Raw genomic sequence first — 141,504 nt, 5'->3', positions numbered from 1 at the left:
GAATAGAGGGGTTGAAGATGTGGCTGAAGATTATTGAAGTGTGGGGTGAGGGTGGAATGCTGGAAGATGAGTTCAAAGAGATTAACTAGTACAGGTCATGGGGACCTGTAGCTGTGGAAAGATGTGGATTTTTTTTTTTTTTAAGTGTATGGAGTAGCCATGGAGAGTTCCAAGCCATGGATTGATAGGATCTGATTTACATATTTAAAAGGATCCCTCTGGCTGTGTGTGTGGAGAAAGGAATAGGGATGAGGTGATTGCATTAGTCCAGGCAGGAGGTGTTGGTGACTCGGACCAGGTGGGTGGCTGAGGAGGTGGGGAGAAGTGGTCCAATGTTTAATACATGTTGAAGGTGAAGCTGATAGCATTTGCTGATGGATGGAAATGGAGTGTCAGAGAAAGAGGGGGGTCGAGGACGACACGGGGTGGGGGTTTGGCTGGAGCACTTGGAAGGCAGAGGTGCCATTCCTCAGGCTGGGAAGGGCTTGGTGGTGTGTGGGTTTGGAGGGAAGTTCAGGAACTAGGTTTTGGATGTGTTAATTTGAGATGCCTCTTGGACATCCAGGTGGAGTTGTCGAGTTGTCAGAAATCCACCTAAGTCCAGGCTGGGGATATACACTTGGGCTGCAGGAACTGGTCGAGAACACGCTGCGGTGAGTGTGGACAGAGAGGCAGGGCCACTTTGCTGTGTGTCCCTGACTTTCCTCTCTGTGACCTGCCAGGTGGAGTGTCAGCACACCTCTTCCTAGGAAAGCAGAGTCTGCAGGTGGCCGGCTCCCCGTAACATCCATGGATGTCCCTTCTCATGATGGGAAGGGATGCAGCAACCTCCTCTCTGCTGGCCTGCCCCTGCTTCCCTCCATCCTGGGCTGTCCCTTCCACCTCTCCCCACTCAGAGATCTCCCCTTTGCTCTGAACACCCATGGCAGGGAAGGTGACTGACAGGCCACCATGCCTCATCGTGGCCAGTGGACCGTGAAGTCATTTTCGCAGGGGACTCCGTGTTGTCAACCTGGGGACAAGCCCTCGAGTCGGGGCACCCCCGGCAGAGTTCGCTGTCAGCGGGGCTGGCCTCAGTCTCCCTCCGATGCTCCCATGTCCTCCTCCCCACGCCCATGTCTGTTCTGTTTCCCCGGCCTGTCCACGGGGTGTCTCAGTGGCTCGTCCTCTGCCTGCTCTGTCCCACCCGTACCAGTGCCAGGCCGCTGTCGTTGCTCATCAGTGGAGGGGCTGCACCCCTCCACTCTGGTCCCTCCACTTTCATGCCTGACCCCTAAAACCTAGTTCCTCACAAAAACAGATGGCTCTTTTGCCACCATTTAAAAGCTGGGAGACTTTGCTTTAAAAAAAAATCCTAATTTCTGGTTTCTCTTGGGAAATAAAACAAAAACCCAAACCCGGAACGTCTGGTGATACTGGGCCTGCTGCCCTCCCACCTGGCCGCACTCGGCGGGGACGAGTAGCCACCCCGCTTCGACGCATGTGAGCTTGCCTGTTCCCCACAGTCCCTGCCAGGCCCCGCCTTTATCGTCTGTCACATCACAGAGGAGGGAAATGATTTCTCTGTTCCAAGACCTTGAAAAAAGTGGCAGAACGACTCCGGTCTGTCCATACAGTAGGATCCGGGGCAGCCATGAAAAGAGAATGAGGGTGCTCCCCATGTAATGATACGGAGAGATCTCTAAGTGGAAAAAGCAGGTGCAGTGCATCCTGTGTATGCTGCTATCCCTTGGTGTGTAGAAAGGGGAAAATAAGAATATGTGTGTGTGTGTGTGTGTGTGTGTGTATGTATATACATAAATATATTTGTGGTTTTTCCCCAGCTTTATCGAGATACAATTGACGTGTAACACTGTGTAAGTTTAAGGTGTACAGCTTGCTTTAGTGCCTTTATATATTGCTAAGTGATCACCACCATAGTGCAACTTGAACTATATAATAGAGTATCATTAACCATAATCTCTATGCTGTACATTAGATCCCTAGAACTTATTCATCCAATAACTGGAACTTTGTACTCGTTGATCAACCTGTGTATGTTTATTTGGAATGATACACAAGCCCCTAGGAGCTGTGGTTCCCATGGGGTATGGGAAGGACTGGATGGATGGGGCCTGTGGTATAGGAGACGTTTCATAGTTTTGACTTTTTATATTTTTGATTTTTGAGCCATGTGGATGGTTATTATTTAGAAGTTAAGTTTTTAAGCAAGAGGGAAAAAAAGGAAAATGAATTGTAGTCTGAGAGGGTCCTGCAGGTGATGCAGCAGGTGTGAGTGCAGCTCATGAGGGCGGGGTTTGTGTTGGTCTCTGCAGAGCCTGGTGGAGTAGATACTCCGTAAACACATGTTGGCTGAAGGGCAGAGTAGGTTGTTGCTTATTTCCTGCCCACGTCCCTGGATTGTGGTGCCTCCCAGGGCCTAGTTGGCATTTGAACTGGTAACCCTTTTTTTGAGCCACCTCCGGGGGACTGGAGGCGTGACGCTCACCTCTCCCTGCTTCTCTCCTCCAGGCATTCCTGCATCGCATCCGGCAGAACACGGCGGACTCGGTGGAGAAGGGCCTGACGGAGGAGAACGTCAAGGTGTGGACCCGGGGCTGGCCCCTTTCCCGACTGTCCCTGCTGCTGTGTGTGGAGCTGCCTGTTCCTCCTGGGTGATGCTCAGAGGGTGCCCGGGTCCACCCCGCGGGCAGCTGCCTTTGGCCTCCCAATGGCTTGCCCCCTGCAGCCCCTGGAGGGCTCTGGGTCCCGCAAGCAGACAGTGCTTGGGGGATGTGAGGAGGACTCAGCCTCAGGGCCCCACTCCCCACCTCGAGGCTTTCTCCTTGCTCGATGCAACCAGCCTGTCTTCCAGCCTCCTTATGCCAGGCACCCTGGCTTGGAGCCAGTGGAAAATCCCTTCCCAAGTGCCCCTGGGAGCCTGGCACCTCCATCTGCCCTCCTGGCAGCCCTGGCCCCTGCCCTGCACTGGGTGTTGAGTGTCGAGGCTGGGCGGATGAGGAATTGGGTCCAGGCTGTCCTGGCTGTGGCTCTGGGGAGTTTTGAAAGGAAGTCAGTAGACCTGTGTGCATGGTGGAGGCCCCAGCGGTCCCCAGGCCTGGCTTTCTAATGTGGCCTCACTCTCTGGGAAGCCACCTCCAGTCCTTGGGGCTCCAGGGTCCTGGTCCTCAGAGAGAGGGGAGACGGGGCAGGGTCGGGGTCAGAGGTGCCAGCATGTACAGCATATAAAGGGCTTGGTCAAGCAGGACATCCCCTTGTGTGTGTCCTGGTTAATAAGGATACCTTGTACATTGACAATTCTGAGTCCAGTATTTTGGATAAGAAAGCTGAGGCTTAGGGATGTAAAGAGACCTGCACAGGGCCAGTGCATGGCAGGTCCCTGGTAGGGCTGGGATCAAAGCTTTTCATTCATTCTTTGGGCAAATACTTACTGAGTACCTACTGTTTATTAGGTCTGTTTATTACAAACTATTTATTACAACTTAAAAACTATTATAATTAAAATTTATAATTTATTACAGTTTGAAAAAATTACCTTTTTTAGGAGGTATAATTCACACACAGTAAAGGGTACAATCTTAAGTGCAGGCTCCTCTGTGCCCCCCCAGTACATGCCCCCACCCCAAAGATAACCACTGACTTCTAGTGGTGTTAATTAGCTTTGCCTGTTCTTGCACTATATATAAAAATGAGCTCTTTCGTCATGCCCGGCATCTTTTGCTCACTGTTATGTCTCTGAGATTTGCCCATGTTGTTGTATGTAGCCGGAAGCCATTCTTTTTCATTGCTGTGTAGTATTCTGTAGTATGACTGTGCCACGGTTGACTCATTCATTCTCCCGTGGATGGATATGTGTGCAATTTCCAGTTTTTGGCTGTGATGATCATTCTTGTCTATGTCTTTTGGGGGACACAGGCTCTAATTTCTTTGGGGTATACACTCAGGTGACAGATACTTATTTTGAAATTCTGTAGCCATTCCTTGAAGTAAGTATAACAATAGGATCTATCCTATGTGTCTTTAATGTAAGCAGATTTAACCATGTGAGCTGGACAGAAGAAGAGAGAGAAAAATAACCCAACAGTGTGGGTGATTCTTCCAGCCACTTCATGGGACAAGTGTCCCTCAGGGTGAGTTTGAGGAGGACGAAGAGTTACCCTGGCCTTCTGGGACTGCAGCTTTGACGAGTGGTCTCCTGCCCCTTGGCCTTCCCTGCTCCCTTTCAGGGCTCTCCCCCTGCAGACTGTCTGGTGCCTCCATAGGGTCCATGGAGTTGGTCTTCATTCCTTGGGACCTTGACTCAAATGTCACCTTCTCAGAGCGGTTGTCCCTGGCCTCCATGTTTATTGATTGATTGATTGATTGATTTTTAATAACATCTTTATTGGAGTATAATTGCTTTACAATGGTGTGTTAGTTTCTGCTTTACAAAAAAGTGAATCAGCTATACATGTACATATAATCCCATATCCCCTCCCTCTTGCGTCTCCCTCCCACCCTCCCTATCCCACCCCTCTAGGTGGTCACAAAGCACCGAGCTGATCTCCCTGTGCTATGTGGCTGCTTCCCACTAGCTATCTATTTTACATTTGGTAGTGTAGATATGGCAGTGCTACTCTCTCACTTCGTCCCAGCTTACCCTTCCCCTCCCCGTGTCCTCAAGTCCATTCTCTATGTCTGCGTCATTATTCCTGTCCTACCCCTAGGTTCATCAGAACCATTTTTTCCACATATATGTGTTAGCATACAGTATTTGTATTTCTCTTTCTGACCTACTTCACTCTGTATGACAGACTCTAGGTCCATCCACCTCACTACAAATAACTCAGTTTCATTTCTTTTTATGTCTGAGTAATATTCCATTGTATGTATGTGTCACAACTTCTTTATCCATTCATCTGTCGATGGACACTTAGGTTGTTTCCATGTCCTGGCTGTTGTAAATAGAGCTGCAGTGAACATTGTGGTATATGACTCTTTTTGAATTATGGTTTTCTCAGGGTATATGCCCAGTAGTGGGATTGCTGGGTCGTATGGTAGTTCTATTTTTAGTTTTTTAAGGAACCTCCATACTGTTCTCTATAGTGGCTGTATCAGTTTGCATTCTCACCAACAGTGCAAGAGGGTTCCCTTTTCTCCACACCCTCTCCAGCATTTATTGTTTCTAGTTTTTTTGATGATGGCCATTCTGACTGGTGTGAGATGATAGCTCATTGTAGTTTTGATTTGCATTTCTCTAATGATTAGTGATGTTGAGCATTCTTTCATGTGTTTGTTGGCAATCTGTACATCTTCTCTGGAGAAATGTCTATGTAGGTCTTCTGCCCATTTTTGGATTGGGTTGTTTGTTTTTTTGATATTGAGCTGCATGAGCTGCTTGTATATTTTGGAGATTAATCCTTTGTTGGTTGCTTCGTTTGCAAATATTTTCTCCCATTCTGAGGGTTGTCTTTTTGTCTTGTTTATGGTTTCCTTTGCTGTGCAAAAGCTTTTAAGTTTCATTAGGTCCCATTTGTTTATTTTTGTTTTTATTTCCATTTCTCTAGGAGGTGGGTCAAAAAGGATCTTGCTGTGCTTTGTGTCATAGAGCGTTCTGCCTATGTTTTCCTCTAAGAGTTTGGTAGCGTCTGGCCTTACATTTTTGGCCTCCGTGTTTAAATGTCCAAATTCTTCCTCCTGCTCCACCCTGGGACTCCCTTCCTGTTTTATGTTTGTCTTTAGTGCTTCTTTTCACCTAAAAACTATAGTTATTTGTTGGTTGTCTGTTCCCTTCCAGTAGAACGTCACCTCCATGGAGGCAGGCACGTCGTTGTTCCCTGTTGTGTCCCCAGGGCCTGGCACACAGTAGGGGCTCAGTTAGTACTTGCTGAATGAATGAATGGTGAGAAACCCTAGAGGGAACTGTAGCCCTAGTGACACTGTGACCCCTGGCTGCCAGCTGCTGTGGGTGGTGAGTGGGGGGTTGGGTGGGAGAGGGACTCTGTACCATATTTATTTTACTGTTTTGAGTTTTGAACCCTGTGAATGCCTTCTTCAAAATTGAATTTAAAATGCACCTGTTTAGGGAATTCCCTGGTGGTCCAGTAGTTAGGAATCGGCGTTTTCACTGCCAGGGCCTGGGTTTGATCCCTGGTTGGGGAACTGAGATTCTGCAAGCCACACCGTGTGGCCAAATTAAAAAGAAAAAATGCACCTATCTAAAAAAAAAAACAAAACAGAAAAAGTAATTCATGCAGTTCAAAGGGCCTTAAGTCAGTGAAAATCTCCCCTAGTTCTTCTTCTTAGAGGCCCTGACGGTTAGCAGCTTGTGTTATTGTCCAGGGGGGTCTCTGCTTCTGCCAACATAGGAGTGGCCTTTGCGTGTGTTATTTTACACAAATGGACCCATATTGGAATCCCACGTGGCACCATGATTCCCCTCCTCCCCCTGCAGTATAGATCAAGGATCATTCCAGGGCTCCAGATCCATGTCTACAGGCCTGCAGATTCTTTTCACAGGCTCAAAGTATTTCAGAATATGGCGTGTATTTAAATATAGCCACTCCACTTTATTTAACTGTTTGACGAGTCCCCATTAATGGATATTTGGCTTTTGTCTAATCTTTTACTAGTGCACATAAGGCTGCAATATATGGTCTTGGCCATCCACCCAGTGCTCAACCTGGGTGCAATGAACAAGTTGGGCTGGACGATTCTTTGCCATGGGGCCGTCCTGTATTATAGGATGTGTAGTGGCATCGCTGGCCTCTACCTATAAGACACCGGTAGGATCCTTTTCCCCAGTTTGTGACAACTGAAAATGTCCCCAAACGTTGGCAGATGTCCCCTGGGAGGCAAAACTAGCCCTGGTTGGAAATGACTGGTCAAAAGGTTAAATTCTGAAACGTAGAATTGTGGGTCAGATTGTGCATTTCAAACTTCACAGGTTCCTGTGGGGAAACAGGCACTCATATATTGTTTGACAGTTTAAATGGCACATTTGGAACATCCTTCCCTATTGTATTTTCTGCTATCAGGTCATTTTAATAGGTGCCTGGAAGTCCCCTCGTCGTTTCTAAAAATCAGTCCTATGTGTATGCATGTGGCTGATTCACTTCGCTGTACGGCAGAAAGTAACACAACCTTGTAAAGCAATTATACTCCAATAAAAAAAAATCAGCCCTATGGTTGGACATAGCAGGTGTGTCTGGCCGTGATGAAGATTGTGATGGATGTCTTGGTGTATATTCCTCTGCAGGCTGAGTGTGAAGTTCAGTTCCGCTGCTTCACTGGACCACGTGACCTTGGGAATGTTAATTCTCTTCTCTGAGCGTCCGTTCTTCATCTATGAATTGGGGATGATAATAGCTCCTGCCTCGTGGAGTTATAGTGAGGATTAGATGCCATAAGTGCATATAAAGTTACTGGCACAGGATTAGGCATTAATCCTGTTTAGTAAACGCTGGCAGTACTTTTGTCAGTATCATGATTTCTGTTAGCTCCAGCGTATGAGACTGCCCATTTTCCTACACCCTCCTCGCCTGCACCGGGGGGTTATGTAATTTTTTTTTAAGATTTATTATTTATTTATTTAATTTATTTTTGGCTGTGTCAGGTCCTGGTTGCGGCACGTGGGATCTCTGTTGAGGCATACAGGATCTTTTGTTGTGGTGCGTGGGCTTCTCTCTAGTTGTGGCGTGCAGGCTGGGCGGGTGGGCTCTGTAGCCGTGGCACGCGGGTTCCAGAGCACGTGGGCTCTGTAGTTTGCGGCACGCAGACTCTCTAGTAGAGGTGTGTGAGCTCGGTAGTTGTGGTGCGTGGGCTTAGTTGCCCTGCAGCATGTGGGATCGTAGTTCCCTGACCAGGGATCAAACCCACGTCCCCTGCATTGCAAGGTGGATTCTTCCCCACTGGACCACGAGGGAAGTCCCTATGTATTTTTTTTTTTTTTTATGCTTCATTTTGGTCTCCTCTACGCCTTGATTAATGTTCTCCTTGGGCCTCATTTTCCCCTCACAGATCCTGTTCTCAAACATTGAAGACATCCTGGAAGTTCATAAGGATTTCCTGGCTGCCTTGGAGTTTTGTTTACATCCGGAGCCGCAGTCTCAGCATGAACTTGGGAATGTTTTCTTAAAATTCGTGAGTACGATGCCCCAGCCCCTACCAGAGCCTGCAGCTTTTGGGAAGTGGGCTTCTCCCCCGGGTCCCCATTCCATCCACCCTTGGCTAGCTTCGTCTGCAGGTCTATCTGGGAGGGGGAGAGGCAGGTGGGCAGGTGGGTCCAGCCTCCACCCCCGGGAACAATGGACAGAGGGTTGGACCCAGCAGACTGGGGCTCTTTTTAGTTGGCTCTCCCTCCCTTTAATGGTATGTAGAGTGTGGTCCCCTTTTCCTCAGAGCTCTTTGCTGAATGACTGCGTCCTGGGGCTCCTCCTGGCCTGGCCTGGCAGGGCCCCTCTGCTGCAGCATGACCAAGAGGGTGGACTCGGGTCAGACACACCTGCATTTGAGTCCCGGTCTGGCCACCCACTGGCCACCGAGGGTGTCTGACCCTTGGGTGCCCCCTTGGGCTGCTGGACAGGGAGACTGATCCTTGTTGTAATAGCCACTCTCTTCCCAAGTCACTTAGAATTGTGAGGGGACAGCTGGAGGGAGGGGGGCAGCCTAGCCCACAGGAGGCAACTGCTTTTCTCTACCTGTGCTGCGTGGGACCCTCCCCACTGGGAGGAAACCCGCACTGGCCTCACGGGCATGAGGCCTGGGCCAGATTCCAGTCCTCTCTGAGCCTCAGTTTCCTCCTCAGATGGAGCAGGAGGGATAATGGTGCCTCCTTGGGTTGATGGAAGGACTCAAAGAGGTAAAGCAAAAAAGTGTGTAGCCGAGAGCAGCAGTTCTCAACCGGGGGTGGTTTTGCCCCCAGGGGACATTTGGCCACATCTGGAGACATGTTTGGTTGTCACAGCTTGGGGAGGGGCCATGCTACTGGCTTCTAGTGCATGGAGGCCAGCGATGCTACCAAATAGCCCATAATGTGCAGGACGGTCCCCACAGCAGAGGATTATCCGACCTCAAGTGTCAGCGGTGCTGAGATGAGAGACCTTGGCCTGGAGCAAGCACTCGGTCCATGTCGGTGCTTACTTTCGTTGTCATTGTCATCGTTACTAACTCCCTTCTCCAGGGAATCACATCTGTATGGTCTGAGATTAGCATGGCAGAGCCGGGCTGCTCGTGGGCTGTGTCATCCTTGGCGAGTTGTTTTAACTTGTCTGTGCCTCAGTGTCCTCACCTGTAAAATGGGTAAAAAACTAGACCTGACCCTTGATGTCCTTGAGGACCGAGTGAGCTAATGCAAGGAAGGAGAGGGCTCTGAACAGCTCCTGGCCCACAGTAAGTGCTCACTAAATGTTGGCTATTAGCTCTTCACGTGGCCACCATTCCTCAGCGTTTGAAATAGGATGAATGTGAGAGCAGACGGGTGAGATGGGCACTAATGGAGGGCGTGGTGCAGGGCAGGGATGTGATCTGCTTTGCACTTAAAGGGCTACTGCTGGGGAAGTGAGGAGACCAGGAAGAGGTCACTGCACGTCTGAGATGATGGTGCCCATCGGCCAGGGTGGTAACCGTGCATGTGGTGAGAGGGGCTAATGGCAGTACTGGTTAAGGACACATCTTGTTTTTTTTTCTCTTCCCGAGCCACGAGGCCGGCAGGATCTTAGTTTCCCAACCAAGGATTGAACCCAGGCCCTAGCAGTGAAAGCACCGAGTCCTAACCACTGGACCGCCAGGGAATTCCCCAGGACAAATATCTTGAATAGGAAAATAGAAAAGATGGGAGGGACAGTCTTCCCTTTGGGTTCAGAGGAAGGAGTGAGCCCCTATTTCTCTGGGGCCGGCTGCTTAGGTTCCATTCCCTGTTCCATCACTGAAAAGCTGAGTGACCTTGGGCAAGTCACTTCACCTCTCCAGGCCTCGGTCTCCAACTCTGTAAAATGGGAGTAATGATAGTACCTGCTGTATGGTGCTGTCATGAGGATGAAATGAGTTAATTCGAGTAAAGCAGTGAGATCTGGCCTGGCCCTAAGCTGGTGCTGCATGAGTGTCAGCAATGGGTGTTATTCCAGCTGGGGCACCAAGGAAGGCTTTTGGGAGGTGGTGGCATAGTTGGGGATGCCTGTGACATGATGACATCTGAGCCGAAAGTGGAAGAGTCCATACTTTAGACGAAGTGGGGAAGGGGTCCTCAGGGTGCATTTTCCAGCTTGCCAATAACTCCAGGCCCCATGTGTCCCCCGACTTCTCTGCCTGAGCCGCAGAGGTGTGGTAAGCAGGTTTAGCGCACTGGCCAGTGAGGGTCTCCGGCTCCTGAGCCCCTACTTGGGCTAATTTGCTCGGAGATGCAGGGGACGGCTGGAGGAAGGAAGGTGGGGATTTTAGAGCCCAGGAGGCAGCCTCTTTTCCATACCCTCTCCTGCGCTGCCCGGAACCCTCGTCATGTAGCCTCATCAAACTGGACATCTGTGAGGGCAGTGCCTACCCTCAGAATCCGGATGTGCCGACGGTGGATGTTCAGGCCTTTGTGGGGAGTCAAAAAAACTTATTTAAAAGGGAAATTTGCATGATTATTGGATGTGGAAAATGCGTGTCTCTTGCTATTAAAAATAAATGCAATAGAAACCAAGCTGTGTTACAGCATTCTGTCTAGAAACTCTTGCCCACCTGAGTCTCTGAGGCTGAGACCTGCGCTGGGTTTGATCGAAAGGAAGATGAACGGTGTCAGACTGGCTTTGGTGTCACAGCACACCTTGCTGAGACCCTTCCTTGAGGTAATTGGAACAGCTGAAAAAGGAGTCAGCTTTCTCCACGTATGATTCTGTGTTTTTAATTTAAAGTCATCTTTTTCATTTAACATTTGCAATCATCACCCCGCTCCCCCCAGGCTCATGGCAGACGGTGCTGAGTTCTTTTTAAAAGTGGCCACTGCTGTAGGTTGGTTTCCAGGAGCTGGAGGCCTGCGTACAAGTGGCCTGTTGGAAGCAGCTGAAGAAGGTTGCACAGTCTCCACCTGGCCTGACCCAACCTGGGGTTGGGGGAGCTCTGGAGCTGGCGTGCCTCTTCCTTCAGGTCGCCCTGAATTGCCATGAGGTGGCGGGGCCTTTGCACCCCCATTGGACATGGGCTGTCCCGGGGAGTGGGTGGACAGCCTCAGGCCAGCCAGGCAGCTGTCTCAGGCTGAGGACGGTCCCTGGGGAGGGACTCACGGATAGGACACACTCACCACAGCATCCCCCGACAGCCCCGAAGGGAGGGGGCACCAGGGCCAGCCAGGCAGCATCAGGGTTGTAAGGTGGTGACTGGGAACAGAACTCTGTGGACAGGCTCTCCAGGAGAGAAAGGGGCACATCAGACCCTGTGAGGGGCCCTGGCTTACAGACCAGCCCACCGCTGCTGCCCAGCCAGTGGACAGTGGGGGACTCCCTCACACCCTCACCCCCAAACCCAACCACTAACTACTGAGGTGATTGCAAACTAGCACTCAGTGAACCTTCTCTTGGTGCTGGGTGCTGGTCTGAGTGCTTTACATATATTAATTCATTACAACGTCACAACAACCTTTAACGGTGGGTGCTGTTATTATACCCACTCTACAGATGAGGAAACTGAGGCCCAGAGAGGGTAAGTCAGTGCGCAAGCTTACTCAGGCAGTGAGTGTTGGAGCCAGGATTTGAGCCAAAGTTGTCTGACTCCTGGACTTGGGTTTCTCACCGTCTTACATGATAAAGTCCCTTTATATCATTATTAAGCACCTACCGTGCACCAGGCACTGTACTTGGCCCTGAGGATGGTGCCCTAAATAAGACAGATTTGCTTTTTGCTGCCATGAGGCTCCATGAGTAGGGTTAGTCGGTTGACAGAGGAGGTCGTTTCAGATGTGGACGTGGGTTTGTGAAGAATATAAAATGCAGATGTGAGGAGTGACTCTCCTTGAGGTTGTCTGAAGTTGGGAAGTCAGGGCCAGGGTTGCTAGACTGAGCAAATAACAACACCCAGAATGGTGGGTGTTTGGATGAATTTGGATTTCAGGTAAGCGACAAATAATATTTTAGCATAAGTATGTCTCATACAATGTTTGGGACATACTTCTACTGAAACACAATTTGTTGTTTATCTGACGTGAGCACTCAGCTGAGTGTCTTGTGTTTTATCTGGCGATCCTGGTCAGGGAAGGCTTCTGTGAGGTGGTGACGTAGGGGATCTTGGAGAAGGATATTCCACATGGAGAGGAAGCCAGGGCAGGGGCCCTGGATGGAGCTGGAGCAGGCTTGGTCCACTGGAGGAAGGCAGGGAGGCCAGAGTGGTTGGAGCAGAGTCAGTGATGGAGCGAATCCAGGGATGTCACGGGGGGCCCCTGTCCTGCAGGGACTGCATTATGAGGGTTGGAGGGTTTAGCAAGAGTTGGTGTGGTCTGTGTTAGGTTTTAGCCTCTTCACCCCACAGCTGTGTGGACAGGCGGAAGATAGCTTGCGGAAAGTGACCTGAATCTCATACTCCCCTCCCCACCAGAGAGGTCTACATGACCAGCTCCTTCCCTTCTCCAAGTCTCAGTCTCTGTGGGTGTGAAATGAGTGGTTGGGAGCAGATGGTCTCCGTGGAGCTAGTGTCACCCCCTGGGTACTGTGGACGGCAGCCACCACTTCTGACAATCCTCGAGCTCTCTCTGGGGGCTAGAGCCTCTCCCCCAGCTGTCCCCAGCTGGCAGCTGTCCTCTTCTCCTCCTTCACAGCCCAAATCCATGGCCACATGCCCCCCACCCCCACGTCTGTGTGTGTGCAATGGTTTGTCCATTTCCTCCAAGCCAAACAAGCAAAGCCCCACGGGGCGCCCCAGGAGGAAATTGAACACTTGGCCTCTTAGCTGTCAAGGGTAGCATTTCCACATTTGCTGCATCTTCGGCCTGCGATGCACCTGGGCTTGAGCTCAATGAAAGGAGATGGGAGTGATGAAACTCGGCATGGTTTTGAAGAGGGGTGTTGTCCTTTACTAAACTTAACTTCTCCAAGTCTCAAGCCTTCTCCCCTGCCCTTTTCACAGGCCGAAGGAGAGGATGACATCACACAGTGTGTCAGAGAAGGGGCTCAGGGAATGAGGAATGACAGACCTGTGGCGATCTTATGACTTATTCCCCTCTCCTGCATCCATGGCAGACATTGCTAGTCAATCACAGCATTCTCCATGGGGTTCCAGAATTCTTGTCACTAGCGTTTCAGACAGCAGCACTTATTGATTGGGGTTGGCCTGTGAGAATGAACAGATTTGGCTGTGCTTCTTGGGCCAACCCCTTCACGGTACAGATGGAGATGAACAGGGAGACGGTCATCACACCAGACTTGGGCCCATGTTTTTCATTTTCTTCCCCTCTTAGAGTGTGCATATATTAGGACTGTCTTCACTGCGAGTGACAAAAACAACTCAAATAGGCTTAAAAAAAAAAGGACTTTATTGGCTCCTACAAATGAAATATTCAGGGTGTGTTGACATCAGGTATAGCTGGATCCAGGACCCCATATGATGTTTTCAAAACTTGGTTTTTCTTTATCTCTAGGCTCTGCTTTCCTCTGTTTCGGCTTAATTCTTAGCGTGGTGGCAGAGGTGACCCTCAGCAGCTTCAGGGTGACAGTCAGCTAGCTTAGTAACAAAAGTTCAAAGAGAGCTTCTCTTCACAGCAGTTCCAACCTGAGTCCTTAAGGGCTCTCACTGGCCCAGTTTGGGTCGCATGGCCATTGCTGCCAGGACCGGGAGCTCTTTGATTGGTTTGGCCTGGGTCACACGCTCACGCATGGTGCCTGGGAGTGGAGTGGAGTCAGTGGGGTCAGAGTGTAGGAGGCAGATTCCCCAGGGGAAAAACTGGGAGCTGTGACCAGAACAAGGGGGAGTGGCTGCTGGGTGGGTGAAACAACACACGGGCCAGCGAAAAGCTGAGGCTGCCTTGCGGTGCACCAGGGTTGTCCGGAAGAAACGTGGGGCTGGTGTGTGGGTCTCGGGCACCACTCAATTCCTCCCTCTGCTCTCTTGCTTCATTCATCAAGTAGTCACGAGGCCTGCGCTCTGCCTGGGACTTCAGTCCCCACTGGCCATAGCCGTGACCTCATCAGTTTGCAAAGCCTGCCTCCATGGAGCTCATGGTCCAGGGGGTGGTGGTGGGGAGGTGGACAGTGCAAGAATGAGAAATCAAATATACCGGGCGGCGAGAGCCACCACAGTCCTCAAAATCTGCCTGGTGCCTTCCCTGGTGGCCTTCCCTAGACCTAAGAGTCCACTCAGCTCCCTTCCTCCTGACTCTGCCTGTCTCTTTTTTACCATCAAATCCTACCCATCTGGGCTTCCCTGGTGGCGCAGTGGTTGAGAATCCGCCTGCCAATGCAGGGGACACGGGTTCGTGCCCCGGTCTGGGAAGATCCCATGTGCCGCGGAGAGGCTGGGCCCGTGAGCCATGGCCGCTGAGCCTGCGTGTCTGGAGCCTGTGCTCTGCAACGGGAGAGGCCGCAACAGTGAGAGGCCCGTGTACCGCAAACAAAACAAAACAAAACAAAATCAAACCTACCCATCCACTGTCCCACCTGTCCTAGATGGATTCACCAATGGGATGATGAAATTGCTGAAATAGTAACCATGGTAATAACAGCAACATCGACAACACCGATAACAATAGCGGCTAATAGTTAAGGAGCCCTTACTATGCACTGTTTTACGCATTTACTGTGAATTCACCTGATAACCCTCACAGCGACCTTATGACGGGGAGGTCATGGCTGTCTATAATTTATAGGTACGAATGCAGAGGCTCTGAAACATTACGTGCCTTGCCCAAGGTCACAGAGCTGGCGAGCTGGGGAGTCGGGCTGTGAACCTGGGTGGTCTGGCTGTAGAACCTGGACTTGCGCTTGTGAGGCTGACGCTGATCGTAGCCATGGGGGCTCCGGTGTCTTATCTTGGAGCTGTGCTAACAGCAGGGCCTCTAGGCTCTTGGCTGCAGAGCCAGACATCAGCGTGGGGTTTAAGAGAGGTTGGATCCTCCTTCTGCCACTTCGCTACGTGTGAGACCCTGGGCTCGTGACCTTTCATTGGTTTCCCACGTGTGAATGGGTTGAATACAGTGATGACCGTGTCAGGTTACTGTGAGGTGTGAGTGAGCCTACCCGCATGCATTCCAGGAGAGCAGAGGGTGGCGTGTCCTAACTGCTCAGTACATACTACGTGTTGGCCATCGGCTCTGGCTGTGGACACTTCGCTGCTCAGGGCATCTGCTCAGATGGTGTACACGGAGCCCCAGCGGGAGCTGGGCCGGGTTGGGGTGGCTTACTGATTCTGAAACCCATTCTCTCTCCTCGTTGGTTTCCTCTTTCCTGCAGCCACCCACCGGCAGGATGACTGGGGGCTTGTGCAGAAGCAAGACGAGCTGCTTACTTTGCAGACCCACCTTTTCCTTCCTTAGCTTCTTGGGGTCTCCTGGCCACCCCCCAGCCCAAGGTCAAGGCCCTTCAGCCACCTTCAGCCCTTCCTGTCCTGCAGCCTTCCCCAGGACATCCTTGTTTGGGGTTTGGTGGGTTGGAAGGAGGTGTTCTGTGAGCCTTTGGGAACCGAGTATGCTCAGTGGAGAGCTTCCTGCTAACTAAGACGGCTCCTGTCCCTTTCAGTCCCGGAAACCCTGACTGATGGTTACAGACCTGGTGACTCACAGGTGACCTCTAGGCTGGAAAGAGTCCAGCTTTGGGCTCAGGGGTATCTGGAGGTCAAGACAACTATCCCCCTGCCTCAGCACTGCCACTGCTGTGCGGCAGTGACCAGAGATCTACTTGTTCCCCCAAATTCCCGAGTCTTATTTAGACTCTTCTGGTTCATATATACAGGGCATTGCACCTAGTAGGTGTGTAGAGTTCATTCATTTAGTAAGTATTTATTGAGGGCCTACTGTGTGCCAGGCATTGTGCTAGGACCTGGGGACACCTCAGTGAACAAGAGGATGTGGTCACTGCCTTCAGGGAGCCGACTGCCAAGTGGGAAAAGACAGATGATGAACAAATAATCTGGATAATTCCAGATTGTGAGAATGCTATAAAGAAAATGAAGACGGGGGTGGGGGGATGATAGAGTACACCTGAGTGGCCACTTTAGCTAGGGTAGTCCAGGGGTCATTTGAGGAGGTGGCATTTGAGTTGAGACCCGAATGCTGGGGAGTAGCCAGGCTTTGGGCAAAAGTGTTCCAGGTAGAAAGAACAAGAGCAAGGGCCCTGAGGTAGGAACAGCCTTGGCAAGTTCAAGGAGCAGATAGAAGGCTAGTGAGATGAGATCTGAGAAACTCAGGGTCACATTGTCTGGCCCTTGAAAGGTATAATAAAGTGTTGGATTTCATTCCTAGTGTAATAGAACACCACTGGAGGGTTTTAAGCAGTGGGGTGACACAATCTGACTTGTGTGTTGATTCTAAAACATTTATCGAGCACTTCTTGTATGCTGAAACCTCACCTATTAAATCATTTAATTTCAGTAACAATCCCATGAGTTAGGGACTATAATTAACTCCACCTTAACAGATGAGGAAACCAAGGTCAGGTAACTTGCCCAAGTTCACAGCTGGAAATGCACAGCCAGGGTTCAAGCCCAGGCTGCCTGGCTTGAGTCTGTGTACTTGACCCTGGGCCCTGCTGCTTCCTGAGAGGTTACTGGGTGCAGAACTGGGGCAAGAGTGGAGGCTGAGAGGCCTGTAGTGAGTGGGAGCGACTTCATGTGAAATCCCGCCTGCTGGGTATGTCTCAGGGTCAGGGTGTGGGGTAGGCCTCTCCTCCCGGGCCTGATGGCCCAGCTGTCCATACATCTCAGAGCGTCTGCCTTCCTGCCATGACCTGTCTCCCACAGGCTCTGTCCTTGTCTTGCAGAAGGACAAGTTCTGCGTATATGAAGAATATTGCAGCAACCACGAGAAAGCCCTGCGTCTGCTTGTGGAGCTGAACAAGATCCCCACCGTGCGGGCCTTCCTTTTGGTGAGTTAACCACTGCCCTGCTTCTCCCATCCTCTCTGCCTCAGCCTGGTGAATCCACACAGACCCATGGTACCTGATCCCTCCCTCAGCTAGGGCAGTCTGTGTACAGCAGGTATCGCAAACGTTTTCTGTAAAGGGCTAGATAGTGAATACTTTTTGCCTTTTTGCATCATACAGCCCTGTCATCACGACTCTACTCTGCTGCTGTAGCATGAAAACAGCCATAAGTAATATGTAAGAAATGAGCATGGCTGTATTCCAATAAAACTTTATTTATAAAAATAGGCATAGAGGGCTGGATTGGCTCTAGGGCCAAATTTGCCGATTCCTGTTTAAAGTAATGATCCTGATAAGACTGATAACAATAGTATTAATAATTGTATTCAATATTATTAGTATTATTTAATTATAAGTGAAAGAAAATCTGGTTAAAATTGGCTTAAGGAAAAAAAAAGATTTACTGGTTCACTTTCTTTGGAAAGACCTGAGAGAGCTTCAGGTACAGCAGAATCTGGGTGTTCCAGTGACATCATCAGGAGTGTGTCTCTTGGTTCTGCTTTTCTCACCTTGGCTCCATTCCCAGGCAGGCTCTCCGCATGTGGTGGCAACGTAGCCTCCAGTGGCTCCACGTTTATACCTCTCATAGCCGAGCAACTCCAGGATAAAGAGGGCTCCTCTTTTCTAATGGAAACAACAAAAATTCTGGGTCTGATGCTCATTGGCTCAGCTTGGCTCAAGACCATATCCGTGAACCAGTTGCTGTAGACAGAGGGAGTGGCTGGTGCTCGGATTGGTCACTTCTCGAGCTGGAGGGCGGGGTCAACTCGATTCATACTACAGGCCCTAAGGCTGTGGGTGGATCCCTAAAGGATGTTGGTTTGCACTTGCGGAAGTAAGTTGGGAATGGATGTTGGTCAGGCAAAACCACAGACACCCATGATGGTCTTTCCTACCATCGCACGATTCACTTGTGTATAAAACGGGTTCTCATTTGTGATCTCCTTGGAGCTTTACCAGCCGCTGTCTGTTGTGTATGAGTTGAGGTATTCCTTTGTCTGCCTTACAGACATCCCAAGTAACAGTGGTCTAAACAAGGTAGACATTTATTTCTCTCCCATGTTAAGAACGTGGAAGTAGGCAGTCTGGGGGTGGTATGGGGGTCCCAGTGTCAGGGGCCAGTGCCCTAGTATGTGGCCTCATCGATATGGTCTAAGATGACTTCTCCCCACTTCCACACTCCAGGTGGTGGGATGCAGGAAGGGTGGGAAGGAGGGCCTGCCCCTCCCCTTTTAAGGGCACAGTAGGAAGCTGCACACATCTGCTCACATCCCATTGGCCAGAACTTAGTCACGTGGCCACACCTAGCTGCAAGGGAGGCTGGGAAATGTAGGCTTTATTCTGGGCAGCCCTGTGCCCAGCTGAAAATTCTGTCGCTTTGGAAGAAGAGTACATTCAGGGACACCGCATAGCCTTTGCCACAGGTGGTTTTGACGACTCCAAAATATTAAGTGACTTCCTGAGAGTACATACTTGAAAAGTGATTGAGCTTCTCATGGGTTCCAGTCTTCCTCTTTTGCCTCCAAATTCCCTGCTCATTCAGTCACAGACCACCCACCCCCTGAGCCCCCATGCTGTTTTATTTCCCAGTGGTACGCACAGAATTCAGCACACAAAAGTAGAAGAGTTAACTGCCATGGCACGAGGAGTCTTAACCGTGTGCCCAGAGAGCTAAACTATATAGTACAATTCTTAATTGCACTTCTCCCTAATGCACAGTCTCCAAGAAAATACTTCCAGGATCTTGATTCAGAATGTGTGTTTCCTTCACCAGTGAGTTCGTGTTGCTTGGCCCACTTCCAGTGAGCATCTGAGGCAGGGGAGCTTGGCCAGCTGATCGCCACCTTTGTCTCAAGCGTCTTAGGTGTTCAGGACTGGTGCATTTTGTTGTTGGTATCTGCATCTTTACACTTCTGGTTTTTCACTTATAGTCGTAAGAGTCTGGGCACAAAGCAAAGATAAGTCAGGTAGTGTAAGGTCACACACGTGGCCACGTCTCTGTGGTTGGCCCGGGACTTTGAGGCAGCACCGCTCTGCAGTGGTCCTGCTGCCCAGGCTTGGGCTCCCTGAGTCCCACTGTCTGGACTCGACTGTGTCTTGGGAGGCAGGAAGATGCCCAGGAGGTGTTTGCAGGGGTGCGGGAAGGAAGCGCTTCACTTCTTCTTTTTTCCTTCCTCTCTCTCCTGCAGTCTTCCTGGTAGGCCAGGCTGCCCTTTTCCTGGCAGCAGCTGGGCTGGGCCAGATTGGGCAGGGGGAGGAGGTGTGGGGTGCCAGCACACACGCCATCTGTCTCCCTCCTTGCTGGCATCTCCCAGCTTCTGGCCACCTGCAGAAGAGCCGTCTCGAGTCTATTATGGGATGTTAAGGCATTGGGAACAGACCCAATCTGGCTTTCCATTCATGAGGTACTGTACACTACAGAGAGATGGGGCGGGGACTTTGTCTTTCTGTGCCTCAATTTCTTGTCTATAAAATGGGGATAATTGATTCATGTATTCATTCAACAGCTTTGTTTTGAGCACCTACCAAGTGGTAGGGATCATTCTAAGTACTGGCGATATAACAGTGACCAAGGCAAGAAAAGTCCCTGCTCTCATGGGGTGGCCATTCTCGTAGGGGGGACTTCCATGGCATGTCTCATGGCATTTAGTTCTCTGCAGGCAATAAAGCGAGTTAAGGATGGCAGGAGGTTTGAGCAAGTTTGGGTGGTGGCTGCTGTTTTAGATGGCTCTTTGGGAACACAGTGTCTCAGGTGACATTCAAGCAGAGACCTGGATAAAATTAAGTGAGAGAGGCGAGGAGTATCTGGAGGGAAAGCATTCTAGGTAGAGGACCTGTGAGTGCAAAGGTCCTGAGGTCCTACTGTGTTTGAGGAATAGCAAGAAGGCCAGGGTGGCTGGATTGGAGAGTATGAGAGGAAAAGTAGAAGGACATGGGGTCAGAATGATTGAAAGAGGCCAGATAATGAAGGAGCATTTAGACAATGGGACGAGTCTGAGAGTTTTAGAAAGCTCTGTTATTGCCGCTTAGCACACTTGTGGTGAGTGTACTCACAGCATAATGAGTATTCGCATATGTGTGCTCCCATGGAACCACCCCCTGAGATCAAGATTTAGAACACTCCACTCCAGAAGGTTCACTCCAGAAGGTTCCCTGTGCCCTTTCCCAGGCATGCCCCTCTGTGCAGCCAGAGGTAACCTCTATGCCGATTTCTCTCACTAAAGGTTAGGTTTGCCTGTTCTAGAATGTTTCACGAATGGAATCACACAGGAGGCTTTTGTGTCTGCCTTCTTTTGCTCAACATAATGTCTGTGAGGTTCGTCCAGGTTGGAGCATGCGGCAGTACTTTCAATAGAGTATTCAATTTTAGTCTGAGTGGGATGGCAAACTGTGGGATGGTTTCGAGCAGAGGAATGATGTGAACCAATTTGCATTTTGAGCGGCTCCCCTTGGCCGTGTGAGGGTAGGAGCAAGGAGACCAGGGTGGAGGCTTGTGTGAGTTTCCTAGGGCTGCTGTGACAATGACCACAGACTGGGTGGCTTAAAACAAAATTTATTCTCTCACAGTTCTGAGGCCCGAAGTCTGAGATCAAGGTGTCAGCAGGGTTCTGCTTCCTCCGAAGGCTCCGGGGAAGGGTCCTGCCTTTCCTCTTCCAGCTTCGGGTGGCCTCACGTGTTTCTTGCCTTGTGGAACCAGAACTCCAGTCTCCGCCTCCCTCTTCACACAGCTGCCTTCTCTGTGTCCTGTCCTCCTCTTATAAGGACATGGAGCCTGTTGATTTCAGGCCCACCCTAATCCAGAATGAGAATGACCTCATCTTAATTGGACTTAATTATATCTGTAAAGACCTTATTTCCAAATAAGGTCACATTCTGAGTTTCCGGGTGGACATGGCATTTTGGGGGACACTATTCAACCCACTCTGGGGCTGCTGCCGTGGTCCAGGCGGGAGATGACGGTGGTGAGGGTGGGGCGGTAGCGCTTGGAGAGGTGGCTGGAGAGGTCCAGCTGACACGATGTGCCGTGTGGTTGGCTTTGGGGTATTAACGAATGGGAAGAATCAAAGATGTCTCCAGGGCTTAGGGCCCAAACAACTGGAAGAATGGAGGTACAATTTCCTGAAATGGTGAAGGTTGGGTAGGAGCAGGTAGGAGAGGTAAATTAAAAAATTCCCTTTTGTGGAATTCCCTGGCGGTCCGGTGGTTAGGAGTCAGCGCTTTCACTGCCGAGGCCGGGTTCGATCCCTGGTTGGGGAACTAAGATTTCGCAAGCTGCGGGGCGCGGCCAAAAAAAAAAAAAAAATTCCCTTTTGGATGTGTGAGGTTTAAGGTTGCCTGTTAGATGTCCAGGTGGGGATTTGGGCCTAGAATCAGAGATGTGAGTCTCGCGTTTTGGGAAGGGAGGGGCCAGGCTGGAGATAGAAAGCTGAGTAGTTTCTGCGTAAAGGATGGTTAAAGTGGTGAAAGTGATGGGTCTGGATGAGGTCAGTGGGGAAAGAGTGTGGATGGAAAGGACGACCCAGGGGCATGGCTGCCATTAGGAGGTTGGGAAGAGGGTGAGGATGACACCTCACCTGAATGAATTCTGTGAAATTAGGATGGTTTAAAGAGAGGATTCTCAAAAGTTCTTCCCATAGTGCCTGGGGCATAATATTATTAGAATAGTGAATAGCTCTGTGTGTGCTTGCATTTTTTTTTTTTTTTGTCTTTTTAAATGAAAATCTAGGGTGTTTGGGGTGAAGAGGAATTGGTGGCTGTGACAGTCCTGTGAAAACTTCTTGATCCTGGACAAAGAGACAGGCCTTTCTCCAGCCAAGCCCTGGGGGCGTCTGGAAAGCACACCCCACTCCCAGGCTCCCTCTCTCTGCCTGGAGCTGACATCATCAGGGCAGCTTGTGGGGAGCGCTGGCTTGGAGGACAAAGGCCTGAGTGTGAGCAGTGTGGGACCTGGCACATCCCAGCTGCTGCAGCCCTGATCCCCCGTCTGTGCCAGGGCTGGATGTGGGGCTGGGAGCCATGCAGCTCCTGCTAGAGCAGGGACCCAGGGTCCCTGGGACTATTTCTGTAAGGAGAGGGTCCCCAAAGATCCCCGAGAGGCAGAGGACTTAGCTCTGAGACTTGGGCCAGTGCTTCTGGCCTCTGAGTGCCAGTTGCCCATCTGGAATAAGGATCTTGCTTATTCTAGGGCTGTGAGGATGAACTTTACCTATGGGTGAAACACAAGGCACAGAGCCTTAGGCCTGGTAAGCACACGGTAAATGTTCTCTGGTCTTACTTTGCCTTGACTATAAGCAGGGAAATCGTCTGCTTTTTTGGGCAGTTCCCCAGTGCTTGGAACTGTGCCCGGCACATAGTAAGCATACAGTGTGTATTTGGAGGATGAATGAATGAATAAATGATTGGATGGGGATCCATTTTCCCAAGAGTCCCGTTCCATTTCCATTCTGCTAGCACGGTGTTGAGGCGGAAGGCTGAGACCCCTTCATTGCTGGCAGCTTGTTCATCCATTCATTAGTCTGTTCCTTCATTCATTCATACATTGGGCACACAGTGAGCCCTAGGGACCCAGGACTGTGAGGGGCGTGGTGGGAGACCACAGACATGTAACTCGGTACGCTTCTTTCCCGTGCATGACTTTCTACTTCACTACGGATAGGTTCTCCATAAACAATGCCTAGTTTTGTTTTGTGTGTCATTAAAAGCTTGATGTAAATGGGTTCATACCATACGTATCCTTTTGTTTCCCTTTTGTGCACAAGAGCATGTTTTCGAGGTCCACCCGCATTGCTGTACATAGCTTTCGTTCTCCCATTTTCACCACCGCGTGGTGTGGAAATGTACCGCAGACGTTTTTCATTCTCCAGGTGATGGATATTTAGGTTGCTTTCCACTTTTTGCTGTTTCAAGCAAGGCAGTTTTGAGTGTCCATGTTCCTGTGTCCTGTGCACGTGTGTGAGTTTCTGTAGAATGAGGGTTGGCAGACTTTTCTGTAAAAGGCCAGATAGTAAATATTTTAGGTTTTGCAACTATAAGGTCTTTGTTACAACTACTCAGCCCTCAGACGCAGCCATGGACGTTATGTAAACAAATGGGTATGGCTGTGTTCCAGTAAAAATTTAATTGCCAAAACAGGGAGTAGGCAGGATTTGGCCCACGGGCAATAGTTCGCCAGCCTCTGATACAGGCTTTGGGCTGGGTTGTAGAATATACCCATTTCTTCCTCCCCTGGGTATTGTTAAGTTGCTTCCAAAGTGATTGTCTGTAGCTGCATTTTGAGAGTGCTTCCCGTGATTATTTGAGGGTGGCCAAGTTCCTTTGCTGTCCTTGGTGAGTTCTAACGAAGGTCTCCTGTCCCTTTTCAGAGCTGCATGCTCCTGGGAGGCCGGAAGACCACGGACATCCCCCTGGAGGGCTACCTGTTATCTCCTATTCAGAGGATCTGCAAGTACCCCCTCCTCCTCAAGGTGAGACGTTCCCCCTGTTCCTTTCCCCTATTTTGAAGCGACAGAAGATTCAGCTCTGCCTGGCTTAATCAAAAAAAATTAAAACTTGTTAGTTCACGTAGCTGAGAAGTTTAGGGGCAGCATCGGTTTTGGGCCAGGCTGCATCCAGGCCAGGACCCTGCCTCTTTCTCCCTGGTTCAATTCCGCTTCCCACCTTTCAGCTCTTATTTTCAGCATGGTAGCAGATGGCTGTAGTTACTGTGGCTTTGCACCCTCTCAAGTTCAAAGACAATGGGGAAGAGTGAGCCTCTCTTCCAGTAGCTCTGACAAAAGTCCTGAGAGTCACTGAGGCTTTGGTCACCTGTGGCCAGGAGAATGCAATATTAGGAATGCTTTGGGCCTGAGTCATGTGCTTTAATTTGAACCAATTACAGGAAGCCTTTGCTTGTGCTGTTTGCCCTCCTCTCATATGCTCGGACTTGCGCTCTACCCCTGACCCAAACACTGTGAACTGGGTAGTGTTGTGCTTTGATTGGCTGAGATATGGTCCAATGACAGTGAGCAGGGCAGTGTCGTGTTCTGATTGGCTGAGACCACAGTCGGGTGCTCCACCCCTGAACCGATCAACCCTGAGCAAGCCAGCTCTGATTGGCACAGACTTGTGTCATGCGCTCCCACCAGTCACTGGATCCCACAGGCCAAAAGTCCAGTGATGGAGAGAGAGGGACCCCTTCACCCAAATCTGGGCTCTTGGTGGAAGAGGGGTGCGGGTGCAGATGCAGGGGGCATAAACCAGAGCCATCAACACACCTGCTGTCTCCCTCCCCACCCGGCCACATTTGACTTACTCTTGGTCAGGCGGACCAGGGGAAGATGTGCTGCCTGTGGGAGGGCCCAAGAAGTCTCGATCCTCAACTTCTGAGTCAGCTTCCAGGCAGATCTCCAGCTGGGTGCATGGCTCTGCCGCCATCCACTGCTTTCAGCCCAGGCTTTTCCGCCCTTGGAGATGGTGGCCGTCGGCCTGAGCCTGCCCTGGCTCCATCCTGAAGGCCTTCTGTCTGACAGCTGTTTCCTGGGGTCCCTGCTGGTGGATTAATTTGGCTGTGGTGCCTCATTCATGCACCTGCACACTGGGGCCACATGCATCTTTGCTCCATGAGCTGAAAGGGAGAGGGGAGGGGAAAGGTAATGGGGATTCTTGAACTTGCCTTTCTGCTGGAGACAGTGTTTGGCCAGACCCTCGCGGGGGCCATCAGCTCTGCCTGTGAACACAGGCCTTTGACATGCGTATCCGTGGGTGGGGGGACCCAGCTCTCCCTGCACCTCCTCTGGCCTGCTGCTGTCGATGCCTCCCAGGGAGCTGAAGGAACCGTCTGCAGTTGTTCTTGCAGCTGCTTTGATCCCCAGACAGGTGTTGGAAATGCCGTCAGTAGCTCAGCTCTTCATCGTGGTGCTGAAGAAGCGGCAGGTGGAACTGCTGCAGGTGGAACTTGTGAATTGGTAACCTGTGGACTGCACTGGACCTGCAGATGTGCTTCACTTGATTCGCTTGGTGTGTTTTCCAAACTTGAACCAGTTGCCGGCATTTAAGAGGTAGTATTCTGCAGCGGTTTAGGGCAGGGGTTGGCAAAACTGTGGCCTGTGGGCCACATCCAGCCCATGGGCTGTTTTTGTACAATCCGTGAGCTAAGAATGGTGTTGACATTTTTTTAAGGGTTGTTAAGAAAGCCCCCCAAACAAGCAAAGAAGAATATGTGACAGAGACCGGCTGTGGCCAGCAAAGCCTAAAATATTTACAGTCCGGCCATGTACAGAAAGAATTTGCTGACCCCTGGATTGGAGCCAGGCTTTGCAGTCACAGGCTGACTGGGTTTGAATTCTAGCTCTGCCATTTACTGGCTGCTTAACCTTGGGAAAGTCACTTCCCGGGGCCTCAGTTTCCCTGTCTGTAATACAGCCTTTGTATTAATAGTACTGATAGGGTTGATATGATGATGAAAGATTTATTTACTTAACTCTTACAGCAACTCAATGAAGTAGGCGCTGTGATCAGCCCCACTTTAGAGATGAGGCACAGAGGCACAGACAAGGGAAGCGGCCCGTTTAAGGTCTCACGTTAGGTGAGCGGGAGGAACCATGATTGGAACCTGGGCAGAGTCTGATTCTAGAGTTCTGCGCCCTAACCATCAGGCTACACTGCCTGTTGAGAAGCGCTTTGGAGAGTTAAGCCGCCGAAGTGCTGGGGTGTCGGGGATGCTGACCTTCTCAGTTCCCTAGGGGGGGGTCTGGGAAGGTTGGTGGCCTTGTGTTTTGTGGCTTGGTGGCCAGTTTGCTCCTTTCCTGGGTTTCAAAACCTTGAATATCTGACCCATTGGAAGAATCGCCAGCTACAGCCCCAGACCCCAGCCAAGGTTCCCTAGGTACGAACACTTTGGTTTCTGGATCTTGGGAAAGTCTGGTATCCCAGTGGCTGCTTGGAGTGGCAGTTACCATAATGTATTTTAACAACCAGTGGGGCTGGACCCGTATGTCCTGGTGGACTCTAAGCTCTCGATGTGAAGTCCAGGTGTTTCTGAGGCCTGCTCAGCCCCAGGGGCCACAGTCTGGCCCGGTGAGATTCCTGGACTGTGGCTTCCCAGGAGAGGAGAGAGAGAGAGAGAGGGAGAGAGGGAGGGAGGGAGGGGGAGAGAGAGAGAGAGAGAGAGAACCCGCTTGCAATTGATGGAGGAATAACTGCCCACAGGAAACAATGAGGAAGCGGAGCTGTGGGTTTTCCTCCAAACCAAATGGCTGTTTACATGTCCCGTTTCCTCCATCTCCAGCTGTGTTTATCCGGGGCTCAGAGAGCACTGGGGCACCTGCCAGCAGGGCCTGAGATTCCTGTGGGGACATGCCACGCTCCCCGCCCGACAGAATTGCTCAGAGTGCTGGCCTTTGGCACCCACAGCTGGAATGTTTGCATCAGAAAACAGCTGGGATTGAGGGGAACTCTACGTACCCCTCCTGAGTTCCTTTTTTCTGTCACATTTTCCAGTGGATTTTCAAAGATGATCCTATGAGCCTGGGGCAGCTGAGCCCGAACCCTCAGTCCTGCCCACACCCCCTCCGATTCTGACGCCCTCGCAGATGTCCCTGTGACCTTCCGAGCCCCATTGTTTGAGCTGAACTTTGAACTGAGTAGGCGAACAGGGTGGAGGAGCCTGGGTGGGAAGGGGGACGAGGCGAAAATGAAAGTCTCTTTGGGAATAGCCCCCAAAAGCTGACCTTGAAACGTTGCCTAAGAATAGCCATAACGTTCTGTTCCAGCCTTCAGCCCAGGTCTGGGGTAGCCAGTTGGCATTTGCAGGCTCTGCTGAGTTTTCCATCACCGTTGCCCAGAAAATGATTCGGGTTTGGGGTGATGCCCCTGAGGCTCAAATGGCAAGCGCCCGAGGTGAGACCCACTGTCACGGACCCTTTTAGTTATTGCCTGGTGACGTGCAGCTCTTACTGGCACGCGCACCAGCTGCTGGCACGGCTCAGGGCCACCGTTGTGAGCAAGACAGACCCGGTGCCTGTCCCTTGGAGCTTCGGTCTCGGACTGGACCCACAAGGACCTGGTATGTAATGGAAGCGGGTTGAGGCCGGCAGGGGGCAAACAGGAGGGGCACATCTGTTTAAAGGGGCAGCTTCCCCTCCAGTCCCCTGTTCCCTTTGTCTCCTGCCTCTCTGACCCCTTGCTTTCAGTCTCCTTTGCTGATTCCTCACCTTCCAGGCCTCCAAGTGTAGGTGGGCTCAGTCCATGGGCCATTTTTCTATCCAGATTTGCACCTGCGGTGGCCTCATCCATTCCACGCCCCACCCCCCTTTGAAAGTATATTCCAAAGTTGTGCAACCATCACCACAATAATTTTAGAACATTTGCATCACCCCCAAGAGAAACTCTGGATCCACGAACAGCCACTTCCTTTTCCCCTCCTTCCCGCAGCCCCTGGCAAGCACTCATCTACTTTCTATCTCTGTGAATTTGCCTACTCTGGGCATTTCATATGAGTGGAATCATATAATACGTAGCTTCTTGTGTCTGGCTTCTTTCTTAGCACAGTGTTTTCAGGGTTCATCCATGTTGTAGTATACATCACCACTTGATTCCTTTTTGTGGCGGAATAATATTCCATTGTGTGGGTATACCGTGTTTTGCTTATCCGTTCATCAGTTGATGGGCGCTTGGGTTGTTTCCACTTTCTGGAGGTTATGAATACTGCTGCTGTGAACATCCACGTAGAAGTTTCTAGGTGGACATTCCCATGGCTTTAGACCCCGTCTCTGTCCGATGACTTCCAGCCTGGACCTCTCACCTAAACCTGGTCTTGTTCTCCTGCCCACTTGACTTCTCCGCTTGAAAGTCTCACAGGCACCTTCTACCCACCATATCCCAAAGCAAACGCTTGGCTCTCCCCTTCCCCCAGACCTGTCTCCCCTCCCACCTACCGCCTCGCCCTCATCTCCGTAGATGGCCAGATCAAACATTCTGGGCCCAAACTGGGCACGTCCTGGGAGCCACCTTCTGGGACAGCAGCTGCAGAGGGGTTGCGTCAGGGATGCTTCTGCAGGATCTCTGCTCAGGGTATAGCCTCGGGACCCTGCATAGGCTCCAGTGTCTTCTGTGCCTCCCACGTCTATCTATGGGTGATGCAGCTGTCACCTACACAGAGTGTGAGGTCCTTGCCATTTGGTTGTTACCTCTGTCTCCTTGGCCGTCAGGAGTGTTGGTGCCCCTGGGGATGGCCCGTGGTCCATCACTAAGGAGGTGTCGGCATCAGTTCTTGGTGCAGGGGGATGACTGGGGAGTGGTGTGTTTCCCAGAGTGTGGGACGTGTACCGCTCACAGCTCACCAAAGGATTTTAGGTGGCACAGGAGGAAACTTTACATGGGGTGGGTGGTGGGAGAGGGGAGAAGATAACACCAAGCACAGTGAATCACACCGTGAGACTAGTACTTTCGTAACGAATCTCTTTCAGTCTTCCTGCTTATCTCCAGGAGGGGAGCCACAGTGGGTGCTGCACTGTCTAGGGTTTTTGGAGCCGTTCATTCATTCACCAACCATTGAGCAGCTATTATATGTCAGGCATTATAGTAGGTGCTGGAGATACAAAGTGAACAAAAACTGCCCAAACCCCTTCTTCTGTGGTCTGACATTCTACTGGGGGGGTAGAAACAGACAACAAATGAATGAATAGGAAATGTATATACTTGTTTAGATGGCATGAATACTATGCAAAAAAAAAATCAGGGTTAGTAAGGTCCAGGAGTGATGGATGGAGAAAGTGACATCTGTGCCAAGACCTCAAGGAGGTGAGGAAGGGGGCCATACAGGTACCTGGGGGAAGAGTCTTCCAGACAGAGGGAAGAGCCAGTGCAAAGGCCCTGAGGCAGGAGTGCATCTGAGGAACAGTGAGGAGGCCTGTGTGACCAGAGGGGAGGACCTGAGGGAGAGAGTCGGGGAGTGAGGTTAGAGAGGTGGTGGGCCCGGATTATGTGGGGCCTTGTGGGGTCTTTGTCTGCTCTGAGTGAGGTGGGCACCGTGGGAAGGTTTTGAGCAGAGGAGTGACAGGATCTTAGTTCTCACGGGATCCCTCAGGATGTTTGTGGAGAAGGGGCTGTGGGGTGATGAGGGTGGAGGCGAGGGGCGGGGAGACCAGGGAGGCGTTGATACGAACGAGTAGTCCAGGCAGGAGGTGACTGGACCAGGCTGGTGGCAGTGGAGACAGAGGCATTTTATGAGAACTGCCTCTTCATGTCATTTGCTCATGTTCTGTTGGATAGGTGTCTTTTGTGTTGATTTGCCGGAGTTCTTTCTCTTCATTCTGGCTACCTCGGGTCATCTCTTTGGAATTCTTCTCTCTGACCCTGATGTTACGAGGTGAGTTCCTAATCTGCTGGGGATCTGGCATTGTTGCCGTCTTGCCGAGAAGGCACAGGAAGTCACAGGTCTCTTTTCTGTGGCCCCCTTTGCCCCCGCTCTCGTCTTCCCCCCCAACCACAGTGCCCGCCCTGCATCTTGCCTCTTGGGCTGAGCGCTGACACCTTGCCCACAGCTGCTTCAGCACCTCTGACTGCACCAGCCCCAATTCAAGCTCTTTCCGTGTGGTGAGCAGCAATAGCCTTGGGCTGCTCGACTCCCTCAGGGTGGGGGACCTGCTCTCTCCTCTCCCTTTCAAAGCCAAGCTCCAATTCCTGGTCTTACTAGGGGCCTCCCAGACCGCTCTTCCTCGGAGTCCTGCCTGCATTCTGCTTTCTGCCATGCTCTGCGTGATGGTTAAGAGTCTAAGTTTGAAAATCCAGCTCCAACTCTTCTTAGCTGTGTGACTGAGGGCAAGTTGCTGAACCTCTCTGTGCCGCCATTACCCTATCTGTAAAGTCACTACCTCCCAGGCTTGCTGCAAAGATCAATGAGACAATGCCTGAGAAAACCCATGAGAGCACTTTGCATTTTACTAGGTATAGTCAGTCATGCTTGGTAAATGTTAGCTACTCTAATAATGTAATGATTTTTATTTTTATTGATCCCAACTCCTCCTCTTATTAGTATTACCTCTTTGAGAAATGACAAACTCTCTGTGCCTCAGTTTGCTCCTCTGTCAAATAGTGCCTTATCATTGGTTACTGTGAAGATTAAATGAAATAATACCTATAAAGGGCTTATAAGTGCCTAGTAAGTATGAGCTATTTTTATTGTCTCAAAGTCTGTTTTGTTCAATATTAATAAGCTACCATAGGTTTCTTTTGATTAGTCTTTTCATGATATATCTTATTTCATCCTCTTACTATTAACAATTCTGTACCGTTAGATTTTTTTAAAATTAATTTTTATTGGAGTATAGTTGCTTTACAATGTTGTGTTAGTTTGTGCTGTGCAGCAAAGTGAATCAGCTATATGCATACATATATCCCCTCTTTTTTGGATTTCCTTCCCATTTAGGTCGCCACAGAGCACTGAGTTCCCTGTGCTATACAGTAGGTTCTCATTAGTTATTTATTTTATACATAGCAGTGTATATATGTCAATCCCAATCTCCCAATTCATCCCACCCCTCCTTCCCCCCTGCCACCCCCATCCCCATCCCCATATATCTGTTCTCTACGTCTGTGTCTCTTATTTCTGCTTTGCAGATAAGTTCATCTCTGTCATTTTTCTAGATTCCACATATAAGCGATATTGTACGATATTTGTTTTTCTCTTTCTGACTTACTTCACTCTGTACGACAGTCTTGAGGTCCATCCACGTCTCTGCAAATTGCACAATTTCGTTCCTTGTTCTGGCTGAGTGATATTCCATTGTATACATGTACCACATCTTCTTTATTCATTCTTCTGTTGACGCACACTTAGGTTGCTTCCATGTCCTGGCTATTGTAAATAGTGCTGCAGTGAACATTGGGGTGCATGTATCTTTTTTTTTTTTTTTTTTTTTTTTTTTTTGCGGTACGCGGGCCTCTCACTGTTGTGGCCTCTCCCGTTGCGGAGCACAGGCTCCAGACTCACAGGCTCAGCGGCCATGGCTCACGGGCCTAGCCGCTCCGCGGCATGTGGGATCTTCCCGGACCGGGGCACGAACCCGTGTCCCCTGCATCGGCAGGTGGACTCTAAACCACTGCGCCACCAGGGAAGCCCGCATGTATCATTTTGAATTATGTTTTTCTCCAGGTGCGTGCCGAGGAGTGGGATTGCTGGGTCATACAGTAGTTCTGGTAGTTCTGTCTTTAGTTTTTTTTTTTTTTTTTTTTTGGTACGCGGGCCTCTCACTGTTGTGGCCTCTCCTGCTGCGGAGCACAGGCTCCAGACGCGCAGGCTCAACGGCCATGGCTCACGGGCCCAGCCGCTCCGCGGCACGTGGGATCTTCCCAGACCGGGGCACGAACCCGCGTCCCCTGCATCGGCAGGCGGACTCTCAACCACTGCACCACCAGGGAAGCCCTGTCTTTAGTTTTTTAACGAACCTCCATACTGTTCTCCTTAGTGGCTGTATCAATTTATTGATACCTTCCCACCAACAGCGCAAGAGGGTTCCCTTTTCTCCACACCGTCTCCAGCATTTATTGTTTGTAGATTTTTTGATGATGGCCATTCTGACCGGTGTGAGGTGATACCTCATTATAATTTTATTTGCATTTCTCTAATAATTAGTGACGTTGAGCATCTTTTCATGTGTTTGTTGGCCATCTGTATTGTATCCTTAGATTTTAGATACTTCTTTTGTAAGCAGTATGAAGTTAAAGTTTTAAAATCTGTCCTGTCAGTCTCTATCTTTGAACAGGAGAGTTTATTTAGTCTACTTATATTTATTGATATATTTGATCTTGTTTCTACCACCTTTATAAAATTTTTCAATTTGTCCTCTTTTTTTTAATGCTTCTTTTTTCCCCCCTTTCTTGCTTTATTTTGGATAGTTTTAGTTTCTTTGGTTTAGTTACTCTTGTTTTCTTCCTTCATTTCTCCTTCCCTCACCCCCTTCCTTCCTTTCTTTCTTTTTTTTCTTCTACTAAATTGGAATTTAAAACTACCACTACCACCATCATTATCTCTCCCAAGTTTACCCTCTCCTCTCTAGAACCTGGAATTGGGAGTGCAGGATGTAGACTTTGGCAGTAAGGTGTGCTAGGACCTCCTTTGGAAGTTGGATATAGAGTCACTGCATGTTGGAGCCCCACCACTGAATGTCAGTAGATACCAACCCAGGGTGTCAAACACAGGTGCCTGCAGGGCAGGTGAAAGAAGTGAGTGAGTAGATTGGATGTAACCCAGTGGGTTGGGATGGGGATTGTGACAGACTATATAGCACACAGGTCCCGTCTATGGGGGTGACCACCAGTCAGGTCAGCCAATTGCTGTTGTCCGGTGGAAGCACAGACCAAAGGTGGCTAGAACTTCTGCTTTGCTGAGAGAGCCTGGCAATAGCATTTGGCCTGCAGCATCTGGATTGTGACCCAGGCTCTGATCCAGTCGTGCATTGCGTAGCCAGGAGACCAAGGCTCGGAAAGGGGATGAGACTTGCCCAAGTCCACATGGCATGTCCTCATCAAAGCCAGAACGTGAACTCCCAGAACTGAGCCCTCTTCCTGCTGTCTCCCGCCATCTCTCCAAGTGGAAGGAAGGAGTTTTTAAGACCCATGAGCATTATTTCCTTTCCCCCATTAATTCCTAATCCAAGGGGCTACAGTTTTCAACCTGCAGCAGGGGCTGGCATTGTTAAAATTGGAACTATATTGTCATGAAATATATTTCATAAAATAGGCACGCATGGAGGTTTTCTTTACCGTGCCGGGCAGCTTTTCAGTTCTGGGTTTTCACGGACTTACAGCTGTTTTTCGTTTCTTGTTTTTTTTTTTCTTTTCTTTTCTTTTTTCTTTTTCTTCTTCTTTCAAGTGGTGGTGGGTCTTGCTAGTGCCTCTTCATTTGCATCTTGCTGTCACCCTAGACAGGGCATGCAGGGACCCAGAACTGAAATACCGGGAAGTCTTGGTCATGAGATCAGAGCTTGGCTTCCTGAGCTTTGATGGTGGTGCCTTGGGCAGAGGTCTGTGGACAGACCCACAGCTGGTGCAGGATCAGCCCCTCTGGGAGCTGGATGAGGTGTCCCCAGAAAGTGGGTGTGCTCCGTGGGATCCAGCCCCCATTGGTGACGTTCCCATCCTCAAGGCTGCCTTCTTCTCTTTGTAGAGAAGACAACGTGACTTTCTAACCACATGTCTGCTTTTGAGCCTCCAGGAGCCCCAAGTCACAGCAAGTAATGGCTATTGTCACTTCTTCCAGTGACAAGTCCAGCTGTGTTTTCACTCTGTGGTTTTATGGCTCCGTCTCCGTATGGCTGCATCCAGGAGCTCAGATGATGCCATCGAGAATCAGGCTCTTCCCATCTCCTGGCTCAGATTTCCTCTGTGTCAGCTTTAGTCCTGGGAGGCTCCCTTCTCATGGTGGCAACGTGGGCCTCCAGCAACCTCAGGCCTGTGTCTGATGAGCACGGCTACCAAGGGAGAAGAGAGTGTTTTTCCCGAATGTCCCAGGGCTCGTTGGGTCAGCTCGGATCCCACAGGGATCAAAGCCGCAACCGTAGCAGTGAAAGCATGGAGTCCTAACTACTGGACTGCCAGGGAGTTCCCCACTATGCTCTCCTTGAGCCGGTAGCTACGGCTGGGAGATGGAAGGCTCTCGAACACGCCCTGGGAGCTGGCCGGGAGTGGCCCCTCTTGGACTCCAGGACGGGAGAGAGGACAGGGGAAAACTGGGGTCCCATCGCCTCCCTGTCTCGTGTCCTCTGCACCCCTGTCTTCCTCTGCCTCTGGGCCCTGTGTTTTTCTCCTGGTCCTTTTCTGAATCTCAAGCAAAGCAGAGCAAGAAAGGGGGAGTTGGCTGCAGCTGTTTCCTTGATGCCCAGTTTGGCCTGGAGTTTGAGGCCCAGTGCCCACACCTCCGGGGACATGATGGGGCCGCACAGAGCGGACACAAGCGGGCACCCTTTTGGTAAATGTGATGGGAGGGGAGCGGAAGTGGTGGGTTCCTGTGCTCTGACATCCTCTCTTCCAGGAAGCCCTCACCTCGAGCCCTGCTTGCAAAACCACACAGGGCTGGCAGGACGGATGTTGGGGAAAGGTTACCCAGCCTGGCTCTAGAGGGGCTTCCGCTGCTGATTCGCTGGGTGACCCCCGCACACCCCCTCCCTTCTCTGCTCTCAGTGTTTTTAAGGAATACCCAGGGCCTGCCCCTGCTCAAACATTTCGTGTTTGTTCTAAGAGCCTACTTGTGGGGGTGTTCACGCCCTACTGGTACTGTTTCTGGAGGGGCCTGTGGATGTGGTGAGGTGTCTACCAGGTCCTGCTTTCTGGCTCTGTGGCCTTGGGCAAGAGGCCTTGCTTCTTTGTGCCTCAGTCTCCTCACCTGTAGAGTGAAGATAAAAACAGTACCTACCTCTTTGGGATGATTTGAGGATGAAATGACTTAAGAAACTGAAGTTTGGAACAGTGCTTGGTACATGTAGTAAGTGCTCAAGTGCTAGCTATCATGGTTACTACTATGATTACAACTTTTACTGTTATTATTACTACAAATAATAGTAAATGTAACAGCTATGATTAGTATGGAAATAATTATGATGATGATAAATATTGTGTCCTTACTGATTACCAACACTTTTACATTCACCATTCCATTCGATCCACACAACCACCTTAGGATCTGATTGTGATCCCATTTCACAGATGTGCACACTTGGTCCACTTGGACCCTCTGAGGTCTTGCAGATCCAGAGGGTTTCTTCTTAGTTTTGTGGTTCTCCCAAGATTCTTAACAAGCAGCTTTTGGGTTCCTTCCAGAAATACTGTTCTCAGCGTCAAGCCCTGTAAGTTCATGTAGCTATTCCACCTTGGATGTGGATTCCAGGGTTTTCAACACCATAGACTTGTCTCTTTTGAACTTGACTCTGTTGTAACTTATTAAGACAGTGTGTTAAGTTCTGAACTGGGCAGGAGCCTCCTCACCTCCCTCCTTTTGCATGTGAGGCTTTTGTAGTGCAGCTCAAGCTTCCATTAATTTTGAAGATACCCATATTTGATGCTTGTCTGGGGCTGACTGGGGACACCTTTGGGATTCCGAGATCCTTGCAGTCTCTCTGGGATTGTGAAGCAGTAGAGACTCTCAAATACAAGGAATGGAAAAACTAGCTCAAACAGGCTTAAAAAAAAAAAAAAAAAAAAAGAGCCCATGTAACTGAAAAGTATGTGGCTAGATGGTTTCGGGTGGGGCTAAATCCAGATGTCATTAGGGAATTGCCAAACTCTTTTCCAAAGCTGCTGCACCGTTTTATATTTTCTCCTGCACTGTATGAGGATTCCAGTTTCTCTGCATCCTCAAGAACACTTGTTATTGTTTGTCTTTTTGATTATAGCCATTTTGGGGGGTGTGAAGTGGTGTCTCATTGTGGTTTTGTTTTGCATTTCTATAATGACTAGTGATATTGAGCATCTTTTCATGAGCTTATTGGCCATTTGTGTATCGTCTTTGGAGAAATGTCTGTTTAAATCCTTTGCTTATTTTTTAATTGAGTTGTCTTTTTTTAAATCAATCAATCAACTAATTAATTAAATTTTTGGCTGCGTTGGGTCCTCGTTGCTGTGTGTGGACTTTCTTTTAGTTGCGGCGAAAGAGGGCTACCCTTTGTTATGGTACGCGGGCTTCTCATTGCGGTGGCTTCTCTTGTTGTGGAGCACGGGCTCTAGGTGCGTGGGCTCAGTAGTTGCAGCACGTGGGCTCAGTAGTTGTGGCTCGCGGGCTCTAGAGTGCAGGCTCAGTAGTTGCAGCGCACAGGCTTAGTTGCTCCGTGGCATGTGGGATCTTCCCAGACCAGGGATCAAACCTGTGTCCCCTGCATTGGCAGGTGGATTCTTAACCACTGTACCACCAGGGAAGCCCTGAGTTGTCTTTTTGTTAAGTTGTGAGAGTTCTTTGTATATACTGGATGCAAGTCCCTTGTCATATATATAATTTACATATTCTGTAGATTGTCTTTTCACTTTCTTTATAGTCTTTGAAGCACAATGTTTTAAATTTTGCTGAAGTCCAGTTTATCTAATTTATTTTTAGTTGCCTGTATATTTGGTGTCATATCTAGTAATGCTTTACCTAACCCAGGGTCAAAAAGATTTACACCTTTGTTTTCTTCTAACAATTTTATAGTTTCAGCTCTTACATTTAGTATTTATTTTTGTTTGTGTTGGGTCTCCGTTGCTGCGCACGGGCTTTCTCTAGCTGCGGCGAGCGGGGGCTACTTTTCATTGTGGTACATGGGCTTCTCATTGTGGTGGCTTCTCTAGTTGCAGAACACGGACTCTAGGCGTGTGGGCATCAGGAGTTGTGGCACGCAGGCTCAGTAGTTGTGGCACGCGGGCTCAGTAGTTGTGGCACACGGGCTTAGTTGCTCCATGGCATGTGGGATCTTCCCAGACCAGGGATCGAACCTGTGTCCCCTGCATTGGCAGGTGGATTCTTAACCACTACGCCACCAGGGAAGTCCCTATGATCCACTTCGAGTTAATTTTTGTGTGTAGTGTGAGGAAGGGGTCCAATTTTATTTTTTTGCATGTGGATACCCAGTTTTCCCAGCAGCATTTGTTGAAAAGACTGTCCTTTCCCCATTTAATTGTCTTAGCACCTTGTTAAAAATTTATTGACTATAAATGTAAGGATTTCTTTCTGGACTCTGACTTCTTTTCCATTGACCTATATGCCTATCCTTATGCCAGTACTGTACCACCTCTTACGATTTGGAGAAAGAGTATGCCAGTAAAGGGCACAGCAAGTGCAAAGGCCCAGAGGCAGGAATGGGCCCTGAGTTTGTGGCTGGGCAGAGCAGAGTCAACACTCCCTTGTGAACCAAGACACCAAAGCCAATACCTTCCCCTCAGTTTTGGCCCAGCCAGGAACCTAGCCAGAAGGTCCTGCTCAGTTTCAATTCTCCATGCCCAGCAGCAATCTCAGGCAGGAGAAGAGGTGGGAGCAGCCAGACGGAAGAGGGAAATAACCTTTTTCTCATTTTTACTAGCTACTGGGTGTTGGCAGCCCCTCAGGGAACCATCAGTAGAGGATTACTGAAATTCCAACTTCCAGGGGTTTGGGATGTGGTGGCAGTGCCTCCCAGGGTGTGACAGGCCCTAAAGCTCTTAGTCTCAAGAATAAGAGAGCTGAGGGCTTTGCACTTGTGGAGGGAGGTGGGAGGAGGTAGGATCCCAGGGACACAGGCTGGAGAAGCATGGATTAGTGGTTAAAAACGTGGGCTCTGGACTTCAATTGCATGGGTTGGAATGTCGGCTCCACCCCTTAGCAATCTTCGACCTTGGACAAGTGACCTCGCCTCTGGGTCCACCTCAACTTCCTCATCTGTCACATGTATCAGGATATATTTTAGCTACAGTGACGGAGACCCGAAACAACAGTGACTTAACGTGTAATTTTATTTCTGTACAAGGCAGTCCAGGGTTTATGTTCTTCCACCCCTGGGTTCTCAGATGTTCACACCATGTCCACGTTCCAGCCCAGGGAAAGGGGAGACAGGCAAGGAAAACGGAAGCTGCACACACCCCAGTGATCAGAACCTGTGTCCTGGTGGACGGGAATGTTGCCTTTATTCCGGGTGGCCTTGTGCTCAGCTAAGCATCTGTTCTGTTGCTTTTGACCAGGGATCAGCAAGCTTTTCCTTTAAAGGACCAGATAGTAAATATTATAGGCTTCACAGGCCGTGTGGTCTCTGTCGCGACGATTCCACTCTGATGATGTGGCTACAAAGAAGTGAGAACAGCGGGGAAATGACTGAGCGTAAAGCTTCGTTCGTTGCAACAGGTGGTGGGTTGGACTTGGTCCGCAGGCTTTCATTTGACCCCCTGCTTTTAGAAGGAGAGCATGCTGGATCTGCTTTGGGGGTTGAGCCCCTGTCACTGCTCACTCGGAGGAAACAGGGAGCTGGCTGGCTACTCTCCCCTTTTGGGCCTTGGCTGGCTTGGCAGAAGTTCAGATGCTCAAAATTACTTACATTGGAGCATGGGGCTGGCGGTGCTTTGGGGAGTTCAACTGAATCCCGCATCATAGGTCACAGGCTTCTATCGTAGTTTCATCTGTGGACATGTCTACAAGCAGGCCGTCAGCTCCAGGAGAGTTGGGGCAGTGTCTGTGTCATCTGTGTCCTCAACAGAGGGCCCAGCCTGAGGCCAGGTACACAGGAGGCCTCACTGGATGGATGAATGGGGCACAGAGCTTCCTGGTTCCAGCCTTGAGCATCTCTTGCCTGGACCATTGCAGTAGCCACTAGCCAGTCTTCCTGCTTTTACATTCCCTTTATGTTCCCTCCAGTGCATCTTCCACTTGGCAGTCAGCGTTTTTTTTTTTTTTTTTTTTCCCCCGGTACGCGGGCCTCTCACTGCTGTGGCCTCTCCTGCCTCAGAGCACAGGCTCCAGATGCGCAGGCCCAGCGGCCATGGCTTATGGGCCCAGCCGCTCCGCGGCATGTGGGATCCTCCGGGACAGGGGCATGAACCCGTGTCCCCTGCATCGGCAGGCGGACTCCCAACCACTGCGCCACCAGGGAAGCCCCTAGAGGGGTTTTTTAAAGGCTAAATAAATTGGATGGTGTTAGGCCTCAGCTTATAACCCCCCATCACCTCCCCATGGCTCTTGGGATGAAACCCAGAGACCACACCCAGGCCTTACCTGATCTGTGTTTGGTGTGTGCATCCGACCTCAGCACCCAACCTTCTCCTTGCTCACTCTGCTGCGGCTTCCCTGGCCTCCTTGCTGTTTCTCACTGCCTCAGGGCCTTTGCTTGTGCTCTTCTCTTTCCTGGAGTGCTGTTCCCACAGATGTTTGTATAACCTGTGCCCTTACTTCATTCAGGTCTCCACCCTGAGGCCCTTCTCCTCAGAGAGACCTTCTCAGACTAGTGCACCTCCCTCACTGTCTGTCCCTTCACTTGCCTGATGTTTCACCTAGCACTTAATCAATAATATAAATTATATTTACCAGAGAGGAAAGTATTCCTATTTAACTATCTGAAAAGTTATAAATAGTATAGATGTTCAGAGCACTAACCTCAGAGCCAGACTGGTTAGGCTCAAGTCTGCTCCGTGACCCCAGGCAGATGACCTGACCTCTCTGTGCCTCAGTTCTCAAATCTGTCAAATGAGGATAATAATAACTACCTCATAGAGTTGATGTGAGGATTGAGTGAGCTCAGAAAGAGTGCAAGCACTCACGAAATGCTGACTCTTATTATTACTGTTAGTGGTAATACTCAACTTCTGGACTGTTCTCTTGACTGTGAGCTCCCTGAGGGCCATCTCAGTCTCTGTCCAGACCCCGGTGCTCTGGTACATACCTGTTGCTCAGTCTGTGTTTGTTGAGTGAGGAGTGAATGGAAATACGTCCCCTTTGTACAAAAAGCTCAACCCTCAGTGACCGGCCTGCCTCTGTCTTACTTCCTCCTTGAAGCCTTTCCGGCCACACTGTCCTTCCCCTTCTCTGATTTATCACGAGCGCTTTCACCCCTTGGGGCTGTTGTTTGTGCCCCCACCCCACTTCCTCCCTTGCTTCCTCCCTCCATCCCTCCCTCCCCCTTCCCTGGGAGCACCTTTCCCAGCTCTGTTGCCTCCAGAGAGAGGGCTCCATCCTTCCCCACCCCTTGCTTCCTTTCTGGTCTGTCCCGGGGCCCAAGGCAGGTGCTCAGCAAACCCACAGGGTCCTGATGTTACAGAACATCTGGTCCTTGGGCCATTCGGATCCTCTCTGCAGAAAAGAGGCTGTTCACGTTCAGGCAGAGAAGAAATGAAGTGACTAGAGAAGACCTATTTTTGGAGCTGGTGCTCCGCAGGGTGTTCTCAGAACAACACCTGCCTGGCCCATCGCGGCCTGCGGGCCCTGCTAACGTGTACCATCCTACGGAAGCAGGACTGATAATGGTCAGCGTAGACTGAGTGCGCGCTGAGGCTGTACTTTCCCCCAGAGCTGCTTTTCCTGCGGTGTCTGATTTACCCCTCGCCATGACCGTGAGCGGAACCAGATGGCCGGGTTCAAACCCACATTCCTCCTCCTACTTCTTGGAGCCTTTGGACCATCCCGCTGAGCCTGCATCTCCTCCCCTGTTAAACGGATAATAACAGAACCTACCTCCCAGGCACAGAGCAAAGGCTCATCGTCACCATCCTCCCCCACATCACTGGTTTTCAGTCGATGAACCTGAGGCTGGGCATGGAGGGCATCTGGCCCGAGGTCACCCAGCCGCCCAGTGGCGGAGCTAGCCCTGGAACCCATGTGGGACTGTACTGGGAACCAGCCCACTGGAGTGTCATGTCTGTGATTTTTGAGGGAGCAGAGAGATGGAGAGATACTGGAACATCTGAGCATGTCAGAGCAGGATGATTAGAGAAACTTATCTCTGCAGGCGTGACGCAGCCTGAAAATCTTCCCTGATATCTTGAGACCCAGCTGGTCTCTGCCGTCTCAGTTCCTTTCTCATCACACTTACTATGGGGCTGAAACCCTTTGATTAAGACCAGCCTGACCTTTAGAGTGTCCCAGCCTGTGCCGGTGGTGAGGTGCGAGATGAGAGTGAGAAACAGTGGGAGAGGGGCTTGCGGATTAAGCCCCCGACTGGCGTCTTTGTCCTCTTTACATGTTTCCTCCACGTCCCTGTGAAGGCAAGGGGTTCTTTATACCCATTTTACAGATGAGAAAAACTGGGGGCTGGGGAGAGGCAGTGTCTATGGCCACCTCTCTGGCCAACTGGTCTCTGTCTCTTTCTTTCTCCTTCTCTCTCGCATTTACTCTCCTCCAGCCACACTGCCTCCTGGCTATTTCCCTTACAGACCCCATACACTCCCACCATGCCCCTTTGCGTTTGCTGTTCCTGTTACCAGGCATGCCCTTCCCCCAGATTTTTGCAGGACTCTCTCCCTTCCTTTATCCAGACTCTCTGTTCAGATGTCACCCCCTCAGAGGGGCTTCCTTGACCTCCCTATTTGAAAGAACACCTCCTTTCCCAGGACCTTCTAGCCCCTCATTCTGATGTGTCTTTGTAATATTTGTCACTGATTTTTCTTAATTTTGGCCCACCTCCTTTATTAGAATGTAATAGCCACCAGATAAGGAATTTTTCTGTTTTATTAACAAATTTGTCCACAGACTCCAGAACAGTGCCTGTTGTGGAGGAGCTGCTCAGGGGACATTTATTAAATGAATGAATGAATGAATGAATGAATGAATGAGTGATGTTCTCCAGCTCCAGATCACACCTTTTGTCCAGAGTAGAGCTGGGACTTGGTTCAGGCCCGGGTGTCCTGGAGGCTGTTTGGTGCCCTCTGGGTTGATGTCCCTCATTCCTGCCCTCTCCTCTACCCTAGGAACTCGCCAAGAGGACCCCCGGCAAGCACCCCGACCACCCCGCGGTCCAGAGCGCCCTGCAGGCCATGAAGACCGTCTGTTCCAACATCAACGAGACCAAGAGGCAGATGGAGAAGCTGGAGGCCCTGGAGCAGCTGCAGTCGCACATCGAAGGCTGGGAGGTGTGTCTGGGGCAGGAGGAACCTTCTGGGCTGGGGACGGGCCCGGAGGGTGCACAACTTGGGTTCAGACTGTGGTCTGGGCACCAGATTTGGCCTGTAGCGTATTTTGTTTGGCCTCCATGGTGTTTGCAAAAAAAAAAAAACAGTTTAATTATTTTTCAGTTAGGTCCACATAAAAGTCTAGATTTAAAGTTTCTCTTAAAAAATTGGTAACACTGAGCCCCCATTTTCCATGGCAACAGCCTCTGGAGCCTCTAGTTTTCCTCCATCCCCAGTCACTCTCCTTCACATGTTGCCTGTCTGCCTGGTGTCCCTTGAGCTTTTGATGCCAAGGTCAAGGGTAGCTTTTAAGGGTTCACTCCAGGATAGAATTCTGTCTTTGACACTCCCTTACTGGGTGACTGTAGGCAAATGTCTTAACTTCTCTGAACTTCGGTTTCCTTATCTATACCTGCATATAGTCGGTACTCAATAAGTGATAGGTATGGATATTATTACTATGATGATGATTATTAAGGGATGGGATTCTTGAGATCTTCTGTTGTGTCTTCCTTAAATTATTAGAGCTGTCCTAAAAGATCTGTAGAATGAAATGGGAAAATCTGAATCAATAAAAAAGTCAATATCCGAGTAAGTACAGCTGGAATGGGAGATGAAGACTAAGGAGGAACGACTCTTGGACGCAGATACTTCTCTGAATCATCTGCCTTAGACCCTTTGGATGTGCTGGCACTGGCTGCATTTGGGATTTCCACTTCATCTCCCTGTGTTGGGGAGTCCTAAATGAGACTGTATAGCTGCGAGGTTGAGGGTATGGCTGCAAAGGGGAAGGACCTGTGCTCTGGAGGAGGTGGGTGTTGTGGATTAGTGTTTGTCATGTACCCACTCTCCTCTGCCTGGCCTTCCCGCCCCGGCTGGAGAACAAATAGTTGCATTTCTCAGACTCCTTTGTAGCTCAGGTTTGGGATATGATTGGCCAAGATCAGATCCAGCTGCTCGAGATTTGGAAAGCAGGAGTGGGACGGAGGCCACCCTTGTGCTGTTGGTGCAGCAAAGCACAGCCGTGGTTGTGTTTGACTTTCTGTGATAGCATTTGCAGAGGGCCCGGTTTCCAGCTTCTGAGTGTCAAGAGGAAGGGCATCCATTGTGTTGTTGGTGGTGAGTATCTAGCAGGATGGGGTGGCTTTGTAGCTGAGAGTTGAGGCAGCAGCTTCTGAGGGCCTGGAAGCAGCTTGGACAGCATTTCCCTAGAATATCAGCTCGGGCAGGTGGTGGTCTGATTCTCCTTTTCCCCAGTTGGAGCAGGGGCAGTGGCTTCCCTGGAGGGCCAGTTCTACAGTGTTCTTGGTTTTTCTGGCAGCTGTGATTCTAGGCTCTTCTAACCCCTCCAAGGATTGGATAAGGCCCTCATTTCTTTCTGCTTAAAATGCATAGCTTGGTTTCTGTTCCTGCACCTGAAAATTGTGTCAGGATGTGTCCTCTGAGGAATCACATTTCACCTTCATGATGTCAGAGCTCTGATTTGGTTTCTTGTGATCCTCTCAGCCTTCCCCTCTATGGTTCCATGATGGCAGCAGCTCCAGGCATCATGTGTTCCAAAGCAGGAGGAGACAGGGGCTTGGCCAGGGCAGTGAGGGGGAGCTCTCCTCCCTAGTGGAGGAAAACCTTTCCCAGAAGACCTTTCCAACTCATTGGCCAGAAGTGCGTCACTTTCGGCAAATATGCTGACCTAAAGAGCACATAGAGTGGACACGTTTAAACATCTGCCTGTTTGGGCTTTGAGCTTCCTGGCAGCCAAGGTAAAAAGAGCAGGACACCGAAGTTACTCAACATTCATTGTCAAAAAAGGAACAAGCTGAGCAGTTCTTCTGGGTGACAGAGAGTTTCCTGGCATCCAGCTAGAAGGGAAATTTCTCACGTGAGCCCCTATGGAGAGAGTATTAAGCAAGCGATTTGGCAGGCAGAGCAGAAGTGATTTCCAGATGCCTCCTGGTAAGGGCCTAGGGAAATAGGAACTAAGGGTCTTTGGGGTCCTTGTTGACCCTGAACTATCTGCAGTTTGAGAGTGGCCCTTGTTTTGATCTCTGTCGCTGGGTAAAGTGGGAAATAAAGTGACGTAGAATAAGAATTGCTGACAATTTACTGAGCACCTATTACACATTTCCAACGCTAGAAGAGAGGGCAGTTGTTATCCCTATTTTACAGATGAGAAAACTGACGTGCAGGGCCTTGGCTTTGGTGCCCAGCCTTTTTTTTTTTAATTTATGTAATTAATTTATTTATTTTTGGCTGCATTGGGTCTTCGTTGCTGCACGTGGGCTTTCTCTAGTTGCGGCGAGCAGGGGCTACTCTTTGTCGCAGTGCACGGGCTTCTCATTTCAGTGGCTTCTGTTGTTGTAGAGCACAGATTCGAGGCACGCGGGCTTCAGTAGTTGTGGCGCATGGGCTCAGTAGTTGGAGCTTGCAGTCTCTAGAGCACAGGCTCAGTAGCTGTGGCGCACAGGCTTAGTTGCTCCGTGGCATGTGAGATCTTCCCGGACCAGGGCTCGAACCTGTGTCCCCTGCATTGGTAGGCGGATTCTTAACCACTGTGCCACCAGGGAAGCCCCCAGCCTTTTAACTTACAGATTATCCTGCCTTACAAGTTTGTCCTACTCTCCTGGCCTCATTTTCCCCTACTTGTCTAATTTCAGAAATAACATCTCTGAAGTTATCTCCTGGCGTCGTTGTGAGGGTCAAGCGAAGGGTAGAACATGTATGTTCTTCGGAAAATGTGAAATGGTTTTCTGTATAGTAGAAAGGTTTTTAAGTTTAATCCTCAAGATGACTTGGGAAAATAATACATTCTAGCTAGAAAAAATAATGTTTAACAGTGAAGCTGCTTGTAATAGCTTCATGCCCTCAGTAGTTAGAACCTCAGGGGACAGTGTGACTTACAGGTGTAGTTCACAGTGAACGATGGTGGTTGCAAATCCTGATTTCTGATTCTCTCCTTGATCCTTTCTAATCTTTTTTTTTTTTTTTTGCGGTACGCGGGCCTCTCACTGATGTGGCCTCTCCCGTTGCGGAGCACAGGCTCCAGACACGCAGGCCCAGCGGCCATGGCTCACGGGCCCAGCCGCTCCGCGGCACGTGGGATCCTCCCAGGCCAGGGCACGAACCCGCGTCCCCTGCATCGGCAGGCGGACTCCCAACCACTGCGCCACCAGGGAAGCCCGCTTTCTAATCTTTTTGTTTGACCTCTTGCCAATCTGATTAGAGGGCTGTCATCTCTCTTGGAATATGGCTGACAAGGGACTTATTTCTGGAGGAGGGGGAGTCTTTTCTTGGCCACTTTCTTGCTGTGTGCTTGGGCTTGCAGCATTAGTTTGATCTCCAATCTCCGGGTTGTTTTTTTTTTTGGCCTGATCCTCTGTAAGCCAATTGTCCTTTTTAGTTGTGGGACTGGTTTAGTTAAAACTGGATAAGTTAATCCATAAATCCATTTTACTGAGCACAAGTAAATGGGAGTATGTCGCAATACTGTGGATGTGAGTGTATGAGCCCACCCCCTCTGCTTGGTGGGGTACCTTTGCCTCAGTTTCCTCATCTGTACAGTCTGGCTAATGGCAGGATGCCCCACGGGTCACTTGAGGATTCAGGGAGTGGATACATGCAAAGCGCTCAGAACGGTGCTTTCTTTATCGGATCAGAGGAAGCGCTCAATAAACGTCAGGAGGAGCCGTGGCAGCAAAGCAGGATTTCTTTCTTCATTATTTTTAGATGAGAAAACATCATGCAACTTTGCCTAGGGCTCATACCAGTGTGGGCTGACCCTCCTGCAGAGGGACACTCCGGACGTTGGGCCCCGCAGACATTCGTGAGAAGCTCACGGTCATAAAAAGAAGTGCATGTTCTTAATAAGAAAGAAATAGAACACACCACTCTTGCTGGCTCTGGAAGCCCTGCTTTAAGAGACCATCAACTGCACTCACCCACGAGGGACAGAAGGAAATAGGGGTGAGGAAACATAAGACCATTAAAAACAAGGACCATAACCAGAAGTTCTTGTATGTTCTTCCCACCCTCCCTGGGATGCCTTGTGCTCTCACCCCTTCGAAGACCCCTGCTCTAGACCAACAGCTGCGTAAAAAAACCTTCAGGTTACCTTCTAGGAGGCAGCACAGGGTAGTAGAGGTGAGTGGCTAGGATGGTGGGACCACCTGTCTGGGTTCAGGTCCCAGCTCACTCACTGACCATCCCTATGACCTTGAACAAGTCACTTCACTGCCCCGTGCCTCAGCTTCCTCCTCTGTAAAATGAGAGTCGTAAGGGTTAACGGAGTTTTGTAAGATCCTTAGAGCTGGAGTTGGTGGGTGGTGAGCCCTGTGCCTGTGTTAGCTTTTGTCGTCTTCTCTGAGTGTCACCACTTCAGTTCTGCACCGTCTGAAAGAGGACTCCAGCCCTGACTGGGGGACACCGTGGTGCTCAGCCTCTTCCCTGTGTAGCTGATCCTTAGCACCACCCCTGACCTGGGTTCAAGGATTCCGGGGAAACCGAGCGTCAGCTGGGCTTCTTAGCAGGCCTGGGATGGAAGGGACCTCCCTCCGTAGTGTCCTTGGCATTTCAGATGCAGTTTGCTGGGTGGTCCTTGGCCAAGGCCAGGGAGGCAGCTTCCCAGGCTGGGTGTGCTTCTTCTCTGCCGTCCCCTGACATTGGTCTAGGTCTGTGTGACCTCCAGGCTCTTGGGCCCTACAGCTGGGCCAGGTACTAGGTTCATATACAGTACATACGAAAGAGTTCCATTCCAAGAGTGTGTTTGTTAGTCCAGTTTGTTCACGAGTCCAACAAAGTTAGCCTAGGTACCCAACTTTTTTTTTTTTAATTTATTTATTTTTGGCTGCGTTGGGTCTTAATTGCCACGTGCGGGCTTTCTCTAGTTGCAGAGAATGGGGGCTACTCTTCCTTGCGGTGCGCGGGCTTCTCATTGCGGTGGCTTCTCTTGTTGCGGAGCATGGGCTCTAGAGCGCAGGCTCAGTAGTTGTGGCACGCAGGCTCAGCAGTCGTGGCTCACGGGCTCTGAGCACAGGCTCAGTAGTTGTGGCGCACGGGCTTAGTTGCTCCGCGGCATGTGGGATCTTCCCGGACCAGGGCTTGAACCCGTGTCCCCTGCATTGGCAGGCGAATTCCTAACCACTGTGCCACCAGGGAAGCCCAGTACCCAACTTTTACAGATAACGCCAGACATGAAAACTAAGTTATGTGATTGGACATGCAAACACATGTTCGCATCTTTGAAAGTTCGCAACTTGAAGATTCGTATGTAGGAGACTTACTGTACAAGCAGCCAAAATCTCCCTTTGGAGCCTGGAAGGGCTGGTGGGTGGACATGAGTGAGGTGGAGGAGACAGGAAGCACATGGTCTCGAAGGAACTGTTGAGTTGCTCTGTGCTCTGAGCTGGCCCATGGGCCACTGATGGAGTCTTATCTACCAGGGAATCACACTCTCCCTGTTTGCAAGGATGCTGGGCTCCAAGGGGCTCTTCATCCCCTAGCCCCAGGGCAGCAGGGGTGCTACCTCGCTGGGTCGCTGTGCTGTGGGCATCACACATCTGCCTGTGGCACGCAAGCGTCCAGGCTGTGATTTCTGTTAACGGGCGTGTGCTTCTGTCCTGGGCTGCACAGCTCTTGATTGCAAAGAAGCTGGTTCCCCAGGACCCCGAGTGGGCCCCAGAGAGGGTCTCTGGCACCATTGGGCAAATGGATTTGCTGCTTCTAGCCGGCCCGTGGGCACAGAGCAAACCGACTTTGACGGCAGCTGGGGAGACTGCAGTGGGCAGTTAGAAAACAGCCTGATTTCTGAGTTGCCAAAACCAGTTTCCCATACTGGGTATCAGAAATAATTGAGTCAGCAGATCTTTCTGGGGTACGAACTCCTTGTCAGTTCTGGGCGTTGAGTGTCTGGGGAAGGAGATTCTATGAAGAATTCTCCTTCTTTCCTCCCCAAGTTCCTTTCCAGGCAGAGGTAGCATCACGTCTCTTTGTTGTGATCTGCAGGTCGGTGAAATGAATTTCCCCTAAAATACCACTTTTGCATAATATCCCCTGGGCCTAAATGTCAGAGGCACCCCCTTGCCCACCTGTGGATGGGGCCTCCAACCTTATCTTGTTGTATTTAAAAGTACATCAAGTATTTAAAGTTGGCGGCTGTAAGAAAGAGAGACTTCAGTGGCTTAAATGAGATAAAAGTTTATTTCTCAGTAGTGATGCAGGCTTGGGGTGGGGCACCTCTGCTCCATTCGGACCCTGGTCCCTTCCAACGCCTTCCTCCGTCCTTTGCTGCATTGTATTCCACTACCGTGGCCATCTTCCAGCCTATGGCAAGAGGAGGGAAGAGAGGAAAGGGAGGGAGGCAGTTTTCTCAAGGAAATGATGTAGAAGTGAGGCATACTGGCCATAATGTGGTCACGTGACCACGCCTGGCACAAGGGATGCTGGGAGGTGGAGTCTGTGGTTGGGCAGCCATGTGCCAGCTGAAACTCCGTGCCTATGACGGAAGAGGAGCACGGATTTGGGGACCCTCCGGGGGCTTCCTTAGCCGGCATTCTGTGCCCTCCAAGGTCTCTTTCCAGCTTCGTCTCTGTTAGCACTTTGGGATCTCTCTGCCCCTGCCTTGGTCCCCCCAGAGTTCCAGATGGATCTGTGTGGTCCCTGGCTCTGAGGATTCCTCCCAGCAGGGACCTTGCCTATCCCTATCCTCAGCCTCTTTATCTTCGCCATCCTCCCAGGCCCATCTTGCTCCTCCCCGGTGCCTTTCCTGACCACATCGCCCTGAACCCCATGGAGGTTCAGTGAACGTCATGCACACCTAACATCTTGGTCATTTAGCATAGATGACCAGGTAGAATTTGGGAACTGTTCCCGTCTATTCTCACGTCCTGAGCTAGAGAGGGTGCTCTCAGAATCCTCTGCCCCTGGTGGAACTCACATTGCATTGGTCACCTGTTCTGCAAGCATTTATTGAGCACCTACTGTGTGCCAGAGAGTGTAGTAGGTGCTGGGAATACCGTGGCAAATGCTTGATAGATGCTTGATAATGCTTCCTGTCCTTATGGAAGTGGCATTCTTGTGGAGGAGATAAAGTAACAAGTCAAGACACGAATAAATAAAGGGGGGAGAAGAGAGGCAAAAACCCAACCAAACAAAACCCATAACAAAACCAGATGTCCACTAGGGCCGTGTGAGCTGAATGAGTCCTTTCACCTCGCTGAGCCCCAAGCCCCTGTTCTGTGAAATGGTCATCTGTGTGTGCTCCTGCCAGCGTTGTCCTGGCACACTCACCAGACGGAAGCCATCGATCAGGCTGTGTTGGGTTTCTGTCTGCTCACAGATGCGCCTCCAGTGGTGCATTGAGATTTTGGGGGTGCGAGGGAGGCAGGGGCAGGTTCTGTGTGTGGGAAGGAAGGGGGGCATTCCCAGGGGAGCTCCTGCATTTGCCAGCTCATGCACCGCAACCCCCCATCGCTCTCCCAGGGCTCCAACCTCACGGACATCTGCACCCAGCTCCTCCTGCAAGGGACTTTGTTAAAAATCTCTGCCGGCAATATCCAGGAGAGAGCCTTCTTCCTCTTTGACAACCTCCTTGTCTATTGCAAGCGGAAATCCAGGTGAGTTGCTGGGGAGACTGGGACAGGGCTGCCCGGGTGGGCTGGGAGACTGGGACAGGGCTGCCCGGGTGGGCCGGGAGGCTGGGATTGGGTTGAACTCTTGACATAGGCTTGTCACTTCCCTCTCTAGGCCTCCCTTTTCTCTTCTGAGTTCAGGGATTTGTTCTAGATCAGCACTATTCAAGAACATAGGTTATTTAAAATTTTCTGGTAATCACGTTACAAAGAGCAAAAGAAATAGGTGGAATGAATTTAAATAACATTTCATTTACCCCAATATGTGCCCAAATATTATTATTTCAACTTAACTTAAAAATTTATTAAATAGGTATTTTGCATTCTTTTTAAAAATTTACACTAAAGCTTCAAAATCTAGTCTATATGTTACACTTATAGCACATCTCAATTTGTACTAGGCACCTTTTAAGTGTTCAGTAGCCGCCTGTGGCTTGTGGCTGCCACAGTGGACAGTGTAGGTCGAGACGATCATGGAAGTTTGGAGAGTCTTTGTGCCACCAGAATCCTGTGATTCTAAGATCCAAAGGTAGATGGTTTGAGGGGAGGGAAGTCCTCTCCTGTTAAGTTTTTTGAGGGAAAGATAGTATCTTTGTCATCTTTGTGTCTTTCACTGGAGCTTCTTAAACTTTGTAGCGTGAACGGATGGGTGGATGAGTGGTAGACTGATGCGGATGTATGTGTGGTTGGATGTGTGGGCAAATGGGAGGAGGGATAGATGGGTAGTTGCAGGTTTGGGAGATGAATGGGAGTGATTGTCTATGTGTGTATAAATTGATTCGTGGTTGGATGAACGAGTAGATGAATGAGTGAGCAGTCAAGTGGTTGGAGATTTAGGAGATGGCTGGATGGAGGGATAGGTAGAAAGTTGGGGGAATCTGTGAATGTTTGGGTAGTTGGAGAAATGGAAATGAAGACATGATGAGCCGGCAGAGGTTATATTTATTTATTTATTTAAATATGTATTTATTTATTTTTATTTGGTTGTGCCAGGTCTTAGTTATGGCTCGTGGGCTCCTTAGTTGTGGGATCTAGTTCCCTGACCAGGGATTGAACCCAGGCCCCCCTGCATTGGGAGTGCAGAGTCTTAACCACTGCACTACCGTGGAAGTCCCTAGGACAGGTGTATTTAAGTGAAAGGCGTGTTGGGGTCTTTATGTATGGTTTGTTGAGTGAATGGGTAGATGGATGGATGGTTGGATGGTCATAAACTTGGGAGGCTGAGTGGGTGGTGGAGGTTTGGAGATCAGTGGAGGGATGATCAGTTGGATGGGTGTGTTGAAGGATGATTGGTTGATAGTTGCCAGGGTGGTTGGACTCTGGTACGGGAGGTTGGTTGATAGGATGGTTGAGTTGATGGATAGGTGGATGAATGATTGGAGAGACGGAAAGTTAGGAGACGGAGGGGTAGGGGCACGAGTGGATGGTTGGATGCATGAGTGGGTGGGTAGATTGGTGGACCAAGAGAATTCTTGCCTTTCAGTTTTCTCGCTGAGGAGGTAGAGGACAACTGACCAGTGCAGCCCTTTTTGAATTAAGCTTCCTGTTATTTTGTTTTAGGGATGAAATGGTGACTTTCCAGAGGCTTCTTTACTCTTTTATCTAGCAAAAGTTAGGGCTGAGGGGAGGTCCAGATCCTGGGTCCTACTGTCAGCATCACCTCCAACTTCCCTTGTGGCTCTGGGCTTGTCACTTCCTGTCTGTCTGAGCCTCGTTTTCCTTGTCTGATTCTGCTGGCCTCCTAAGGTGGTGGTGAGGAACCTTTCCAAGGATGAATGAGGGCTTTCCGTGTGAGTGTGGGGAAGCTTCTCATGGTCTTCCTCCTCCAGCCTGACCTCTCTGAGCCTCAGTTTTCTCTTCTGTAAAATGAGGTTGATAAACCCCTTCTTACAGTAGTGTTTGCTTAAGAGCAACTGTTGAATCCCTGCTCAGCCATTTCTCTAGCTCTGTGACTTTGCCTCTCTTTGCTTCAGTTTCCTCATCTGTAAACTAGGATGAATTATCATGTATCTTGTACCGTGTACAAGGGCAAACATGTTAAGTGTGCCTGGCACATAGTAAGTGCCCAGAATAAGGAGTAGCTGCCATTACTGTTAACTTACCTCCACATGTGATGTGTTCCTATTCAGTGCGATCCCACGGGTGCAGCACCTGGCACATAGTAGGTGCTTTAGCCACAGGCCCCTCCCCTTCCTCCCTTTCCTCCCTGTTCTGGGACTTGGTCCTTCTGGTCAGAGATCTCCATCTCCCTCTTTCACCATCTCTGAGTGGCTGGGTCAGTGTGTCTCTTTCTCATTTGATATTTTATTCCCGTTAGTCTGTCTGCATCTGTCTCATGTCCTCCTATCCCCCCATCAATGCCCCCTTCTCCTTCCTCCTTGCTTCCTGCCTGTTCTCACTGGAGCCATCCTGAGAGTCCTTCTTCGACAATGCCAAGGCCACTGCCAGCGTCCACCCCTAGCCCTTCCCCCCCACCCGCCGTGGGCTGCCTGAAGCAGGCACTTGTCCCAGAACACTGGGGTTTAGAAAGCAGAATGTCCCTTCAGGCCTCTGTGACCTCCCAGCCTGGGCCACGTTTGCTCAGCCTTCAGTCACCCTGTCGTGGGCCCTTCCTCCACTGGAGCAGTAGCAGCTGATGCCGATTGTACTGGACACCCAATGGGTCGTCTAGGGCGCACGCACTCTTGTAAGGCCGTTTCCTGTCTCAGGCCTGCAAATGAGCTGGGCTGGCTAGAAGGAGAGGGCACATCTGTCGCCTGGGAGAACCTGGCAGGCGGCCTCCGCCCCTGCTCTGGGTCAGGAGCCAGAGGGCTGGGCTCCGAGAGGTCTCAGAGGGATTGGGCATTGGTGGATGGAACTCGCAGCGTGGCTCTGATGTAGTCACAGGAAACGCCGGACGCTGGTAGGTGTCTGTCTACGGTCGTGTCTTTGCCTGGGCCATGCCAGGCACTGCCTCTCCGGGTTATGGGTCAGGGGAGGTCTCTGACTCGGAGTGCTTCTGGTCTGGTTCAAAAGCAGAGGCTCCTTGGATGTCAGAAGTGGAAGGGAGAGTTTTTAAAAACACACCTCCCCATTCTTCAGAAGGCGAAACTGAGGCACAGAAGAGCTAAGTCTCACGTATCTCGACTGCTTGTTTAACATCTTAGAGGCGTCAGCAGCGTGTAGTGGTCAAAGACTCAGAGACGCTGCTGCTTGCAAGCTGTGTGACCTTGGGCAAGTTATGTCAGCTCTTTGTGCCTCTGTTTTCCTGTCTGTTTAATGGGGATGAAAGCAGTGTCCGTCTCATGAGGTGTTTTTTATAGATTAAGGTAAAACATGTAACGTGGTTAGAATGATGCCTGGCACATGGTATGTAAGGTAGAAGATCTAAATCTGTGTCTTCCCTTGGGTGTGTCACAGACAGCTTACCCTTAACTTGGGTCTAAAACAAGACTCTTCATTTTCATTGTAATGAAATGAATGCTCATTCCTGCTCCAAACCTTTTCCTCCTTGAGTCGTCGTCATTCCCAGTAAATGGCATCATTTACCTAGGATCTCAGGCCAGAATCTTAGTTGTCCTTGATTCTGACCTGCCTCACCCCCCATCACCAGCAAGTGCTTTGCATTCTCTCATCAAACGTTGGTCAGAACCTCAATGTAATTATGATAAAAATTCCAGGAGGGAGGTTGTGTGTATAGGTACGTAAATGATTTTAAAATTTACGTGGAAACAGAAAGAGACAAAAATAGCTAAAGACAGTTTTGAAGAAGAACAAAGCTGGAGGACTTTTATTACTGATACCACGGCTCACTATAAAGCTATAGTAATTAAGACAACGTAGTATTGGTGTAAAAACAGACAGAAAGATTAATGGAATGGAGTAGTGAATCCAGAAGCAGACGTACATGTAAGCAGTCATTTGAATTTCAACAGAAGCACCAATGAGGTGCAATAAATGGTGCTTGGTCGGTTTGATATCCAGTGGGAAAAATGAGTCTTGAACCCTTACTTCACACAGTATACAGAAGTCATCCTCAGATGGATTATTGGTTTAACTGTGAAAGATAAAACAATAAAGCTTCTAGAAGAAGGCATAGGAGGCTATCTTCATGATCTGGGGGTAAGCAAAGATTTCTTAAATTGGACAGAAAGTATAATTATAAAGGAAAAATAGATTTATCAGACTACCTTAAAATTAAGAACTTCTGTTCATCAAAAGACACCAAGATGAGAGTAAAAAGGCAAGCCACAGAGGAGGAGAAGATCTTTGCAATCCACTTTGCAAAGGACTCATATCCAAAATATATAGGCCAAATTTGGCCCTCTGCCTATTTTTATAAATAAAGTTTTATTGGCACACAGCCATGCCCATTCATTTTTGTGTTGTCTGTGGAGGCTCTCCTGCCTCAAGGGCTGAGTTAAGTAGTTGTAACAGAGACCATATGGCCCACACAATTGAAAATGTTTACTCTCTGGCCCTTTTTCAGACGAAATTTGCCGAGCTCTGCTATAAATCATTAAGAAAAAGACAGACAACCCAACAGAAGAATGGTCAAGGGACAGTCATTTCACAAGTGGAAGATACCAGATGGCCCATAAACATGAAAAAGTGCTCGGCCTCATTATTCATCAGGGAAATACAGATGAAATCTTTATTAGAGACACTCCTTTCTGCTGCCAGAATGGCCCAAATGAGAAATTAAATACCAGTTGTGGAGGATGTGGAGCAACTGGAATGTCCCTCTGCTGCTAGGGGTGGGAGAATTGATACGGCTTGGCAGTATCTACCAAAGCCGATCGTATGCATTCCTTATAACTGAGCAATTCAACTCCTAGGTAGATAACCCGGAGAAATGCACACGTATGTTCTTCATGAGACATGTGCCAGAACATTCCCAGCAGCACCAAACTGGAAGCACCCAAATGTCCATCACCATCACCCTGTGCGATTCCACGTATGTGAAGTTCTAAAACAGGCAGAGTGAATCTATGAGTTTAGACGTCAGGGTAGTGGTTACCCTTGCAGGGGGTAGTGACCAGAAGGGGGCGTGATGGAGGGCTTTCGGGGTACCTTCTGCCCTCCTGTATTGGAAGGTATATTCTCAGAGACTTTGTTTTGTTCCCTGCTGCAGCCCTAGCACCTAGGATAGTGCTTGGTGCCCAGCAGGTATTTTCTTGAGTGCCTGTTGAATGCATGGGTGAGTGACTCCCCTGGTCCCAACTTGGTATCCTTCCCATACGAAGCACTGGTCAGATTGTTTGTTGAGTGACTAAATGGGTGAGCAAGAGAATTCACCTGAATGAATGAATGAATGAATGGTGGGTAGGTAGATGTAAGTGGATGGATGGATGGACTTCCTACTCCAAGTTCCTTTCCATTCTGGTTTTATTTCAGGAAGTTCCTGTTTGTTAGACACCCTGAGAGTCTCTACCCATTTTCTAGCCTAGAAGAGTGGGTTTCTGTTGCTTCTTGTTGGTTTCACATCCACATCTCCTGTTGGCTCAGAAGTAGCTCTGGGAGGTCAGCAAGGCTATTAACCCATTTTCCAGATGAGGAAGCTGTGGCTGAGAGTGGAAAAGTGACTTGCTCAAGTCACCCAACCACCAGCCAAAATGCCATACTTCTGACCTGGTTTCCGCACTTCTCCTGTCCCCGGGCACCCTTCTGTGTTACTGCCTTGCTTCCCTTTGCTCTGTTGAAGACGGTTGAGCCCCAAGGAGAGGAGGCATAGGGGACATTGACTTCCCACTGTCTTTCAGGGTCACTGGGAGCAAGAAATCCACCAAGAGGACCAAATCCATCAACGGCTCCCTGTATATCTTCCGGGGTCGAATCAACACTGAAGTCATGGAGGTGGAGAACGTGGAGGATGGGACAGGTAGGTCCCCACCCATGCCCTGCCCGAGCCCAGCCCCCCTGCTCTACAGCACAGTCTCTGCTGCGGTTCACCAGTGTTTTCCTTTGATCGGGAAAGATAACCTGTCCACAGAAAAGTGCCTAAAACATATGCACATAAAGCCAACCCCTGGGTGGTCACCATTCAGGTTAAGAAATAAACTGCTACCTGCACCCCAGAAGCCCCTCACACGCCCCTCCCTGGCCACAGTGCCTCCTTCCCCCAGAAGTAACCACTCTCTGAATTTTGTGATGATTATTTTCTTGCTTTTTAAACATATTTTTACCTCCTAAATATGCATTGCTAAACATTTTAATTAAAATTTCTGTTTTCGAACCTTATTTAAATGGTTATATGATTACAAATAAATATAAAATTATATACATGTATTTCTTATTATTATTGCTTCTCACTGTGTTTCTCTGGGTAGCACTGGCCCAAAATGTGGATTCTTTTTTTTTTCTTTTTAAATTGAGGTTTAGTTGATTTACAACATTGTTAGTTTCAGGTGTACAACATAGTGATTCAATATTTGTATAGATTGTACTCCATTTAGTTACTACAAAATAGTGGCTGTGTTCCCCTGTGCTGTACAATATATCCGTGTTGCTTATCTATTTTATACGTAGTAGTCTGTATCTCTTAATCCCATACCCCTATCTTGTCCCTTCCCCCTTCCCTCTCCCCCCTGGTAACCACTAGTTTGTTCTCTATATGGTATAAATGGTCATAAAGTGTACTGTATATTCTTTCGCATCTTGCTTCTTTCACTCAGCCCCGTGGTGGTGAGAGTCATCCGTGTTTCTGCATGTCGCTCTCTGTAGCTTGTCGGTTTCCATTGCTGTGTAGTTTTCTCTTGCACAGATAGTCCCCAGTTTACCCATTCCTTTTGTGAGGGCCATTTGGGTTGTTTCTGTCGTTTACCATTATAGACAGTGATCCTGTGAGTATTCTTGTGTGTACACCTCTTGGTGTTTTTGTCCTTGAGCTTGTCCAGGACAGGGGTTCTGAATTGGTTTTGAGCCACAGACCCCTTTGGCAGTCTCACGAAACCTGTGGACCCCTCCTCAGATTCAGGGTATAGCTGGCTGCAACATTCCTGGATAACGTCAGCCTGTTTTCAGAGAGGTTTGCCAATTCCCATCCCAGCCAACACTCTGTAAGGGCCCGTGACTTGGCATCATCAGGCTTACACTAGGGTTTTATGTAGCCCAAGTGCCAGAATGAGATGGGCAAGGAGGCATAAGGTGTCTCCCTTTGCAATCGAGGGGGTGGGAGGCTCTTTGCTTGAGGTCTTTGTTGCCCACCAGAGAATAGATAGGAGAGGGAGCATCTGGAGGATAGTAAGTTCAACTCCCAGATCCTGATGCCATTGATGCCTCTGCCGCCCTGTCCTTCTGGAGGAGGAAGGGCTGGTCCTGTGACCTCACTCGTAAGCATATAATGATGAATGTTGGGTTGTATGGCTGAGCTCTTGCTGACCCCGCTTTGCCTCCTTCCCTTGCCAGCGGATTATCACAGCAATGGCTACACCGTCACCAACGGCTGGAAGATCCACAACACGGCCAAGAACAAGTGGTTTGTCTGCATGGCCAAGACAGCGGAGGAGAAGCAGAAGTGGCTGGATGCCATCATCCGTGAGCGGGAGCAACGCGAGAGTGAGTGTCTGGGGGCTTCCCCAGATCCCTGGGGCGTATATGGCTTCCTGCAGCCTCGTCCCTTCTGTAGAGTGAGCTGTGTCTAGGGGAGGGGTGTAGGATCCTTTCCAGAAAGGTCAGAGCTACAGAAAGCAGGTCTCTGAAGGGGCAGAGAGCTCTGGGACTGTTAGAACTTGGTGGGATCTCAGCTCATCTGGTTTAGCCCGCCAGACAGATGGGGAAACTGAGGCCCCATGGAAGGGAATTGCCCAAGGTCATGCCAATGTAGTTGATCATCCTGATTCTTTGCTTCCTTCACCCTTGAGGGTTAGTAGTCAAGATGCTCCCTACGTGCCTGTGTCCCCTCCACGCTTCTGTTCCCTTCACCGGGGGTTCTTTTTGTTTGACATTCACCAAGTCTTTGGGAGGAGGGTCCCGGGGGCTGCCCCTAACTGTCGTATGAATGCTTGGGCCAGGCACTTCTGAGGCCCCTGCGTTAGGAAGTGCAGAGCTGGGTGATAGTTGGGTGCAGTTTGGGGGTGGGAAACTCTGAACTGCTGTACAGAGACCACCGTGCTCGGAAGGGGAGGCCATGGTGTGTTTGGGGGTGAGTTGCTTCCGCTTTCCAGACCTCAGTGATGTGGCCTGGTAAATGGGGATAAAGCTCCTGCCGCAGAGGGTTGTAATGCTGCTAAATGAGGTTTGGATTTGATGATAAATACTTGCAGATTTGACTCATGGTCCTAAAAATGATACCTACCGCCCAGCTTTACAGAGGAGAAAACAGAGGCCCGGTTTCCTCCATATCTATATTCTGTTCTCTTGAAATCCCTACTTGGATGTGTCGTGAACATCTCACACTTACCATGTCTAGTCAGAATTCTTAATTTCCACCCTGTCTTCTGCCCCAAACCCGCTCATTCCCTGGACTTCCCCGTCTCAGTAAGTGGCTCCTTCAGTCATCCAGGAGCTCAGATTGCAACCGTTGGTGTCACCCTGATGTCTGCCGACTCCCCAAACTCAGTAGATCAAGTCCCTTTAATTCTGCCTTCCACTCACATGCCAGGGCCATCTACTTCTGTCCTCTCCCTGCTTCCACCCAAGTACAAGTCACCATCATCTCTCAGGAATGAGTATGGGCCCAGCATGGCCAGGTCCACTGAATTTTTTTTTTTTTTTTTTTGAGAAGTTAGACATCAGGATTTTTAGGTGACATGTCTTGATTTTAAATGTTGCATCAAAATTTATTAAAATTCCATTAGGCCAGGTAAACAACTGAACTTAGCCCCTGCTGGGGCAGGTTTATGACTTCTGACACGGATCAGGGCTGGGTGTGTGGTCAGGACTGGGGGTGGGGGTCAGGGGTGTGGCCTGGCCTGGGTGGGGCTGATCAGTATCTTTGTGGTCGGAATGGATGGCTGTGGTCAGTGCTGGACATATGTGCTCATGAGTGGAGTGTGGCCTGAGTAGGCCTTGGTTGTTAGAATCGGGGTATCACCCAAACCCTGAGCTCAGGGCTGAGTTTCCAGGCGTGGTACATGCTGTGGTCAAGAGCACAGATCTGGAGCCAAGCTTGAGGGTCTAAATCCTGGTTCCACTACTTCTAGATGGGCAACCTTGGACAGGAACTTAATTTCTAAGGACCTCAGTTTCTTCAGCTGTAAAATGGGGATAATGGAACTTGCCTTGTAGGTTTCCTGTGAGGATCAAGTGGCATAGAGTAGGCACTATAAAAGCATTTGCTATTATTATTTGTCACTACTCTTATTGTCAGGATTGGATGGGGTCCAGGTAGAAAATATGGGGCAGTGATTGGGATCATAGTCTGTGTGTATTGTCTAGAGAAACGGGGAAATTTCCATCCCTGGCCTGGAAGGAAGGTCTCAGTAGGTTTTCTGATAACCTCAGAATTTGGAAACCCATTCTCAGGTTGAAGGGTCGACTGCTTATTACCCTGGGACTTAGCCTCTCTGGACCTCAGCTTTGCAATCTGTGAAATGGGGGACTTACCCACCCTCCTCTACAAGGTCTTGTGTGGGGTCACTGGCAGGTGCCTAGAACAGTGTCCGACATGCAGAGAGTGCTCTATGGGTGACCACTGGCTGTGGCGGTAGTTGGGGGCAGCTGGGGGAAAGGCTTTCAGGAACCACATGCCCGCCTGCTCTGCTCCCCAGCGCTGGTGCTGACCGTGTCCCCTCCGCAGGCCTGAAGCTGGGCATGGAACGGGATGCGTACGTCATGATCGCGGAGAAGGGGGAGAAGCTTTACCACATGATGATGAACAAGAAGGTGAACCTGATCAAGGACCGTCGGAGAAAGCTGAGCACCGTCCCCAAGTGCTTCCTTGGCAAGTGAGTGACCCCATCCTGGCCTCTGCTGTGTCCCTGGGTCTTGGCTGGAGGCTGGAGGTGGGCAGACCCTCTGCACCCACGTGGCTTTTCCCAGCCCTGCCCCTTCCGCCATGGGCAGAGCCACTAAGGCACCTCGAATCCTTGTGGAACAGTCCTTGGAGATCAAGGACAGTGGGGTGCCCATATCAGGGCTTTCAAATGTTTTGACCACAACTCACTGCAAAATGTAAGTTTTATATTGTGACCTGGTACACACCTTCACGTAATATATGACTGAAGCCAAAGTTTCACAAAATTTACTGTGCTTGTTACACTCTGAAAATACCTGTCTATTCTGTTCTATTCTATTCTATTCTACTCATTTCTTCATTCATTTCAAAAATAGTGCTGAGTGAAACGCATGAAATTGATTTCACAAACTGTGAGCGGGTTTTCCACCATGGATTGAAAAACGCTGCTCTAGCATTCAAGCAAAGAGAAGCCCCTCTAGATATGTCAAGCAGAAAGGTATTTAATGCAGGGAGTTGATGTCAAAGGTTTTGGAAGAGCAAATGTAGACCTTTGAATTAGCCTGTTTGGACTGTCATAACAAATTATCACCGTCATGGCAGCTTAAACAATAGAAATTTATTTTCTCATAGTTCTAGAGGCTGGAAGTCTGAGATCAAGATGTTGGCTGGGTTGGTGTCTGGTGAGGCCTCCCTTCCTGAGATACACAAGGGGAAGGGGAGGTCCATATGGTTTCAGTACTTAGGGCTTCCAATTTCTCTGTCTGGGAATTACGTTATTTCCTAATAATAAAATATTATTACTCCTCACCCTTATTTTATAACCAAGGATCAAAGGATCAGAGCACAGGTGAGATGGGATTGGACCCTAAACCCACGTTTAAATCTCATTCACCTGGGGGAGCGGGCTGGGGATTGGGAGAAGCAGGAGAAATGCATTCCTTGTGAAACCATCAGGCTGTTTCCAGGCCCTGCTGTGTGTTAGACCTAGTGGTCGGTGCTCTGGAGAGGGTAGAGGGTAGAAGGGCTCCTGACCGCACGAAGCTTGTGGGGAGAGAAGCTTGCCTGTGAGGCTGGGATTTTGTTGAGAATTTATTAACTTACACCCCACCCGCTTCCCAAAAGATTTTGAAGAGTCCTGGGGTAAAAGCGGCTGTAATTATTGTATTGCCGTAGACCAGGTGAGAGGTGCCGTGGACTAGGGTAGTCACCATGGAGATGGGGGCAGGTAGTTGCATTCTGGATCATGTGGAAGGTGACAGCATTGGCTCATGGGGTGGAGAAAAAGGGAATTAAGGATCCTGAGCACCTGGAAGGGCTGGAGTGCTGATTGCTGCAAAAGGGGAGACAGAGGCAGGTTTCAGAGGGTGGGAGTAGAGCCCAGAGGCTCCACTTGGATGCCTACACTGAGACAGGCTCCCGGACAGAGATGTCGACTTGTTAGTTGGATATGAAATCTTGACCCGGGGAGAAAAGTTCTGGCTTGGAGACCTAAGTGCAGGGGATGTGGGCATTTAGATGGTTTTCAAAGCCATGAGACTGAATGAAATCCTGCAGGGGGATGGATAGAGAGAGGGATGAGGCAGAGACTGGGCTCTGGGGCGGAGGAGGAAGCAGCAAAGGAGACTGAGAGGGAGCGGGCAGAGGGGTGGGAGGCACGCTGGCGAGTGCAGTGATCTGGAAGCCAGCTGAGGGAAGATGCAGAGCCCGTTTGCACGTGTTAAGGTCGAGATGCCCAGGAGACGTTCGCATATTGAACAGATGTTGGATGGGCAGCTGGAGGCCAGTGTGAAGCCGGGGGCAGGGGGCCAGGGGGAGCTGATTGGTCATGGCTTGGGGCAGCAGGCAGGGGATTTTGGGGGTGTTTGGGCCCCTGGAGTTGGCCTGGATGCCTTGGAGTCAGGCTGCCCTTTTGCCCTCAGGGTTAGTTGACCCCAGCTCCATGTTCCCTGGGAGGGTCTGTGGAGGGGAGGCTGTGGGCCCCAGACCTGTGGGAAGCAGGGAGGGGGCAGCCGGGATGGTCTCCATCAGCTAATTCCTAATCCCTGGGCAGAAAGGAGGTTTCTCTCGAGGAGGGGTTTGCTTCCGGCCCCCCCAGGGTCAGAGGACCTCCCCCCCTCACCCCACCTCTTTCCAAACCCTTTGGAGAGCTTAGTCCAGCTGGATGGGCTAACCTGTCTGTGATTAGGGCTTCAGCAGGGTGTTCTGTCTCCTCAGGAAGGATTAGGGGAGATTTCTTTTACTGCCCATTTGAAACAGGGCCAGGATTGAAGCTTGTTTGGCAATCATTGGGCCCTCAAGGACCAGACTTCCTGCAGGAGATCGTGCTGATAAAAACTCTCCTTGTGTGGCTTCGCTCTGCACACAGCCCCGGGCTCGTGGTCCTCCTCCTTCCTGGTCAGGGCCCAGCTCCTCCTCCAGGAGCACCCGGGCCCCCTCCAGTGGAAGGAACCAGCAGCCACAGAGACACAATCGCGGAGCCTTTCTCTGCTCCAGGTGCTGCCATGTGGCCGTGCCTTTTAATCTTTGTGTGACACTGTGAGGCAGTTTACTGCCATTGTTCCCATTTGAAGGGTGAGGACACTGAGGCACAGAGAGGGAAAAGGTCCTACACAAGGTCGCATGGGCACAAATTGGGGGCTGGGATTTGAACCCAGTACTTTCTCTCACCACACTCTGCTGCGTTTATCCATTTTTATCTCTATTCAGCACATTTCGTTTTTCCTTGATCGTAACCTGTCTCTACTAGATGGAGGACTCCAGGAATACAAAAAGTGTCTGATTTATCTTTATAACCTTCAAGGGTTAGGCTTTGAATCAGACTTGGACTCAAGTCCTGCTTCCCCTGCCTTCTAGCTGTGTGACTTTGGGTGTTTCTTAACCTCTCTGAGCCTCAGTAAATGACCAATTAATGAGAGAGAATGAAATGTTTGCCTTGCCGGATTGTCGGAGGATACAGAGAGAAAACACATGTGACATGCTCAGCACATTGTGGGCAAGAGTGATGGAAATGTGATGGAGCTTAAGGAGTGGCCTGTTTCTGCCCTCATCAGAGAGAAAGCTCACGGATGCCACGTGAAGAAAAACCAAGGAACGAAATCTGTGTATTTCTGTGGAGGCTTCACGGGAGGAACATGGCGTTTGCCCTCTAGGATCCTCGGATTCTAGGGAGACAAAATTGATTCCTTCATCTATCCCAGTCATTGTTTATTGAGCCCTTACTGTGTGCAAGCAGTGAACAGGACAGAGGAAACCCCTGCCCTCGTGGAGACAACAGGCCAGTAGGGGAATCAGAAACTAGATAAATACAAACAAGGAAGGGAATTTCAGTGACTTGATGAGTGCTTTAAGGAAATAAGTAGGTTTATGTGAGGAGGTGAGGAAAGGGGGTGTGGTTTCAGCCAGGGTGGTCAGGAAGGGCCTCTTGGGGGAGGTGACATTTTAACCAAGATCTGGATGACAAGCAAGAGCCAACCATGAGAAGATCTGGGGGAACAACATTCCTGGCAGAGGGAATAGCAGGTGCGAAAGCCCCAAGGCTGCAATGAGCCTTGAGTAAATTGAGGAACAGCGAGGAGGCCAGCGTGGCTGGAGGGAGTGAGTGGCTGGGGGGTGTCGAGATGAGGCCACAGGGGGTAGCAGGGACCAAATCAGGCAGGTAAGGGGTGAGGGGTTCAGATTCTATCCCAGGTGCTCTGGGAATCCATTGAAAGAGTTTACGTGGGAGAGTGAGGCGAGCGAGGATGAACTCATTATACAGGCCTGGGATGAGGGCACTGTCACAGCTTTAAGAACTCAGGGCACACGGTGTGATGGTCTGTCTGGCAGGGCAGTCAGGGAAGGCTTCCTGGAAGAAGAAGGCCTTTGGTTATACTCTAGACAGAGTTAGATGTCATTCATTAATTGAAGTCTGCCAGAATGGGAGCACCCAGGTGCAAGAGGCCACACTGTCTCACCCACCTGTGGGCACAGGTACACGGTATTAGCGCGTAATAGCTGATCAATAATGATTCGTCAGGCATTGCTGCAGACACCACCCGGAAGCATCTCAGGCAGTGGAGTCACAGGGATGAACATAAAACCCCCAGTTCCTACCCTTGTGGAGCTCAAGGCCATGGAGGAGACGGGCAAGAGAAATGGGATTCTTGTATTGGGGATGAGTAGACATTGGATCTCAGCTTGGGGGCTCCCCCGGGAAGACTGCCAGGGTGTACCTGTGTGTCCCCTGTGCCTAGCCTTGGACTTGACACTTAAAATTCATGTTTACTGGGTGCATGATACTGGGGGGCAGGAAGGAAGAAGGGTGCTGCCGTTAGCTGACACATGCTAACTCTCAATTAGTCCCCCATTCCCTGAATCTCAGACTCCCCGCCAAAGCAGGCTGACCTGCTCCCTGTGTCCGCAGCGTACGTCACCCTGCTCCCGGTTAGGTCTTTCTGGAAGACTGGATCTCGCTTCTCTTTGCCCCCACCCCCACCAACTGGCAGATTGCTGGTTCCCTAACCTTCTTACTCAGGGCCTTGGTGTACGCTGACCCTCCTGCCTGTAACACATTTCCTTGCACCCAGCGGTAGCACATGGCGCCCCACTGACACAGTGTGGTTCGCAGATGTGTTTTCCCTGGGCCACACGGTGCTTTCAGAACATTTTGGATTCAATATCAACATTTAACAGTTGGGAGATTTCACAGGAAATGCTGGGTTTCCAGCTTCTCTTGAAAAGTCGTAAGATGCTTTAGTCTTCCCATGCGGCCACAGTTGGCCGCAGTGAGTGGCTGCCGTCTTCAGAAACGCTGGCTGGTTCAGCAGAGTTTCCACCTGGTCCCTTTTACTCATTTATGAGAGTTTAAGGTCCCTGCATCAGAGGTGGATTTTGTCTGGTTTTGTAGGCTGGATCCCAGCTTAGGACTCAACATGATTTGAAAGTTACCGACTAAATCCAGAAGACCCCTGAATGAACCCCTTGCCAGATGGACCCAGCTGAGGCCCAGAGAGGGACAGCAGTTTGCCCAAATTTGCCCAGTAAGTTGATCCTCAAAAAGGCTCAAGACTCAGCTCAGGGCAGAAACCTGGGTCACAGTTGCTGTCCTCTGGGCTGCATTTTTCTGCCCTTGCAGCTGCTGTGGGCAACTTCCTGTCCCCCTTTTGGGACCTGCTGTGGTCCCTGTTGGGACCCCCCACAGGGCTGCCGGTCCGTGCCAGAGGTGGCCCCCGATGGGACAGCTGGTGGGCAGCCAGAGGCCGAGTCTCCAGCTTCCGAGAGTGGGCACTCAACATCTGTTCACCTCCCCCAGCTGCCGTCAGCTTTCTTTCTGCCTCTGATTTTGGGGACTTCAAGAAGAGACCTGGGGGAGGCCAGGACCATCTCTTCCCCACTCGGGGCTCCCGCTCCACAGAATAGATCCATTTCTTCTACGCCCCCCACCCCCGGCTCTCACTGGGGTTCCCTGAATGCCTCGGCACACACTGCTACCTACACACAGGGCAGGTCTTTGCTAGCCAAACACTGCAAAGCTAAAAATAGCCCTGCCCCCCTCTGGCCCTGTAATTGGAGGCAGGACAGCTGGTTTTGATAAGCTCCCCACTCTGGCCAGCTGCCACCCGCTTTCATTGAGAACAGAATGACCACATCCCCAGCTCTCCCCTGGCCTGCTGACTTCCAGTGGGTGGAGCTCTGCATGGAGCCCAAACTCTACTCCAAGAACCAGGACCTGGGCTCTGACTGAGCCTCTGCCCCTCTGGGTAGTCACGTTGGATTTGCCTCATTTCCTCTGGGCTTTTGAGCACTTCTTTCTTACTGAGACCTTCCTGCTTACCCCAGAACATTCCTTCTTGTTTGATGGTTCATTCCTTTATTTGTTCAAAAGATTTTTGAGCCTTGCTGTGCTTTGGACTATCTTCCAGGTGCGGGGGGTGTAGAGCTGTGAATCAGACAGAGCTCCCCATCAGCATGGAGGTGGCATTCTGGTTCAGGGAGATGGTTGATAAACACATAAATAAATCTGTAAATAGTATAATACAAATCCAGTGATAAGTGCTAAAAAGGAAGTAAAACAGAAAGATGGGGATGGTTTGTGTGGGTGTGGGGTGTCTTGATGAGTTGATCAGGGAAGACTTCTCTGAGGAGGTGATATTTGAGCTGAGACCTAAAGATGAAAGAGAAAGGCTGTGTGAAGAGCTGGAGAAGGGTGTTTCTAGGCAGTGGGAACAGCAAGTGCAAAGGCACTGAGGCAGGCAGGAGTCTGGCAGTTTTTTTTAAGCAGGGGAAGATGGTGGGTGAGACTAAAGCAGAATAAGTGAAAGGTATAGGAGATGAGGAAGGGGCAGTTCATCGTGTCAGGGCCTTGCCATCATGTGGGCAGAGTTTGGATGCTTTTCTGAGAGTAACAAGGAAGCCCACCGGAGGGTTTTAAGTGGGAGAATGAGATGACTTGATCACCCTTAGCTCTTCTGACTCTCCACAATCATCTTTCTGGGTCCTTATTTCTTCCTGCTTATTGGTTTCTTCATTCCCTCTGTCTGTTCAGCCAGCCAGCCAGCCATCATCCATCTCCCCACTCATCTACCCAGTAATCTCTCCACTTATCACCCACCCATCTGTTGCCCTCCCCACCCACCTACCCACTAATTTTCCCAGCCACCTAGTCATTTATCTGCCTGTCAGATCATCCAGTCATCTGCTCACTTTTCATTCATTTATCCACTCATGTGTCCATCCCCTCTCTCTGTCTCTCTCATCCATCCTCCCGTCCGTCCATCCATCCATCCATCCATCCAATGAGCCTGAGGCGGTGCCTGGGTCTGCTCACACCCACCTCTCTGCCATTGGTCTTGGGGAAAAGCATCTGGCCTCAGCACGACCCCCAGGCCTGTGGTGTCCTAAGCTCTGCTTTCCTGTGGGCAGTTCTGGCTGTCACTCCTGGGAGTCAGGGGGGCCAGGCCAGTTCAGTGCTGGCCCCCGTGGCCTCAGGACTGGGGAGGTCCTCTCAACCGCATGTCATGTTCCTGGCAGTGAGTTTGTTGCCTGGCTCCTGGAAATTGGCGAGATCAGCAAGACGGAAGAAGGCGTGAACCTGGGCCAAGCCTTGCTGGAGAATGGTATCATCCACCATGGTGAGTGCAGGCTAGGCCTGGGGGGCCGAACAGTAGGACCAGGTCAGAGCTCAACAGTGCTGTGCTTCCACTAACTCAGAGGCCATTTCTACACTTCTGTGTGGCCAGCTGTTCCTTCATGGTTTGAAGGAAGAGCCTACAGGATCAGCTAATGGATCCAAAGTGGGGAGTGAGACAGGGAAGCGCTAGGGGCGACTCGGGGCCGTTGTGTAGAGATGGGTTCATAAATCTTGACGGTGGGGTCTCATACCCCAGCCTGCTTCGTGATCTAGCTCCAGGGAGATGCTGGGCAGGTGGGCCTCAGGGCAGACTGGAGCGGGCATTTCTGGGCCTCTCATGAGACCGGCAGATGCCCCAGCCCCCAGCTGTGGGTCTCAGCGGGCCCTGCACGTAGCCGGAGGACCTGGAGTGTGGGCAGGGGCTTTGGAGAAATTGTGCTTGGCATGGAGCCTGGCCGAGTGGAGGGTGAGGATGGTGGGCGTGGGTCAGGAGGGCCCGAGGGGGCGCCCAGCCTCACCAGCCCTGGGGTCCCTCCAGTCTCTGACAAGCACCAGTTCAAGAACGAGCAGGTGATGTACCGCTTCCGCTACGACGACGGCACCTACAAGGCCCGGAGTGAACTGGAGGACATCATGTCCAAGGTGGGAACCCCTCCACCCTAACCCCATGACCTTGACCCCACAGTCACCGCAGAGCAGGCCTCTGCCCCAGTGGCCTGTTCTCCACTGCCCTCACCAGTCTCCCCTCTCCCCCCACCCTCTCTCCCAGCAGCCTGGATTTGGAGGCCCCTGAAGGATGTGGCCTGATCACAGACTCCCGTTTTTTCTCTTTCAGGGTGTGAGGCTTTACTGCCGTCTTCACAGCCTCTACACCCCTGTGATCAAGTGAGTTACTCTCTCCAAGCTTCAGTTTCACCTCTGTCTCTTCTCAGCTGTGTGGCATTGGGCCAATAACTTAACCTGTCTGAGCCTCAGTCTCCTTCTCCATCAAATGGGGCTAATAACTGTACCAACCCTGTAGGTTTGTCATGAGGGTCAAGTGAGTAAATTTGTGGGAAACACTGCAGTGTGGTGGTGAAGGGTGTTAGTTCTGGATCTCAGCCTGCTAGTCAGCAGCTGTGTGCTCTTGGGCAGTTATTTAACCTGCTGGGGCCTCAACTTTTCCCTCTGTGGAATGGGGATAATAATAGGATACACCTCAGGGCCTTTGCACTTGCTGTTTCCTCTGCCTGGGGTGTTCTTCCCCTACATATCTGCATATCTGCTTCCTTACTTACTTCAAATGTCTCCAAGTCAGAGGGGCCCTCCCTGACAATGTGTGTAAAACATCACCATCTGGAACACGCTACCCTCCTTACTTCAGTTTGGTTTTCTTCTTGAAGCTTGTCAGTAGCTGACATACTGTATATTTATTTCTTAGTCTGTATACTGTCTGTACCCCAGGGAATTGTACACTCACCAAGGTCAGGGAATTTGCTCACTGCTGTGTCCCCAGACCCTTGACAACACCTAGAGCGGTGCTGGCCAGTAGAACTTCCCACACTGATAGAGATGCTCTGTGCCTGTGCTGTCCAATGCAGTAGCCACTAGTCACACGTGGGTTTCACACTCTTGAGACTGAAGAGTGTAATCTTAACTCTGATTTAGCATTAATTGGTTGAAAAACCGCCATGTACTGGAGAACGCAGTCCAGGGCAAAGGAGCCCTCAGTAAATGTTGAGTGACTGTTGAAAGGTAATTAACTTCTTTTGCCTCTGTTTCTGCATCTGTGAAATGGGCATAAGAATAGCTCACACCCCTTGGCTGATCTTGAAGATTAAATTTGACTGGCGCCTGGCACACAGTGAAGGCTCTGTCAGTGCCAGTGATTGGTGGTTGTCTTTACTGTGGAGCTTGTGGCTGTGGACGAAGGCACAGGGAGGGTGACCTGGTCCTTACCAGCTACAGAGGCCTCTGCCCTCTGTCTTGACAGCTCTTGTCACCTCTCAGGAGCGGAGAGGAAGAGTCTTTTCCCAGCATTCGCTGGAGGCCAGGCCCAGGGAGCCCCTTTCACCTCCAGACCTGCCCCGCTGGCTCCTCCCCTGCTGCCTTTGTGCAGGCCCAGGAGGCAGGCGGGGCCGCCCGGGTCCAGCCTTAGCCCTTGCCTGAGAGGCCTCTCTATCGGCCCCCAGAGGAGGAAGTGGCTGGGCTGGCAGCGGGTCCCCAGTTACCGCGCACGTGACCTGCTGGGCTGCTCAGTTCCTGAAAGCCTGAGAAGAACTCCCCAACCGGCCTTTCTCAGCCCCGAAAGGGGCTCCCCAACCGGCCTTTCTCAGCCCCGACAGGGGCTCCCCAACCGGCCTTTCTCAGCCCCGACAGGGCCCGGCCGCAGAAACTCACTCTCGTCAGCTTCAAAGGCTGAGAGATTGTTGCAGTTTGGCGGCAAGGTCCGCACAACCCTTTGTACCAAGACTTGGCAGGAATTAGTTGCTACAACAGGTCAAAGCAAAGAACCAGGACCCTGACAGCCCCCTGCCTTCTGCTCTGTCCTGACTGCCCACACCAGCCCACGGAGAAGCATTTCCATGTCGGTATTGTTTTGTTACCTTTAGACACACGAATGTTAACAGCAAAACAAAAGGAAAGAATTGGAAGTTTTTCTCATTACTCAGAGTAAATCAGGGTTCCGCAGGCTCAGCGTTTTTGACGTTTTGGTCTGGATAATTGTTTGGGGGCTGTTCTGGGCAGTTCTGAATGTTTAACAGCATCCTGGTGTCTATCTGCTGGTTGCTGGTAGTACCTCCGCACTCCGCCCCCCAGCCAGGTCATGGCAGCCAAAAATGTCTAGACACGGCCAGGTGTTTCTTGGGGGGCATAGCCATCCCTGCTTGAGAACGGCAGGCTGGGGGAAGCTTCCAGAGCCTTAGAGCCACCTACTCCTGCCCCTTGATGCTGTTGGTGAGGATGGGGTCCTGGGTTGGGACAGACCTGCCCTCAGTGACACTGTGAGTGAGGTGTGGAGTCAGGGCTGGACTCCCTGCCTGCTGCTCTCCCCGGCCCCCCTGCCTCTGACCCGTGGCTGAAGAGCCTGGAAATCCTCGGACCCCGAGCTCTTTGAGTTAGGGACATTGGGACTATTTCCCCTCCCTCCTCCCTGATCTGCTCATGGCCTGCTTCCTCTCCACAGGGACCGCGATTACCACCTGAAGACGTACAAGTCGGTGCTGCCCGGGAGCAAGCTGGTGGACTGGCTGCTGGCCCAGGTGAGAGCCCCGCCGAGCAAATGTGACCCGTCGTCCCCTCTGCCCAGGCCTGAGGGGCTAACCAGGATGTTGGCCTTTGAGGTTTAAAAAAAATTTTTTTTAATTATTTTTTAAATTGTGGTAAAATACACATAATATAACATTGATCATCTTAACCAATTTTAAGTGTACAGTCCAGTAGCCCTAAGTCCACTTCCATTATTACACAGCCATCACCCCCATGCACTTCCAGAGCTCTTTCCATCTTGCAGAACTGAAACTCTGTCCCCATTAAATAGTAACTTCCCATTCCTCCCTCCCCCCGGCCCCTGGCAGCCGTCCTTCCACTTTCTCTCTCTGAGTTGGCCGGCTGTAGGTGCCCTGTGTAGGTGCAATCATGCAGTGTTTGTACTTCTGTGTCTGGCTTGTTTCTCTCAGTATAATGTCTTCAGGGTTCATCCACGTTGTAGTCTGTATCAGAATTTCCTGCCTTTTAAAGGCTGAATAATATTCTCTTTTGAGGATAGAGCACATTTTATTTATCTATCAGTTAAGGGACACTTGGGTGGCTGCCACCTTGAGGCTTTCCTTTTTAAAAGTGGGACGGTCCCGGGCAAACTGGGACAAGTTGGTCTCATCCTGCCACAGAGCCTCCATATAGGGCTTGCCAAGCTATTCCCTTACCCTAGGTTCCCAGTGAGTGGCGGCCGGGCAGAGTCTTGGAAAAAATCTCTGTGCTGATTTTGCTGCAACTTCCCAAAGGTGATTGTTCCATCGAGGTGCCGTGGACACTCTTACCTACCTGCCTCTTATACCTTATGGCTTCTGTTTGCAGGGCACTTACTCTGGGCCAGGCCCTGTCTGGACTTTGTGCAGTATCTCATTGAGTCCTCCAACCCATTTCCAGACAGGGAACTGGGGCCCAGAGAGGCCAAGTGCCTGGTTCAAGGGCACACAGCCTGGCAGCAGTAAAGCTGGGAATCGGATGGGTGCATCGTACGTACTTAGGCCTCATTTCTGCAAACTTTTCAGGGAGCCTGCAAGAATGTTCATTCATAGTCTATAAGAAGAACGTAATGTCTCCAAAGACAAGAAGACAACTGTGAAATCTAAATGTTTAAACTTTCATAGAGTGCAGCTTTATGGCAGCCTTATTCATTGTTAAGTTTAGCATTCATAGAAACTTCATTCAAAAACAATTTGTTGCCTGGATTTTCTCATGTCGAACAAATTCCTGATGATTGCCTAGAAATCATAGCCAATCTATGTAAAGTAAATGCTTCTTGGTGTCAAATAACTTCAAAATCAAGTTTAGAAAAATTCTTGAAAAAAAATTTTCAAGCCCCCAAAACGTATTTAATGTAGGATGTGTGTGCATTTTAATATGTTTGCTATGATGTGGGGCCCTAAGACGTGGGAGGTCTTAAAATGACCTTGGATTTGAATTCAGATTTGCACAGCTGGGAAGCACAGAGGTGCTAACCATTGCACTACACCGCACACTGCCCCCTCCTTAGGATCCCCTGAAGCCAGCTCAGAGCATGTGCTTTATTTATAGCCAGGCAGACCTGGGTTCAAATCTCAGCACTGCCGCTTCTCAGCTGAGTGATCTTGGACAAGCCGCTTAACCTCTCTGTGCCTCAGTTTCCACACCAGTAAAATGAAGCTCAAAACGATACCTTCCCCTTTAGATTATTTTGAGGATTCAGTGAGTTAATCATCTAAAGTGCTTATTAGAACAGTGCCTGGCACAGAGTAATTGCTTAGTAAATGGAACTGTTATTATAATAATTCCTCATTTCCTTCCCAAAGGATTCAGGGTGCCTCAAAATTCCACGCAGTGTGGAAGGAAGGCTGAAGAAATTACAGAGGGACTTGGGGGTGCAGGAACAGACGGCTGGGGAGAGCCGAGGGGCAGTCTGTTTGGGGTCCCGTCTTCTGAGTGGGCTGTGACAGGGGAGGGGTGATTTATCTTGTGGTTTAGGTTCTTCGTTCAGACCCCAGGCATGCCGGGGTGTAGGGCTCTCTAAAACGCTGCTTCTCCCCACCTTGGACCTTTGTGGCCTCATGTTTCCTGAGCTCCACGGCTGACTGTTGGTTTCAAGGCGCGATGTGGACTTTGCCTTACGTGGCGAATCCCAGGCCTGAGCTGGGAGTGGGGTGGGTTACCAAGCTGATGAGAAGTCCGTGAACCTGGGAAATATCTGGAGATGGAATCACAGGATGCACCGCTCTGGGGCTGGGAAGGGGTCACGGATAGGTCCTGGGGTTTTGGCGCGGTGGGTTTTCCCTTCGTTCACAGTGATGGGAAGGCGGTGGCGGGGGGGGAGAAGTTGAGCATTCTCCTTGGCCGTGGAAAGGCGCTGCCTTTGGGGTGCCCACTGTACTCCCTAGTGGAGTGGAGGAGGTGGGTGGGGTAGGGGCAGGCTTTGCACACCTGCTGCTCAGGAGGCATCTCTACTGCAGATACTCTGTTCCTTGTCAGCTCCTGGGTGGTGTTTACAATGAGGGGGCAGAAGAGAGTGTAGAAAAATCCGACAAGAGGGCTCATGGGCTCACCCCTTCCTTCCTCCTAACACCTGCTGTGTATAAGGCACTGTTTTGGGTTCTGGGGGGACAGCAGTGGACAAGACAGACAACGCTCCTGTCCTCGTGGATGTTAAATTCTGGTGAGGGGTAGGAGAGGCGTTTAATAAACAAGGAAAAGTAGTAAAACACTTTGTTAGCTGGTGCTGGGTGCCAGCTCGGGGGGAGCTACGGGCGGGAGTCGACCTTTCATGTGGGTGGGTGGGGATGTGGTTGTTCACAGGCGGCAGAGAAGGTGGTGTTTTGAGCAGGGACCTTTGAATAGAGACCAGAGGGAGGTGGGGAATGAGCCAGGGGGCCGTCTGGGGCCAGAGCTTTCTCTGAGCGGACAGCAGCTCGGAGGCTCTGAGTGGGGTGAGCTTGGAGGGTCTGGGGGTGGGGAGAGGCCAGTGTGGCTGGAGTGGCATGAGCGAGAGGGAGGGTGATGGGGAAGCTGGTGGGCAGCCAGCCCCAAGGGGCCTTGTGAGCTCTTGGGAGGATTTGGGCCACTGCAGGGCTCTGAGCACAGGTGGGACAGCATCTGGCTTCGGTGGGATAAGATGCTCGGGCTGTCGGGGGACGAGGTTGGCAACCGGGGGACCAGTGAGGAGGCGGCTTCAGAGCTGCAGGTGGGGAGCGTGGTGGCTGAGAACCGGGTGGCCGCGGGGGAGGGGACAAGAGTGGTCAGGTTTGGGGTTCTTTGAAGGGAGACCTAACAGAGTCTGCTGTTGAATGGACGGAGCGGGCAGCAGTGGTGAGAGACACAGGAGTCCTGAATGACTGCAAGGCCCTTGGCTGAGCTGGGAGGCTCAAGAGTGCGCCCTGGAGCACCCCGGCAAGGAGGAGAACCGGCCAGAGCAGCGGCCTCTGTTGGTTTCTCTCTATGATCGGTGTTGGGCACGGCAGGGGCCTGCTTGTGGCCCGTGCTGTCAGATTAGCTGTGATCCTGGCTGAAGCCCCGTGGAGTAGCCTGAGTCATTGTCAGTTGGTCCAGAGGACCCCCCCCCCCGCCCCCTGCTGCCATCCCCCAGCATACAGTCACAGTGGAGGCAGGGGGCGGACGGTGGAGTGAAGGTTGCAGCTGACCCTCTGTCCACTTCAGCAGGCCTCGCATGGCTTGGCCTGGTCTGGGGACACAGGGAAGCTAATTGGAGTTGACATAGGATGGCTTCCATGCGACAATGGATGCCAGCTTCCAAACGACAGCTGGCATCTGGCTCCGGGTCAGGGAAAGGAGGGGACGGTGTGCGTGTGGGTCTCTCTGTGGGGGAGAGGTTGGTGATGAGGATGTGGCCTTGAAGACTGCTTACAGCAGGTCTTGATTTCAAGAGTCATCCCCACCTGCACTTTAGCAGGCAAGTCAAGAAGAAAACATATAATTGTGTAGTTCAGCAGGGTTATTTTGCTTTGAACACATGTTCATGTCTAACTCTAGGTCATTCTGCTCCTTGAAACAAAATGTTGATTGAAACCCCTTAGATCAGCTAGAAATACTTTTGGCCGCACATAGTAGGAAACATGACTTACACAGTCAAGACATTTTTCTCTCACATAATAGGAAATCTAAATTATACAGTAAAGACATTTTTTGCTCATATAACTAGGCGTCCAGAGTTCATGGTCTTAGAGCTCAACAATGCCATTTATATCCATGCTCTTTCCATCTTTTTGTTCTGCCATCTTGCCAGCTGCCTCATTGTCATAAGACAGCTGCCACAGCTCCAGGTATCACATCTATGTAGACCTATGGCCAAAGGCAGGCAGCAGGGGCAGTTGGAAAGAGCTTTCTCACTATGTTTATTAGGAGAGGAAACTTCCCCCAGTCCCCTCCCTTGCCCAGTGGTCTTCCCCTTAGGTCTCATGGCCAGGTGGGTCCCTCATGTACCCCTAAACCACTCCCTGGGGGAAACAATAAGGATTGCTGAGAGTGCCTTAGAATTCCTCAGAATTCATCCCTTGAGGCTGGGGGAAGGGCTCCCTACCAACTACTCAGATGAACGAGAGTTCTTTTAGCTCAGAGGATAAGGAGGGTATTAGTCATTTGATTGACAAGCTATGTACTGTATCACTTCTGATCTTCTGTGTGTATTATCTCATTTAATCTTCAGAAAACAGTTGTTGTCCCCATCGTACTGATGAGGAAACTGAGGCTCAGATTATGTAACTTGCCTCAGGATACACAGAAACGAGGTACTCCTATAAGATTGTGTGGTGGGGGGCCTTCATGACGCCTTGGTAGTCAATAATAATAGAAATTGTAATAATAATCCTCTGTATTGATTATAGCTTGTACTGTGGAGTCTGAGTGGGGAATACCACTGAGAGGTGGCAGAGGCCTTGGAAAGTCAAGGGCAAATCTGGGGATAAAAAGTACAAATGAGGAAATGAAAGTCAGAGAGGTTAAGGAATTCCCCATGGTCACGGTTGGCCAAACAGGGGTTTGAACCCGGGGGATACAGCTCCAGGGTTTGCTCTCCTCACCTCTTTGCTCATGGTTTTTTGGTCTGTGCTGCCTGGACTCCAGGATGCCGTAGGCTGTGGCCGTCAAAAGGAGGTTGGGGGTCAGTGGGCTGGGGCAGGAGAGAGCAGGGACAGGCCAGGAGCCAGGTGCGGGACGGCTCGTATCTGCCGGCTCCTGTTCCGGCTCCGCAGAAATGTGCCCTGAGCGCCCGCTACGCTGACCTCCATGCTCAGGCAGATGGCAGTGCTGACGGCGGCGGGGTTTCTAGCATCTGGGGTGGGGTGGCAAGGCTGGGGTGGGTGAGCAGGCAAAGGGCCAGGCCGGCAGCTCAAGGCACTAGCAGAGGCAACAAAGGATAAACAAGGACAGGGCAGGAGCCCTGGCCGTAACGCTGGGTAACTCTCCTCCCCTCTTGGAGCCTCAGTTTCCCTATTTGTAACTTGGAGGGAAGGTCCGGCTGTAAAAGGATTCCACTCTCATGCTGTAAACTTGGGCAAGTGCCAAGCCTGTCTGTGCCTCAATTTCTTCATCTGTCAAATGGGGTTAATAAGAGCGATTGCCTCTGGGTTGACCATCTAGGTAGTTAGGAGGAGCTGACATGGGCACTGAGACCTGAAAAGCCAGGGCAGGGCATTCCAGGGGGAGGAAGGAGTAGGTGCAAAGGCCCTGAGGTAGGGTCTCATGTCGTGTGTGGAAGGAGCAGCAAGGAGGCCGTCGTGGATGGAGCCCGCAGTGAGGGGGGTGGGCGAGTGGGGGATGAAGGGGAAGTGTGCTGCGGAGGTTCATTGCACAGGGCTGTGTGTGCCTGTGCCTTCCTCTGGGAGGGGAGCAAATGGGGACTGGATGACTTCGGTTTTCCCACGGCTGGCAGCATGTGGGGTGGGGGCTTGCTTTTCAGGCGGTGGACACATCCAGCGTTGGCATATTTCACTCTTGACCAGAGAATCCCTGTGCTGTTCTCACTTTGGGAGCCACCCCATGGGTCACCCCAGGGCCCTTTGGAGAGAAGAGAGGCTGGGACGGGCTGGGATGGGCTGGGAGCCCAGGTTGTGAGAGCTTCGGAAAGCTAGGTGGGCTCCAGACGCCTGCCCGGGCCCCCTGGGCTGCAGGGCTGGGCCCGCCCGCCTCCTGGGCCCCTCACAGCTGGGGGCGGCTGCTCCGGATGTGGCCTCTTGCATGGATGGCCGCCCTGCTGGCAGGGCTGTGAGCGTGCTGGCTCTCCAGCCACTGGCCCGCGGTCCCGCAGGACAGATTTGTCATCTCTGAGTCAGCCTGGGGCAGCTAGAGCAGCTGAGGCCAGTGGCTCCCCCAGGCTCTGCTCTGGGGCCTTGGCAGGCTGGGGCCTGCAGCTCTGAATTCATTTCTCCTGTAGTTGAGGAATTCCCTCCCGGGCCCCTCCGCTGCTGGCAGGGGCCTGGGGGGGATACACCAACAGTGGAGGCCTCTGGCCTGGCTCTGTCGGGCCAGTGCCTCTTGGAATAACTTCTCACTTGGGCAGTATTTTAAACGAGAGGCCGGCTGAGCGGAGCGAAGCTCGTTGACCTGGCCACAGACTAATGCATGAGTTAGTCCCTGCTGACAATGTCTTTATTCAATCAGCAAGTATGTACTGAGCACCTACTGCATGCCAGGCTCTGTTCTAAGCACTTAAGATTCAGCAGGGAACACAATAGATCAAAGGCCTTTTCCTCAGAGCTGACCTTCTCACTCACCCTGCTTTCGCCGGCCATGTTATTTTCTGTACTCTAAGCTTTGTCCGCCTCTGGACCTCTGTCCGTGCTGTTTCCTTGGCCTGTCACTTCCCCTACGTACACACACAACTCCCATACTTTGCCTGGATATGCTGAGATGATTTGGGTTGCAAGAAACAGAAACAGTATCTGGCTAACTTAAGGAAAGTAAAAAAGAGAAGGTGACTTATTGAGAAGTCCACAGAGCACCCACAGAGTCAGGGGGAGACCCAGGAGCCAGGTCCTAGGAGGAGCTGGCACCAGGAGACTCCCAGCTTCTCGGGAGCAGGCGCGGAGGGGCACCGTCTCCAGGGCACACTCTCGGGGAGAATCGGCACCAGCTGTTCCCTGACCTTGGGTTCCTCTGCTCAGGGAGGAGCCAGGTCAGTTAGGAGTTGGACTTGAGTTCTAGTATCAGAGAGCCAACTACAGAGGCTGAAACAAATTAGGGGTTTATTTTTCTTTGGTATGAGAGAAGCCCGGAGGTTGGTGGTCCAGAGTTGCTAGTACAATCTCGTGATATCTTTGAAGACCACCCCTGCTCTTTCTTTTTGCTCTGCCATCCTTAGTGTGTTTCTGTTTTTGAGGTCACATTGTGCTCTAGGGTGACTGCAGGAGCTCCAGCCATCGCACCTTTGTTCCAGGCAGGAGGAAGAGAAAGGAAGGGCCGGGGACAAAGAGTGTTTTGCCAGAGCTCCCTATCAGTGGTTTCTGCTTATATCTCATTGGCCACCTCTAGCTGTAAAGAAGGCTGGGATCTGTGGTTGTCTAGAGATGAATTGCTGTCTGTAAGAGTGAGGGTTTCAGTGCTAGGGCGGGGTGGGGCCGGGGAGGGTTGTTGCTGGGCAGCCAGCAGTGTCTGCCACGTAAAATCGCCCTTTCACGTTTGTGGGGTTTATGGTGCACCGTGCATCTCTCACATGTAAATAATTAACGTGCAGTCAAATACTTCTCTTGTTTGGTGTTCATTAATAACAGTCACAGACACGGTTGGGGGATACCACAGGAAACAAGACAGACACACATCCCTGCCCTCGTGGAGTCTCCATTCCTGGTGGTGGTGGGCTTTTTCCCAGCCTGGCTCAGCCCCTTGGCTCAGCGGGTCCACCTAACACCCTCTGCTTCTTGTTCTGTTCCAGGGCGATTGCCAGACACGCGAGGAGGCGGTGGCGCTTGGTGTGGGCCTGTGTAACAATGGCTTCATGCACCACGGTAATCCGCCCCTTCCCCTTCAGCCCAGCCTCCCCGGGGTGGGGTGGGCATCCTGTCCTGGAACAGAAGAGCTGGCAGGGACCCTGGTCCCTGGTGCATTTTATGGCGGGGGGAAACTGAGGCCCAGAGAGAGCAAGTGGTGGGCTGGCGGCTGCCCAGCGTGCCCGTGGGTGAGCCTGGGCTGGATGCCGAGTGGGCCTGTGCTGCCCTTCCCCACCCCACCCGCCCCGTTCTTCACTGATGGGGACATCACTTCAGGTGGCCAGTGGGGACCAAGGTGGCTGGTAAAGATTGGCTGCAAAACACAGACCGGATGTGAGGTCAAATCCATGGACTTCCTAAGCCCTTCCTCCCTCATGGGATGTGGCCTCCCAGGGTGGGCAGTGAGGGTGGACGACGCGGACCTGGCCCACGGGCATCCGGGGAGGAGAGGAGCGGAGAGGGGTCCGTGGGGACAGAGGACGGGCGGGTTGTGAGCATGAGAGAAAGGAGGCCAGGGGGTCCTCGCCCCTCAGATGCCTCACTCCTCCCCACACAGGGAGAAGCACCTAAGAGGGAGAGAGGCGGACGGTCCGAGATGGTCCTGGGGCAGGAAGCTGGGGAGAGGGAGGGAGAAAATGGTTCCATTGACACCATTTTCAGTTAACACAGAAGTGATACTCTGCGTGCCCGGCCTCCTCCTAAGAACTCTGCATGTAGTAATGAGTTTCGTCCTTGGGGCGATCGATCCTTTGATGTTGGTATGAATGTCATCCCCGTCTGTAAACGAGGAATGGAAGCTCAGGCAGCTGGGGCACTTGCTCAAGGTCACCTGACAAGGAGGGGCTGGGATTTGAACCCAGGCAGGCTGGCGTCGCAGGCCACATGTCAACCACTGAGCTCTGTGGCCTGTCCTTGTGGCCCTTGGGGAGCCCTGAGGCTCCCACCCTTTTGGGACGAGTGGACTTTGAACCTCCACTGAGGAGCCTTTCTCCTGTTTCCAGAACACTCCCCAGGGCCTTGTCACTTGCAGTGTCTCGCCCGGGTGTCCCTCCCTCCCTGCCTCACCCGCTCACTTCTTCAGTGTTTCTACTCAATTCGTGCCTGCCCAGCGAGGTCACCTGGCCACCTGCTAGGATGGCTCCTCTCTTTCCTCACCCCCTGGACCAGCTCAGATTCGCTTTTCTCCCTGGAGCTGCTCTGTCCCTGCGAGGCTGATTCCACACCTCCCCTCCGTCTTTGCTCATCCTGCTGTCTTCCAGAGGCCGCCTCCTGCGTGCAGGCACTGTGCTAGGCTCTGGGGACCGGGGTGAGCACGCTGGATGCAAGTCTTGCCCTCGTGTGCCTGTACGCGCGTGTGCGCGTGTGCGAATCACACGACAGTAAATAAGTACATTTTCTGGACTCTTGTGAGTGTGTGAGGAGGACTTTGGCTCTTACTCTAGTGAGCTGGGCGTCCCGGAGGCTTCTGAGCAGGGGAAGGACGTGCCTGGCTGGGCTTCTGCAGGTCCCCTCTGGCTGCCTGCGGAGAGTGTCTGTGAGGGTGGGGGCGGAAGCAGGGGGCCAGGGAGAAGGCGGCTGTCACAGTCCAGAGGAGGGACCACGCTGCCTGGATGCACGTGGTGGCAGCGGAGGCCTGAGACTCGGGAAGGGCTTCTGGCCATTCCTCCTCCCGGCGTCTGCTCTGTGCTCCAGCTCAGGGGTTGGTAGACTCTGTCTGCAGAGGGTCAGACAGTAAATATCTTCGTCCTTGGAGGCCACGCGGTCTCTGTCACAGCCCAGCTCTGACCCTGTAGCCTAAAAGCAGCTGCAGGGGGATGTGTAAACAAGTGGGTGTGGCTCTAAGCCAGTAAAACTTCATTTAGTAAACAAGTTTTCTACCCCTGGTCTAGCTGCTGGATTTCCTCTCCCTTCAGCAGGGAGAGAGAGGCGCCCCGGGGTGACAGGTCATCGGATTTGCCCCCTGCCTCGTAGCCGGCAGGCCCGGTTTTGGGCCTGACTCGGCGGACTGCCGGCAAAGCCCTGCTCCTCCCCGGCCTCAGTTTCCCCATCTTTCCCTTCCCATCTGAGCTCAGCGCGGCCACGGCTCTGTGGGGTTGGGACTCACTCTGGGGCAGGTCGGGAGCCCGGCAGCCTCGGTCATTCCCGAAAGCCGCTCTGTTCCCTGCGGGGGCCCTCGCAGCTCCATCCCCCGCCTCCCGTCAGCTGGGCAGAGCCTCTCATTTGTGGGTGAGAGTAATTAGGGGTCCACCCCAGCTACTATTTTGGGAAGGCGGCTAGCTGAGGACACTGTGGAGGGGGTGATCCCAGGCAACAGCAACACCCACAGGGTCGCTCAGGGAGAGAAATTGCAGGGCGCGGTCCTTGCTCCCTTGTTCCTGCCACGAACTCAAAAATAGGCTGAAAGAGGAAAGGGCCAGATCCTAGGGTTGTGGCCGCTGCAGAATGCAGGTTAGGGTGCAGGGTGGGGCGTGGGGCGGGGCCCGTGGGGCGCCTCCCGTGGTGTCTGACCCGAGCTCCCGGGGCTCTGAGGTGTCCCCGGGGAGGGACCCAGAGGCCAGCGGTCCAGTGCCTTGGCACATACAGGGAAACTGAGGCTCACCATTGAATCCTCGCAGCCACCCCGGGAAGTTGGTGCTGTTATTATCCCCACAGATGAGGAACCTGAGGCGCAGAGAGGCTAAACGGCCGTGAAGTTGGGAGGGGCCGGGCAGGGATTTGAAGGTGGATCTGTGCCTGTCTCATGAAGCCTGGCCAGTGGCCTCGACTGGAAGTTGGGAGTGGTTGGCTCTCACCTGGCTGAGCTCCCTGACTCCGGGATTCCAGATGTTTCCCCACATATTTCAGCCGAGACACGAGACACAACACGGTGCTTCCTCTTCCCACTCCCTGAGTCTTTTAGCCTCGTGTTTACAGTGGAGGGGAAGCCAGCCGGCCTCCTGGGGCCTGGCTCCCAGCTCTGGGGAAAGCAGCAATTTGTGTGTCTGTTGTCTCCAAGGAGGTAATAGAGGTGGCCTGAGAACGGTGCTCACAAACAGCGAGCTGTCCCGGGAAAGGAAGGAGACAGGAAGGAAGGGCTCCTGATGCTTTCCATGTCACCAAAGGTCTTCGGGGATGGCGGGGACATCGCGAAGCTAAGGCAGCTGCTTGTCCTTTCAGGGACCGGCTGACTTCAGACGATTGCCTCGATTTCTCCCCTTTATTTAATTTGTCCTCGCCCCCATCTATCAGGCCAGGCTGGGCAGTATGGTGAAGAGGAGGAGCCTGGGCTCTGTGACCTTGGGCAGTTTATTTAGCTCCTCTGGGCTTCAGTCTTCCTGTCTTTAAAAGGGGTGCAGCAGGTCCTTCTTTGTCTGCGGAGTAAGTGAACTTAAGCCTGTATCCCCGGCGTGCCCTGCACGAGAAGGTATTTAGTTAAATTGTAATCCACAGGGACCACATCACATGCTGATTGTTACTGGTTCTTTTTATTCATTTTCCTGCGACTTGTCTTAGAACAGAGGTCAGAAGACTTTTTCTGTAAAGGCCCAGATAGTAAATATTTTAGATTTTGTGGACCATACAGTCTCTTGCAATTATTTAATTCTCTCATTGTGGCCCCAAAGCACCCCAGACAATATGTCAATAAATGGGTGTGGCTGTGTCCCAATAAAACTATTTCTAAAAGGCAGGAGTGGGCCACATTTGGCCCACAGGGACTGCGTGTGTTAGTCCCTGGTCTAAAGGGTTTCACTGTGGTCTCTTTCTGATTGTCAGTGAGGGTGAGTTCATACAACTGCTGCCCACTTAGATTTTCCCATATGTTAGTTGCTCATTCATATCCTTTGCCCTTTTATCGATGAGTTCCCCAGCTTTCTCTGGTTGATTTGTTGGAGTTTCCTGTATATTCTAGGTATTTATTCTTTGTTGGTTTTAGACAGTACAATTAGTTTTGAATCTGCGGCCTGCCTATGGCCTTCCTACTGAATGGAAGAAGTCCTTAATTTTATCATAGTGCTTTCTGGGGGGTCTCGTATATGAGCTCCTTTTCTGCTCTAGGACAGAGAGATTCTCCTGCATCTTGTTTGGTGAGCTTTAGCTGTTCTGTTCCTATGTAGGTCTTTAATCCAAAAGGAGTTTATTGTTATATATGGTATGAGGTAGGGATCCGGTTTTATTTTTTCTTTTCCCGTGAGTCAGTTTTCCCTGTACCATCTGTGGAACACTCCACGTGATCGTTCAGCATCCATCAGACGCTGAGTTCCCGTAAACACAGCGTCCTCTTACGTGATTGCTGTTCTCTTCCGCTGGCCTTTAATCTGCCTCTGCTGTGGTTCCACACAGGTTTTGTTACCATGGCTTTGTAATATGCCTTTATAGCAGTGGGGCGAGTTCAGCTTTTTCAAGGGAAGTCAGAAAGCCAGGCTTTTATGTTGAATATCCTAATGTGTTAGTATTGGCACAGGATTTTACTTAATAGAGCACCGTGCTGGCCAAACCAAACTTGTCCAGGGGCTGGTTCCGGCCCGTGGCTGCCAGTTGGCATATGCTCCTGAAAGCTTCCCGTGTGAGCCTGACCTTGCGCTTGCATGTCTGTGGGTTCACAGTGCTGGAGAAGAGCGAGTTCAAGGATGAGTCCCAGTACTTCCGTTTCCACGCAGACGAGGAGATGGAGGGAACCAGCAGCAAGAACAAACAGCTTCGCAGCGACTTCAAGCTGGTGGAGAACATTCTGGCCAAGCGCCTGCTGGTAGGAGCAGAACTGTGCCGCTGCATCTTCCTTCCCAGACCCGCCTGCAGGCCCGGGAACTGGGCAACCTTCAGGTTACGGCTGGAGACTTTGAGGTCAACTTGGAGTACCCAAGAGTATGGGGGATTCTAGGTGGTGGCTGGCAACGCTGCCCAGAGGCCAGGTTGCTTTACTGGACAGACTACCCTCTTGACAGATGAGATTGGGCTCGCTGGGCTCCTTTTCTTTTCCTTCCCATCTCCCCTTGTCTGCCCCACACCCCAGCCTAGCCTTGTGCAGGGAGGATGGCCTCCTGAGTCCTGCAGGACTCCTCTTGCACACGAAAATCTTGTGTCTTCTGGGCTGTCACCTTGTCCTTGTTGAGTTGCTGTAAATAGCCTTGCAGTTAAGGTAGAATATTTACCAGCCTGTTCAGATGTTTTACTAGCCTAGCCCACAAATGCTGTTTCTCTCCCCCTGGTGAGCAGCGGCCTCCATCTTAAGGCCTGGCCCACAGCAGGCAACTGGGAGAGAGCCTTGGAGAGGTTCGGTCTCTTGTCATTGCCAGAGTTGAGGCCGAAGTCCACCTGATGGGAAGGCAGCTCCATTAACTTCTTTCCTATAGTGCTTATGGGGGCTGCTGTTCCAATTCCCATTTATTGCACAACAAAGCCCTCCAGTACTCCCAATCACACTTAGGATAAATCCAGTCTCTCACCATGGCCTTCAAGACTCGTCATGCCTCTCCGGCTTCATCTCCTGTGCTCTCCCCTTCTTCGTCCCACCCACCCCAGCCACTCCAGCCACCCTGATCTTCTTTCTTATCCTCCAATACCTTGGAGCCTGTCTCAGGGCCTTTGCACATGCTGTGCCCTCCGCCTGAAGCACTTTTCTCCACCCTTTATAAACTTCTGTTCCTCACTTTATTCAGGTCTCAGCTCAGGTATCACCTTCTCTGGCCCCGCTGCCACACCACTTCCTGTCCCTTTAAGTCATTTGTTAATTCAAACTACATACACTCCCTGCACCACATTCTATAGTTCTTTGTTTGTAGTCTGTCTCCCCCAGTAGATAGTCAGCTGCACGAGGGCAGGAACCGTCTGTCTTGTTCAGTGCTGTTTCTGGAACAGTAAAGTACCTGGCCCATATAACAGGCAGCAGCTCAGCACATATCTATTGAACGAATAAATGCATTTCCCTGTATCCCCACCACCACTGACCCCCCCGAACCCACCAACCTGCCTGTCATCCTGTGATGGGGAGGGACGGCTCCTCCCTAAACCCCCTTCCTGTCCCCAAGTTCTTGGTGGCCGGATACCTTTGGATCTATTTTATTCATTAAGTCAGTAAGTTGTTATTGAGCACCTACTGTATGCCAGCAGATGGGGAGACAGTGGTGCATAAATAAGGAGGCTCCGTCCTCAGGTTGGGGAGAGGAAGGGGAGACAGGCAATGAAAAGTAACCTAATACGTGTGGTCAGCAGCAGGCTGAAGCACGAGCCCAGTGGCGGGTCTTCACGTGACAGATACGTATTGAGCATCTTCTGCGTCCTGGCACCATCCTGCCGCACCCCACCCCCCAGTCTGTACCCTGAGTAGATCTGGGGCACGAAGAGCTGGCAGGATCACGGTTCTCACCATGGGGGCCAAGGTGAGGTTGGCTCCAGGCCCCCCTCCCTGCCTCACCATCTCTCCTGCCTCGGACCCTCAGATCCTGCCCCAGGAGGACGACTATGGCTTCGACATCGAGGAGAAGAACAAGGCCGTGGTGGTGAAGTCGGTCCAGAGGGGCTCGCTGGCGGAGGTGAGGCCGCTCAGAGGGGCCGCCCTGGCTCGGGCTGGGTGCGGATGGGAAAGTGGGGCATCTCTCCTCGTTTCTTGAGGCAGGCCGGCTCAGAAAGCCCTGGGATGTCAGTGGTCCCTCCTTGTTCATTGCCCTGGTGGGGAAAACGAGGGTGGGGCAGTCTTGTCTGCAGAACCCACGGCTTGGGGCTGCCCTCCCGGCATGTGCCACCGGCTCCCCCTGCTGGCCGTACGGGGTGGTGCATGAAAACGACCCGAGAGTCTGAATCCGCTCCGATTATGGAACAAATATCCGGGGTTACTGTGACATGGATACAAGGTCTGGAGCAGGACAGCCAAGGATTCAGCCCCGGGTCCTCTCAGCTGTTCCCAGGGGGTGTGCAGGTGGGTGGGAGAGAGGCACCTGCCGCTTTGTCCAGGTGCTCTGGTTGCTTCCTCGTAGCGATTAGCAATGTGTACGGCTGCGAGTAGCCACATGCTGGCCTCAGTGGCAGGAACCGCGGGGCTTCATTTTTCTAATAACATAAGCAGTGAGAAGGAGGTGGTTGTGTCTTGGTTCGGGGTCGATGTCTCTTTGACTTTCCTGGCCAAGCCCTCGTGGTCACAAGGTGGCTGCCCCAGGTCCATGCCTTGTGTCCTCACACGGCTGGGCGGGAAGCACTGACAGCTCCTCCTCAGGGGAAAAGCGTCTTTCCCGTTAGCGCCCCCTGTAGGCCTCCCTCCATAGCTCGTTGGCCAGAACGGGTCTCCCCAGCGCCCTAACTGCTTACCACAGAGGGGAGCGGGGCCGCCCTGGGAGGCTCCCGCTGGTTGTGCTTGGTGCCTGGTGCCGGCTCTGTGCTGCCTGAGTGCATTCAAGGCTCCTTAGTGAGGAGGAGAAGGGAGGGGAGGGGCCAGTTACCTGGTGTGCTTGTCTCCCGCCCCACCCCCGCCCAGATGGCCGGCCTGCAGGTGGGGAGGAAGATCTACTCCGTCAACGAGGACCTGGTGTTCCTGCGGCCCTTCGCAGAGGTGGAGTCCATCGTCAGCCAGTCCTTCTGTTCCCGCCGCCCGCTGCGTCTCCTGGTAGCCACCAAGGCCAAAGAGTGAGTGTCTCCCCGGGTGGGGTGTCTGGTGACCTTCCTCTCAGGTTGAGGAGTTGCCCGAGTCCTAGAGGTGTTGCTGGGGGCCCGAGCCATCCCGATTCCCCGTGCTTTGGGCTCCTTCTGCAGGCACGTGACACAGTGCTGCTGCCTTTGTTCAGTCGACAGATGTTTGAGTGCCTGCTGTGTGCCCACTGGTGTGTCAGGCTCTGAGGATGCAGCCCCGTCTGGATAGATTCATTTCTACCCTCGTAGATCTCAGTCTGTTTGGAGGGTAGAGCAGGAGACAGACAAAAAACAAAGCAGAAAAGTAAGAGACGTACTGAGCCAGGTAGTTCAGGTAGTAGTGAGTGTGGACCAATATATAAAGCTGGTACAGGAGATGGGCTGTGTGGAGGGGTGGTGGTCAGGGAGATGCCCCTGAGAACTGAGGTGAAGACCTGAAGGAGGTAAGGGAGCGAGTCAAGGGGACTTCTGGAGGAGGAGGGTTCCAGGCAGGGGAAACAGCGAGTGCAAAGGCCCTGGGGTGGAACTGTGGCTGGTGTGTTTGAAGAACAATGAGGAAGCTGATGGGGCTGGAAGAGAGTGAATGAGAAAGAGGGGTGGGCAATGAGGTCAGCCAGGCCCTATAGGGCCTGTGCCCACGTTAAGGACCATGGAGCTACTGGAAGGTTCTGAGCAGAGGGGCGGCATGATCTGATGTAGGTTCTGGCCGAATCTCTCTGGCTGCAGGTGGAGAAGAGATTGTCAGGGGCAGAGGTAGAAGCAGGGGGAGTGGTAAGGAGGCTGGTGGCCCAGCCCCGCGTGGCAATGGTGGGGTGGAGAGAAGTGGTCGGGTACCAGATATAGGTACAGGGAGAAGCATTTTCTATTTTATAACCTGTGGATTTGGTTTTCACTTCTCCCTTCTATTTAAGGCAGATGCTCCCGGTTTTCTATTGATGAGAGTGATGGAAAGTTTTAAATAGGATTATTTTAGTAAAAAGACGTGTCAATTTAAGGAAAATGATTGATAGTTTGGTGGGTATGTAGAAGCGGCAGAAATCACCAAGGTGGAACGTTCCTGCTTCAAGTTCCAGAAATACCTCGTGTTTGAGAACAGGCTCTCAGGACGGCCCTATCTGGCAGGTGGGGACGATCCAAGGCCCAATGTAGGGGGCACGCCCTTGGTAGGGAAGCTCCTGGATTAATGACACCTGCCGTATGACCCTGGGAAGGTGTTGCCCACTCTGCCCTGGTGACCCACCGCAGAATGGCCAACACCTGGGCTTTCAAATCATGCTCTCTGGGGGACACGTGGGCATTTTTCTAGAGTCCACACCAAGATGTGCTGGGTCACTTGTCACTCTCCCAAATCTGTGATTATTGAATAAAATGTTCACTGGCCAAGGTGCTGGTCTGGCTGCCACGAGGCCTCCTCTCACCAAGAGAATGATGGAGAAGGGGTAGGAGGGTGAGTGGGAATTTCTGTGCATGGACTGAATCTCCAAGGGTGGGCCAGCTGGTTCTGATCAATCAAAGATCCTGCTGCCGTGGGCTTTGGTTAGACGAGGTTTCTCTATACATTTGGACAGCGTGGTGCTACTGCTGTCTGGGGTTTGATTTCCCAAAAGCCTGGGGGGGCAGGGGCTCCCGGGGTGACCCCCTGGGCTGTCGGGAGCGGTACTGCTTTACCTTATGGCTGCTTTTGCTTGCTGCAGGATCATCAAAGTCCCCGATCGTCCAGAGGCTCTGTGCTTCCAGATCCGTGGAGCTGCCCCGCCGTACGTCTATGCTGTGGGGAGAGGTGAGCGGGAGCCTAAGAGGTGGAGAGGGGAGCTTTGGGAGATGGGTTTGTGTGTGTGTGGAAGGAGTTCAGAGGCCCCCAAACCATTACCTCCAGGCCTGTGCTTCTTAGTGCACCATTAGCACTTACCTTCTTTGCCTGAAGCCAAGGCTTGCAAACTCTTGTGGAGGGGGGGTCAGGCAGTTACAAATGGGCAACTAAAATGAAGGCACTAGGGAGTGGCGAGGACTATGGCAAAGTGAGAAAAATACATGTTCAATCGAAAAGGGGCAGTTTTTCTTCAGCTGAAGCTCATTATTGCCAGGCAGGAATGTGGACCTCCTCCGGCCATATTTGGTTTTTTTTTTTTTTAAAGAAACCAGAAATAGGAATTTGGCCACACTTCTGTGGCCAGATAGATCCAGGCCATAGGCCAGCAGTTTGAGACCTCTGATTTCTTATTGCCTTCTCTTGTGTGCTGTTTAAGAGGTTACTCTGTCCAGGAGATGAAACCAGATTGACCTGAGATACAGGATTCCCAGCCCTCTTTGCATCTGAGGGCCCCGTTTTTAAAGTTGAAACATTCATTGCCCACTCTTGTGGTCATAGTTGTACTTTTAATATGTATTGATCGAAAATGCATGTCACGATAGAAAGCTATGGAGAATTTGTTAATATCTTCAAGTAGGTTTTAATTTTATTTATCCCTAAAGCAGTGGTTCTCAACTGAGGGCAGTTTCACTCTCCAGAGACATCTGACAATGTCTGGAGACATCTTTGGTTGTTATAACTTGGGGTGCGGGTGCTACTGGCATCTCATGGGTAGAGACCAGGGATGGTGCTGGACATCCTCCAGTGCCCAGGACAGCTCCCCACAGCAGAGAATTATGCAGCCCAGAATGTCAGTAGTGTTGAGGTGAGAAACCCTGCCTTAGAGCAGAATAGGTGTGTATAGGCAAACTAGGCAAAAATAGTAAGACAGGTGACATTTCTTGAGTCCTTACTAAGAGCCAGGTACGGGGCTAAATGTTTAACATGTTTCAACTCACCGAATCTCTCAAGAACCCTATGAGTAGATATTATTAGTGTCTTCATTTTACAGACGAGGCAGCCAAGGCACAGAGAGGTTATGGAACTTGCCTGAGGTCCCACAGTTGGTCAATGACAGAGCCAGAATTTGAACCCGGGCTCCTGGGGTCCAGGCCTGTACTTGTCCGCATCACACCACGCAGGCCTGATTTTTTTTCCTGTGTACAAAGCTTGACATTCACTTGCATTTCTAGACCCTTCATATTAACCACACAAAACCCTGGGGTCTAAGCCCTGCAGTTTGGGAGTTGTGGTATAGCTGAGAAAACATGCCCTTAGAGTTTGGTAGACCTGGGTTCAAAACCTGCCTTATCCTAGGCACGTGACCTTGAGAGAGTCACTTTGCCTCTCCGAGCCTCTGTCTCCCTGTCTGCAAAACGGGGCTGATCCCGGCCCCAGTATCATGGGTTGTAGTTGGACTTTAAAGGAGATGAAGCTCTAGAGTGAAACGTTTCTGGATTCAAGTCCATTCTCCCTTGCTGCATGACCTTGGGCTAGCTGCTGCTTCTCTGAACCTCAGTCTCTTCTTCTGCAAAATGGGAATGCCAGTCCCTGTCCTGCCCACTGGCATGGGGTGGAGAGTGGCTGCAGGGTGCGGGGAATGGAGGTGGCGTTTGGGGGAGTTGGGGTGGTGGGTGGGGTGGGTGACAGGTTCATCTGGTTACTTGCCCTTGCCTGGCACTGCCCCAGGCTCTCTTCGCCTGGCATCCAGCCTCGAGCACTCTTGTCCCCCTTAGGCTCTGAGGCCGTGGCCGCAGGCCTCTGTGCCGGCCAGTGCATTCTGAAGGTCAATGGCAACAACGTGATGAACGATGGAGCCCCAGAGGTCCTGGAGCACTTCCAGGCTTTCCGGAGCCACCGAGAAGAGGCCCTGGTGAGCCCCCCAGCAGCTAAGGGGATGGGGAAGCCCTGCTCATTGGCGTAGGGGCTGAGGACCACGTTCCCTTCTCTGGGGAAAAGCCTGAAGGCACCACAGCATTTTGGGTGGGGTGGGGTGGGGTGGGGCTGCCTACCTGGCAGGGCTGAGCTGGGCTTGGGCTCTAGGACCTCTCTGCTTCCTAAACCTCATGGCCTTGGTTTTCATAGCTGTGAAACGGGTGTGATAAGACCCTCTTTTCTTACCACATGGGCACGTCGGGCAAATAATCACGTCAGTGGTAAAAAATTGATGTTATACTTGGGTTGGGGACCAGAGTTCTGTGGAGGGTGATCCTAATTCATTGGTTCATTTAATAAGTGTTTATTGAGCACCTGCTGTGTGCCTGGCATGTCTCGAGGCCCTGGGGCCACGGGAGAGACAAGGTTTCTGCTCCCATGGAGCTGACTTACATTTCCTAAGGCTCCTCCTTCCCTGGCTTCTGTGTGGAGCATAGACTATAGACAGTGAGGGCTGAATGTGACTGCAGGTCCCTCAGGAAGGTTCCAGAGTGAAGTCTGGGAATGCTCTCTGAAGGTGGTGTTGCCGACAGGCTAAAAGCCTGAGCTTTGGAATTAGGGAACAGTGTGCACCTCGGCCCCTTCCCTTCCTCCCTGGGCTCCTGGCGTCGTGGCCGCCCCTCTTACTCTGCTCCCTGCACAGGGCCTGTACCAGTGGGTCTACCACACCCACGAGGATGCCCAGGAGGCCCGGGAGGCCCCCAGCGAGGACCCTAGTGGCGAGGGGGCCCGAGAGGAAGACCAGTCCAACTCAGGTAACAGGACAGGTGGGCCGTGTGACGGAGGTGCCAGTAGGGACTGGGTCCTCCTCTGTGTGCACAGCCCTCCCGATCCCATCCAGTCCATCTCGACGCCATGGGTTCTGTGTTAGTCTCTGACTGCTGCCGTAACAAAGTACCGCAAACCTGGTGGTGTAAAACAACACACACTGGGGGCTTCCCTGGTGGCGCAGTGGTTGAGGGTCCGCCTGCCGATGCAGGGGACGCGGGTTCCTGCCCCGGTCCGGGAAGATCCCACATGCCGCGGAGCAGCTGGGCCCGTGAGCCATGGCCGCTGAGCCTGCGCGTCCGGAGCCTGTGCTCCGCAGCGGGAGAGGCCACAACAGTGAGAGGCCCGCGTACCGCAAAAAAAACACAACCAAACAACACACATTTATTATGTTACAGTTCTGGAGGTCAGGAGTCCGAAGTGAGACTCACCAGGCTATAGTCAGGGTGTCAGCAGGGCTGCTTCCTTTCTGTGGCTTTATGGGAGAATCCATTCACTTGCCTGTTTCAGGTTCTAGAAGCTTGGCTCGTGGCCCCCTTCCTCCATCTTCAGAGCCAGCAGTGTTGGCCTGCGTCCTTCTCACACTGCCACCTCCCTAATTCTAACTCTCCTGACTCCATCTTCCCCATTTAAGAACCCTTGTGATTACACTGGGTTCACCTGGATCACCTGGAATAATCTTACTGTAAAGTCAGCTGATAAGCAACTCTATTTCCAGCTGCAACCCCAATTCCTCCTTGCCGGGTAACATAGCGTACGCACAGGGCCCAGGGATGGGATGTGGGTATCTTTTAGGGGTTGTTATTCTTTTTCTTTTAATATTTTGTTGCAGTGTTTGTTTTGTTTTATAAATTTATTTATTTTATTTTTGGCTGCATTGGGTCTTCATTGCTGCGCGCGGGCTTTCTCTAGTTGCAGCGAGTGGGGGCTACTCTTTGTCGCAGTGCGCGGGCTTCTCATTGCGGTGGCTTCTCTTGTTGCGGAGCGTGGGCTCTAGGCACGCGGGCTTCAGTAGTTGTGGCTCGTGGACTCTAGAGTGCAGGCTCAGTAGTTGTGGTACACGGACTTAGTTGCTCCACAGCATGTGGGATCTTCCTGGACCAGGGCTCGAACCCATGTCCCCTGCATTGGCAGGCAGATTCTTAACCACTGCGCCACCAGGGAAGCCCCAGGGACTGTTATTCTGTCCACCACGGGCTCCCATGTTTTTCTCTCTGCCCAGCCTCAGCCCTGGACCCCCAGACCTGTCATTCTACCTGACATCCCCGGATGTCTAACAGGCATCATGGCCAAAATTGAACTCCTGAACTTCCTCTGAAGCTTGTTCCTCCCCTCAGGGTCCCCTCTCCATCCTTCCAGATTCTTAGGCCCCAAACTCAGAGTTCTCCCTGACTGTTCTTTCTCCTGTATCCTGCCGCCTTGCTTCCAGCATCCAGGCTCATTGCCTGTACCTTCCCCTTGCAACCAGAATCACCACCTCCATCGCTGCCTGGTCCGAGCCACCATCATTTCTCACCAGGACTATTGTAATGGCCTGCTCACTCTTCTCCCTGCCCTGCCTTACCTCTCCTCCTATAGGCTAGTCTCAAAAAATAGAACAGAACCTTCCAGTGGCTTCCACCCTATGCAGGGCAAAGACCAAGTCCTTGTCATGGTTTTCCAGGCCCAGCCTTGCTTCCCAGCCTCACCTCTCATCACTTTCCCACTTGCCCTCACTGCTCCATCCACTCCAGCCTCTTGTTCTTAAATACCAAATGGACTCCTGCCCCAGGGCCTTTGCACTTGCGGTTCCCTCCGCCTGGAATGCTCTTCCCCTGAGTACTTCTTACCCATGCTCCTCACCTCACTCAGCTCTCTGCTCAAATGTCACCTCCTCAGAGAGGCCACCTTGAGTGCTGTAATTAAATAAGCCCTTTCTGTCCCTCAGTGTCTCCTTATCCTGCTTTATTTTTCTTCACCATGTGCATTACTTGACATATATCATACAGTTATTTATTGCTTTTCTCTGTTTTCCCCACTAGCGTAAGCTCCCCGAGGGCAGGGATTTTGTTTGTTTTATTCCTTGCTGGATGCTCCGAGCCTTGAACTGTGCCTGGCGCGTCGTAGGCGCTGAGTGAATACTTGTAGTTTGAATAATAGCCCCTCCTCTCCGGTTGCTTCTCTGGACTCTGCCCCGTACTTCTGCTGGGCTGGGGGTGGGGGCAGATGCCATGGGTAGACCAGGGGCTTGGGTGCCTCTGTGTCCAACAGCTCTGGGCTCCTGACTGGTGACTTTGGGGTCAGAAAAGAACCAGGGTTTATGGGGTTGGCTGGGGAGCTATCCTGCACTGCTGAAACACCCACAGCCTGGCAGAGGGGTCCTAAAGGGGACAGGCTGATGGGGAGGGGGGAGAGGCCAGCTGGCAGGTGTGAGCTCAGTTTGTGCCCCTCTGAGAGGAATGGGCTGTGGGCCTCCTTCCTCAACACGTGGGCGACCCCTGATGATGACCGTAAACCACGCTGAGAGGAGTTGGCGGTTTCTACTCTTCTGTTCAACAAGTAGAAGCACCTACTATGTGCCAGGTTCTGTTCTAGGAGCTGGGAGACACGAGTGAGCAAGGCAGACAGGGTCCCTGCCCTCAGGACACGGACGTGAGGGGAGCCAGACAGTGAACAACAGAACAAAAAACCTGACAAGTGGTGACACAGTATGAGGGTGAGGGGAGAAGGAGTGATGGGGTGTGTGTTGAGAGGTCCTCTTTGGAGCTGGTGGGGAGGAAGGCAGTTCACGCCAATAAAGTGTCTACTTTCTCCTTAAATACATCACTGCCTAGCTGTGTGGCTCTGAGGAGTCACAGCCTCTCTGGACCCATATTAATCAGGACTGAAACTGAGCTACATAAAAACATTGGCTCAGCAAACTAAGATGTCTGAGTAGGGTCAGCAAGCTTCAGTTCTCGCTCAGTCCAGCACTTTATATAGTGAAGAGGCTCTTGCTTTTTCTCCAGTTCTCAGCTCTTCTCCCTCTGTGTTGGTTTCCCTCTTACATGCTGTTTTTCCCACCTGGTGGCTCTAGTGACTTGGGATCCAGTTGAAAAAGAGAATGTCTCCTTCTCTTTGCAGATGCAACAGAAGTGCCAGACTTTACTCTCATTGACTCAGCTTGGGTCACGTGCTCACTCCTGAACCAATCACTATGAACAGAGGAAATCAAACATGCTGATTGGCCAGGCCTTTGCCTCTGGGGGAGGATGTGGTTGGGGGGAGCCCTTTTCTGAGCCACATAGACTGAGAAAGGGGCTCAAGGGTAGATTCCTAGAAGGACAATCTTCTAGAACAAGAGGTGAACGATAGCGGGCTGGCAAAAATGAACAGAGCTGCAGCACTTTAGTCCCCCCATCCGTCCAACACAAGCCATCTGCGGTGCTGGGTCAGGAGGCTGGCTTGGTGTGGGGTGGTGCCCCCTCCTCAGGGCTGCCTGTCCCTCTGGCTTCCAGCCTTCCCCCTGCTGTCCCTGGGTCCCCAGCTGAGCCTGCACGAGGACAGCCCTGTGGTCAGCCTGACGGTGGACAACGTGCACCTGGAGCATGGCGTGGTGTACGAGTACGTGAGCACAGCGGGCATCAAGTGTCACGTGCTGGAGAAGATCGTGGAGCCCCGTGGCTGCTTCGGCCTCACTGCCAAGGTCTTGCTGGGTGCTGCCCTGCCCTGGGGGGTGGGGCAGCCTGATTCCCATGTCCTCAGAGTTAGCCTGGAGCCCTGCATCCTAGTTCCTCCCCCTCCACTCGGTAGCTGTGGGGCTTAGGAGACTGACTTGTTATCTCTTAGCCTCAGTTTACTCATCTGCTAAATGGGCCAGTAATAGAGCTGACCTCACACACGTATTATGAGGCATATAGTAGTCACCCCAGATAAACCCATTAAGACCCTCCCAGGTGCACAGCGAGTGCTCAGTAGCTGTTAATATTTCTGCAGATCCTTGAGGCCTTTGCCACCGATGACAGTGTCTTTGTGCAGAACTGTGGGCGGCTTATGGCCCTGAGCAACAACATAAGGACCATGTCCCACTATGAGTTCCGCAACATCTGTGACACCAAGCTGGAGAGCATCGGCCAGAGGATCGCCTTGTACCAGGAGGTGCCTGCACCCTACAGGGTCTCAACTTGGGGTATTTTGGTTGTAAAAGTCAAAACCCAACCCAATTTAGCTTAAACAAACAGGAGAATTTATTGGTTTATATTACTGAAGCGTCCAGAGGTGAGCTTCAGGCATGGTTGTATCCAGGCACTCAAACATCACACTATTACAAGAACAGGGCCTCTCTCTTTCTCTTGACTTTATTTTTCTGTCTTGGCTTTGCTCTCAGGCAGTTCCTTTTCATGTGGTGCCAACATGGCCCCCAATGGCTCTAGCCTTAGCAACCCCAGTAGAAAAGGAACTCGAAGAGAGCTTTTGTTGACTTGGCTTGGGTCCCTTGCCTAGGCCTGTACCAGTCTCTGCAAGGATGGGGAGGTAGCCTTACCTGAACCTCACGGACTGTGGGTCAGGGAGAGATGTTCCTCAAGGACAGCTCAGGTGCAGCTAAAATGGAGAAATGAACGTGGGTAGGTACTTGGAGGCCTCACGTTTCTCCAGGCCTTCCCTGAAATCTGGGTCCAGTAAAAGGCACTGCAGGGGAATTTACTTTTCCATTTGGAGCTATTGACATTTTGTCCAATTTTGGATTGTCTGACCTAGGCCAGGATAAAGCGGGTACTGGTGGTGGGCCAGGATTTCCAGACCCCTGTATCACGACTCCACGTCCCCCACCTTTCTCAGTTTGCAGCTCAGCTAAAGAGCAGGGTCAGCCCGCCCTTCAAACAAGCACCCCTGGAACCCCATCCGCTGTGTGGCCTGGACTTTTGCCCCACCAATTGCCACGTCAACCTCATGGAAGTGTCCTACCCCAAGACTACTCCCTCGGTTGGCAGGTCCTTCAGCATCCGCTTTGGTCGCAAACCCTCCCTCATCGGCCTTGACCCAGAGCAAGGTAACTGTGTGTGTCTGTCAAAAACTGTGTCCAGATCTCACACTACAGATACTTAAACAGAAGTATGTCTGAAGGCCAGCAGTCCAGAGCTGGATTGATAGCTCCACGGTCATCAGGGATCCAGGCTCCTTCTATCTTTCTGTGCCACCATCTCTAGATGTTGCTTTTATCCTGAAGGATGCCTCATGGTATATAGAATGGCTGCTGGAGGACCAGCCATCATGTCTACATTCCAGGCAGGAAAAAGATCACAGTAGTTAAAAGTATATTAGCACCAAACCGAAACTTTCTTACTGAAGTAATTCAATGTATTAAAAGAATATTTAAAAGAGAAATATTTCTCATTCATTGGGATCCTTAAAATGAATTTGTATACCTCTGTCTAAGGGGCTTGTGGGTGTCTGGGGGCTGTTTCCAAGTGAACTCTCCCTCCCTCCACTGTAGGTCACCTGAACCCCATGTCCTACACCCAACACTGCATCACCACCATGGCTGCCCCATCCTGGAAGTGCCTACCTGCTGCGGATGGGGACCCCCAAAGCCAGGGTCCCAACGACAGCAGCTTTGGGTCAGCCAATGGAACCCTTGGCCAGGAGCACCGGGGTTTGAGCTTCCTACTCAAGCAGGAGGACCGTGAGATCCAGGATGCCTACCTGCAGCTCTTTACCAGACTGGATGTGGCCCTGAAGGAGATGAAGCAATATGTTACCCAGATCAACAGGTGAGCCCTGGGCCCAGGAGAGAATGGCCCGAGTGTCAGGGTCAGGATTTCTCAACATCAGCGGCATCAACATTTTGGGTAGGATCATTCTTCGGAGTTGGGAGCTGTCCTGTACATTGTAGGCTATTAGTGGTATCCCTGCCTTCTACCCACTAGATGCCAGTAGCACCCCCTTCCCCAGTTGTGACAATCACACATGTCTTCAGACATTGTCAAATGCCCTCTGGGGGGCAAAATCACCCCTGATTGAGAACCACTGATCTAATGAAAGGATGGATGTAGACAGCATCATCAGTAGAAGCTAAAACTATTTGTTGACAGGTTTGGGGGGAACTTTATCATTTTAATGTTGCAGAAAGAGAGACGGCTAGACGTGATGTCCCTTTTGGTGCGAAGCAGCAGGACACACGCACTGCATCACCTACAAAACGTTCTTGCAGCACAGGTCGCACCATTCTCTGATCAAAGTTCTAGGTCTCACTACTCAGCTGGAGGACTGGGTTTTAAGGGAGGATGAAATGCACCTCAGGGACGCAGTTGGCTAAATTCAGAGGGTGGGTGATTCTAGATGACAAATGACCCAGTTTCTTTAACAAATAAATGATTGGAGGGGAAGCAGGTACAGGGAGGCGGGGGAGGAGGAACTGTTAGGGAAGAGACTTGAGAGACACATCAACCGAATACAGTGTCTGGACCTGGTTCGGGTTCTGTTTCTAACATACCATCTGTGAGAAGACACTTTGGGGAGCATCAGGGATCCCGTGGTCTGGGAACTAGATGGTATTATGGAATGATTGATTTAGTTAGGTGTGGTAACAGTGACTGGTTATGTTTACAACAGTGTTTCTCAGCCTCAGTACGGTTGACATTTTGGGCCCGATAATTCTTTGTTGTGGGATACTTAGTGGCATTCCTGGCCTCTACTCCTTGGATGCCAGTAGCTAGCCCACCCCTCCCTGCCCTGCTTCAGTTGTGACAACTAAAAATGTCTCTGGACGTTGCTAAATGTTTGCGCCTGAGGGAACTTGCTAAATTGCTAACCGTTTCCTGGAGTGGGAGAGTGGGGGACAGAAAGCACCCTCAGTTGAGAACTGTTGCTTTAAAAATAAATCCTTATGTGCTGGAGACACATATGGAAGTGTTTATAGGGGAAATTATATGATATCTTAGGTTTGTTTTAAACACTCCAGAAAAAGAAAAAGCAACAGGAAAGATGGAGGAAAGAAAAGTGGATCCTGAGTTGCCACTGTTGAAGCTGGCAGCTGGTTACCTGGGGTCCATCATACTGGTCCCTCTCCTTTTGTGTATGATAGAAATTGTCAATGAGAATAGGAAAAATAATGTAGGGTCTGGAGGCAGGAGGCCTGGGTTTGATCCTGGCCCTGCCACTTATTAGCTGTGTGACCTTAGGCAAGTCACTTAACCTCTCTGAGCCTTGATGGTCTCACCTGTTAAAATGGGGCTAATCATAATACCGACCTCATTGAGATGTAGTAGGATTATTATCAGCCAGGGTTTACTGATCACTTACAAGGCACCAGACACTCTTCTAAGCACTTTACATATTTTAACTCCCTTAATCTTTACAGCAGCTTAGGACATAGATAGTGATATTACTCCAGATGAGGAAACTGAGTCTCAGAGAGGTTTAATCATTAGCTTTAGGTCTCTGAACTAGGAATTGGTAGCGTTGGGATTTGAACCTGGGGTCTGTCTGTCTTAAAAACCTAGAGTCTTAACAACTATACTCTATGCCAGGGATTGACACACTAGGGCCTATGGGCCAAATCCAGCCCACTGCTTTTTTTAAAAAAAATAAAGGTTTATTGGAACACAGCCGTGCCCATTTCTTTACATGTTGTCTGTGGTGCTGTCACAGTACAGCAGCAGAGTTGAGTGTATGGTTGTAACTGAGACCATATGGCCCTTATAGACCACGTTTCCCAGTTGCCTTCTTTTCTCTGGAGCCTGTGTGTAGCTTGGCTGTGAAATAAAGAGTATCCATATGTCACGCCCCCTACAGGAGGGACAATGGATTCACATCTGCAAAGTTGCTGGTGGGATTTTCTTATTTATTTATTTATTTATTTATGGCTGCGTTGGGTCTTCGTTGCTGTGCGCGGGCTTTCTCTAGTTGTGGGCAGCGGAGGCTACTCTTCGTTGCGGTGTGCAGGCTTCTCATTGCGGTGGCTTCTCTTGTTAGAGAGCACGGGCTCTAGGCACGCGGGCTTCAGTAGTCGTGTCATAAGGGCTCAGTGGTTGTGGCTCGCGGGCTCTAGAGCGCAGGCTCAGTAGTTGTGGCGCATGGGCTTAGTTGCTCTGCGGTATGTGGGATTTTCCCGGGCCAGGGATGGAACCCACGTCCCCTGCATTGGCAGGCGGATTCTTAACCACTGCGCCACCAGGGAAGCCCTGCTGGTGGGATTTTCAGGGAAGGGCCACAGAGCATTTGATGGTTCCCTCTGCTTAGGATCAAAGGTGAGGCCTGAGCTTCCCTGGTGGCGCAGTGGTTGAGAGTCCGCCTGCCGATGCAGGGGACACGGGTTCGTGCCCTGGTCCAGGAAGATCCCACGTGCCGCGGAGCGGCTGGGCCCGTGAGCCATGGCCGCTGAGCCTGCGCGTCCGGAGCCTGTGCTCCGCAGCAGGAGAGGCCACGACAGTGAGAGGCCCGCATACCACAAAAAAAAAAAAAAAAGGTGAGGCCTGAGGTCAGGGCCTTGTCTGGGGCCTCCATGGAGGCAAGTGGAGCCACGGGCCTCTGCCTTTAAGTTCAAAGTCTTTGCTCCTGCAGGCTGCTGTCCACCATCACGGAGCCCACCTCGGGTGGGTCCTGCGATCCGCCCTTGGCCGAGGAGGCCTCATCCCCCCAGCTGGTCAGCGAAGAGACCGAGATGGACAGGACCGACCACGGGGGCAGCAAGAAAGTGTGCTTCAAGGTGTCAGAGGACGATCAGGAGGACTCGGGCCATGACACCATGAGCTACCGGGACTCCTACAGGTGGGGGCAAGCGGGGCTCTCGTGGGGTTTGCTGTGAATGGCCAGTGGCACAGTTGAGGCCTCCGCTGTGGGAAAGTCAGAATCAGAGGACATTTCCCAGGAAGCAGTGGGACGGGGCGCTGTCGCCTAGCCATGTGGTCCTGGGGGGTTAGGCCGCGCCCCACAGCACACCCCAGATGCCCCCTTCAGCTCCCCGTCCCCTGGTGGACACCACCCATCCTTTCTGCCTTGGTTCCACTCCGCACACGTTGATGGAATGTGGTCCAAGGAAAAGTCAAGATCTGCAGTGTGTTTTAAAATCAACGTTAAGACCTCTGGTTTTTGCAACAAACACTATTTTTACTTGATCCAGGGAGTAAGACCATTTTTTCCCCTGCTGATTCAGAGGATCTGAATTGTTTTCTCCTGGTTAAGTTAATTATTAACAAGATCAGGGAAGTTTGAATTAGTGGGTTAAATAGACTGAAACCCCAATTTCCTGTAATAAACCATAGAGTGAGTGAATGGAATTCCTTACCACAAATAAACAAGCACCATAGCCTCCAGTGAAAGGTTACATAACATCTGACCATTGTGGTTAAAGCAGAGTCTTGGAGGGCACTTCAGTTGTTCGTGGGCAAAATACAGAACTGATAGAATTTGGCAAGAAAGGCTTTGGTCCCCATCCTTCCAGCTTTTATATCCTTTCAGTCTTCAAGGGACCAGATTGGTCGGTGTTTCTTGGTGTCTGTATTACGAAATGGTCTGGCTGACTGGGTACGGTGTGTTCCTGGAGCCTCTTGTCCACAGACCAAGATCTCTCCATCTCTCTGGGTTTCCATCCTGACATTTTTGGGTCCTCCGATTTTTCCTTTAATTGTCAGAAAGGTGAAGGAAAGAATTTCAGGGTTGTGGTTTTTAATTCCCCATGCCTTCTGACTTCCTGGGATACAAGCCAAGCAAACACAGTCCTTGTTCTTAGGAGGTTTCTAGCCAGGCTGGGGAGACAAAATATGGAACCATGTGGCCAAGTGTGGTGAATGCAGGTGTGTCCAGGGACAAGGCTGTCCCACGAAGACAGTGACAGGAGTTACACCCAAACGAAAATGATTCATTATCCACCTACCACTTCTGTACTGAGGCCTGGAAATGTTTCCCCAGCGTCAGACCTAGAAAACGCACCAGGACAACCCTGCCCGTCTATGGCTCTGGCGCTTGGCCCACAGTGCCTTCTCTGGGCCAATCGTCCACCCAAGGGTTTTGTCTACACTCCAGAAAGTGGGTTCCGGGTGCTGGGACCAGAGGCTGTGAGTGGGAGGGTGACTCATGCCTTTGTCTCTGCTGCTTTGCAGTGAGTGTAACAGTAATCGGGACTCCGTCCTGTCTTACACCAGCGTGAGAAGTAACAGCTCCTACCTGGGCAGCGACGAGATGGGGTCTGGTGAGTGCAGAGGCTCGTGCTCCAGGAGAAGGGTCCCCCAGCGCGACTCTGTTTTGTTTATTTTTATTTTGTTATGCTTCACTCCATGTTATATTGTCTTCTATTACTTTGCATGGTGTGGTAGTGGTTTTCCTTCAGTCCTTTAGCAAACATTTATCGCACACCAGTTATTTGCTGGGACCACGGCAGTGAATGAAAAGACAAAGATCCCAGCCCTCACGTTCTCCGTGAACGCCACGGACACGGGACAAATAAAAACATACACGATGCAGTTACATGTTGTGGTGAGGGCTCCAACGTTACTAAAATAGGGCGACCTGATGGTTTCCGTGAATGATGCATGCTCAAACCAAAAATTCAAATGACACAGGAAAGTTCAAAAGAAGTATGTGGAAATAAGTCAGAATCTCAACCTCTCCCCCAGAAATGACTATTGATTATATTTGGGGATTGCTGGTGAACATGTATTTCTGCACAGATGTGGAGAAATGTGGGTGGACGGCTGGAGGGACAGACAGACATAAATAAGATTTTATAAATTAGATTCTATGTTACTTGGAATTTTTACTGAAAGACTGAAATTCGTTTTTATTTTAGTTTTATTGATTTCAGCCTTTAAAAATTTTATTTTGTGAATAAGACAGACATCCACATGGTTCATAATTCAAAAGGCATGAGAGGGTGGGTAGTGACAAACCTCCCTCCCACCCTTGTTACCCGGCCTCCCGGTTCCCAAGCTCCCGCTGTCACTACTGCCCTACGTGTCCTTCCAGAGGCAGTATCTGTGCATAAAAATTTAATTTAATTATACTTCAGTTTAACAGAAGAAAAAGAAGCTCACGTAAAGTCAGAGATATTTCTGAACTTTAGGTAAATATTTCATCACATAAGATATTCAGCTGCAAAAACTATCCCTGGGGAGGTTTTAGGAAGGCACTCACATGTGGCAGCTGATTTAAATGCAATGGCTGGGGGATGAATCAGGAGACTGGGATCCAGTTCCTTATATCTGACTTTCTGTCTCCTCGTCTGCAGAGTGAAAACTAATAACATTGACTTACAATTGCGTAATGTTTTAGTTCCTGTTGCCCATTTTGCAGATGAAGAAACCGAGGTGCAGAGAGGTCAAGTGGCTTGTGCAGTGTCACACAGCCAGGACCTGGGTCTATCAGACTCCAAGTCCACTGTGGGTTTTGGAGCTCTGTAGCTACATTGCTTTCTTGAGAAAGAGGCTGGGAAGGTGTGAGATGGGGCAGGAATAGTTGATGGCTGCGGTTTCTTCCTTCTGCAAGGGGACGAGCTGCCCTGTGACATGAGGATCCCGTCGGACAAGCAGGACAAGCTTCATGGCTGCCTGGAGCACCTCTTTAACCAGGTAGGACCTTTGTCCCAACCCCGGCCTGACCTTGAGTTCTTCCCATCACCCCTGGTAAGAACCCATAAGCCAGGAGCCGGGGCAGGGGCTATGAGTAATGGGTCCCTGCAACTTGGAGGGCCCTGTGGGCCAAACTAACCCAGAGCTTCCCGCCACCCAGGTGGACTCCATCCATGCACTCCTCAAGGGGCCCGTCATGAGCAGAGCTTTTGAAGAGACCAGACATTTCCCCATGGACCACAGCTTACAAGGTGAGCAGAGAAGAGTCCCCAGGCAGGGCGAGGGATGACATCCAGCATCCGTCAGGGAGACGGGCTGCAATGGGTGACGTGTGCTGGACAGGCGTCAGGCCACCTGGGCCACGTTCTCAGCTTTGCCCCTCACCTGTTGAATGGCCGTGGGTCAGTCCAGGGGCAGTCAGCAGATCCAGCCCATGGCCTGTTTTCGTACAGACTGTGAGCTCAGAATGACCTTTCATTAATAATGGATTGTTAAAACGGAACGAAAGAAAGAAAGAATATGTGACAGAGACTGAATGCCCTGCAAAGCCTAAATCAGTTCCTATCTGACTCTTCACAGAAAAAGTGTGTGGACCGCTGGGCTGGTCCCTGAGCCTTTCTGGGCCTCCATCTGCCTGTTTATAACATGAGGGGAAGGACTGGAGCACGATTTGCCAAACCTCAGACACCCCACCCACAGCCCCTTCATCGTTTTAGACATATTCATAGAATCTGCCAACATCTTTACATTTTTTAAACCATATTCATTTGCTGCCCATATTATTGATAGATCAAACTGTCTCCCTTTAAAAAATTCAGTTTTGAAAGGACCTTATTTAACTCCCCGTAAATGGAAAATCACTATAAAATGTCATAAAATAATGATAAATCCAATGGAAACAGCAACAAAAAATGTCATTGTACTGTAGTTAGGCACTGTTGCCTGCCCAGAACTCTTTGTTCATTATTCCTGAGGGGGATTAGTGAGTTAAAGAAGTGTTAAGGACTTACCAGCACCAAACTGAGACCTTCTTCTTGAAATGATTGAGAGAAAAAGATTGACTTTTATGTCCCTCTATTTACTTCTCCTCCCATTTACCCATCCACCCACCTATTTAATCTCTCCACCCATCTGTCCATCCATCCATCCATCCATCATCCATCCATCCATTCATTCATCTATCCATCCATCCATCCACCCATCCACCCATCCACCTACCCACTCATCCACCCATCTGTCTACTCCATGCATCCATGCATTCATACATCCAGTAAATAATTTCCAAGAACCAGCTTGTGTCAGGCCTTGTGCTGGGCCCTGGGGCCCATTAGATGAAAGTGACACTGCCTCTGACCTCAAGGAGCTTCCAGTAGAGTTCAGGAGATAGGAAAAGAAACAGGCAGTTGCTCCTAAGTGAGGGTCAGAAGTGGTGAGAAGTTGGGGTGCCCTAGCTCAGCTCTCCCTCCTGCTGTCTCAGGATCATCTCTCCCTGGGATGGACCTTAGGAAGAAGAAATGTCAAACTCAGAGGAAACAAAACCACACATATCTCAGAAACCTGGGACTTTGTAGCAGGGAAGAGGCCAAAGGAGCAGGGACCTGTGTTTGCTTGTCTGGGGTCAGGTTCAAGTCCCTTTTCTGTCACTACCCTGCTGTGTGACTTGAGGCAAGTCACTTTTCCACTCTGTGCCTGGACTTCCTCCTCTGTGTAGGGAAAAGGTTACGCTAGGTTACAACTGACGTGCCAGCTCGATTGGTTGTGGCTGTGAGGAGGTAGTACCCGAGAATCCTTCCGTGACTACATCCAGGCTTAGGAGACAAGCATGCCCTGATTGATTTGTGATGTCTGCATTGGATTTGTTGTACCTGTGAGGAGTCGCGGCCTCAGACGAGCGGGAAGGAGTGCTGAGATTGATCAGCAATGTCTGCCATGAGTGTGATACTATGAATTCGTAGCACACTTACCATGTATTTGCCTTCCATGGACCAGATAGTACCCTAGAGTCCTGCCAGCATCCTTGACCTAAGATTCTGAGCTTTGGAATCTAGTGATGGTACAGAGGTCTTCGTGCCACCATTTTCCAAAGCTATCTAATTGTCCCTTTCCTGCCCTCATGTCACTTTCTGCCCCAGAGTTCAAACAGAAAGAGGAGTGTACAATTCGTGGCCGCAGCTTGATCCAGATCAGCATCCAGGAGGACCCCTGGAACCTCCCGAATTCCATCAAGACCCTGGTGGACAACATTCAGAGATACGTGGAAGGTCAGCTGGGCAGGGAAGGCTGTGATGTGGAGGTTTTGTGGCCTTTGGTTCTTGATGTGCAACGTGGAAGGATCAGGAATGGGTCCATCTCCGTGCCCCATGTCTCTCCAGGCCCAGGGAGAGGACAGGAAGAGAGAGTGTCCCTTTCTCAGCTGTGTCCTGCCCTGGGCAAGGCCCTGGGACAGTACACACTTGATCAAGGAACTGCTGATTTGGGGTGCCTGGGGCTTCCTTGCAGAGTCAGGAGGCTAAGAAGGCTGAACTTGTTGCTTCTCAGCTTCCAAAATTGTGGATGTAGTTCAGTTCCTTTTGTTTATTAACCAGGTTACAAGTTGGGGGGTGGGTGGGTCCTGATCAGACTTGGGCCGCCAGGTAATTTTTGATGCTACAGCATTAAACACGGTGAACCTGCTGCCAGCATTTCTAATCCGAGACCCCACTTGGCTGGAGATGAGTGGTGGCCACCCTCTTTAGGTGGGGGAGGGGCGCCTCCCAGTCCACACGGATCCCACCATGGCCTGTGGCCTGGGGTCTGCTTCATGCACCTTATGTTACCTGCCTGGCCCTTGGCAGCATTTGAGCCTGGGACTCCTGGGTTAGAAGGATCCCAGGCCAGGGAGACATCTGACCAGGACAGCAGGAGGTGCTTGGCCCCAGGGTCATGACCCCAGGAACAGCACCCTCTGACTTGGAAGTCTGTGTTGGCCCTGAACTGTCCTGTCTTCCAAAACTGTGACTGGTGAAGAGCATGGACTCCAGAGCCAGATGGCCGGTGCTCGAACCCCAGTTCTCCCACTTACTGGCTGTGCGACCTTAGCAAGTTCCTTGACTTCTCTGTGCTCCAGTCTCTTCATGTGTAAAATGGGTTCATAGTGTTGTTGTGAGGGATAAACGAGTCGGTACAAACAAGGCACTTAGTACAGTGCCTGGCACACAGTAAGTCCTCAGTAAGCATTTGCTGGTGTTATTACCACACCCTGCCCTGCATCTTAGTGCCTCCCGAGGACAGAATGTATCACAAGAGGGCAAATCCAAGGGCCTTTCAGATTTTTCTTTTAAGCGCCTTCTGGGCCCAAGAGCCTTTATTTGACGGAAAGAGACCAGGGTGTTAGGCCTGTGTCTGGAAGGTCTGGGCTTTGTCTACCCGTGGGCAGGGCTTGGCTGTGTAGGACGATGTGAATAAGTACCTGAGTACACGTGTGAGTGTACGTGGTCTGAGTGTGCTCCCACATGTACGTACACACGTGTGTCAGGGTGTGCCCACGCACAGGTACAAGGTGTGGGCTGGGGGCTCTGGCCCATTAGTTGGAGGGGCTGGTTTGAGTCTCTGTGTAGACAGTTGGGGTGCAGCTGACAGTTGGGGTTTCTAGAATCTGCTCAACATTCAGTCAGAGCTTGTTGAGCACGGCTCTGTGTGCCCAGAGCTTCGCTGCAAGAAGGGGTCAGGCATGTGGGCTGTGGGGAGGCCTGGCTCGACTTGCTGCTTCCGCTAACCCCTCTCAGCCCATCTCCTTCTCCTTCCAGATGGAAAGAACCAGCTTCTCCTGGCCTTGCTGAAATGCACAGGTGAGGGCTTCGAAGGGGCAGCTGTCTGTGATTTGCACACACCCAGGTGCATCCGGGAGAGGCTCCCCGGCAGCCAGTGCCCATGACCGCACCCCGGGGAAGGCCTCTTCCGCCGGCCAAGGTTGACTTTCCCCTGGTCGTCGGGGTCTGCACAGGGGGAGGTAACACCATGGCCTCTAGCCTCTCCAAGAACTACTCGGACCTCACGTCTTCCTCTTGTGTCTGGGGGACAAGTCTCAGGGCCCTGGAGCCAGGAGCACTGTCTCTTGCCACTTCCCAGGCCTGGGCTGATCTTGACGAGGACACAGGATAGAGCACCGACAATTAGGGAGGCTCTTTGCCGGTAGAGCCCTCAGCCCCAGCCTGGGGCTTCCTACCCCGAAGACAGTGGGGTGGAGGAGGGGCTGACGGGGGCCTAGGGGAATCTTGGAGGTGTTCTCTGTCCCTCCCTTCCTTCCAGAAATTCTCAGCCAAGGGGCAGCTAGAATGGGATCTGGGTCAAAATTGGTCACTGAAAACCCATTGGCGAGAGCCAGTCATCAAAAATAATCCCTTCCAGGGCTTCCCTGGTGGCGCAAGTGGTTGAGAGCCCGCCTGCCGATGCAGGAGACACGGGTTCGTGCCCTGGTCCGGGAAGATCCCACATGCCGCGGAGCGGCTGGGCCCGTGAGCCATGGCTGCCGAGCCTGTGCGTCCGGAGCCTGTGCTCCGCAACGGGAGAGGCCACAACAGTGACAGGCCTGCGTACCGCAAAAATAAAAACAAAAAACAAACAAACAAACAAAAATAATCCCTTCCAGGGAATTCCCTGGTGGTCCGGTGGTTAGGACTCGGTGCTTTCACTGCTGGGGCCCGGGTTCGATCCCTGGTCAGGGAACTAAGATCCCGAAAGCTGCGTGGCACAGCCAAAAGAAAAGAAAAAAATCCCTTCCAGGATATTAGGACCCTGAATGACTGATTGTCCCAAATTGGCCAGTTCTGTAAATCACATCACAAGCAGGGGGCAAGGAAGTGGTGGTGGGGGATGATAAGAAGAAGGCATACTTCTCAAAAATAGAGAAAATGGTAAACTGCATTTCTTAAAACATGGAGCCGGCATCATCACTCTCAATCAATGCTGAGAAATTTGCTAATAAATGAACAGCTGAGGGTAAGGGTTTGGGGAAAGCCCTTGGAAAATCACAAGTTGTTTTGTTGTTTTACGTAGGCAGATGGGTCATTGAGAGGGCCGAGTTTTTCCACGGATTGGCTTGGCTTTTGGAGAATTGAGTTTTATGGAGTTGCCTTTGGTGCCTGGGATGAATGAATTCTGTCTGCCAGTTGGCCCCGGATGGGTGGTCATGTTGGGGAGAGGAGGCTGGTCCCGGGCCCCGGGTTGTGGGATACAGGCCTGCTGATGGCACAGGAGCCCCCTGCCCAGCGCGGCCCCATCCCCTCTGTCCACAGACACGGAGCTGCAGCTGCGGAGGGACAGCATCTTCTGCCAGGCACTGGTGGCTGCCGTGTGCACCTTCTCCGAGCAGCTGCTGGCGGCCCTGAGCTACCGCTACAACAACAATGGCGAGTACGAGGAGAGCAGCCGGGACGCCAGCCGCAAGTGGCTGGAGCAGGTGGCGGCCACTGGCGTCCTCCTGCACTGCCAGTCCCTGCTCTCGCCGGCTGCGGTGAGTGAGGGGCGGGGGAGGTCTTGCTCAGGCTGTCACTCACCCCGTTCATTTATTCAGCGGCTGTTTATCGAGCACCTACTATGTGTCACTGTTACAGGCACTGGGGACCCAGCAGTGGACAAAACAGAGAGCTCATTTACTCAGGGACCTTATACCCTGATTTTGGGGAGATAGACATAAACAACTAAGGACCAGGGATGGTACAGACCAGTGGTTCTCACCAGGGCAGTTTTGCCTCCAGGGTACACTTGGCAAACTCTGGAGACATTTTTGGTTGTCACAACTGAGGGAAGAGGAAGTACTACTGGCATCTGGTGTGTAGAGGCCAGGGAGGCTGCTGAACCTCCTACAACACACAGAATGCTCACCCCCGTGCCCACCCCCCGGCAGAGAATTATCTGGCCCCAAGTGTCAGTAGTGCTGCAGTTGAGAAACCCTCATTTATAGTGTTAAGGGCTAAGGGGAAGGTCTGGGGTGGTGGCAGTTGAAAGTTTTGATAAGGCAGCCACTGAGGGCCTCAGTGAGAGGTGACATCTGACCTAAGAACCGAAGGAGGGGAGGGGGTGAGCCATGAGGACACTGGGGAGGAGCCCTCCAGGCAGAGAGAACAGCAGGTGCAAAGGTCCTGAGGCAGGAGGATGCACGCAGTGTTTGAGATACAACGAGGTACCCAGTGCGGCTGGAATAGAGTGCGTGAGCCCGGGGAAGGTGGGGGAGGTGAGTCCTGAGAATTAACTGCGGTCTGACTGTTCGGGGTCTTGCAGGCTGTTGTAGGACTTTGGCTGTTACTCTGAGTGGGTGGCAGTCAGGGGAGGGTTTTGAGGAGAGGAGGGACAGGATCTGACTTTGATACTTAAAGGATCACCCAGGCTGCGGGGTGGGGAAGAGTGTAGAGGGGCAAGGGCAGAAACTGGGAGACCAGTGAGCAGGCTTTTGTGGTAATCCAGGTGAACTTTGTTGATGCAAATAGCACCTTGTTTAGTCCTTGCAGTGGCCCCCAGATAGGTCCTTTCACCACCCACTTTTTAAGGATGAGAACACTGAGGCCCAGGGAACCTGTGTGAACCTGGGAGTCTGACTCTAGACCTGGTTCCCCCAGACTGCCCTGCCTTCTCCACATCTCTTTTATCTCTGAGTGCCCTGTCCATCCACTCGCAGGGCTCAGAATCAGGGTGGGTCCCTCTACCAGCTCCGGGAGGAGGCAGAGCCAATGACTCAGCATTTCAGGGTACTGGTACCCAGAGCCAATGCCCCCCCAGAAATCCAGCCGGCAGCAGCACTTGCTCTGTGCTGTTTGCCCCTCCACCCGTGTGCCCAGGCCTGAGCTCCCCACACCTTGCAGCCCTGAGCCTCCTAGACATTTTCCCAGGCCAGACAGGAAGCCACAGCTGCGGCGGTTTGGAAAAGAGTGGCCGTGGTGCGCCCTCTGCTGGCCGATATTGCAGACGGGTGCCTGCCTGGTGGGAGACACCCTCTCATTGGTTTCTGGAACTGAGCACCCAGCCCTCACTTTCTTCTTCTCTGATGAGGACACTGGGACCCAGTGTGTTAATTCAGCAGTTGCCAGGATATGCAGGCTCTGAGCTGGGTGCTGCATTGGAATGGTTCAGTGGGATTGGTGGGTTGACCCGGGTAAGAGGACCACCCAGCATGATAGAGCAGAGATGGGCTCTGACCTGGGAGGTGCAGGACAGGCCTGGAGCAAACACGATCTCACGTCCAGCCCCAGAGAGACCTGCGCAAGACCTCATGCCTGGTAGCGCCACAGCCTGGTGTGTCAACTAGAGTTGAATCACAGCATCTTGAAGTGAAACCTGGGGCAGGGGTGGCACCTGTGACGCCTCCACTCTGTCTTGCTCTTGCAGAAAGAGGAACGGACCATGTTGGAGGACATCTGGGTGACCCTGTCGGAGCTGGACAACGTCACCTTCTCCTTCAAGCAGCTGGACGAGAACTACGTGGCCAGTGAGTGATTCCTCCTACCCCCACCGTGAGAGTCGGGGTTCTGGAGTGGAAGGGACTGCTCTGGGGTCACCCTGTCCCTCCCCCTGCCACCAGGCTAGCTGCCTAAAGTTGACCCAGGACCCAGTGCTTTCAAACCTCACGCTCCCAGCATACAGGGAAGGAGAAGGTCTCTTTTTTTTTATAAACCCAGCCGTCTCCAAGAGCGCTTAAGAGGGAAAAACAGCCAGTACCCAGTTCTTATTAAAACTCCTAGAGATAACCTTCGGTGGGATGAAGACGTGTTAAGGTTTTCTAAGCACTTACACCATAATTTTCTTCTTTCCTTTCTTTCTCCCTCCCTCCCACCCATCTTTCCACTCGCCTACCCACTCATCCACTCATTCATCTACTCATCCATCCACCCATCCATTTATCCATCCATCCATCCATCCATCCATCACCCATCCACCCACACACTCATCCATCTATCCACATACCCATAATTTCGAGCACATGATACGTGTCGGGCTCAGTTTTAGGTTCTGGGCCACAGTGGAGAGATATACGGCCATGGTTTCTGCCCTCCTGGAGCTCACATTGTGGTCCAGTGGGTCTCAGCCCTGGCTGCCCTGGGATCGCCCAGGGAGCTTTTCAGATACTGATGCCTCAGTCCCAGCCCCAGCCCTGGTGATTTGGATTCAGCCTGTGGGGTGGATCCTGGGCCTTGGGATTCAAGATAAGCTTTCCAGGTGGCTTTGATGTATAGCCAGGACCGAGAATCACTGCGCTCCGTTCTAGAGCCATGGTTCTCTGAGTGTGATCCCTGGACCAGCGGCACCTGGAAGCTTGTTAGCCTAATTCCCAGGCCCCATCCCAGACCTGCTGAATCCCAGACTGGAAGCAGAGCCCAGAAATGTGTGTCAGCAAGCCCTCCCGGTGATTTGGAAGCATGCCAGTTTGAGAACCCCTGCTTTTCTTGTTGTTGTTTTTTATTATCACCTCCCTGAGGAGCTTGTTGAGACAATTTTTTCCTAATCACCCACACCCCCATGAAATCTTTATATCATGGATATGCTATATCTCTGTTATGTACTATATGTATATATGTGCTTTACATATAAAAAGAGTTAAGTTTTTTTTTTTTTTGCCTTTGCCCCCAAAACCAATTTTTACCTCCTTGGAGGTGATATCACCCTGTTGAGAATGTGTAAACTGGAGTCTAGAAGCACAGTGGGTTTCATTTCAGGTACCAATTGGAATTGGTTGGCAGTGCCTGTCTGTAGGCCAGCTTGGGCCCAGGGAGAATTAGCCATCAATTAGTGATGTCTGCTGTGGGTGCAGGATGGGGTGTTGGTGCCACCCCTGCCACAAGCTCTTTGCTGTGGGTGTAAATAAGATGCAGGTGCTGTTTGAGGGTAGCTTTTGCCAGGTAGAGGCCCTGGGCTACCAGGTGAGGGGTAGAAGGAGCATTGGTGAGGCTCTGAAGATAAACAGGGACAGCTCCGCAGCTGGGCAGAATCAATGTCAGGTGTAAGAATTAAGCAGTAGAAACTGGGACCTGTCAAGGGAGGTGAAAAGGGAGGTCAGAGGTTGCTCCTCTGAGTAGTAGGGGGACGGGGCTATCTGAGGTGCCCCGAGACTGTGGGAGGGCAGGAAGGTCTGAAGCCGCGACTCTGGGGTGGGCAGACAGGGAGGTCCTGGGACATCACAGTGGCGACCTGAAGGAGGTCTGTAGCTGCCCTTGCAGAGGTGGGGCGGGGCCCCTCCGGCCTTGACGGTGAGCCCTCTGCCCCACCACGTCCCCCACCAGACACCAACGTCTTCTACCACATCGAGGGCAGCCGGCAGGCACTGAAGGTCATCTTCTACCTGGATAGCTATCACTTCTCCAAGCTGCCCTCCCGCCTGGAGAGCGGGGCCAGTCTAAGGCTGCACACCGTGCTCTTCACGAAAGGTGAGCCGCGGGGACGGGCTGAGTGGGGCCCACTGGGGATGGCCGTGCACACCGGGAGCCAAGCACCTGCCCTCGCTCTTCTTCCTTCACAGCTCTGGAGAACATGGAGGTGCCGCCTCCTCCAGGCAGCCAGACGGTGGAAGATTTGCAGCAGGAGATCAATGCCCAGTCCCTGGAGAAGGTTCAGCAGTATTACCGCAAACTCAGGTATCTGCATGGGCTACATGATGGAGGCAGGATTCGGAACACTGTCACGGGGAGTGAGCATTAGCGTGTAAGGCACCGGACGGGCCCCCAATGCGGGGGCGGGCAATGCCCTTTCTTGAGCATCTACTGTGCGCCAGGCCCTCTGCCTACACGAGCTCATCAGATTCTCCCAGCAGTCACTGGCAGCCATTCTAACCCACTTTGAAGATGAGGAAACTGATGTCCAGAGAGCACACCCAGCTTGCCCAAGTCACGCAGCTAGGCTGGGTCTGCCTGGCTTCAAAGCAGGTCCTTCCATCTCGGGGGAGATGCCTGTTTCACTCTGCATGGGGGTGGGAGCCGGGACAGGGGCCCTGGGGTTCTTGAGCCTGTGAGTGAGGGACATGACTCCAGAGCCTCGGCCCTGCTCAGGGGAGACCCCCAGAGAGAAGAAAGAGTAGGGGTCACATCCGCCAGGAGGAAGCCTGGCGCCCAAGGAGGCAGCTCCCACTACTGCTGCCCCCATCCCAGCCCGTTCCTACTTCTGCCTCACCTTCTCCCTCCACGAGGAAGGTGGGCTGAGAATTAGGAGACGGGGTTTCAGGGTGTGGTAAGGGCTTTACTATTTGGAAATGGGAGAATGATGCTTTCACATGCCTGTTCAGAGAAAATATCTACCTGTATTATTATAACTGGCATCTCTCTGGATCATTCGACGCCATCAATCTGTTCTGTGCCGTTCGCTGAATATTTTAAAAATTGCCACTGTGATCATTCATTCATCTCTTTCATTCAGCACCTGTCACTCAAGGCCTTCCATAGGCCAGGTTCTGTTCTGGGTGCTCACTTAGGAGTCAACAGTGACCAAACAAAGCCTGTTCTTCATGGAGAGTAGATTCTAGAGCTGCTGTGGTCTGGCCCACCCCCTGTTTTGTCAATAAAGTTTTATTAGCACACAGCCATGTTCATCTGTGTGTGTATCGTCTCTGGCTGCTTTTGTGTTGCAACAGCAGAGCTGAGTAGCATCTTCACAGAGACTGGTCTACACAGCCTAAAATATTTACTCTTTGGCCCTTTACAAAAAAAGTTGGCCGAGCGCTGTTTTAGAAGGGGAGATAAGCAATAACCCAGTAAACAGAGCAGTGTGACGTGTCAAGTGATGAGGGTGCTCAGAGGAGACACAGCAGGATGGGAGAGAGAGTGGGGTGTCAGTGCTGATTCTGACGGCCAGTCGGGGGGAGGTGGCATTTGAGGAGTGCCCGGGAGGCCCCTTCCTGCTTCCCCCAGGGCTGTTGGAGGAACAGGTGACTGTGGGTGTGGAGAGCTGTGCCAGCCGCTCTTAATGATTTGTTTCCTCCAGTTGTTGGAGGGCAAAGAGGCTGCGGCTGCAGTGGGGCAGGGGCTGGGAGGACGGTGGGCGTGGCGGCCCTACCCTCACCCCCGTCTTTCTCTCTCAGGGCATTTTACCTGGAACGGTCTAACCTGCCCACGGACGCCAGCACCACAGCGGTGAAGATAGACCAGGTGTGCCCTCCTTCCCCTCACCTGCCGTGGAGCTTGGGCAGGGCTGGGGGTTCGTGCGGTCAGACAGGGCCCAGGGTCACACCCCAGCCAGAATCCTGGCCGAGATGCCCCAGAGGCCTCTGCCGTCCCTCCTCCAGGAAGTCTTCTGTGATAACTCCTTCCCCATTCGAGAAATCCTGACATCTTCCCCACCTGCTTCAGAACTCCTTAGATGATGTATTCTCACTGGCACCCACTCACCTGTGCCTCTTGCATCTCCCTTGTTCATCACAGCATCTCTCTGAGGCTGGAGCCTCACACCAGATGCGGCCATGCAGTGCTCTTTTTGTGTGTTTCCAATTTGTTGCCAGCATTTAAAAGTCAAAAGATTTCCCGCAAAACGGAGACTTCTAGTTTATCTTTAGCAGTGGGAATAATTCCTGGCTGTCTGGGCCACATTCCTGCGTGTTGCACTCGGCCTTGCGGGGGCTGTGCCCCCCCCCCGCCTACTGCTGCATGCTGCAGGCCTTTCCCCCTCTGCCCAGGTTCTATCAGGCCTCGATTTCTTTTTTTTTAATTAATTAATTTATTTATTTGGCTGCATTGGGTCTTCGCTGCGGCACACGGGAGCTTCGTTGCAGCGCTTGTTGCGGCGCGCGGGCTTCTCTCTAGTTGTGGCGTGCGGGTTTTCTCTTCTCTCATTGTGGCGCGGGCTCCAGAGCGCGTGGGCTCTGTAGTTTGCGGCACGCGGGCTCCAGTTGAGGCGTGTGAGCTCAGTAGTCGTGGCGCGCAGGCTGAGTTGCCCTGCGGTGTGTGGGATCTTAGTTCCCCGACCAGGGATCGAACCCGCGTCCCCTGCATTGGAAGGCAGATTCTTTACCACTGGACCACCAGGGAAGTCCCTGTCAGGCCTTGATTTTGACAGTGGTTTTGGGGCTCCTGGCCTCGGACCGCGAGGCTGGGCTCCGAGAGAAGGGCTGGGCACAGCCCTTCGGGAGTTTGTATAATAGTCTGGCTGGCAGAGTCTTGAGCCGACACAGGAAGCACTGGCCAGTGTTCTGTGCCTGCACAGGCGACGCAGGAAAGGGGAGGTGGGGCAGAGCAGAAGGGAAGGCTGGTCCTGGGGAGGTGCTGCTATTTGGAGAGGACAGGAGTGGGTATTCGCTGAGGCTTGGTCGTGGGCGCACCTGGGCAGGTGAAGAGAATTAGATGGGAGGGTTAGGCCTGAAATATATCGTGAGCATAGGAGGTGAGCCGAGAGGACAGCTGCTGTAACAGAGCTGGATTGGAGGTGATGACGGAGAGGAAGGACAGGTGGGGGCCTCCTCCGACCGTCCGGGTATGTGTGCCTCGCAGCTGATCCGCCCCATCAATGCCCTGGACGAGCTCTGCCGCCTCATGAAGTCCTTTGTCTACCACAAGCCCGGTGCCACTGGGAGCTTGGGCGCCGGCCTCATCCCCATCTCCTCCGAGCTCTGCTACCGCCTGGGGGCCTGCCAGATGACCATGTGCGGCACGGGCATGCAGAGGTGTGCGGGCCCTGAGCGGGGGCGGGCCTCTGGGCGGTTTTGGGGCCCGGGACGGGAGGACGAAGGCCAGGTTTGAATCCCGATTCTGCCACTGCCTGTTGAGCCCAGACGAGGCCGTGGCTGCCCCCGCCCCCCACCGAGCCTCAGTTTGTCTGCTATGAGATGGGACCTCGGGAGGAGGTGGTCCTCGGAGGGCTGCTGCGCTTCCCGCTTCTCTCACCCTGGTTGGCGTGACTGAGCGTCTCTGCAGCCTGGTTCTGCTGGAGCATCCGTTCAACATAAGCAGGAATGATCGTGCCTCTTGGTTGGGGCAGATCTGGACACTTTCCCACTTCTGTCCTCTGTCCCTGCTGCTCTGATTGGGGCCTTGGGGGCCGTGGGGGGCCAGGCAGTCGCCCCCGTCTCACCTGCCGCCCCTGTTGCCGCCCCCCTGCAGGAGCACCCTGAGCCTCTCCCTGGAGCAGGCGGCCATCCTGGCGCGGAGCCACGGGCTGCTGCCCAAGTGCATCATGCAGGCCACGGACATCATGCGGAAGCAGGTGAGGGGACCCATCCCCCGGGGCCCCACCGGGCTGCGTGCAGGGCACCCAGATCCGGGCCCGGTGGACACAGGGAGAGGTGGACTCACAGTGCGTCTGGGGACTGGGCTGCTGCCCGTCTCCCCATCTAGAGGGCTGAGGATTTCATCTCCCATTATGCCCACCCACACCCACATGCTTGCTCAAGCGCCCTGGACTCCGTGCGGAGGCAGCCCAGGGCCTCACCGTGCTTTCTTCCCAGGGCCCCAGGGTGGAGATTCTGGCCAAAAACCTCCGAGTCAAGGACCAGATGCCCCAGGGTGCACCGCGGTGAGTGGCTGTCCCTCCCCGTCTCCTTTCCTCTTCTCCCTTCTGTGAAGGCCAGGACTTGGGCTGGGCTTCACCCCAGACAGACCCATTGGTGTTCAGATGGGGCTTCCCCTCTCATTTACGGGACCCCATTTGGGAAACAACAAATACGACTCAGTCTGTTACCTCCCAGAGCTCCCACTTTGGCTGGGAAAGTGAGGCAGGGCCCCCACAGTGAGCCATGGGGCAGTAATTTGTGTGCCCCCCACCAGCTCACCCACCGCCCTCCTCTGCCGCCCTGCTACCATCAGAGCCCTCAGCCCACCTACCTCATCCTGTCCTCACGGCCCATCATCTCCACATTGATGTCAGACCTTCTTGTGGTACTGTGTGCAGCCCCCTTTCCCAGGAATAACTCATTTTTATGCGTCCTCCCTCTCCATCCACACTGCCCTGCTTTGCTGTTGACATAGGCCCACAATTTTTTTTTTTTTTTTGCGGCACGCGGGCCTCTCACTGCTGTGGCCTCTCCCGTTGCGGAGCACAGGCTCCGGACGTGCAGGCTCAGCGGCCATGGCTCACGGGCCCAGCTGCTCCGCGGCACGTGGGATCCTCCTGGACCGGGGCACGAACCCACGTCCCCTGCATCGGCAGGTGGGCTCCCAACCACTGCGCCACCAGGGAAGCCCCAGGCCCACAATTTTTAAATAACTTTTTAATTTTGAAATAGTTTGACTATCTGACTATTTTGAAATAGTTTGACTCACAGGAAGTTGCAAAAATTATACAGGGAGTTTCCATGTGGTCCTTTACTCAGCTCCCCCCGCCAAGAATAATGTCTCACGTAACCACAGGACATTGTCAAGACCAGGAAACGGTGTTGGAGCAATACAAGAACTCATACAGATCTTATATATGATTCACTAGTTTTTGCATGCGCTCTCTTAGCCCTCGTTATTATTATTATTATTATTATTTTTAGGCCACGTGGCATGGCTTTTGGGATCTTAGTTCCCCGGCCATGAATTGAATCCGGGCCCTCAGCAGTGGAAGTGCGGAGTCCTAACCACTGGACTGCGAGGGAATTCCCCTCATTACTTTTACTTTTTTATTTCTAATTTTTATTTTTTGGCCTCACCGTTTGCCATGCGGGATGTTAGTTCCCTGACCAAACCCGTGCCCCTTGCAGTGGGAGCATGGACTCTTAACCACTGGACTGTCAGGGAGGCCCCTCCCCTCATTACTTTTAAATACTTTTATATGTCGCTTCCCCCGCTCCAGGCACCACTCTAGTATCTTTACCTATATTAACTTATTTGCTCCGAACAACAACTCTGTGAGCAAGGTACTATTACTACCCCCCATTGGCAGGTGGGGACACTGAGGCCCAGAGAGGTTAAGTATCTTGTCCAAGGTCACACAGCTAGCACACAGAACCACAGAGTTGCGCTTCTGAACCCAGCCATTCTAGGCCCAGAGGCCACACTCCTGACCACTGTGCCACCTTGCTTCCCTGTCTTGTCTGTGTCACCACAGCAGCCTCCTGTCTGGTCCCTCTGCCATCATTCTCCCCACAGCAGATCTACCATCTCCCCTGCTTGAAACCCATTAGTGGCTCCTTCTTACTTGAGGGTAGAGCTCAGAATCCTCCCAATGCAGAAAGAAAACCAAGGTAGCTCCCCACGTACTGCAGGGAGAGGCCCCCAAGATATATTAAGTAAAAGACTCCAGTGGCAGAGTGCTGGGTCTACTTTGCCACCATTAGCGTGGAAAAATGCACACCCACCCACACAAGGATCTTAACATAAACATGCGCACATATATGTGTCTGTTTTTGTAAACCCCTTGCCAGTCTGGAGAGAGCAAGGCTCCTGTGGGGCAGGGACTGTACCACTAGGGGAAAGTGGGTGGCATCAGTTTTTCACCCTGCATCTTTTTACACCTGTTGAGTTTTGTTTTCTGCGCATGGATTACACGCTCACATAGATCACATGTTGCAATAATAATAATAGGCGTTGGCCTGCCTGGCTCGTCCTCATCCTCTGCACCTCCATCCACCAGGCTCTACCGCCTCTGCCAGCCGCCGGTGGACGGAGACCTCTAGACACTGAGGTGCCTGGTACTTGGCTGCGTCCTCTGGAGCTGGGATTTGGGAGGACACAGGGGGCCGTGTGGCCTTCTCCAGAGCTGGCCCGAGACCTCCTCTCCTGCCTGCTTGAAGATCTGTCTGGCCTCCTCCATCACCTCCTGGGAGGATAAGCAGTGCCCCCACTCCTGGATGAGACGGTGGATCGGCCCTGGGCTGGCATGTTCTTCACACTTCGGCCAGAAGCCCGAGGGGTGCTGGGGACCCACAGAACTGATGGGTGCAGCCAGGGCCTGCGCTCCGGCCTGCAGGTCCCCAGAACACAGGGGAGAAGTCACGGGCACTGCAGCTGGAGGCCCGCGGCCCCAGCTCCCTCGGGATGGCTCAACCTGCACTTTGGAAACCTCTGGTTTCCTTCTACGTCCACATTCCAGGCGACCACATGTGTCTGCTCTTCTTCCTCACCTTAGCTTCCAGATTCCCCCCTAACCCTGTACTAATCTGCCCGATGGACTCGGAGAAGCCGGGCCTCTGCCGTAAAGACAGAGGGACAGGGCACAGCGCCTGTTACCAAGAGGACGGTCGGAAGCCACACCGGCTTCCGCCATCAGCGCCATTGGAACTCGAGCCATCAGCCCTGGGCACAAGATTTGCTCTGACTTTATTTATACGGCGTGAACTCTCTATGGTTTCTTTTGAGGTTTTTATGTTGTCGTTGGTATCGCTGAGATTTTTTTTTCCCCCAGGTTGCGTGATTATATATTTGACATTTTAAATTTCAAAGAAAGCTATATTGTCTAACAGGGGACCAGCATAAGGTAGTATTGACAACTTTTCCCAGTTCTACTAAAAAAAAAAAGAAAAACTAAATTATTGAAAAGTCAAAAGATGTCAGTATTTCATCTTTTTAATATTAGGGTCTTAAGCTGTGGCTTACAGGTATCGACTAGGGTTCCTTTTCCCACCCACCCTCGGTTCTCCAGCAGTTGGTCTGTATCAGGGTGAATTACTTTGTTCTTTGAACAACTGGCTACAAGGGTTTGAGAGGTGGCTGGGCCAGGCCTGGGGGCTGGAGGGGGTTGAACCATCCATTGGAGAGGCAGCCCCACCCTGGTGTCTGTCCTCTGCAGGTAGAAGGGCTGCCAGGAAACACTGAGTGGTACCTTCTGTAATTTATTTTTTGATGTTAGCTCAGAGCAGGGCATTTGGGACTTCTCAGCCAGCTAGAGAGACAGGAAGCTACCCTGCCCACCTGGGCACAAGGACCCACACAGGATCCCCCCTCTGCCCCCCCCCCCCAGCAGTTTGTCCCCTCTAGGTTCTGTTGCCAGCAGGGAAATGTCACAGCTGGGACAGAAGGGAGGAGTCTTTACAGCCTTGGCTGATGGGTGAAATCAGGTGTGGGTTTCCCGCTGCCCTGGAGGCTTGAAGACCCATCAGCATCTTGGCCCCCTGCACCCCCAGGGGCCACCTTCCCTCTCTTGCCACCCTGCACCAGATTGCAAGAGATGGGCTTGTTGCAGGACAGAGACGGCACAGATACAAACGAGGACCCCATGGCAGAAACGGAGAGGGGCCCCCAAGGGCAAGGGCATCGTGCACTGGTTTACTTTGAAATGTACAGATCTTCTCATTCAATTCATGATAGATTTTTTATTATTATTATTAAAAGTCGGTTTATAATACAAAGATCCTGATCTGTGGCGAGTTCCTTTGGGGCCAACCCTGGTGGCGTGGACGTGGCTAGGCTGGCCAGCGTCACAGGCGGAGTGAGCAACGGCTTTGAAGATGGGACGGAGGACGATCGCTTCGATACCGTCAGGGTTCTTGAGGCAGCGATCCCTGCTCAGTGAGTTACCACTCTGAACCTCAGTTTCCTTCTCTAAAATGGCAGAGTATATATATTCCCTCACAGGGGACTGGCGAGGAATACCCGAGATTGTACCGCGGCTCTGCCATTCAGGTGTGCCAGGAAAATTACTGTCTTTATATGTATTTCACCTTTATTTTGGATTCTCAGTTCCTATTTCACTGTGATGGTGGGAAAATGTGACTGTTCTTCCAGGCATTCCCTCGCCTCCTTCTGATGTCATGCTAGGACTCTGTCTCACATGTGCCTGCGGATTAGGGTGGGTCTGAGGGACGCGCCATCCTCCGCCCCAATTTGCAAGGCCCGTCTGGTCTGGAATCCGCTGGAGTGGAGTTCCAAGTACTCAACACGAGATTGGGCTGGTTCCTGGCCAATCAGAATCCACGCTGGCCGCAAACGGACCAATCAGAACAGACGCCAGCACAGATTTTGTTCCTGCACACCGGGACCTGCGATCTCGGTCCCATGCTGAGAGCGCCTTATCACCGGCCCAAGCCCGAGCCATGTTTATGAAGCTGCCTGAGTCCATCTGCCGAGTCAGAGAAATCTCATTGCCGGGCCGAATTGGCCTGCAGACCTGTTTTGCCAGGCCTGCCCCATGCCTTTCTCCGTCTCCCTCCCTCCTTTCCTCCCCACTCCTTCATCCCGACCTCTTCCCTCCTTCGTTTCTTTCCCTCCTTTCCCATGCTTTGGAAAACACTGACCTCTATGAAAGGCTTCTTTCGGGTGCCTTCCTCTTGAAGGCCCCCCACTATCATGGCCACACTTGGGACTCCCCTAAGTCCTGCCATTTTGGAAGAGAGCCCCTTCTCTTTTAATCTCTTTTCCTTCTAAACTACCTGTCCCAGAGCTCATTCTCTCCAGGCCCAGACTGGGATCCTCCCAGAGAGAGAGCCTTGTGTCTTTCAATTACAGGTTTCAAAAGACTCAATACTATAATCGACGAGAGTGAATCCTGGTGGGATTTCGGGCACAGTGATGGACTGATTTTTTGGATTGTCTGAAGCCAGTGTTTGGATACAGGGAAAATCACTCTAAGGGGACAGCCATCAGCTCGATCTGTATTTGGGGGTCAAACAGGGAGGATTTGATGCCTTCCTCCAGGCAGATACTTTTATAGGAAGCAGGAATGTCTGCCTGTTCTGCACCCTGAGGGCCTGCAATGAGAAAAGTGAGTTCTCCTGCGGTGATGGACAGGGGCAGCTTTGGTTTAGGAGCTGAGAAGTGGGGTCTCTGAGGCCTTGAGCTAGTCACATTCCTTCTTAGACAACAGAGCTGCATCAGCAAACAGGGTGGAAGCCCAGGGCTGTTTCTTTCTCTGGAAGGCCTTTCTCTCAGTACAAAGTGGAGTGTGAAGGGCTGCTTACAGCAGGGGGGTGTTTTGTAAGAGACAAGAGGTCTCAAACTGGCAGCCAGTGGACTGAAACTTGGAAATTGATGTGGGTTTTGTTTTTGTTTTCCCGATACGGTGTTTTTATAATTTTGAACTAGACACTCATACTTAAGAACCAGCAGCTTTTACTTCCAGATTCTGATTTGGGGTTTGTCTTGAAAATTCAGAAGCTCTGGCCCCAGTGGCCCTTGTGGTACCACGTGTCCTGCCTGGTCACATATCCACTGGAGCTGAGGAGTGGCCACTGCCTTTGGGCAATGTGCCAGCTTTCCATCCCCCACCTGGCCCGACACACTCCTTTACCTCACCTGCTCGGCTACAGGATGGCCCTGCCAGCGCTGGCCTCTTGACCATTCAGATCTTCACCTCTGGAGTTGCCATGGTGATGTTGGCTAAGAGAGGAGCTGGTGACCAGGAGTTGCAGTGCTGACCAATGGAGCATCAAGAGGTGAGTGAATCCCCGCAGCTGATGAGTCTCTCGAACCCTGGTTCTCTGCTCCCTTTGAGCCTCAGAGCTGACTCGGATAATGTCCTTTGGTGTAGGTTGTGTTAGGGGCCACTCAGGAAACCAAAGGTGGGATGGAGTGTTCTGGCCACTTTGTGATTTTATCTAAATTTAACTGTTTATATATTTACCATCTTCCTCTTCCATCAGTGAAGCACCCTGAGAGAAGGAGTCACATCAGTCCTGTCTGCTGTGTCCCAGTGTCTGGCCCACTACCAGGCATCCGTGAACCATGGCTAAATAAAAGAAAGAAGGCTCATAACTGTTAGAGCCAGGAACCCACACCCCAGCTGTGTGCGGCCAAGGCACATGCCTCCAACCACGTGCTCTGCACCTGGCTTTGTTCCGGGACTGGGCTGGATTGTTGACAACTGGGAAGGCCTGGGCTGAGACCTTTGAAGTCAGATACCCTCGCCTGACCCCTGACCTGGCAGGCTGCTGTACTTGCGGGAAGTCACCATCTCTCTTAGAGCCTCAGTTTCCTTCTCTGAGAAATGGAGACGTTCACACCCAAATTTAACTTTCAGGGGATATATGCCATGCCCTATCTTTCCAGCAGATGCCGCTAGGGACCGTGTAGTGCCCAGAGCTTGCGGTTACCTGGGTTTGAGTCCAGCCGAGTCCTGCCTACCTGACTTCCAACCCAAGCACTTGTTCCTGGGTGCCCACATTTGGGATAGAGGCAGCCTGGAGGCAGGGGCTGGGACTGTTTAGATGATGGGTACCGGCCCCTGCCCTTATGGGCTGGGCTTGGCCTAACTTGGTATGGGTATTTTATTTTTGTCTATTAAACATTTTTTTAAATTTCTCTTTCTTATTTTTATCTCTTTCCTCTCCATTTTCTTTCCTTCCTAACTTTTTAGTTTTTTTTTCCTTTGTCCTGTAACATATGTCTGTGAGCTGCTCTCTGTTTTTATATTCTCTTCCCTTATGTGCTTTTCCTTCTCTCCCTTCTTTCTTCCCTTGCAACTGGATGTATGAGAAGGATGTGAAAGACCCTTGTAAACTGTAAAGTGAAGTGCTCATGAGGGCTGTGACCAGGAACCTGCAGTTACTAATGTCCACCCCTCCACTGCCGTGAGCCCTGACCTGCCTGGAATCGCTGACCACCAGGTGGCGCTTTGGACCAACCTCTGAGGGCAACTGCAGGGGCTTCGGTTTTAAGTCCCCAGGGTTTCGGGGCTTTGAGGGGAGGTGAATCAGAAAGCCTAGCAAAAAGCTGCCCCTCTCTGGGCACTAGTAACATCCCTGGAGGGTTGGGAGGAGGAGAGGACAGCAGGGCCCAAGTTAGAGTCCCCTGATGAGCTATGTGACCTTGAGCAGGGCCCTGTCCTTCTCTGTGCCTCAGTTCTCCCACCTATGATGAGAGGACATACAATTCCTCAAAAAGGACTTCTGGTCTTCTAGCCAGCCTGTCCTAGACTTCTCTGAAGGACCAATAGCAATGTTCAGAATCTCACGTGTTTTCTTTTGAATTTTATTTTATTGTATTTTTTAATACAGCAGGTTCTTATTAGTTACCTATTTTATACATATTAGTGTAAATATGTCAATCCCAATCTCCCACTTCATCCCACCTCACTCCCCCCCCCACTTTCCCCCCTTGGTGTCCCTACGTTTGTTCTCTACATCTGTGTCTCTATTTCTGCCCTGCAAACCGGTTCATCTGTACCATTTTTCTAGTTTCCACATATATGCGTTAATATGTGATATTTGTTTTTCTCTTTCTGACTGACTTCACTCTGTATGACAGTCTCTAGATCCATCCATGTCTCTACAAATGACCCAATTTCTTTCCTTTTTATGGCTGAGTAATATTCCATTGTATATATGTACCACATCTTCTTTACCCATTTGTCTGTCAGTGGGCATTTAGGTTGCTTCCATGACCTGGCTATTGTAAATAGTGCTGCAATGAACACTGGAGTGCATGTGTCTTTTTGAATTAGGTTTTCTCTGGGTATATGCCCAGTAATGGGATTGCTGGATCATATGGTGATTCTATTTTTAGTTTTTTAAGGAACCTCCATACTGTTCTCCATAGTGGCTGTATCAATTTACATTCCCACAAACAGTGCAAGAGGGTTCCCTTTTCTTCACACCCTCTCCAGCATTTATTGTTTATAGATTTCCTGATGATGCCTATTCTAACTGGTGTGAGGTGATACCTCGTAGTTTTGATTTGCATTTCTCTAATAATTAGTGACGTTGAGCAGCTTTTCATGTGCTTCTTGGCCATCTGTATGTCTTCTTTGGAGAAAGGTCTATTTAGGTCTTCTGCCCATTTTTGGATTGGGTTGGTTTTTTTAAAATATTGAACTGCATGAGCTGTTTATATGTTTTGGAGATTCTTTGTCCGTTGATTCATTTGCAAATATTTTCTCCCATTCTGAGGGTTGTCTTTTCGTCTTGTTTATAGTTTCCTTTGCTGTGCAAAAGCGTTTAAGTTTCATTAGATCCAATTTATTTACTTTTCCTTTTATTTCCAAAAAAGATTTTGCTGTGATTTATGTCAAAGAGTGTTCTTCTTATGTTTTCCTCTAAGAGTTTTATTATTTTTGTGTGTGATGTTAGGGGGTGTTCTAATTTCATTCTTTTACATGTAGCTGTCCAGTTTTCCAGCACCACTTATTGAAGAGACTGTCTTCTCTCCATTGTATATCCTTGCCTCCGTTGTCATAGATTAGTTGACCGTAGGTGCGTGGGTTTGTCTCTGGGCTTTCTATCCTGTTCCTTTGATCTATATTTCTGTTTTTGTGCCAGTACCATATTGTCTTGATTACTGTAGCTTTGTAGTATAGTCTGAAGTCAGAGAGTCTGATTAGTCTAGCTCTCTTTTTTTCCCTCAAGATTGCTTTGGCTATTCGGAGTCTTTTGTGTCTCCATACAAATTTTAAGATTTTTTGTTCTAGTTCTGTAAAAAATGCCGTTGGTAGTTTGATAGGGATTGCATTGAATCTATAGATTGCTTTGGGTAGTATAGTCATTTTCACAATATTGATTCTTCCAGTCCAAGAGCATGGTATATCTCTCCACCTGTTTGTGTCATCTTTGATTTCTTTCAGCATTGTCTTATAGTTTTCTGAGTACAGGTCTTTTACCTCCTTAGGTAGGTTTATTCCTAGGTATTTTATTCCTTTTGTTGTAGTGGTGAATGGGATTGTTTCCTTAATTTCTCTTTCTGATCTTTTGTTGTTAGTGTATAGGAATGCAAAAGATTTCTGTGCATTAATTTTGTATCCTGCAACTTTACCACATTCATTGATTAGCTCTAGTAGTTTTCTGGTAGCATCTTTAGGATTCTCTATGTATAGAATCATGTCATCTGCAAACAGTGACAGTTTTACTTCTTCTTTTCCAATTTGTATTCCTTTTATTTCTTTTTCTTCTCTGATTGCCGTGGCTAGGACTTCCAAAACTATGTTGAGTAATAGTGGTGAGAGTGGACATCCTTGTCTTGTTCCTGATCTTAGAGGAAATGCTTTCAGTTTTTCACCATTGAGAATGATGGTTGCTGTGGGTTTGTCATATATGGCCTTTATTATGTTGAGGTAGGTTCCCTCTATGCCCACTTTCTGGAGAGTTTTTATCATAAATGGGTGTTGAACTTTGTCCAAAGCTTTTTCTGCATCTATTGAGATGATCATATGGTTTTTATTCTTCAGTTTGTTAATTTGCTGTATCACATTGATTGATTTGCGTATACTGAAGAATCCTTGCATCCCTGGGATAAATCCCACTGGATCATGGTGTATGATCCTTTTAATGTGTTGTTGGATTCTGTTTGCTAGTATTTTGTTGAGGATTTTTGCATCATATTCATCAGTGATACTGTTCTGTAATTTTCTTTTTTTGTAGTATCTTTGCCTGGTTTTGGTATCAGGGTGCTGATGGCCTCGTAGAATGACTTTTGGAGTGTTCCCTCCTCTGCAATTTTTTGGAAGAGTTTGAGAAGGATAGGTGTTAGCTCTTCTCTAAGTGTTTGATAGAATTCACCTGTGAAGCCATCTGTCCTGGACTTTTGTTTGTTGGAAGAGTTTTAATCACAGTTTCAATTTCATTACTTGTGATTGGTCTGTTCATGTTTTCTATTTCTTCTTGGTTCAGTCTTGCAAGGTTGTACCTATCTAAGAATTTGTCCATTTCTTCCAGGTTGTCCATTTAATGACATAGAGTTGCTTGTAGTAGTCTCTTAGGATGCTTTGTATTTCTGCGGTGTCCATTGTAGTGTCTCCTTTTTCATTTCTAATTTTATTGATTTGAGTCCTTTCCTTCTTTTTCCTGATGAGTCTGGCTAAAGGTTTATCAATTTTGTTTATCTTCTCAAAGAACCAGCTTTTAGTTTTATTGATCTTTGTTACTGTTTTCTTTGCTTCTATTTCATTTATTTCTGCTCTGATCTTTATGGTTTCTTTCCTTCTACTAACTTTGGGTTATGTTTGTTCTCCTTTCTCTAGTTCCTTTAGGTGTAAGGTTAGATTGTTCATTTGAGATGTTTGTTGTTTATTGAGGTAGGATTGTATTGCTATAAACTTCCCTCTTAGAACTGCTTTTGCTGCATCCCATAGGTTTTGGGCCGTCGTGCTTTCATTGTCATTTGTCTCTAGGTATTTTTTGATTTCCTCTTAGATTTCTTCAGTGGTCTCTTGGTAATTTAGTAACATATCGTTTAGCCTCCATGTGTTTCTGTGTTTTATGTTTTTCTCCCTGTAATTTATTTCTAATCTCATAGAGTTGTGGTCGGAAAAGATGCTTGATATGATTTCAATCATATCAAGAGAGCCATGCGGGCTCTGGGCTGCCCCCACCAGGTGTCCCAAACGATGTGCCTGTCACCAGGGCGGAGGGAGAGGAAACCCACTTGAGCTGAGGCCTGGCAGAGTGGGAAGGGGCACAGACACTGACAGCAGCTGTGCCGTGAGCACCTGTTGTGAACCTGCTGCTGTGCTGGGCGTGTTAGCACAGTGCCCGGTCAGTACTTGTTGTAGGTGCTCAAGCAGTACATGTTGGCCTTAGGGGAATGAATCAGTGAATGAGTGGCCATGGCTGGGAGAACAGCTCAGCGCCACGGACAAGGATTCTGATCACTAAACCTCACCAGTTCTCATGGTGACTGTGAGAAGAAGACAATTATTAGTCCCATTTTACAGATGAGAAAACAGAGACCAAGAGTGTAAGTGACCTGCTTGAAGTCATGTAGCCTTGGGGTTTGAACCGAGAGTGACTGACTCCAATGCCCCAGCTGTTTCAACACCACCAAGGCCTCCTGGGCCCGCCGAACAGCCAGCAGGCAGCGCTGACTTCCCAGCCTTACCCCTCACCCTCTGCCTCGCTGCCTCACTGGTCTGGCTGTTATCTGCCAGGGCCTTGTTTCTGTTCCTCAAGCTCTCTGGTCTCGTTACTTGTTCCACCGCAGGAGTTTTGCCCTTGCTGTATTTTCTGTCTGGAACCCTCTTCCCACCTGACTCTCCCGTGGCTGCCTCCTTCCTGCAATTCAGGTCTCAGTTGGAACCACCTCCTCTGAGAAGACTTCGAACCACCTCCTCTGAGAAGCCTTCCTTACTGAGTAAAAATAGCATCACTTATTGACTCCCTAACACAGCATGCTGTTTCCTTCTGCCATGGCACAGATCCCAGTCTTTAGTTTACTTTTGTATTTTTAACCCCATGTATTGTCCGTCTATTCCAACCAGACTGCAGGTTCCGTCAGGGCAGGGACCCAGCCTGCCTTGCTCCCAGCCATATCGCAGCTCCTAGCACAGCAGCTGGCGCATAGTAGGGGCTCAGTCAATCCCTGCTGACTTTGGTGGAGTGAATCAGTGCATGAGGGAGGATTCCGACCAATATACTGCCACTCCCCGCCCCACCCACGAGAGGTGTTGGTGCTAGTTTTATCTTCAGGTTTTGGAAAGTCCATGATTATGTCTCTACTGGCTGCAACAGTTCGGGCCCTCACCCACCTTCCTTGAAGTCTTTCTGCTCTGTTTCCCTCACTGGTAATTGACAGCTGAGCTGCCACCCTGACCAGGGCCTCAAGGCCCTTGCAGGAGAGCAAGATGGAGCTGAGAGTCCCCACGAGAATATTCCTCCATCAAGCTGGGTCTGAGTCACTGAGTGCTGGGTCTAATTTGGCAGGAGGGCACAGCTGATGATGCAAAGCCACTTGGGCTGAGGACACCCACTGTGGGCTGAGGACACCCACTGTGGGCTGAGGACACCCACTTGGGCTGAGGACACCCACTGTGTCCGGAATGTGTTTGCAGAAACCATACAGGCTTGCTTCACTTTATCGAGCTTTGCTTTATTGCACTTCTCAGATACTGCGTTTTTTACAAATGGAAGGTTTGTGGCAACCCTGCATTGTCAGATGATGGTTAGCACTTTTTATCAATATAGTATTTTTAAATTAAGGCCCATGCATTGTTTTTTTTAGACATAATGCTATTGTACACTTAATAGACTGCAATATAGGGTAAATACAACTGTTACATACACTGGGAAACCAAAAATTCACGTGACTCACATTATTGCGATGGTCTGGAACCCAACCCACAGTATCTCCGAGGTTTGCCTGTACGTCATTCTAGGTCTGGTACAGCAGCTCATTTGGGCTCACCTCTTACCCTCATTGGCATCATTAAAAAATATTTATTGAGGGCCTACTGAGTGCCAGGCACTGTTCTAGGCCCACAGTCACATCAGTGAAGAGTTTGTGGAGTTTATTTTCTGCTGGAAGGAGACAGACAAAAAAGCCCATGGACACATGGGTGTGTAATACGTCAGATGGCATAAATGCCAATAAGGTAAATCAGGCAAGAGGAAGGACGGGCAGATGTGGGAGCTATTTTAATAGATGGTCAGGGAAGGCCTCTCTGGGGCAGACCCATGAATGGAGACGTAAGGAGCAGAAAGCTTGTTCCAGGCAGAAGAAACAGCAGGTGTAAAGGCCCGGAGGTGGGAATTCTCCTGGTGAGTTGGAGGAGGAGTGAGAAAGCCACTGGAGCAGGGGGGCTGGTGAGGAGGATATGACAGAGCAGGCAGGGACCAGGGCACATAGGTGGCTGGTGGTTTTGGAGTTCACGTCTAGAATTGGGAAGGCATGGGGGGTTTTGAGCAAAGGACAAGCAGTTTTCTCATATGAAAACAGAGCAATCATAGCTCCCCGCCTACCAGGCCTGTCCATTTGAGTGCTTTCAAAAGTAAGCCGAGGGCTTCCCTGGTGGTGCAGTGGTTGAGAGTCCGCCTGCCAATGCAGGGGATGCGGGTTCGTGCCCCAGTCCGGGAAGATCCCACATGCCGCGGAGCGGCTGGGCCCGTGAGCCATGGCCGCTGAGCCTGCGAGTCCGGAGCCTGTGCTCCACAACGGGAGAGGCCACAGCAGTGAGAGGCCCGCGTACCGCAAAAAAACAAACAAAAAAACAAAGTAAGCCGAGAATACTCTCCAGGGTGAAAGTGGTATTATAACATTTTATTTCTATAAAACTTTATGCTTTTCCTATTGTGTTTTATGAAATATGTATCATTATGGTGACATATAATTATATATCTGTCTATTCTCTGCGGCCACTTCTCTGATGAACTTCAAAGCAGGGACTTCAAGGCTCTTCTGGAGATGACGTACGTGACTGATTGGGAAGTTGCAGGCACTCAGGCTGGTGGTGGGGTGGGGAAGAGAAATTCTCCTGGAGTCCTGGGGTTACAACTGAGTGACACCAATAGGCTGGGAACGAGGCAGACCTCGTCCCTAGAAGTAACGAAAATATAAGTGACACTGTTCTAAACACTTGATATGTGTCGCTCACGTCTGCCCAGCAGTGCCCTGGGCCATTACCCCATTATAGGGACCAGCAAAGCTGGCACAGTAACTCATGTACCCGGATCTCATGCTGCTGAGGCTGCAGCCAACACGGGCGCCACCTCCCCACTGCCCTCCCTCCTGCAGTCTGCCTCGGGGCCGTGGGGGGGGGCGCCCATGCTCAGCCCAGGGGGTGAATCATGGGGTCAGGGCTGCCTTCACTGGTGTGTGACCTAGGCAGTTCCACAGGGATCTGTGCTTAGAAGAGCCTGTGATTGGCTTAAGGCTCTGCTGTCACAGTCTTCAAATTCGTAATAATTTTTGAAGAAGCGGCTCTACGTTTTTTAAATTAATTAATTAATTTTTTGGCTGCGTTGGGTCTTTGTTGCTGTGTGCGGGCTTTCTCTAGTTGCGGCGAGCGGGGGCTACTCTTCGTTGCGGTGCGCGGGCTTCTCATTGCAGTGGCTTCTCGTTGCGGAGCACGGGCTCTAGGCATGTAGGCTTCAGTAGTTGTGGCATTCGGGCTCCGTAGTTGTGGCTCGCGAGCTCTAGAGCGCAGGCTCAGTAGTTGTGGTGCATGGGCTTAGTTGCTCCGCGGCATGTGGGATCTTCCTGGACCGGGGATCGAACCAGTGTCCCCTGCATTGGCAGGTGGATTCTTAACCACTGCACCACCAGGGAAGTCCCAGGGGCTCTACATTTTTATTTTGCATTGGACCCCACAAATTATGAAGGTGGTCTTGCATGAGGATACAAGCCAATTATAGGATCCCACCCCTTTGCTGGGATTGGTGGATGTTAACCCACGTCTGACCAATGAGATGTAAGCATTGTGCTCTGGGGGAGTCTGGGAAGGTCTTTTCTCCCTGGAAAGGGACGGCTCGTGAGGAACGTTTCTTTTATCTCTGTGCCCCGTGCCTTTCTGCTTTGGAGTTTGGACACTTGGATACTTCTGTGCACATCTACTGCTACTACCCTGATGCAGAGAATCACCCTTGGCCTGGAATGTCCTGGTTTCCTCACTGGTATCCCTGCTGCCACGCTCACCCATTACCCCCACTGCAGCCAGAGGGATCCTGTCTAATCTAAGTCAGGCCATGTCCCTCCTCACTCAGACCCTCCAGGGACTTCCCATCTCACTCTGAGTGAGAGCCCAACCCCCCATCCCCTACAAGACCCCACTCGACCCCTGTCCCACCCCCTCCCTGACCTCCTGCCCTGCTTCTCTCCCCCTCACTCGCTCTGTTCCAGCCACTCTGGCCTCACTGAAATCACCAGGCAGCTGTCTCAGGGCCTTTGCATAAGCTGCTCCCTGTGCTGGGAATGCTCTTCCCCAGGAATCCCCTCAGCTCCCTCCCCCGAGCTGAACGGGGAGCCTGGGCCGGGACCCCGATGACTCAGCAGAGCTCCTGCCAGCCGTGGCCCTCCTGTTCCAGATTCTCCTTGACGGAGGTGAGGAAGTGTCAGTACCTTCACCAGTTTCATCTCCTGTTATTGCCGCTAAAATCCTCTCACAGGGACAGTGGCTGGGATTTGAGCCCAGGGTTCCAGTTGGGGTGTGGCCTAGGGACAGGTCCTGGGGTGAAAGGGTTGGGGAGGTCGGAGGCTCTGCTCCCTGAATCCCTGCGGCAGTGGTCGGCCCTTCTCTCTTCCTGCCCAGAAGTCCCGAGGGGCCCCAGTGAGGGGCCTGGTCCCACCAGTCAGTCCCCTCCTGGGCAGACCTCAGCCGCTGCCCAGCGTGTGGGGAGGGCCCCGCCCTGTCCTCCCTGCTGTTTGCCGTCCAGCAGTTTCCAGGCCCAGGTTCCCAGGACAGAGCTGCCCCAGAATCCCCATCATGTCCCTGCTGACCTGGCTTTGGCCTCCAGATCTTTCCAGACCCTTTTGGCCACGTCACCCTCTCTCCAGTCAAAGCCTATCCACCCTCTGTCCCCCTCACTCTGGCCCTGCTGAGGGACATGGACATCACAGTGCACGGGGGCCCATGGGCAATGGGGAGCTGCCCCCAGTTCCCTATCTGTGCTTCACCAGAGCCCCCCTTGACTGTGGGAGTGGCAAGTGGGGGTCTTTCAGACACCATGACGGGGGGGGGGGATGGGCTGTTCCAGGGACAGGAGCACTGCAGGCCAACAGGCTGGAGGAGGGCCAGCCCTGGGGGCCTGCACAGACTTGCCGCTCTCTTTCTTGGCTTTTGGCCCAAACAGCCCTTAGGAAAAGAACGCGGGGTGACCGTGGCAGGTGGGACTTGTTTCCATGGTGTGTGGCTGACACCCGAGGACGATGGAGCTACAGGCTCCTGGGGACCAGCCCGCCTGGAGCCGGGGGTGGGGGAGCTCAGGTGCGGGTGGCAGGGCTGCCCCTCCATCCATCATGCCACCCACTGTCAGGGAGCTGGCGGGGGTCCTGGCTGCTGTCACCTGGGGGGCTGTGGGAAGGGCTGCCAAGTCTGTGTCCTGGCAGGGCCCAGCCAGACCAGGGTCCTGTGTGCAGAGCCTCAGCTGTAAAAAGGGGCCCAGGCCACGGTGCCTCCCTCACCCAGGAACCGCTTCTCTGTTCCAACTGGGTCCGACCCAGTGGCAGCGGCCCAGAATGTCTGACCCTGCCTGCTGGGCATCAGAGGAAATCTAGCCTCTCTCCTCCCGATTAATAAAGGAGTGGGATCCCCGTGCCTGTCTGGGACCGGAGAGTCGATGTCATGTGCAGTGTTATTTGAACACCTACTGTGCGCTGGGCTTGGTGTTCACATGTGCATGCCATTTCCTTGATTCCTCCCAAGGAAGGGGCACTGTGATCACCACCAGCTTCCTGTTGTGCAGGCGGAGGTGATGGAGGAGGTGGGGGCCCGGAGGGTTCGCTCAGCCTCACAAGGTCCCGGAGCATCAGAGCCGAAGTTTGAGAGCATGGTGTCTGGTCCCAGCATCTTGCTCCCAATCCCCAGGCCTGCCTGCCACTCGTGGAATGAGAGATGCTGCTGCTGAGCGCAGGGTCCATCAGAGAGGGGAGCCTCAGGGTGCGTCTCTCCTGGGGGCCTCCTGGTATATAGAAAATGAAGAAATGGCAAAACAGGGCTGTGAAAACCATGGGCTGTCTGAAAGGTTGAGATGGACAAATGAACACATTTCGTGGTGCTATTCACAGAGTAAGAACTACATTGATTAAAAACAACCACACCAATTCCAGGTGCGCTCAGGCATGAGGACGGGGATAGAGGGACAGGTGAAGACGGAGAGACGGGTGAAGACGTAGGTGATTTAGCACTTGAGCTCTGCGGCTGGACTTCCTGGGTTCAAATTCCTGGGTAAGTGACGTGACTTTCTGTGCCTCAGTCTCCCCATCTGTAGCATGGGCTCACAGCAAGTTCCTCACGGGGCTGGTTTGGGGCTTGGCTGAGTGAGCACAGGTAAAGCCTCAGCAGCGCTGGGTCACGGGAACCGCCCAGGTTGCTGCGATGGTTATTTGGCCACACAGCCCACAGTTTGTTTCTCTTTGACTCAGGACGCAGCCTCATTTGGAGGCACCTCCAAAAGTCTAAGATTCACGCCTTTTGTGAAAGTGAAGCCCAGGGCCTGGGATAGGCTTGGGCCCTGGGGACGACCTGCATTCATTTATTTGACAAAGACGTGTGTCTATCTGCATTTTCCAGCTGAGTGCTCCAGGGAAACATTGTGAGGTCGCTGCTCCCAAAATAACCCACGATTCCCTTGGAGGAGCTAATTAGGAGGAATCAATGAGGTTAGCTCCAAGGAGGGGTCCGTTCCAGACCAGGAGGCGTGGAGATTGTGGAGGAGCACCGCCTGGCTGAATGCAGAGTGGGTGAAGGGCTGTGCTGACCACGCTGCCCCCTGCCCACGGGGGTCACCTCCGTCCAGTCGCCAGGAGCTGCAAGATTCAAGCCTGTGCTGCTCCTGGTGGGCACCCTCAGGGTTGGACGTGGCAGAGGGTGTAGAACACACAGCCCCTGGGCATCTGCACCCTACAGCCTGTCCTAGCCCTCAGGTCACCTCCAGTGCCCAGGGTGACTTCAGCGGGAACCGGAAATGAGGAGTCAGATGGGCCTTGGTTCGGATTCCAGCTCTGCTGCTTACTGGCTCTGTGGTCCTGGGTACATGCATGACCATTCTGAGCCTCAGTTTCCTCCTCTGTAAAATGGGAATAAATAAAAGCACTTCCCTCCCGGGCCTGTTGTGAGGCTTGAAGAAGTTCTGTTAAAGTGCGTAGCAAGTCCCTACCACGTCGTCACTGTTCAGTGGGTGTGGGCTGTTACTGTTATTTCCTCCTTTGTAAAATGGAGAAGACTAATTAGCCCGCCAATATTTGTCATGCATATTATATCCGTCATATGACCGAGCACAGTGTCTGCACCATGTGGAGGGCTCAGCAAATGGCGACAGTTCTCCTCTTGGGGGGTGGATCCGTCTGGACACCCGATGCCCAGTCAGGTGGGCTGGGTTATGCTGCATAACAAACAGCCTCCCGAGCTAGAAGGCCTGAACCATCAAGGCTGATTTCTTGCTCAAACTGCAGGTCCCCAGAGGGGCGGCTGGGACCGTGCACAATCTCCACCTCGTGACCCAGGGTGAAGGGGCAGCTGCCCTCTCCAGCGTCACCATTGCCTTGGTGGGAGGAAGACAAGCTTGGGGGAGGAGTCTCACCCTGGCAGTTAAGCGCCCCCGCCTGTGGGTGACGTGATCACTGCTCACAGCTTACTGGCCAGAACCAGGAAGTGCAGCCCTGTGTGTGCCCGGAGCGGGGACAGCACCACTGTCTTCCAGATTCCCTGGGAACAAGAACTCGGTAACTTCCTCCAAGATCACGACCAGCAGCAGACGGTGCGGCCCGGCTCCATCGGGGCAGACGGTGCGGTACGGCTCCATCGGGGCAGACGGTGCAGTCCTGGTCCATCGGGGCAGACAGTGCGGCCCGGCTCCATCGGGGCAGGTGGTGCGGTCCGGCTCCATCGGGGCAGACGGTGCAGTCCTGGTCCATCGGGGCAGGCAGTGCGGCCCGGCTCCATCGGGGCAGGTGGTGCGGTCCGGCTCCATCGGGGCAGACGGTGCAGTCCTGGTCCATCGGGGCAGGCGGTGCGGTCCGGCTCCATCGGGGCAGGCGGTGCGGTCCGGCGCCATCGGGGCCAGCAGAGGAACGCAGCAGGGGCTCCGCATCCTTCTCCTCATTCGTGACGCAGGTTCAACAACAGACGCCTCATGGAGAACAGCGTGGCCTGTAGCTAATTCTCCCTCAGGTCTGCCCTCCTGGATAATCCCTTTAATGTCGAAAAACTAACCTTGTGAGGAGGTAAAAACAGGATTTGTTTGATTCTGCAGGAATCATGCTCTGTCTACGTGGCAGTTCCCCAAGAGAAGTGTTTGCTGCAGCATAGAGCTTCTGTCTTCATGACAGCAATTGATAAACAGTCTCACTCACAGCTGTGTGTGTGTGTGTGTGTGTGTGTGTGTGTGTGTGTGTGTGTGTGTGTGTGTGTGTGTGTGTACGTGTACACATGGCGGTGTGTGTTGAGACTTTCACAAGCCTTCCGAGCTTGCACAGCCCCTGCCTCTCATCAGTGCCCCTGGCTTTCAGAGGCCCGATTAAACAAACACAAGAGTCCCGAGAGCAGACGTGGTAAAGGAGCCCCGTGTCGATGTTTCTTATTCCTCCTCACTTTGGACAGTGCATCTCCAGCTCCACTCTGCACACTGGAGATGCCAGCTTGGGTGCAGAAAATTCCAGAGCAAAGACAGTTCAGCCTGGCTCTGGGTTGCTCTGGTGCTCCTTCCTGACCCCTCGGTGCTCTCAAATGTCAAGCCCCTCGTGGAAGTGTAGATGAGGGGCTCAGCTCTGGCCTCCTGTGTCACCCTTTATATCCGGCTTCCCCCTCTGCCTGGCATCACCTGTTCATTCCTCAGGCCAGGCTCCCTGGGCACAAGGGGCCATTCTCAGAGGCCCACCTTGACACGGGAGAAGGGCCTTCCCATTAGGTGGGTCTTAGCTCCTCCTGGTGGGGTCTCCCTGACCACCTTGTCTAAGGAAGCCCGTCTCCTGTGGAGTCTCTTCCTGTTCTGTCACACTGTACGTGGGGTTTATTAAATCTGTGATCCTACTCACATGACTATTGACCATCTCCCACTTGAAGGCCAGCTCTGTGAGGGTGGGACGGTGGCTGGCCCAAGGCTGGGACTCCAGGACATAGGATGCACTTAATAAATTTTCACTGAGTGAGTGTAGGAATGAATGAAAACTCACCCTGATACCATAAGTAGATTCAGCTCAAAACTCACCTGTCCCATGTCCTGTTTCTTTCAGAGCTTGCCACATCTGAGAACTAATGAAGAACTCATTTGTGCTAATAAATATGTATTAGTTCTTTCAAGATGAAATGTGCATATTTTAATGAGGACTGTCTAGAGGCTCGGGTTTTTAATCCAGGGAAGCTTCCCCACTAATGAGAATGTAAAGTGATGATGATGAGGGGCTGTGGATATTTAGGGCATGGAGGCCTGGAAGACACATCAAATCACAGGACTGAGGAAGCCCCCTGGATGCAGTGTGGGGTGGGAGGAGCTCTGTAGTGGGACTCAGCACAGGACCAGAGCAAATCCCAGCTCAGCCTCTGCCTGTGTGTCTGACTTCCTTGGCCTCAACATTCCTACCTGTAAATGGGGATCGTAAGCCACACCTCACAGTGATAGGAATGTAATTCTGGTGCTTTGTAGATTATAGTCTTTGCTCACCAAACAGAAGGGATTATGGTAATGAGCAGAAGTGGCCCTACCTATTGCAGATGGGATATTTTTGGCTTCAAGGAACAGAGAACTCCCAAACAAGTAGCTAAATAATAAGGACAATTTATTACATCATAAACCAAGAATCCAGGGGGCATTCCAGGTAGCTCTGGGTTTGGCTGGCTCAGAGACCATGTCTCAAGTACCCAAGTTCTTTCCAGCTTCCGGCTGTGCTGTCTTCCTTATGTTGGCTAGATTCTCAGGCTTTCCCGCTGATCATTGCAGGAAGGTTCCACAGCTCCACATATCACAACCTCATGCGACAGTGTCCAGAAGCAGAAAGGGAAGAAGAATGTGTTTCTTCTTACTGCTTCTTTATAAAACTCAGGACACCTGTCCCAGAAGCCCTCAGAAGGTTTTTTCTCAGGTTACTTCAGCCAAACTTGCATCCTGTGCTTATTCCTAGACCAGCTGCTGGCAAAAGAAATGGACTGAGCACGATTGGCCAGTGGTTTTCTACCGGAGAGGTAACCCCCCGAAGACGTGTTAGAAATAGGGGGGTGTTTTGGCTGGGCTCAATGATTGGTGACATTGCTGGCATTTAGGAGGGTGGGGCTAGGAATGCTGGATGTCCTACAATGTGTAGGACAGTCTACACAGGACAGACTGGTCGTTCACCTGTGTGAAGAGCCACTTTAATCAGCCCAGAACCTGTGTCGACTTTATATCCAAACAAAATATTTTTGCAAGATTTTAATATATATGGAATATGCTACTTATATTCTCGTATCTCTTTCATTTTCCTGCCCTTCTGTTGTGGGGTGACTCCTGATCTTAACTTCTCTTACATCCAAACTTATTCCCCAGATGTCGGCAAGGATCTAACTCTTCATCATGTGTTTTTGTGTGTCTGTGCCTGTTCATTTGCATACTGAAGTATGATTTATTTTATTACAAATTATTTTCCTTTTATTTCTTTTTTGTAATCCACTTAGAGCATTATAATTGGTTTTTAAGTACTTGTGATGTTGTAGGTTAATTATTTATGACCTTCATTTCAAGGAGGTAGAAAGGTCATTAAGTACATTTCTTCTTTGGAGAGGTCATTGGGTCTGATGGGATTGAGAACCACTGGCTTGAATCCATCAAGATGCACATCCTGGGGCTGGGAGGGGAGTCTGCGTTCTGAAACTCCTGGCTTCCTGGTACCCGAACCACGTCAGAGTTGGGTTGAGATTGGAGGCTGGGAGTAGCTATTGGCTTGGCACCCATGATGTCAGACCTTATCACCCATGTACAGCCCCTTAGCTGCCCCTGAGTCACAGTACATGTCTGGGAGGGAGTGCCATGCAGAGGCTTCAGGACGCCAAAAGGGCCACTGAGGCAGGTCTGGGTTTGTGTTAAGCCCTGAGACCTGACAGTGGAAACCCATCACGCTCATGGCCTGCCAGCTGTTGATCGTAGAACTGCAACAGTTTACACCTAGGAGAGAACTTGCTGGTTGAAATGAAAGATTAGTTTATCTCTTTGAGTATGACCCAAAGAAGACAGGGCAGCGAAGGTGTGACCAATACCCAGCAGAGATGGATGGTTCTGGAAGAGGTCTCTGGAAGCAATCCCCCACATTCATTCACTCAGCCATTACTGAGGATCTATGAGGTGCCAAGAATGATGTTCCCAGATGTGAAAGTTTGGGAGGCACCAGGTCTGAGCCTGCCCTATGGGGTCTTCTCATTAGTCAGAGAGAGGACTTCTGAGGAGCTAGACAGTTGGGGGTTCTGTTTAAAGGAGGAAAAGGCTAAGTTTTGGTAGTTGCTTTATTACAAATTAAAAATAAAATAGAATTTCAAATGCTTGACTCTTACCTTAAAAAGTTATTAATCCGGGCTTCCCTGGTGGCGCGGTGGTTGAAAGTCCGCCTGCCGATGCAGGGGACACGGGTTCGTGCTCCAGTCCGGGAAGATCCCACATGCCGCGGAGCAGCTGGGCCTGTGAGCCATGGCCGCTGGGCCTGCGCGTCCAGAGCCTGTGCTCCGCAACGGGAGAGGCCACAACAGTGAGAGGCCCGCGTACCACAAAAAAAAAAAAAAAAAATGTTATTAATCCATCCAAACCATATTTATTGTGTACCTACCAAGTGCCTGCCCTTGTAGCGAGCACTGGAAATCACACAAACATTGAAAAGAAGGAACAGGGACCAAATAGAAGCAGGTAGAACTAAGTAGAAGCAGCCTCCTTCCCAGGTCTCCCTACAAGGTTGGTACAAGGTTTTCTTGCAGGCAACTACCTACTCCCATCAAGCCCCACCCGCAACTACCCTTGTTGCTCCTAAACTAGGGTCAGAGGTCAGCATGTTCCAGGGGGACAAGTACAAAGTCTTGCCTGGGAGGAAACAGCATATGCACCAAAGTGATTGCAAGATTGGCTGACTCACACTGGCAGAAACCTGGGGAGTATGTCTACGAATTATAAGACTGTTAGACTAAGGAGGACAGCTCATAACATTGGATCAAGGGAAATTTTTGATATGGATACACTTAGGGATCCTAAATTTAATGGTTAGCTCATGAAGCTGAAAATTGCCTCTGTTTATTTTGGTGGCGACGAACCTTGGTTTCAATGGTGGCTGTCATTTAACGGGGTTGGGATGACAATGTTCCTTGCATGACGTAAAGGAAGAAATGCAAGGGCTTGGGGATACAAGGATGCTGGAGGGACTGCATTGTGAATGACATGCACAGCCGCTCCCCCAGCCCACCGTATGCCCCCAAGGGTCTGGCGGACGCTCCGTTCACTGAGGCATTAAGGAGTACAGCAGCAGGGGGGTACCTGTATCCTTGAGAGTCTCCCTGTGTCTGTTCTCAGTAGGCCGGATGTAATGGGGGAGATGCCAGAGGGAGATGCCAGATGGGAGATGTAAGGATGAGGAAAAGTGATAGCATTTGTCCCTCAGACACAAGATGGGCACACTTACCATATTTTCCAGAAGAAAAGAAGCGGTAATCAGAATGTCTCAGGAAATCTTTTCACGGCTTACTCATCGTGGTGTCCTTAGAAATGAAATAGATGGGCAGTGAATCAAAATATAATTTGAACTATATAATAGAAAAAGATCTGGTGGCCAGAAACCACTACAGTGGAGAGTCATGACCTCTTGTCTAATTTTTTTTGAGAGATCAGGTAATAAATTGAATTTTGGCCCACGTTCAAATCCCAGTGACCCCAGTAGGTCTGCAGATCCACCCTATGCCATTTCCCGAGCTTCTTGGCAACTAGAAGGACTCATGGAGTAAAGTCCATGACAGTAATAAGACCCAAGTGAAACCCTTTGGTAATTTTCTTCCTAACCAGGATAGCATTTGGGGGTAAATTGCAGAGATTAGTGCCACCCTCAAAGACTTGAAAGATGCAGGGGTGGGGAATCCAATCACGTCTCCATTTCACTTGCCTGTTTGGCCTGCGCAGAGGCAGATGGTCCTTGGAGAATGACTGTGGATTACCATAAACCTAGTCAGGTGGTGACTTCAGTTGCAGCTGCTGTTGCAGACATATTATCTTTGTCTGAGTAGATCAACAACCCCCCTGACACCTCCTATGCAGCTATTGACCTGGCAGATGCTTTACTTTTTCTAGACCAGTTTGCCAGGACCTAAGAAGCAGTTTGCTTTTATTGCTCAGAGCCAGCAGTACACATTCAAAATCTTGCCCCTGATCTATGGCAGCTCTCCTGCTTTTTGCCACAGTATTGTCTTCAGAGATTATTTATTTATTTATTTTTTTGCGATATGCGGGCCTCTCACCGTTGTGGCCTCTCCCGTTGCGGAGCACAGGCTCCGGATGCGCAGGCTCAGCAGCCATGGCTCACGGGCCCAGCCGCTCTGCGGCATGTGGGATCCTCCCGGACCGGGGCACGAACCCGTGTCCCCTGCATCGGCAGGCGGACTCTCAACCACTGCGCCACCAGGGAAGCCCCAGAGATTCTTTTCATTGTACCAGACATCACACTGCTCCACTGCATTGTTGGCATTCTGCTGTTGGGACTCAATGGACAGAAAGTAGCAAGCACATTAAATGCCTTATTTAGTAAGTCAATTATGAACCCTAATCTTGGTTCCAGTATCTGTAGGAGGAAGAGTCCAGTCAGAAGACAGAAACCATGCCAGTTATTTTAAGAACAATAAAAATAGTATATTTGTATAATTGTTAACCAGGTGTTGAAGGGTTACAATGCAAAGAGAGGCAGGGATCAGCAAACCACTGGTCACGGGTGAGCAGTCTGCCTTTGTAAATAAAGTTTTATTGGCACACGGCCACGCCCACATATTGTCTGTGGTATGTAAAGTATTTACTATATGGCTCTTAAAAAAACTTGCCACCCTTACACTAAGGTGTCACAGAGGTGGCAGCTGCAGGAATCAGCTACTGCTTTAGGGCTGGGGAACCCAAGGAAGAGCTGTAATGAGTAAAACAGAAGCTTGGAAGAGGGACCTTGTAGAACTAGAACTGTGGGGCTCAGGATCATCTAGCTCTGGCTGGTTGGTGCTGGTATGCCTGAGGGCGCCAAGGTGATATTAACAAGGACAATAAAACAAACAGGAAGAAGCAACAAAACAGGGACAGGAAGCAGACAGGAAAGAGCACATCCTTTCTTCCTGTCCAGTCTCCAGGTCTTCCTCTAGCCCTCCCTGCTGGAGCCCTCACAAAGCCGAAACACGGTTTGCAGAGACAACCCCAGTATCCCAGAGTAACACATAGCAGGAAGGGTTCTCAGCTGAGACAATGGTTTAAGAACTGGTAAAAGGAGCAAGGCATTCCTTTCCTCAGTCGTCCAGGCAAATGAATTTAGAGATGGAAGATAGGTATGTATCAAATAGGAATGTCTTGATGGTTATAGATTCCACAGTAGGTCTCAGTTTCCTCATCTGTAAAATGTAAAATGAAAATAGTAACGATAATAATATATCTGTTAATGAATATATTTGGTAGCATTCAGTCCTGACACCCAGGAACAGAACCCAGCACACTCATAGCTGGCAGCTGCTGGAGACCAGATCTGCATGGATTTATGGCTCTAGTAGGCTCTGACTACCTGGGCCAGAACAGAGGGCTGTTCTCACCCACACTCACTGTCACAGGTCCTGTTGCACTCACTTCCCAGACCTTATCACTGTCTGTGCTTCCCCAGGCAGCAGTCTTCTTCCCTTGTCTCTTCTCTCCAAGCACCCTGAGGTCAGGGACCTTGTCCATCCTTGTGTCTCCTGCTTCCCCAGAGGATAGACCAGGGCCTGACACAGAGAAAGTGCCCAACAACGATTCCATTCAGAACTGCATTTAACCTTCCACCACCTGTTTTGGTAGGTTTTGTTGTCCCCAGTGGCAGGTGAGGAAACTCAAGCCCAGAGGGGTTAAGTCACCTGCCTGATGTCACAAAGCAATGAACGTGCACAGCTGGTCTACAAAGCCGTATCTCTCATACTGTGCTCTTGCTACAACCCTGAGCATCCCCCTTTCCTGTCTTACCTTCCAGGGGCCTTTCTTAGGCCAGATTGCCCCCAGTTCACAGAGGACCAGGCCCGCCCCAGACAGCACAGGAGTTTGCCTGGGACAGAAGTCCACTGCCCTTTTCAATTTTATAACTGAACGAAGGCCGTAAATCCAGCGATATGTGTGTGGTCAGCTGCCCCATTTTTTCCCCTAAGAAGCAGATATATAGGGCATCCACACTCAGGGATGATTATTCCCCAATAGTTTACAGTATCAAGGCTCCTTTATTTTCCCCCAATAAATCTAATTTATATGGACTGGCAGATTAAGCCATGCACTTCCTGGAGTCAGAAGGCCGTGAATCATTCGCAGTACTTTTAGAAACTTGAGATGAAGGTTTTGCATAATGCAAATTGGGAAGAGAAGATGATTGCTCTGCCTCGCTGTGGATGCAATTAGAGCAGGAGAAGTTCATTTTCCGGGGACAGAGAAAGGTCTGCTTGGTATGCAAAAGAGCACAGTTATTTGCAACACAGGAGCCTGGAACTTGGTGAGCAAAGCACCCAGTGACTGTTTGATTTGCGGCTTTAAAGAATTCAAGGATGAATAAAACACTGAATAAATTTTCAAAGAACTGTTGTCAGACAGCATAAGATCTAAGCATCTGAGGGGGGACAAAAAGGAAGTCTGTACCTGTGATATCCCAGCTCCAGACCCTGGGGAAACTTCGTTTGGTTTTGAATCCTTTATGCAGCCTGGAATTTTCTCCCACCAACTTTATGCCTTTCCTAATCCCATCAGTCCCAACTAAAGTCCCCTCTTCCAGGAAGTCCTCTCTGTTTACCCCAGCCTACTTACCCCAGCTCCTTTGTCTGGCCTCCAGTTCACTCATTCATGTGGCAAGTTTTTACTGACCGTATACTGTGTTCAGAGAGCATGGGATAGAACAGCCATTAAAACAGACAAAAATCCCCTCCTTCTTGGAGCTGATGTGCTCACGGAGAGTGGGAAGCAATAAACAAAGTAGAGAAGTTATTATTACATTAGAAGGTGCTAAGTGCTGTGGAGAAAAGAAAGCCGAGGTGGGGGTGGGAGGGTAGGAAATGCCAGAAGTTGGGGGTCCTTTGCAAT

At 51.3% G+C, this 141,504-nt stretch overlaps 1 protein-coding gene across 1 annotated transcript; it reads left to right on the top strand.

The window, feature by feature from the left end:
- Window positions 1-41,466: 41,466 nt before the first annotated feature.
- Window positions 41,467-118,223, top strand: PREX1 (phosphatidylinositol-3,4,5-trisphosphate dependent Rac exchange factor 1). Its single transcript, XM_082670845.1, has 35 exons — window positions 41,467-41,597; window positions 49,110-49,243; window positions 55,000-55,118; window positions 56,645-56,794; window positions 58,977-59,124; window positions 66,144-66,244; window positions 66,782-66,885; window positions 67,079-67,128; window positions 69,410-69,485; window positions 77,360-77,432; window positions 81,998-82,140; window positions 83,831-83,923; window positions 84,859-85,007; window positions 86,705-86,790; window positions 88,596-88,732; window positions 89,438-89,549; window positions 93,039-93,226; window positions 93,517-93,678; window positions 94,360-94,570; window positions 95,015-95,291; window positions 98,083-98,289; window positions 99,621-99,709; window positions 101,002-101,084; window positions 101,245-101,335; window positions 103,217-103,345; window positions 104,870-104,911; window positions 106,358-106,575; window positions 108,444-108,543; window positions 110,333-110,476; window positions 110,569-110,683; window positions 112,120-112,186; window positions 113,522-113,694; window positions 114,131-114,233; window positions 114,475-114,542; window positions 116,583-118,223. The coding sequence occupies exons 1-35, from the start codon at window positions 41,502-41,504 to the stop codon at window positions 116,623-116,625; spliced, it is 4,281 nt and encodes a 1,426-aa protein (XP_082526971.1). The 5' UTR covers window positions 41,467-41,501; the 3' UTR covers window positions 116,626-118,223.
- Window positions 118,224-141,504: the final 23,281 nt, after the last annotated feature.

The sequence above is a fragment of the Grampus griseus genome (genome assembly GCF_964374135.1).
Source record: "Grampus griseus genome assembly, chromosome: 14".
Taxonomy (NCBI): Eukaryota; Metazoa; Chordata; class Mammalia; order Artiodactyla; family Delphinidae; genus Grampus; species Grampus griseus.
This window is presented reverse-complemented; position numbering and strand designations above follow the sequence as displayed.

Excerpts from the sequence above, each read along its gene's own strand:
- PREX1 (XM_082670845.1), top strand. The coding sequence starts at position 41,502 with ATGAAGACCGTCTGTTCCAACATCAACGAGACCAAGAGGCAGATGGAG. Across the intron at positions 93,679-94,359 it reads GGATCGCCTTGTACCAGGAG|TTTGCAGCTCAGCTAAAGAG; the intron begins GTGCCTGCACCC and ends CACCTTTCTCAG. Across the intron at positions 108,544-110,332 it reads GGACGAGAACTACGTGGCCA|ACACCAACGTCTTCTACCAC; the intron begins GTGAGTGATTCC and ends GTCCCCCACCAG.